This window comes from Symphalangus syndactylus, chromosome 12, assembly GCF_028878055.3.
Source record: "Symphalangus syndactylus isolate Jambi chromosome 12, NHGRI_mSymSyn1-v2.1_pri, whole genome shotgun sequence".
Taxonomy (NCBI): Eukaryota; Metazoa; Chordata; class Mammalia; order Primates; family Hylobatidae; genus Symphalangus; species Symphalangus syndactylus.
In genome coordinates, this window is record NC_072441.2 from 146,431 (window position 1) to 290,609 (window position 144,179).

Here is a 144,179-nt window from a genome sequence, read left to right on the forward strand (position 1 = left end):
ATGAGTGTTTTTATAACTTTTGCTGTACTTAAGCATGTGGAGAGAAGAGCACTAGATCACAGGACACACTTTGATAGGAAAAGGGAAATATTTACACCGCAAACAACTTTCTCCTCATGCTTAACAGTTTTATGCTGTCATTCTGTCAGCACCAAGTGAGATTTTTCTCTTTAAATAGTTTTCTATTTGTGGTATGATAATTCATGTATGGACTTCATGTAATTAACATAAATATAATGGATAGTTGAGAAGTGGTTTATTTTTACCAAGAGGAAAAAATGTGTACACGATTTTTAAAAATATTGCTTTGAAAATATTTAAAATTAATTTTGATTCAGTTGGTGGAAGATAGTGTCACAAACTCACTGCTAGTGGTATTCTTGAGAAGTAATGTTTGAATTTTCTAGGTATTGTCCCCAGACTGGCTTAAAATAATTTAATTTTAGATGTAAATTTTCTGCTTAACATGGAAGATTTTTCCCTGAAAATATTAGCTTCATCAGATACACAGTTGCTTAGGGGTAGCTGCATGGAATTATGGGAAGGGTGAAATAGAAAAAAATTTTCATGTCTAAGTTATACATACTGGTGTAATCATATTGATTGGATGATAATGATAATTACAGCAATAATGTGATTGAAAGGGTAAGCAAGTAACATATACTACAGTTACTAATATAATCCTGTGATTGAGTTTACCACTTCGTTTCTCTTTTCTGGAATCCCTTAAGTTTGTCACTATTGCACTTTATTTCCTTTGCTTATTGTAGTGGTGTATTAGTTGTATTACTGCTGCTATAACAAATTACCACACATTTACATAACTTAACACATATTTATTGTCTTGCAGTTTCAAAGGTCAGAAGTCCAAAATCACTGTAATTAGGCTAAGTCAATGTGTCTGCAGTGTGGGTTCCTTCTCGAGGTGCTGAGGGGAGAATCCATTCTCTTGCATTTTCTGCTTCTGGTGGCACCTGTCTTCATTGTCTTTTCCCCATTCCTCCATTTTCAAGGTGCGTTGCTTTTATTTCTGTTTCTGTCTCCGCGTTGTCTCCTCCTTTAACTTTGAGTCCTTCTCTCCACTTCATCTAAGGACTCCTGTGATTACTTTGGACTCACATGGATGATCTGGGATAATCACCTTGTCTCCAGATCCTGAACTGAATCGTATCTACAAGTCCTTTGGCTGTGTAAGGCAGCACATTCCCAGGGCCTGGAGATTAGGTGAAGAACATCTTTTGGGACTATTATGCAGCCTATCACAAGTGGTAATAACACTTTTATGCCTTGAGACCCTGAAATTAATGTACTTGCTTACGCATGGAAAAGCAATGTATCTGTGGGGGTAACAGTTTATTTTTGAACCATTAGAAGGTATTGATGGGGAAGTTTTCATCTGACAACAGATACTGATAAATTAAATACCCTTAGATTTGTCAAAACTAGCTTTAGTAAAATATAAGTAAAAGTATTTGCACTGCTAGGGTCAAAAATATTAATTAAACCCATTATTTATCAAGGCCAAGTCCTGGATTAGTTAGGTTTAAATTAACATGGAACATTATCTTCCATAGTGCTTAATTGTGAAGCTTAGTTCTTGTTGACAAATCTCATCCATATAAGAAAGCATCGAAAGGTTGGTGTTTTTTTAACCTTTGCAGAATATAAATTTTCAAAGGGATGTTAGACAGTAGTTCCATCACAATTGATGCAGTTCACAAACATTCATTGTGAATATTTTATCTCATGAGTTATATCTATGACACTAATCATAGACTTCTAGAATAAATTTAGCAATGGTCATGTCAGCCTTTCAAATCTTTCTATAACCTAGAAGAGGATCATTGCATAAGATAGATTCATGTTCCCCTTTATTCCATTGTTGCCAGAGAGAACTTGAAATGCCCTGTTCAAATTAATTTAATGCAAATGAATTCTTGCTGCCTCACAAGTAGTTTGTCCTTCATTTTTCTTAAAATTATATTGAAAATGGATGTGACATGCTTTACTGGTTGTTGTGCAGGAAGCGTTGTCCTTCCTGAAAGCTCCCTCATTTGTCAAAATGAAGCCATTAAGAGTAAAGTAAATTATATTATCTGATCATAGTATCACAATTGACCTTAAAACAATAAATTTTGTAATCAGTGCAAATTGCTGAATAGTGTTTGCAGTTGTAGAAATTTCAAAGGAAACCCTGGTTGAGATACAAAGCTGCTATAATCATTTTTAAAATCTTTGTTTTTCTTTTACTTTGGAACAGTAGTGCAGTAAGTACTTTTGCCTTATTGTTCTCTCTGCCTTCCAGAAACCCTCATTCAAATATTCTAAGTTTTTAAGTCTTTTTCATTTCTTTTAATATTGTAACATTTAACAATGTCAAAGAAAGTATAATTTTTCTGGAAATCAAGCTAAAAATAAAGAGAAGCCGATGTAAATGAACATCAAATTAACAAGATTGATTAGGAAAAGTAATTTTTGAAAAGGGCCCAAAATCCCTTTGCACATAAATGCAAAAGAATTTAGTGAAAAAGGTGAAACTGGAGTAAAGAACTCTACGGATGCGTAAGTAACTCTTAATGAGAATGAGTAACGTACATGCATATCTTTAGCTCCCAGTTTCAGAGATACAGTAGTTGTACAACAAATGGTCCTTTCCTGCTCTTAAGGAAGGCTCTCCTCCTCCAGCCATGCCATTCCTCAGAGCAAGCTCTTCCACTGAGTTTTCAGCAACCATAAGTAAGAAGGATGGTACGATAGGCTGCGTGTACATATGGCCCTCATTAGCAGGCCAACTGTTCCTTTTGCCCACCCACATCACTGGGGACATATGGCGTTACTTTGACTGTTGAAACAAGTGTGTGTGGACATATCTTGGTATGAGTAAAAGACTGTTGATTGTCTTTCTCTTGTCGCTCGTGCAACCGTCTCCTTGTGGAGATCGTATTATCCATAACACTAGATTTGAGGATGATAAATGACGTTGTTATTATTAACTGAATTTGCCTCTCTAGTTTGATCACAAAACCAGCGAATGTTTGCTTATGGAACATGTAAAGCTTATAGAAGATGGAAAGCTTACAGAAAGAAGTGATGGCTTTTCTAAGCATAAGAATCAGGTCTTTTTCAATCAAAAACTAACTCATTCAAAAATTCAAGAGTTATGTAAAACCAGAACAGCAGAGGTTTCAGAAATGCTATTGAGATCATTTATTATAAAATAGCCATTAATGAAATGTAATAGTGAGTCTGTTGTTGTGACTATGTGGAGAAATGAATGAGAAAATATAAGATAGGCTGGAATGAAGAGAGTCATCTGATCCCAGCATAATTCATTTTATATAGTTCACAGTCTTGTAACTTTAAAAAAATTATGAATTTTTTCAATACTGTGAATTCTGAATTTGCAATATGAGGCTTTTCAATCCTTGCAACAAGTGTGTATTTTTCAGTGGTTCTAGAATTATCGGGGCTTTCGAGCTGCTTCTGATAAGAAGGCAAGGCTAGAGGACTCGTGTTGAGGTGGCATTTGCACAGGACTTTAGATAACATACATCGATGATGTAGAGAGAAGAGCGGGTGATGTTGCTCCGGATTATATGGGAAAGGCACCTTTTGCTCCCTCTGCTGACCTATTTGTGTATTTAGTTGTGTAGCATATTTCTTGTAGAATTACATAGTAATTTCACACACTACATTAAGAAAATCTGAACAATTTTTACTAAACTCATGTTTTCTAAATATTAAGTAAATAAAACCAATATTTGGCTAGGTAACATTTATAAAAACAGGATTTCTAGATGATAAATTTTCATCTATATCTATAGAGCTGATAAATTTTCAAAACCCTTTGAATATCACTAGTACTACAAAGTCTCGTTTCAGTTTCAGTGCCATGGCACATTGATTAATCACCACTAAAGCGGTACATGAAATATTTGGCAATATAGGTAATTGGTAATGGTGATTGGTGCACAGAATACGGCACCATTATTATGCACTGGCCTTGAGAACTTTAGTTTTCATCTTCGTTCACCTGATAGAGAACAAACTAACAGCTTTTTTCTTTCAACTTGCTGGAGAATAAACTAACAACTTCAAATTATCTGATCCATCCAAAAACTTATTTCCTTGAAACTCACTGATTTATTTATTATTTCGTGGGGATCACTATTATTTGCTGTAGTAAAATATCAAATGATCGATGTTTTATACCAACATGGCAGCTCACATGGTAGGCAACAGAATGAAAACAAACAGGTTTACTACCAAGAATTATACTATATTGCTTTTATTGACAGAAAAAGCATACAGATAATTTTATTCAGAGATTTTATGTGAATTATTTTGATAAGTGTACACATATATTTATAAGTGACCTTTCTTTGTCAAGTGTGTGCCCACACATGTATTCATACTAAATCAATCTTAGAGATTTTATCCAAAGATTGAATTTCTTAAAGTGACTGTTCCAAATATGTGTAATTTATGGCCAAAAAGTCACAAAATGGCAATACAAGGAGGCATAAAAGTGAAGATAAAGGGGGAGATGATGGTTAAAAACACCTGTAAATGAATAATTGATTTTGATTTAAATTCTCTTTAGTTCTTAGCTGATGAAATGAATATAAATGAAATTATTATGCAAAACACCTCTATTTGTTGTATATGCATGTACATATATGTGTTACAAATACAAAACTGATAGGATATTATTTAACATATATTCACACTCATAATGTGCATATATGTACATAATGAAAATGAGTGCTTGATTTATATGTATGTATACACACACATACACATATTGCATACTTTCATTTTTTAAAATTTTACTTTAAGTTCTGGGATACATGTGCTGAACATGCAGGTTTGTTACATAGGTATACTTGTGCCATGGTAATTTGCTGCACCCATCAACCCGTCATCTAGGTTTTAAGCTCCACATGCATTAGCTATTTGTCCTAATGCTCTCCCTCCCCTTTCCCCCCACCCACCTACAGACCCCAGTGTGTGATGTTCCTCTCCCTGTGTCAACATGTTCTCATTGTTCAGCAGCCACTTATGAGTGAGAACATGCAGTGTTTGGTTTTCTGTTCCTTTGTTAGTTTGCTGAGGATGATGGTTTCCAGCTTCATCCATATCCCTGCAAAGGACGTGAACTCATCCTTTTTTATGGCTTTGTAGTATTCCATGGTGAACATGTGCCACATTTTCTTCATCCAGTGTATCATTGATGGGCATTATGTTGGTTCCAAGTCTTTGCTATTGTAAATAGTGCCATGATAAACATATGTGTACATGTGTCTTTAGAGTAGAATGATTTATAATCCTTTGGTATATACCCAGTAATGGGATTGCTGGGTCAAATGGTATTTCTGGTTTTATATCCTTGAGGAATCACCACATTGTATTCCACAATGGTTGAACTATTTTACAAGCCCACCAACAGTGTAAAAGTGTTTCTATTTCTCTGCATCTTCTCCAGCATCTGCTGTTTCCAGAATTTTTAATGATCACCATTCAAACTGGTGTGAGATGGTATGTCATTGTGGTTTTGATTTGCATTTCTCTAGTGACCAGTGATAATGAGCTTTTTTCATATGTTTATTGGCCACATACATGTCTTCTTTTGAGGAGTGTCTGTTCATATCCTTTGCCCACTTTTTGATGGGGTTGTTTGTTTTTTTTTCTTGTAAATTTGTTTAAGTTCCTTCTAGATTCTGGATATTAGACCTTTGTCAGATGGATAGATTGCAAAAATTTTCTCATATTTTGTAGGTTGCCTGTTCACTCTTGTGATAGTTTATTTTACTGAGCAGAAGCTCTTTAGTTTGATTAGATTCCATCTGTCAATTTTGGCTGTTGTTTCAAGTGCTGTTGGTGATTTAGTCATGAAGTCTTTGCCCACACCTATGTCCTGAATCATATTGCCTAGGTTTTCTTCTAGGGTTTTTATAGTTTTAGGTTTTACATTTATGTTTTTAATCCACCTTGAGTTAATTCTTTTATAAGGTATAATGAAGGGGTCCAGTTTCTCTTTTCTGCATATGGCTAGCCAGTTTTCCCAGCGCCATTTATTACATAGGGAATCCTTTCCCCATTGCTTGCTTTTGTCAGGTTTGTTGAAGATCAGGTTGTTGTAGATGTGTGGTGTTATTTCTGAGGCCTCTATTCTGTTTCATTGGTCTATATATCTGTTTTGGTATTAGCAGCATGCTGTTTTGGTTACTTTAGCTTTGTAATATAGTTTGAAGTCAGGCAGCATCATGCCTCCAGCTTTGTTCTTTTTGCTTAGGTTAGCCTTGGCTCCACAGGCTCTTTTTTGCTTCCATATGAAATTTAACATAGTTTTTTTCTAGTTCTGTGAAGAAAGTCAATGGTAGCTTGATGGGAATAGCATTGAATCTATAAATTACTTTGGGCAATATGGCCATTTTCATGATATTGGGTCTTCCTATCCATGAGGATGGAATGTTTCTCTATGTGTTTGTGTCCTGTCATTTCCTTGAGCTCTGGTTTGTAGTTCTCCTTGAAGAGGTCCTTCACATCCCTTGTAGGTTGTATTCCTAGGTATTTTGTTTTCTTTATAGCAATTGTGAATGGGAGTTTACTAATGATTTGGCTCTCTGCTTGTCTGTTATTGGTATATAAGAAAGATTGTGATTTTTGCACATTAATTTTATATCCTGAGACTTTGCCAAAGTTGCTTATCAGGTTAAGGAATTTTTGGGCTGAGGTGGTGGCATTTTGTAAATATACAATCATGTCATCTGCAGACAGAGACAATTTGATTTCCTCTCTTCCTATTTGCATGCTTTTATTTCTTTCTCTTACTCGATTGCCCTGGCCAGAACTTCCAATACTATGTTGATAAGAGTGGGGAGAGAGGGCATCCTTCTCTTGGGCCAGTTTTCAAAGGGAATGCTTCCAGCTTTTGGCCATTTAGCATGATATTAGCTATGCATTTGTCATAAATAGCTCTTATTTTTGTGAGATATGTTCCATCAATACCTAGTTTATTGAGAGTTTTTAGTATGAGGGGTGTTGAATTTTATTGAAGGCCTTTTCTGCATCTATTGAGATAATCATGTGGTTTTTGTCATTGGTTCTGTTTATGTGATGGATTATGTTTATTGATTTGCATATGTTGAACCAGCCTTGCATGCCAGGCATGAAGCCAACTTGATCGTGGTGGATAAGCTTTTTGATGTGCTGCTGGATTCTCTTGCCAGTATTTTATTCAGGATTTTCGCATCGATGTTCATCAGTGATATTGGCCTGAAATTTTCTTTTTCTATTGCGTCTCTGCCAGGTTTTGGAATCAGAGTGATGCTGGCCTCATAAAATGCGTTAGGGAGGAGTCCTTCTTTTTCTATTGTTCAGAATAGTTTCAGAAGGAATGGCACCAGCTCCTCTTTGTACCTCTGGTAGAACTCGGCTGTGAATACATCTGGTCCTGGGCTTTTTTTGGTTGGTAGGCTAGTAATTACTGAGTCAATTTCAGAACTTGTTATTGGTCTATTCAGGGATTTGACTTCTTCCTGGTTTAGTCTTGGGAGGGTGTATGTGTCCAGGAATTTATCCATTTCTTCTAGATTTTCTAGTTTATTTGTGTAGAGGTGTTTACAGTATTCTCTAATAATAGTTTGTATTTCTGTGGGATCAGTGGTGACATCCCCTTTATCGTTTTTTAATGTGTCTATTTGATCTTTCTCTCTTTTCTTCTTTGTTAGTCTGGCTACCGGTCTATCTATTTTGTTAACCTTTTCAAAAAACCCACTCCTAGATTCATTGATTTTTTTTTGAAGGTTTTTTTGTGTTTCTTTCCCATTCGGTTCTGCTGTGATCTTAGTTATTTCTTGTCTTATGCTAGGTTTTTAATGTGTTTTCCATTGCTTCTTTTGATTGTGATGTTAGGGTGTCTATTTTAGATCTTTCCCACTTTCTAATGTGGACATTTAATGCTGTAAATTTCCCTCGAAACACTGTTTAACCTGTATCCCAGTGATTCTGGTATGTTGTGTCTTTGTTCTCATTGGTTTCAAAGAACTTATTTATTTCTGCCTTAATTTTGCTATTTACCCAGCAGTCATTCAGAAGCAGGTTGTTCAGTTTCCATGTAGTTGTGCAGTTTTGAGTGAGTTTCTTAATTCTGAGTTCTAATTTTATTACACTGTGGTTTGAGAGATTGTTTGTTATGATTTTCATTCTTTTGCATTTGCTGAGGAGTGTTTTACTTCCAATTATGTGGTTGATTTTAGAATAAGTGCTATGTGGTAATGAGAAGAATGTGTATTCTGTTGATTTGGGGTGGAGGGTTCTGTAGGTATCTATTAGGTCCACTTGGACCAGAGCTGAGTTCAAGTCTGAATATCCTTGTTAATTTCCTTTCTTGTTGATCTGTCTAATATTGATAGTGGGTTGTGAAAGTTTCCCACTATTATTGTGTGGGAGTCTAAGTCTCCTTGTGGGTCTCTAGGAACTCGTTTTATGAATCCTGGTGCTCCTGTATTTGGCATATATATATATTTAGGATAGTTAGCTCTTCTTGTTGCATTGATCCGTTTACTACTATGTAATGCCCTTCTTTGTCCTTTTTTATCCTTGTTGGTTTAAAGTCTGTTTTATTAGAGACTAGGATTGCAACTCCTGCTTTTTTTTTCTTTCTTTCCATTTGCTTGGTAAATATTCCTCCATCCCTTTATTTTGAGCCTATGTGTGTCCTTGCAAGTGAGATGTGTCTCCTGAATACAGCACACCTGTGGGTATTGACTCTTTATCCAATTTGCCAGTGTATGTCTTTTAATTGGGGCATTTAGCTCATTTATATTTACAGTTAATATTGTTATGTGTGAATTTGATCCTGTCATCATGATGCTAGCTGGTTATTCTGCACATTAGTTGAAGCAGTTTCTTCCTAGTTTCATTGGTTTTTATATTTTGGTGTGTTTTTGCAGTGGCTGGTACTGGTTTTTCCTTTCCATGTTTAGTGCTTCCTTTAGGAGCTCTTGGAAGGCAGGTCTGATGGTGACTAAATCTTTCAGCATCTGCTTGTCTGTAAAGGATTTTATTTCTCATTCACTTACGAAGCTTACTTTGGCTGCTTATGAAATTCCATATCTACAGCATGGAAACGAGTGCATGTGATACACACACACACACACGCACACACATTGCATACTTTCATTTTTGTGTCCGTTTCTTTTCTGATTTTATCAGCAGCCAACTAAAGAAAATAGAAAAAAAAATTGGTAATTCGATCTTTCATGTTCTGCATCTTCCAGCTTCACAACTTATAGTTTTCTATTTTTATTGTTCTTGTGATCAGAATCAAAAAGTATACAATAGAATCAGAATCAGGTCAGAATCAACAAAAATACTATAATGTTTGTACATGCTTTCAATGCAGTTTGTCTCTGCAAAGGGTGTGTGTGTTTCTATGCAAATGTGCGTGTACACAAGTGTGTAAATAAGTGTTTTATTCATGATGGAGAAAGGCTGGTCAAAATGATTCTAAATGAGATAGCACCACTGCAGCAGATAATTAGGTCTCTAGCAATAAAACAAGTCATTAAACATGTTTCTAAGCATCTACTCAGTATCTGGCACAATGTTAAGTAGTGTAAATATAATCATTAGCAAAATTCAGCTTCTACCCTCAATGGTATATGTGTAGAACAAATTGGTAAAGCTGGAGTACATTTCAGGACCAAAAACAGTTTCTGTGTAGTTCCCACTTCATCAAGACCATGTTGTATACCTCTCATACACTTAAGCCATAGGGAAGCAATTATTCCATCCATCCTTTTACAGGGTAGTGGTGAGGAAGAAGAGCTGACTGTCATGCTTGCATTCACATAATTTCATAATTAAATAATTTCATGTTACATAATCTCGATAAACCTAAAATCCAATATATGATAAAGATAGTGTTTCAAATCAGTGGATAAGTGATAAACAGTTCATAAAATGGTGTTGAGATAATTGGCTATATGTATTTTATAGTTGCACAAAGGTATAATATGTCATTAATAAATATTAATTCCATAGTGGATGTCAAATACACTTTTTCAAAATATAAAGAAAAAAACCATAGACAAATATCACTTGCAACATTACAGTTAAAATTAAATATCCAAACATAGCCCTAACCAGTAACAGAAAATTTAAAAAAAAATTTATGGATTGGAATTTGTTAAAATATAAAACTTTTCTTTTTCAGAGGATACCATGAATATGTGTAAAAAGCAAATATCAAATCAGCAACAAGTGCTTGCAATTCACTTGACATATTTAAAATATGAGTAGTTCCAACAAATCATAAATAAATGATTAGTAGTCCAATAAAAAAAAGACAAAGTACATTGACAGGAAACTGTATGAAACTCATGAACACTTAATGTATTAGATTCTCTATTGTTAAACAAAATGCAAAAACAATAGAGAATATTATTAATATGGAGTTAATATTCAACAAAATTATTTTATCCATGTTATAAGTAAATATATACATCCAAAAACCCTTGTTTTCTCTGAAAGTTGTCACTTATGAGTCTATTTTGAAAATGTTTAAAGAACAGTAATTAATTAACTTTAATAAATAGGTACTCCTATTGAGGGAAAACAGACATTTCCATAATTTTTCTTCTGTTTCTAATCTAGTAGATGGTAGGAAAATAATGACAATTGCATGTTCATACCTGGAGAATATGCATTCCATTACTTTTAAACTTTTGCATTCTCAAAACTATATTGATACCTCAAAGCATACCCTTTGCTGTTGAAAACAGCCTTTCAAGTATAAAGACACACACATCACTTTCCTTAAATCTTATATAGGGCAAGGGCCTAGATGCCTATCAGAAAATGTATTTCAAGAATGCTTTTTTAGTAGTTCCTGTGGCCTTATCTTATAGAGGAAGGTTTTTTTTTTAAACATACACACAGTTTTTGATGCACATTTTTATTGGAAAGAGCTTTTATTTCCTTAAATGTTTTGTTGTCTAAGTGTGAAAAGTATCCTGCAGTGGAATTTAGTGGCACAGATGCTTATTGTGATAGATGAGATGAACTTGCTTCCCTAAGCATGCATGGGCATGAAATGCATCTGGCTTCTGTACATAAAAGTCAGTTATGTTCCCAAATGTGTCTCTGCATTTACACAGACGTTTAGGGGCAGACACCCTACTGTTCCCTCAAAAGGCGGCTCTGCTTAATTATGAAGTTCAAGTTAGACCAGAAGTTGGAAAATAGTAAATTCCACATTGCAGACAGAGCCTGAGCAGGTGATGTCACCACTGCATTCTAAGGTGGCAAGTCCTCAGAGAAGTCACTTATCACCTTACCATGGAGAAAAATAACCGTGTCCAGAACACAAGAGGATGCTTTAAGGTAGCGTACAATCAAGTGTGCAAACCTGTGCAATACATACCAGGTGAAATCCAGTTCAGAGGCTCAGGAAAACAAACAAATGAGGATATGCTTTAAAAAATAGGACTTAATATAAACAGTAGCGAGAGTAAAACTATTGCTAAGCACATAGGAAACATAAACCAGGCTTTCAGGAAGGAGTTTGGCACATATGTGCACTGGTAGGAGGTGTAATGTGCAGAAATCCGGCCTTTTGTGGCATAGCAACTAAAGTTCCTTTTCTATTGTCCAGACAACCTTAAATATTCCTTTATGCAGTACTATTTTAAAAAGGCCATCTACTGTGCACAATGTGTTAGCATCAAGGACATGAAATTTATCTGGAATATACCAAAGCTTTAATCAATAGACTAGGACCAAAGCTTTTAAAAACAGGTTTTTTTAGATAAATCATTATAAGTTATTATTTCCTCACCATAGGTAAGGCATGATACATAACTTTACTTTTTCTCAGTCACTTAGTGTGTAGGTAGAATAATGACCCTTAGCAGGATGACCTTTTGAATGTGTTGTTAGGCAGCATGGAAGCATTATGGTTAGAGGTGGAATTAAGATTGCTAATCACCTGACCTTAAACTGGAGCGATTATCTTGAATTATCTAGATGGGCCCACTGTAGTCACAAAGAACCTTCAGACAGGAAGGCGGAGAGACCAGGGTGAGCAGAAGAGCTTGGGGAAACTGGAGCCGAGGCTGAAGTGATGTGCTGTGTCCAAGATGTGCAGAGGCCAAGAGCTCAGGGATACATGTGACCCCTCAAACCTGGTGAATTCTCTCCTGGAATCTCCAGACAAAATATAGACTTGATGATAACTTGATTTTAGCACACTAAGACCCATTTTGGACTTCTGACCCTCAGAAGTATAAAGAAAAAAATGTGTTGTTTTAATCCTCTGAGTTTATGTTAATTTACTGTAGCAGCAGTGAGAAACTAACACAGTAAGACGGCTTTTATTTTTATGTGATGTATAGAATTAAATTGGATATGCTAGGAAATATTGGAAATTTATTGATTTATTTTTTTGTCTGAGCTGGAGTCTGGCTCTGTCGCCCAGGCTGGAGTGCAGGGGCGCGATCTCGGCTCACTGCAAGCTCCGCCTCCCGGGTTCCCGCCATTCTCCTGCCTCAGCCTCCCGAGTAGCTGGGACTACAGGCGCCGTAACCACGCCGGCTAATTTTCTGTATTTTTAGTAGAGACGGATTTTCACCGTGGTCTCGATCTCCTGACCTCGTGATCCGCCTGCCTTGGCCTCCCAAAGTGCTGGGATTACAAGCGTGAGCCACCGCGCCCGGCCGGGAATTTATTTTCTTAATATAGTTCTTCATATTAGAATAATGAGAACCATCGAGCAATGAAGTGTTGTATTTTGTGAAGGATGATTATATAAACAGTACGAAGGTTAAAAACCGGGCGGGGCTGGCTGGGCACAATGGCTCGTTCATGTAATCGCAGCACTTTGGGAGGCCGGGGCAGGTGGATCTCTTGAGCCCAGGAGTCTCAGATCAGCCTGGGCAACATGTGAAACCCCATCTCCACAAAAATACAAAAACCAGGCAGACGTGGTGGCGGCGCCTGTGGTCCCAGCCACTCAGGAGGCTGCGGTGGAAGGATCGGAGCCCGGCAGGTGCAGGCTGCGGTGGACCGTGATTATGCCACTGAGCTCCAGTCTGGGTGACAGAGTGAGACCCTGTCTCCATTAAATAAATAGATAAATAAATATATATATAAGTAAAAGAGGAGGGTGTCTTTTGAAGGCTATTAAAGTCGTCTAAGTGTCCTCTGATTATATGAGGCTGGGATGGTGCATGGAAGGTTGTGTTGAATAACCTGATACTGTCTCTGAAACTATAGAAGCATTAGTAATTTTAGCCTGAGAGTGCTATAATCTGGGAAAATTTGGTCCAATACTTCCAGGGAGGGTTGAAGTTTTGAGATAGCTGGAGTTATTTCAGTTGAAGACCAGAATATGAGGCAACTGGATACTCAATTATAATTCAATTTCTACTCTTTATATTAGGTAGAAATGGGTAACATGTGGGACACTATGTTAAAAGTAATGCAGCCATAGTGTAGTGGTAGAAGCAGATGAAAAGTACTACAATAGTCGTATAGATGAGGTACTGGAAAGAAGCAGAGTTGAGAAATTGGAGATAAATGTCAGTTTTCCAGAGCCATGGGATGAAAACCAAACAGGATTACAACAGATTCAATTCACTCAAGATGTCTAACTTGGTATTAGGTCAGAAAACTAAATTTGCCGTATTTTCTTAAAAGTACCCAAAAATGTTCCTTTTGATAAAACACGTGTAGTGCACCTTCGGATTTGATTTTTCTTTATGTTCTGTAAACTGCTCACAGTAAAACAAAAAAAGTCTGACAAATATGATGGTCCTTAAATCTTGTAAGAGTATGATGCTTCTCCAAAGAATAGAGGTTTTGCTGGGAAGGCCCTAAGCAAGGAATCAAATTTCCTTTTGCAAGAAATAAAATTCTCAAAAGTTCCCTGCACCTTGGAAAGCCTCTGGTTGAAATTAATAGCACAACGTTATTTATTTAAATTTTAACTTTTAAGTTCAGGGGTACAAGTGTAGGTTTGTTACAGAGGTAAGCTTGTGCCATGGGGTTGGTTGTACAGTTTATTTCATCACCCAGGTATTAAGCCTAATTTCCATTAGTTGTTTTTCCTGATCCTCATAGCAAATATTACCCCCATAAAGTTTTATGGTTAATTTTTTCTTATGTTCTGATTAATGCCATTAGATTCACAAATTGAAATTATTTTTCAGTACTTTAATTCTGTCTAGAAGGTTTAAAAAATGTTTCCGAATTTCCTAAGTCTTCTTTCTTTGTTAGTCTTCTGAAAAGCTATATTCAATAGAATTCATGTGCTTAGGTACAGTTTCACTAAAAGCGTATCTTCAACATTTGACCTGTTTAAAAGTTCTTAAGGTGTTAAGGAACATTAGGTATCAGAGTTTATGGCGTTTGATTAATCTGAATAAATCTTGGCATCAAATTGAATTCAGCAAAAGTAACAGTGATAAATCAGAGAGCAATATTTGAAATGTCTCCATGAAACATTTTAAAACAATTTTTAAGTTCACTAATTTGAGTCATTACACTTGGCCCTAATATAGTAGATTTTAAGTGAAGCTCAGTCGAACCTGGCAGATATCATATAGAAACTTTTAATAGTCATAACAATTCCTGTACCTCATTTGGAAAAAGATTATTTCCAGAGCATCAGTGCTTTGACCAGAAAGGCATTTATTATTCTGTAACACTTTTCTTGAGAAATTAGCATGATTCCTCATTTGAGTACGCTCTCTCAGATAAGATTCTAATATTAGGGTGTGAATAAAACTTCAGGGCATTGAAAGCAGCTGGAAGATAGACAATAGGGCGATCATCCTCTCTTGTCATTCTCTATCAAGGTCCTCTTTAATTATTGGCCTAAACAGCTATAACTTTATGGTGAAAACAAACCGCTTGGATATAGCGTTAAAGGTTGAAATAATGAATTATACATAAATCTATTTAGTTCAGTTATATTCTGTTGAATTGGGAGAACATCTAATTTGTAAATTTCTCTGCATTTCTTGAAGTTAGGAATAAAAGCTGGGGTGGGGTCTCCTGAAATAATGAGGTCTAGAATAATTTCTGTTGTTAAATTTACTTTTTGGCAGGATAAGTCTACTAAAATCAATATGAATGGAACCTTCAATGTACCACTGAAGATAATTAATCTTTGAGAGGTTGAGTAACCATTACAAGGTAATTTACCTAATTAGCAACTAAACCAACCAATTTTTAGATTTCTTAACTTTAAGACTATTGCTCACATAGTCACGTAAAGTATATCTTCCACATAGTCACAGGCAATCACAAGCTAACACGAGCAGTTAGCACAAAATATATGTTCCACACAGAATGCAGAACAAAAAAAGACACTTTAAAAATCCTTTTCCCTTTTCCAAATTCATATTTAAAAAGTTTCTTGTGGAATTTCCCAAATGCCAGCATGGCCACATATAATACAGATTGATACTCAGACCTCTAATGAGAAACAGTTAGAATTATGCTAAACAAGGAACATTCTATATTGATTTAACAAATTCTCCTCTTTCCACTTATAGTTTCTCATAAAATGTAACATGTTTGTCTCGTGTGGAGTCTGTATAGAAAAAGTGTGATAACTGAAGATATAGATACACAGGTGTATGTGTGTCTGTGTGTTCCTGTGTATTATAGCCTTTCTTTAATGGTTTTCTCTTTGTTTATATATATATATACTTTAAGTTCTAGGACACATGTGCACAACGTGCAGGTTTGTTACATATGTATACATGTGCCATGTTGGTGTGCTGCACCCAGTAACTCATCATTTACATTAGGTATATCTCCAAATGCTGTCCCTCCCCCTCACCCCACCCCATGACAGGCCCAGGAGTGCGATGTTCCCCTTCCTGGGTCCATGTGTTCTCATTGTTCAATTCACACCTATGAGTGAGAACATGCAGTGTTTGGTTTTTTTTGTCCTTGTGATAGTTTGCTGAAGATTATGGTTTCCAGCTTCATCCATGTGTCTACAAAGGACATGAACTCATCCTGTTTTATGGCTGCATAGTATTCCATGGTGTACATGTGCCACATTTTCTTAATCCAGTCTATCATTGTTGGACGTTTGGGCTGGTTCCAATTCTTTGCTATTGTGAATAGTGCCGCAATAAACATACGTGTGCATGTGTCTTTATAGCAGCATGATTTATAATCCTTTGGGTATATATACATATATATATATATATAAAAACTATATATATATATTTTTGGGACGGAGTTTCGCTCTGTCACCCAGATGGAGTGCGGTGGCGTGATCTCGGCTCACTGCAAGCTCCGCCTCCCGGGTTCACACCATTCTCCTGCCTCAGCCTCCAGAGTAGCTGGGACTACAGGTGCCCGCCACCATGCCCAGCTAATTTTTTGCATTTTTAGTACAGACGGGGTTTCACCGTGTTAGCCAGGATGGTCTCGATCTCCTGACCTCATGATCCACCCTCCTCGGCCTCCCAAAGTGCTGGGATTACAGGCATGAGCCACCGCGCCTGGTCTCTATTTAAGTTAGCTCTGTCCAGGGCAAACCAGCATTTCAAAGATACAATCTGTTTTTGCAAAAAGCAGGTATACACCTATCCATAGTGCAGACATTATGTCTACTTATTTCTCTCTAAATAGATCTTTCATTTTAACAAGTACTTCACCTTCACAAAATTTAGTTGAGTCAGTGAACTCATATGCAGATGCTATATCTTGGCCAGATTATCAAGAATTAAGCCTCACAGATAGGCTGTTTCCATTTCCTTTCACAAAGTTTATCAGTCCTGGGTTACTTCTTGATTTCTTGCCAGTGGCATATAATGATGACTCAGCCAAGTCAGTTCCCAGAGTTGGACTCTTTTTTTTCTTATACATAGGAAACTTCTTTTCCAAGAATACTTGTTCCAGTTGCTCACAATCTTCATAGTTGATGATTATAGAATGATCTATGTACTTTCAATGTACCTTCAAAAATGAGATCTGCAGCTGGATAAGACGTGTGTGTGTGTATGTGTGTGTGTGTGTGTGTGTGTCTTAGTAGACTTAAACCGTTCATTGAATAAGAAGCCTAGTTGATAGTGTAAGGAGAGAGTTAGAAGAACAGGGAATTATTTGGTTTAAGGAATTGTGAAGAAAGGTGCTATGCCATTAAAATTTTTCTTTACTTTTGTGTTAAATCTTAATTTTGTGCAGAATTTACTAAGCTGCAGGAAACTGTCAAAATTGACTGTTGCTAAGTTCCATATTGCTTCGTAATTATCTTAAAACAAAAGTTGGTTGATACCAAAGTACAATTGTTCCTCTAGCTTTCATAAATTGAGACAGGTCTTTTTCTCACCCTCCACATACCTATGGCTGGAAGCCGAGGTGGTTGTTCTTGGTTCTCATTAAAACTTCTAGACTGTTAATTTCTCCGCTCCCTTCAAATTAGACTGTTCCTTTGAAACTCAAACCCCTTGGAAATATCAGCCATGCCCCTTTGGTATTACCATCATCAACAGACCTCCCTCCTGGGCACTCTTGTCTTTATTTATTTATTTTTTTTGAGATGGAGTCTTGCTCTGTCACCCGTGCTGGAGTGTAATGGTGTGATCTCGGCTCACTGCAACCTCCTCCTCCCGGTTTCAAGTGATTCTCCTGCCTCAGCTTCCTGAGTAACTGGGATTACAGGTGCATACCACCACACCCAGCTAATTTTTGTATTTTTGGTAGAGACGGGGTTTCGCCATGTTGGCCAGGCTGGTCTCGAACTCCTAACCTCAGGTGATCTGCCTGCCTCAGCCCCCCAAAGTGCTGGGATTACAGGCATTAGCCACTGCACCTGGCCTCTTGTCATTTATTTAAGGCTTTAGATCTTTTGCTCAATATCATCTTCAGGCAAGTTCAGCCATCATTTTAGTGGCTCAGCTTTCACGTGAAAGGACCAGTACAAACCTCGGTTCCCCGTTTTTTGACATCTTTATTTCCATTACTTTTTTTCTTTCCTCCACTTTATTGTCATCAAATCTGAAACATTTTCTACAAGGGTATGTACCACCAGGATCTAGATGCAAATATTCTGCCTCCTGGACATCACTCCTTGCCAGCTCATTGGCCCAGATGTCCTCATTCCTACAACCCTTCATTTTCACTGAGACTCTCCTTAGGACACAGCTGCTGCTGCTCCCTCAAGATCCATCCGTACTCTGTTGCTTTCAGTTTCCACGTTTTCCTCCTCAAATGCCATAGTTCATTTTTAGCATTCCCTTGCAACTACCCTGAGCTTCATTTTCCCACAATTTATTTGTTTCTGTTTCTCTTCCCAAATTTTAAATATTGATGTTTCTAAGGGTTCTGTCCTAATTGCTCTTCTTTTCTCTCCACACACATACTCTCTCTAAGCTCTAAACACTACTAAACAGCTCATAAGTTCCAGTCTTAGAGTTTGGCCCAGACCTTTATTCTGGGAGTTGATGATTTACATGACAATAGCACTCGAATAATTCAGAGGTAACATGTCCTGGTTTCCCACATGTCAGTAAGTGGCACTGCCAGCCATGCTAGACGCTTATAAGTCATTTTTGGCCCTTCCTCAATATTCTGACAATATCCAATTCAACATTCATTTAAAAAATATTTTGGTTCCAAATACATCTGTAATTTCCTCCACCTATTTTGATTTCCAATGTCCCCAGCCTAGCCAGAGCCACATATTTTCTTACCTACGCTTATTTTCTTAGGTCATCCTTAGTCAACCTACTTGAATTCTTAGTCTCCTACACCCTGTTAGCTACAGAGAAACCAAAGTGATCTCTTAACATGTCTTTCGGTTTCCAACTCTCCCACTTTTCTGGTGTACTTGGACTAAGATTTATGTTCCTCATCATTACTAATGAAGACCTGTACTGTTTCACATATCCTTCTCTTTCAGCCACGTCTCACATTAGTCTTTCTCCCTTCTGTACTTCATCCAGATTCCTACTTTTCAGTTTTTCATTTCATCCAATTCACAGGTTTCTTCTACATGCCAAGATCTTGTTCATATATTAGGGTCCATGAACACTGGGGGTTTTTCCTAAAAGACGCATCTTTCTGTATTGTATGAAGAGCTAACTCTTTTTATTCTCAGGTCTTAGCTTAAATATTCTCACTTGGAAGAAGTGGTTAGAATCTGTATAATCCAAATTAATATTTCTTTTTTTTCTTTTTCTTTTGAGACAGGGTCTTGCTGTGTCACCCAGGCTGGAGTGCAGTGGCACAATCTTGGCTCACTGAAACCTCTGCCTCCTGGGTTCAAGCAGTTTTCCTTTCTCAGCCTCCTGAGTAGCTGGGACTACAAGCGCACACCACTACACCCGGCTAACTTTTTTATTTTTAGTAGAGATGGGGTTTTGCCATGTTGATCAGACTGGTCTCAAACTCCTGGACTCAAGTGATCCATCCGCCTTGGCCTCCCAAAATGCTGGCATTACAGGCATAAGCCACCACGCCCGGCCCAAATTAACACATCTATATATAAAAATTATATGTATGAACCTTATATAATCTGAATTAAGATTATATCTAATGTTCGCCCCAACACCCTTGTTGTATATTCAGTCCCTTGCTTCACTTTTCATGTGGACACATTTTGTAATAATCTCTTCTCTTTGCTCAGTTGGGTTTCTGTGCCTGTCTTCGTCTTCAGAATTGAAACCCTAGGAGTACAGGACTGTGGCTTTCTTATTGACCACTGCAGCTCCGTAACTAAGAGAGCATCTGATACATATGTGTGAAGGGAATTGGTTAAATATAGACCACTAGGTCCAGTGGAGTCCACAGCCTATTCACTTCATGTAGTTTCCAAGAAACAAAGGCTTCTCAACATATATTAATGAATGAGATATGGGCCAGGGTATCTGGTCTGGCTGGAGATGGCTTAACTTTGAGTTCACGTGAGAGGGTATTAGTGTGAGCAGGAATGCTTTCACTCACTTCAAGAATTGCATAGTGTTTAGGGGGAAGAATCAGCCTGCTTCTCTGGAGAGACATGAGGGCTCTGTGGCTCCTGTGGGCTCTCAAACTGTTGGAAGATGACTGCTAAACCTGAGTTTTCAGGTCTCCTAGTTATATTCATTTAAACTTATAGATGATTTGTCACTATTTTAAGTTGTTTTTCACTGAAAAGTCAGTCTGAATATAGAGCCTTATTTCATTCAGATCAGAAAAACTGGGTTACAGTGAAATCTGTTTATCTATAATTTTTAAGTAAGTACAATTTTATAAACCAGTTATTCCTAACTTGAGAGGCCTGGAGGATTTATTACAATGTGTATTTCAGGGCCACATCTGCAGAAGTTTTGATACAACATTTCCTTACTAGTACCCCTGACAGCACATTTTGGCAGGCATCCTGTGTTATTCAGAAGCAGAACGTTTATGCACTACACTTTGGGAGAGAGAAGTGCATGTTATGTTACCATTTAAAGATGCCTGGTTCTTGTGGGGCAAATTGGCAAATGATTTATCTGAACTAATGGCAGAGTGGAATTTTAATACTTTAGGGTTTTCAGGAATCTTAGAGCTGTTTTCATTTGTCTCATACGTAGAGCCTGAACCTTGAAGACATTAATGAATTTGTCACAGAAATTAAATTGGGTCAAAATTTACATTTCCAACCCATGTCTGTGCTCTTCATTCTAAAGCACAATGGCCTAGAGTCATATTTTAACCTCTAAGTTTTATCTTATTAAAAAATAAAATAAAATCAATAATTGTAAATACATGCATGTGTTATACCTATATATACAATTTATATACATTACAATATTAATTTGAATTACACATGACATCACTAGTAAAGGCCAGTTACAGTTTAGACTGAGATAAGCCCTGTGAGAGTTTACTAAGGTCAAAAAGACTCCTTTTAATAGTGACTCAGTGGCATCTACTCTAAGGACAAAGGCTCCAGTATGTATCCTAATCTAAGTTATTACTGAATGTGAGTCCTGTGATAGCTTCTAATGAAAATTTTCCATTGAAAAAATCAATGTTAATAACTGGAACTCGAGAGCTGTAATGAGTTCTGCCGTGTTTTTCGGGCTTAGACTGTGTGCTATAATATCCTAAGAAGAGGAGTTGATGACCTGTGAGCTCTGGTCCCTTCCTGATCTCATTTGATTCTTTGGTCTTTAGTTTTAAAAGGGTGATCAGAGAGGTTGCTTTATAATGGAGAAGTTGAACAAAAGGACCATCAACCTGCAGGCTCCCTGGCACAGCGCAAGTTTCACCGGATAAGCATTTCAGTAAAGAGGACTATTGCCAACAGCAATACTTGCAAGGAAGCTTTGTTCCAGAGAGGATTTTTTTTTTAAAGAAGCTGCTAGAAAAACTGACACTAGAAGCTAACTAGAGTCACTCTTTCTAGATATCAATAAAATTGTAAGTCTGAAGACATTACTTACCTAGATACAGAAATGGACTTTATTTAAGAACCAACTTTATACATACCTAATATACCTAGGCTTGTTGATCAAGTTGGCTGGCTGGGGAAGAATAAGACTATCTAGAAGATCCACATGATGAGAGAAAGCATTCGGGGAGGGCAGACAGATACTTGATGCTGGCCATAGATAGAACCCAGAGACGCTCTGTGATTGAAGTGGTTCTAATTCCTGGAAGCTTCGATTTGCTCTTATAACGTGTTCTAAAGCCCTTTAATTCAAGACTACCCTTCCTGGTTGGTACCTGTAGATGTAATGCATCTCCTAAGGTATTACTCTAGGCTCCATCGGACAGAACAACTACCTGGAGGTAGGTGGTGGAGCCTCCGGACTTCACGACACATTTCGCAATGCTGTTTACTCCAAAACACTGGCCTAATTGAACTAATCTAGCTATTGGGTAAGACGAGAAGTAATACAAGAACATTCTTAAAGTCTGTTCTCTTTTGCCTTGTGACCTTAAACATTTGAAAGACCAAGATGAACACTATTGAATAGAATTGTGTTTCCATCGTCATAACTAATCTGAAAGCCTAAGTTTTACCTCTTTCACTGCACATCCAATCTATTTTATGGGCAGGAGAGCACAATGGGCTCAGCTATCCAGGCTTTAGGAGTTATTTTAATCTTTTTTTTTTTTTATTATACTTTAGGGTTTTAGGGTACATGTGCACAATGTGCAGGTTTGTTACATATGTATCCATGTGCCATGTTGATTTCCTGCACCCATTAACTCGTCATTTAGCATTAGGTGTATCTCCTAATGCTGTCCCTCCCCCCGCCCCCCACCCCACAACAGTCCCCGTAGTGTGATGTTCCCCTTCCTGTGTCCATGAGTTCTCATTGTTCAATTCACACCTATGAGTGAGAACATGCGATGTTTGGTTTTTTGTCCTTGCGATAGTTTACTGAGAATGATGTTTTCCAGTTTCATCCATGTCCCTACAAAGGACACGAGCTCATCATTTTTTATGGCTGCATAGTATTCCATGGTGTATATGTGCCACATTTTCTTAATCCAGTCTATCGTTGTTGGACATTTGGGTTGGTTCCAACTCTTTGCTATTGTGAATAGTGCCGCAATAAACATACGTGTGCATGTGTCTTTATAGCAGCATGATTTATAGCCCTTTGGGTATATACCCAGTAATGGGATGGCTGGGTCAAATGGTATTTCTAGTTCTAGATCCCTGAGGAATCGCCACACTGACTTCCACAATGGTTGAACTAGTTTACAGTCCCATCAACAGTGTAAAAGTGTTCCTATTTCTCCACATCCTCTCCAGCACCTGTTGTTTCCTGATTTTTTAATCATGGCCATTCTAACTGGTGTGAGATGGTATCTCACTGTGGTTTTGATTTGCATTTCTCTGATGGCCAGTGATTCTTCATGTGTTTTTTGGCTGCATAAATGTCTTCTTGTACACCAATAACAGACAAACAGAGAGCCAAATCATGAGTGAACTCCCATTCACAATTGCTTCAAAGTGAATAAAATACCTAGGAATCCAACTTACAAGGGATGTGAAGGACATCTTCAAGGAGAACTACAAACCACTGCTCAATGAAATAAAAGAGGATACAAACAAATGGAAGAACATTCCATGCTCATGGGTTGGAAGAATCAATATCGTGAAAATGGCCATAGTGCCCAAGGTAATTTATAGATTCAATGCCATCCCCATCAAGCTACCAATGACTTTCTTCACAGAATTGGAAAAAACTACTTTAAAGTTCATATGGAACCAAAAAAGAGCTCGCATCACCAAGTCAATCCTAAGCCAAAAGAACAAAGCTGGAGGCATCACGCTACCTGACTTTAAACTATACTACAAGGCTACAGTAACCAAAACAGCATGGTACTGGTACCACAACAGAGACATAGATCAATGGAACAGAACAGAGCCCTCAGAAATGCTGCCGCATAGCTACAACTATCTGATCTTTGACAAACCTGACAAAAACAAGAAATGGGGAAAGGCTTCCCTATTTAATAAATGGTGCTGGGAAAACTGGCTAGCCATATGTAGAAAGCTGCAACTGGATCCCTTCCTTACACCTTATACAAAAATTAATTCAAGATGGATTAAGGACTTATATGTTAGACCTAAAACCATTAAAATCCTACAAGAAAACCTAGGCAATACCATTCAGGACATAGGCGTGGGCAAGGACTTCATGTCTAAAACACCAAAAGCAATGGCAACAAAAGCCAAAATCGACAAATGGGATCTCATTAAACTAAAGAGCTTCTGCACAGCAAAAGAAACTATCATCAGAGTGAACAGGCAACCTACACAATGGGAGAAAATTTTTGCAACCTACTCATCTGACAAAGGGCTAATATCCAGAATCTACAATGAACTCAAACAAATTTACAAGATAAAAACAACCCCATCAAAAAGTGGGCAGAGGACATGAACAGACACTTCTCAAAAGAGTTATTTTAATCTTTAAAGAACAATAGACACAAGTAAAAGTACATACATAAAGTAGGTATTTTATATTTAATTTTTATTTTCATATGCATGAAAAGGGTGTTCCAAAAAAAGATTAGAGAAGTCCATGGCATGTCTTTCTGGTTAATGTTACTTTATTTTTTGGTTCATCTAAGATACTGCTTATAAGTTACTTGTTTTTTTTTCATGGAAAATTTTTTTTAAATGAATTGATTTTACTTTTCATCAGCACAGTTGTTGTCTAATACCAAAGTTAGTTAGAAGGTTATGATTTTTCTATTTATAGAATGGCAGGGGCAGCATTTAGATAATACATCATAGTAACTTGGCATTTATGAAATATTAGTTTTCCATAAACATGAACTCAGAGAGGAAGGTTACATTTTTTTAAATTATAATAACTTTTCGAAAACCATCTGTCCTTTAAAATGTTACTAAAACATATATTGGAACTGGTGTTTTAGATGCCAGTCCTTTCTGAAGAGTGTTTTGAGATTTTTTTCAAATACTGCCTCAGTTATATATAAAATAGAAAAAATTCTGCCTTGTAAAATGACTACTGGATGTAGGTAAGAAGAAGTTAAGGAAATATTACATAAAAATAGATTTGCAAATGTAATTTACTGAAGGATTATTTACACTTTGATGAGTGGATCTGGATATTTTGATACTAAGTGAAAGTGGTTCCACTGGAATTAGAAGGGAACAGAGATCTGCAAGCAGGAGTGAAAAGAATGTGTGTAAGCCGGGCACGGTGGCTCATGCCTGACCTCAGGTGAGCCGCCCACCTCAGCCTCCCAAAGTGCTGGGATGACACGCTTGTTAAGTGGTACTCTAATTAATCAGTAACTTAAACCTCAAAAGAGATTCATTATGTACACAAAATTAATCTTGTGTAATCAAGTGTATAAGTAAAATTAATTGAAGAAATCAAAAAACGCACGGTGGCTGACACCTGTAATCTCAGTGCTTTCGGAAGTCTAGGTGGGAGGATCCCTTGACCTAAGGCGGCTGAGACCAGTCAAGCAACACGGTGGGACCCATCTCTGTAAAACAATTAGCCAGGGATGGTGGTGCGTGCCTGTAGTCCGAGCTACTTGAGAGGCCGAGGCAAAAGTATCGCTTGAGCCTAGGACTTGGAGTCTGCAGTGAGCTATGATCACACCACTGACTCCAGCCAGAGCAACAGAGGGAGACAATGAGAACACGTGGACACAGGAAGGGGAACATCACACTCTGGGGACTGTTGTGGGGTGGGGGGAGGGGGCAGGGACAGCATTAGGAGATACACCTAATGCTAAATGACGAGTTAATGGGTGCAGCACACCAACATGGCACATGGATACATATGTAACAAACCTGCACGTTGTGCACATGTACCCCAAAACTCAAAGTATAATAATAAATAAATAATAAATCACAAAACACTTGTAATTCCAAATCCAGATATATAAACCACAGGAATACTTAGATAAACACACGCTATACACACATATAGTATATATATGATAAAATATATTTGTATGTTCAACTTGGGAAAGGTTGATGATTTTAGAAACAAACTAATAATTCTATTGCCTTGTGCTCTAATGATTTTCAATATGAAGATGTATTTGGGATCAAATACATGAGGCTCCACATACAAGACATCTTTCTTTCCCCTCTTCTCAGCATCATGTTTTGGCTGATTATTGGACTACAACTGGGAGATCTAGAACTAAATTCCTGCTTAGTGTTTACTTGTTCAGAGCATAGGCTTTGAAATCGTCCTGTTTTGCCTCAGTCTCCACAGTGGTACCTACTAACCTCATGACTAGGGGATCGTGTAGCATTTCTCTAAGCCTTCTTTTCTTAGCTGTGAAGTGGTAAATTTTGGAAGTGCTTTGTTCATAGGATTTCTGTGAAAACTGAATTGGGTAAAGAATGTAAGGCATTTATCACAGTAAAATAACCTGGATTACAGTAACTTTTCCAGGAGTGTTTATTAGTACTTAAACTGTCATTGTCATCAAAATTCTGTTTTTACATATGAACTTAGAAATGTCATTGTAACCTTCTCAACTCATTTGGTCATTTAAAATGGAGAGGTTGAGTTAGGTGTTTCTTCAATTTCTCTTTAGCTCTGATACTATGAGTCTGACGTTAAGTAATGCAAAGTTGGTAATTAAATCTTCCCCTTTCGTGATGTAGGAGAAAGGCATAAAAAATTTCTGGGTGACTGGATTCCCTTGCAAGTTTATTAGAATTGTAATTACGTAGCATTTTGAATAAAGCATTCATTCTGGAAATCATTAAGTTTATTTTTCTTAACTCCGTTATTTTGTCAACTGTGGAAAAATTGGGATTTAGGAGTAACCTCTGATTTAAAATTCCACCTACTAACCATTTAAATTGTAGTCTTGTAATTTCCTAACTTTGGTCTTGAAGGTGTTTCTCATTCTTATGCGTTATTATACTGTATTATATATTTATGCAACATAAAATTTATAGTTTTAACTATTGCACATGTTTACATATGAAAGGTATAATTTTGAACTTATCATTATTAAATTTGCTAGTTTTTCTTCACTCTTCATTTTGGACACTTATCCATATTAGTACATGCAACTCAAGTTTATTCTTTTGAGCTACTGTATATCATTCAAATGTATGAATAAATAACCTTGCTTTGGTGGACACTTAAGTATTTTCATGTATCAGTATGAAAAGCAGTTTCAAAATGAACATTCAAATATACATTGTCATATATGTGTATAATATTTGTATATATGAAGGTTCCTGTGGGTCATATATCTGAAATCAAAATTACAAGTGTTTTGTACCTTCTATAATGAATTTTACTCTCAATTTTAAGTAAACAAGATTAGTTTTTGCACATGATGCATCTCTTTATTCAGTTAAAATTACTGACATAATTAGAATACCACTTAAAACTTGAGAATATTTTCAAGGGTATTTATGCAAAACTTACATAAATGTGTTGAAAAGTCCTTTTGTATATATGTAGAGATTATATGGTATGTTAAATTCATCAATTTGCCTAAATATCAAGTTATACTTAAGTAGTGTCCATACACCATGCTTTTGCTTGACTGAACTCCAATATGTATATCGGGAGTACTTTTTAACATTCATAGGTTAAGTGGCCTGTTTTGGAAAATGATATTAAAAATGTAATTCAGATGAATGCTTAAAGATTAAAAATGAATGAGCTTTCGTATTAATCATCAATATGACAACCCTAAAGGGAAGCATGATTTTCAAATGTACCTCCTTGTAGGCAGGATAATTCAGAAATGCACAGTGCATATTAGATATGGGATTTGAGTCATAGTGTATTTCTCTAAGAATGTAATTTATTGTACTTTCACATCCACCCCACTGAATATGCAGAGTTTAAGATGCAATGGCCAGAAGACACGAGCGTGTCACTAGAAGGATGTGGACGTGGGCTCCGGGGCTGTTGATGATGACGGTGGTGTTTTGGGGTCATCTGGGGAATGGACAAGGCCAAGGTAAGTGCAAGGATTTTCTAATTCTTTGCGAGTTGGATGCGAATTTCACTTTGTGATGAAATTATGTTTAGTCTTTGGTTTGATGTTTAAGCAATTTGTTACAATCTTCCGTCAGGTTTTTGTTACAGGGTATTGTAATATCTCTGCAGTTAAATTGAAATAGAATTAGGTGTGAGTAAATGCATCAAAATTGAAGCCATCTTTCTGAAATTGGCTTTTCTCTGTTGTAATTGATGATATGTATATATATGTGAGGTATTACGAGGCCATATATATGGGAGTGTGTGTGTTTTGGGTGGGTGGGTGTGCCTGTGAGTTTGTGTATGTGGTATTTTACAGGAACATGTAGCATATAAAGTTGTTGTGATTTTGAAGAAAAGTTTTTGGACGTTTGTCTCTTTAGGGTTTTTATGTTTTTGGATGTTTGTCTCTTTAGGGTTTTTATGTTTTACATTTTAAAATTTCAAGAACCTATTCTTAAAGGATGTGATGTTCTTTAGAAATTAAATGAAAAATGTGACGTTTCTCGTTCTTCTGCCAAGTGTATTTAGGGGAAATTAATGAGAGAGTGGAGCTGCAAGGTTGTGGCATCCTGAAATGTCAGTTGGAGAGTAGAAAAGGGCCATAGATTTTGGAATAAGGCTTTCAATACTGATTTCATCAATAGCTGTATGGAGTGGTTTGTGCCAAATCTAGTATCTGTGAATGTATTTTGTGATAAGTATTGTATTATTTTTGGAGGTGTGTTGCCTGCTCAGATACAAATTGCAATTCTGTATTTTATGTGATAAAACATCCTGACACCCCTGAAATTTTCTTTTCCTTTCGGGGCAAGTGTATTCAGCATTGATTTTCTGCATTTTCAAGGCTTGAAATGAAATCTGTGAGCAGGAAGTTTACAGAGTTATTTCAAGGGATAGGTATATTTCTCCAGATAAAATTGAAAGTGTGCAGTGTTATTATATAATTGTGATGAAGTTGAGCTTTGCTAGTTTGGAGTATCTAATAAAGTTTAACACTTTTTAAAAGATCCTTCAAAAAGATCAGTTTTCTTGCCATATGTAATATTGTTCAATGAAGATTTGAAATGAAATAGATATTTTTTCAAAACCACAAATGCATCTGTGCCTTTGTATATGAACAGTTGTATATACATGTAAGCAGATAATACATTTTGTTAATTAAGATCAGCTTTGATTTTAATTTTTCTTTCCTGTCATTCAGAATTTGTATTTGCATCTAATAGAATTCTCATTTTTCTTTTTTTGTGATAAAACTAATGTAAAATATATTCAATACACGTAGTAGTTTTTTTCACCAAAGGTCTAAAACAAGAATATGTAGACAGTAGCTACGTTGGATTTCTGTGGCTATAAGAGTTGTCTATTTCTCTGGTGATGTGTAGAATTACTAAAATGCAGCATGACAACTGTTTCTCTGTAATAGTGATCCAACATGACATGTAGTATTACACAGGGTTGCTAATACCTTCCTCTGACCATCATTTCCAGTAATTGTGGCTTGTTTTATATGAGGAATAGGTTATTAGATATTTAAAATATTTGAGAAAAATAGGTATCTTCTCTCTTATTTACCCAAACCCTTTTATTTACTCAATATTGATGGCTCAAGTATTCTATCTTTCACTAGGGACCATCATTTATTAAAAAATGGCCTGAAATCAATTCCAAGTCTAGCTGTAGTGAAGCTTCTAGTGGGAAATGCAAGTTAAGTAATTTGTTTTCTTTCTAAAAGGATAAATTAAAATAGACAATGATTCAAAGAACAAAACAACTTAATAGAAAACATAATGGAATGCTTTGATATTATGATTCAGGGAATTTTGCTTCCTTAGTGGTAGCTAGATTGAGTGAAGGAGATTGCTTAGGTATAATGAGCAAATCTTATAATTGCAAGTATAACCCAAGCTGCATATCATCATCTAGCTCAATAAGCCTCATTATATATTAAATATTACCTTTTAACTTTTATGCAATTAAGCAGAATTTAAAAATAAAAGTTTTAAAAATTAAAGTTTTTATTACTAAGTATCTTTTAAAATACAAATCTCACAGCTCCTTATTGTCAAGAAAAGAACACATGAAAATTTATAAATAAGGTTTTCTCTCTATTAAGTTTACAGACTTGCATTAAATATTGGTTATTGGGACCCACCATGTCCAAGATTATGATTAAGTATCAATGAAGTATGACTCTTGCAGCAAATATGCAAGCAAATGTTTTAAGATTATTTTCACATTATTTCACATAATTTCTTAAGCATAATAGGATAAGTAAATTATACTTTCTACACAAGCTCTTCACATTTATGAATAGACCATGTTCTAAATTTTTCAATCATTGGGGAATCCCAATGTCATATTTATGAATGGACCATGTTCTAAATGTTTCAGTCATTGGGGAATCCCAGTGTCGTATTTATGAATGGACCATGTTCTAAATGTTTCAGTCATTGGGGAATCCCAGTGTCATATTTATGAATGGACCATGTTCTAAATGTTTCAGTCATTGGGGAATCCTAAAGCCATATTTATGAATGGACCATGTTCTAAATGTTTCAGTCATTGGGGAATCCCAGTGTCATATTTATGAATGGACCATGTTCTAAATGTTTCAGTCATTGGGGAATCTCAGTGTCGTATTTATGAATGGACCATGTTCTAAATGTTTCAGTCATTGGGGAATCCCAGTGTCGTATTTATGAGTGGACCATGTTCTAAATGTTTCAGTCATTGGGGAATCCCAGTGTCGTATTTATGAATGGACCATGTTCAAAATGTTTCAGTCATTGGGGAATCCCAGTGTCGTATTTATGAATGGACCATGTTCTAAATGTTTCAGTCATTGGGGAATCCCAGTGTCGTATTTATGAGTGGACCATGTTCTAAATGTTTCAGTCATTGGGGAATCCCAGTGTCGTATTTATGAATGGACCATGTTCTAAATGTTTCAGTCATTGGGGAATCTTCCTAGAGAAACCGTGTGAGAAATTGTAGCTAAGCTCAAAAATGGAAGACAAAAATCGATTTAACGAGGAATGTAGATTAATGTCATAGTATTATCGCGACTGTGTGCAACCACTACTTATAAACAATGATATAAGAAATGCAATCTGAAATCTGAATTCTAAATAGGAATGTAGTGCCATTATCCCTCTGGGACCCTTAGGGTCAAAATAAGAGAAAAGGGATGAATGGTGGTTTGGAAGTAAGTCAGTGATCCTTGTCAAATTTTTGTATCTGTCAAGAAAAGCATCTGCTTGAGGACATCCATTTTCCTACTTCTGAGTTACAGAATGATAGGTACTTATACTGAATGTGACATTCCCTGACGTGGACTCTGTCTTTGCTGCTTAGGTGGTGTGTGCATGAGAAAGTGCTTAACATCTGAAAACGGAGACAATCCTTAGAGAAAGATATATATGAATTTTAAAAGGAAATATACCTACGATGGAAATAAAACAAATAGCATAAATATCTAGCTGTATTTGGTCTTTTTGGTAACTATTACAATATATACATTTTCAAACAACTAAGTTCAGCACTGACTTTGGGAGAATCTAGATAAAACTGAACTGACATATAATAAGCATTGGTGTAATTAATAGCATAGCGGGCAGAACCATGGGGGTATTTCCTGAGGAAGAGGGACTATAGAGAGGCAAAAGAAAACCCAGCTCATTCTGGGTAGTGCCAGGAGCAGTTATTATATTCAGAACTGAGAACTTATTTCTAACTCACCAACCCATAGTTCTGGCTGAAGTGCAGTGGTGCAGTCATAGCTCATTCTCAGCCCCAAACTCCTGGGTTCATATGGTCCTCTCATCTCAGCCTCCTGGTAGCTATGACCACAGGTGTGCACTACTTTGTCCAGCCAGTTTATTTTATATTTTATTTTCATTTCATTTGTAAAGACTGGGTCTTGCTATGTTGCCCAGGCAGGTCAAAAACTCCTATCCTCAAGCAGTCCTCTAACCTAGGCCTCCCAAAGTACTGAGATTACAGGCATGAGCCATTACATCTGGCTCAAAAATATTTCTGTCTTAATGGCTTTAACAAAGAAGTGCCGTTTTGGGGATATATACAATGGTGTGCTGCTTGGGAGTGACAAAAAAATAATTATAAGAAGAATGGAACGAATATGTCAGTATGTTTTCAAAAGCAAGTTAGCCCAAGTTTTTAAACAAGCATAATTTTAGGGTTTTTGTAACTAACTTAGGGTTTAAATGTAGCAAAAATTTTAAACATTATCATGAATACACAGAAAATTTTAATCAATTTGGTTTCCATGATGAATTTACATGCTTAAATTCCTAATTTCAATTTGCTGCTAGATATGAGAAAGTTTGAGATTTTGAAGAAGCAAGTGGTTCTTACAAATGTAGCAAACTTAAATTTTGAGGACAATTTAATTTAACTTCCATTTTTATGACCAGATTTTGGGTCAGCTGTTAAGCATTCAAAAAATAAAATCTGATAATATCTGGCAATTCCAATTTTCAGTTTTATTGATCTTCACCATGAAATAATATATAAGGTAAGGGGCAAAATTTTGGAAAAGCAGATCACTTTGTTGTCCTATTTAGCAGGTTCTCAAATTATGCCATCCTGGAATCATTACAAGTAATTATAGGAAGACAATATCTTGTGTTTTGTATTTCATTGTTACCCATCCAGTTGTTCTCTAGAGATATCAGAGAAAACCAACTCAAGAAGGGAAGGTTAGATAAACAGCCCTCTCTCTCTCTCTCTCTGTCTTTGCCTCCATTTGGTTCCTTATGTTCATTTCTCAGTGCATTTCAGTTACTTTTTTTGTTCCCTTCATTTTCTCTTTCATTCCAGAAGTTTAAGTGATTGCATAATTCTTTTGACGGCTGAAGGTAGTATCCGACTTTGAATGAAAGGTTTACAGCTACAGCTTTTCAATTAGAAAATCTCAGATCATGTGATCTATGAGTTTTAATATCTTAGGATCGCGACCAGTAAGGAATAATCACTTTGAAAAACCTTGATGCTACCTAGAGTTTGTGTTTTGTGAGGTTGCTTGGTAAATTATTTTCATTTGATAATTGAATATTGCTTCAAGAGAGGTGAGCTCAGACACTTGGCAATGAATATTGAATGTGTATTCCAAGAGACATGACCTTAAAATATCATCAAGCTAAGTAGTAGTGAAATTGAACTCTGCTGCATAATAGAAGTCAGTGTTTCTTACATCTTTGTGATATATAAATATTTTTACATTGTGGTAGATAATAATTTGTATGGGAACATTTAATTGAATTTAATTTATCCTATGGCAGAATTATGTTGCATAGGTCATTTTAGTTTTTGATTTAAGCATCTTAAAATTATAAATGCAAATATTCAACACGTAAAACCCACATGAATACACACTCCCAAACATTTGAAATCCTAACAGTCATTTCCAACAGCTTTTTCCTACAAAAGAAGTCAGCTCTTCTTAGAGAAGACATGCATTCCCATAGCTTGAGAGGTGCACACTATAAGGTAAACAGAGAAAGGATTACAGCAGTTTAAGAATACCAGCGGATTTACTTTATAGACAATAGACTTTTGAATTACTTGTCTTCAAAATTTGGTTTCTTGAGAAAATTATCTGTGTAGATTAATCATGCATTTCAGATACTTTCCAGACATCTGAATGTTGTTTTCTTAAAAGTAGCCAGCACGCCTTTTTATGCAGTCTGCATGGGAGATAGTAAGAGATGTGTATGCTGTATATCTACTAGTAGAGATTGGTTTTTGAGTGCTTCCTTAAAAAATTATTTTTTCTGAAGAAAGGGATTTATTTTTTATAATTTAGATTAGATGATTTTAAATGTTTTTAGGTTTTAACCTCTCTGATCATCAGGGTCATTGCCATGGAAAAAATGCAAGTTATAGCATATTTCATTTTTATAAGGAAAGAAGTTGATAATTTAGACTTTTTTCTTTTACTAAATTGAATCAATATTTGGATGGCATTAATTCACAATAGCAACAAAAAAATCTTACTATTCAACAAAATAAAGTATGATTTCCTTCACATTTAACTTAATTTGTTCTTTAAAACATCTCCTAACGAAGGTTTTCTCATCCTCTGAAGCTGAATTTATTTAGGAAAAAATATTTTAAACACCATCCCAAGTGATATAACTATTTTTATTGAGCTTTGATGTTCTATTTGAACATATTTGAAGACTGTACAAGCACTCAATTTAGAATTAAGATTTTATTTGGAGATTTTGGTTGTATTTGAAATCTGTTGTGGAATTAAACATGAAGAATATGTCAATTTACTAGATGTCATTGTCTATGACACATTTTAGTCTTATCTTTCTGCCTATATGTAAAGAGGAATAGAAATAATTGGTATAAACAGGAAAAAAGAAGTAAAGTGGTAAGATCAGATGGGAGAAATATATAAGCTAAAATACTCTTTTTTTGTTTGTTTGTTTTTTGTTTTTGTGAGACAGAGTCTTGCTCTGTTGCCCAGGCTGGAGTGCAGTGACACAATCTTGGCTCACTGCGGCCTCCACCTCCCAGGCTCAATGGTTCTCCTGCCTCAGCCTCCTGCGTAGCTGGGATTACAGGTACGCATCACCACACCCGGCTAATTTTTGGATTTTTAGTAGAGACTAGGTTTGACCATGTTGGCTAGGCTAGTCTCAAACTCCTGACTTCAGTTGATCCGCCCAATTCAGCCTCCCAAAATGCTGGGATTTCAAGTGTGAGCCACCAGGGCCAGCCTAAGCTAAGATATTCTAGAAGCTAATAATAGTAAAATATAATGTAAATTGTTTAAAATTAATCTGTATATGAAATTTTTTCTAGGACTTTCCTGCCAGAAAAGTAGGAATAGAATGGCAAAAGGAACGAGGTTCCTTCTACAAGTAGGCACACATCCTATTTCACTTTATCCTGTGATCAGTCTCATAACCATCTCCTGGTGTGAAGTGCTAAAACTGTGCTTTAAGAATAACTTAAGTCCTTTATGTACAAACTAAAGTATGAGAGCCTGAACCTTGGAAACCAAGAGATTCCAAAAAGCCTTATGTGTGAGACTGGGTGCCACAGATCTTGGCAGAAATTACTGCTTATTCTTAATTCTTATCTTTCCTTTCTAGCACTTCAATTTATAATGCCAATATCTACCTCAGCCTAAAGACAAGCTCTAGAATCACTTGTGTTACTTATTACATTTCTTTTAAAAAACTCATGAGTTACACATGAATTTCAAAGTTGCCAACTGAGATTCCAAGGACTTAAAAAAGAAAAAACGTGGCACCTTTCCATTATAAAGGCTGTACGCAGTCTTCATAGTGTTTGTCTTTAAGGGACAACATGCCTCATCCATCAGCAACTTTTCTTCCTTAAATCATCATATCTTGCCTAAAAAGGTTTTCTGAAAACTAAGATTTGCAGATTGTTATATCACATCTTAATCTACGTATCAACTTTAGCATTATCAAAGCATGAACTGTTCTGGGTTTTCATAGTTAATTATGTTTGTGGTAATAACTGGGATGCAATTGTTTTTCTTCTGATGATTTTGTACTTGCTTTTCTTATGGTAACTTCTGACGCTTGTTTGTAAGATCTTCCTCTCTTTTCTCCATCTGGTTATCTTCTTACCTTCTGTCCTTTAACTCAGATGTCACCCACACTGTGTGTCTTTCTGGATTGCTTCTTATTTAACTGTTGCTTCTCATAGTTTACATACCTCCTCCTGTACCACACTATCAATATTTCTCAAGCTGCACTATATGCTGGGTTGTGTCTTTATTTATTTATAAGTTCCTTGATAATTCGGACTATATATTAGTATATTCAAAAAATACTTATGAAGTGTTTACTTTGGGTCAGGAATTATTGAGTGAAGGAAATTGACCAAAACTCTGCCATCATGAAGCTCGCATTCTAACTTAGGGAGACAGATAACAGACAATGAGCCACATAAATATGCAAAGTATCGTAAGTTAGATGGTGAAAAGTAATCCTGGATGGGGATCAGATAATTTTGATAGGATAATTTTTAACTGGGTAGTCAAGAAAGGCCGCACAGAGAAGATGGCAATTGGAAGAACAAGGTGGTGAGAACTGCTGAGTCTGGAGCAAACACACAATTTGGAGTAGTAGAAGATTCTAGAAGTAACAGAATAGAGGCGAAGAAGTGGGAATTGTGTGGAGTCTTTTACTTGCTGTTGTAATGACCTTGGCTATGCTTTGAAGTGAGGTGGAAAGTTGGCAGGGACCTTAGTTTTCTTTTTAATAATTCACTATGAATTTTGAACGGTCACTATTATAGACTCAATAATTTTGCTTTATTACTCTTGCAATTGACTACAAAAGATCGTATTGAAGAAATGTTAAATTCTAATTTAAACTGATTGAAATAGGTTTTTATCTTTTTATGTTTCTCATCACTGAATATCTCATTTTTAATTAGTTTGAAAGCATTCTAAGATAGTGAGCCAATGCAATTTAGCATAATGCATAACTTATTATTCATCAGATTTAGGTATTTAACCGAGGATGCTAATTAGGAAAGTAACTTGTTCTGTTGGATGATTTTGATAAAGCTACTTTCAAATGATTATCACATCCATTGATGTCATATTAAGTTGTGTTTCTGGAAACCAAATTTAGGCAGTGGTAATGAGTTAATATCTCTAAGTGGATACCTTTTATCTCTACAGTCAAGGATACTTGAAAGTGGAAAAACATACTGGCTTCAAGTCTTGGGAACTAGGACTTACCGGAAATGTGTGTGTTTGTTTTGTTTCCTGGTGGAATTGTCTTCTCGGAAAGATGGTGTTTCCTTTTCAATAGGAAAAAATTGATCCTATGCTGCTTTACTTTAATGCTTTGCTTTTGTCAAAATAGTGTTTTCTTAGGAAAATTAACCTATCATAATATAATGAAAAGAGAAATGCTGAAGACACAAAATGATGTCCATGTTAATATTGAGTAGGAAGCATCAAGGGACATGAGAAGAGGGAAGCGAAGAGAGGGAGAAGAGAAATTTATAGTGTAACAACAATTAGTAAAAAGGATTAGCATATACATGTAGTCAATAAGTCAATAAATGGCTGTTTATAGAAAGCCTACCAGGCACTAGGGGATATAGCAGTGAAGAAGGCAAAGACACAATTGGCTATACTGTAGTGAGGAGGGAAAGAGGAGGAAGACATACAAATACCTAAACAAAGCAATGGTGTGAAGGGCTATAAAGTACACTACTACGAAGAAGATTACATGTGATAACATGGCTGAGTAAAACTGTCAAGGAGGAAGGCACTGATCTGGCTGTAGGTATTTCAGAGCATTTTTCTCTCTGAGGAGGTAATATTTCATTTGAGAGTTGAGTGAAGACAAATAGGAAGGTACTTTGAAGATCTGGGGTGCTCTGAGCAGAAAGAAGGGCAGATATAAAGATTCTGTAATTTAAAAAGAGAGCTTGATAGTTTCTTACAAAGAAAAGAAGGCCGGTTTGGCTGGAATGTCCATGAAGGAAGAGCATGGAGAGAGATTACATGAGTGTTCTCAGGGACCAAATCTAGATCTTATATCAAAATGTGAATATAAATTAACTACATTGAAAAGTGTATGATGGATGTGTGATACGATGAGGTTAGCTCTTAGGAGGGTGTACTATTGGGGAAGGGTACACTAGTGAAGGAAGGGGGTTCATTTAGCTGACTATTGCACCTGTCCAGTTGAAGGATGACGGTAGTTGGGATTATGAGTGTAGCAATAAAGTTGGAGAAAATCAGTTGAGATTGGAAGTTGATTTGAAGATGATTGAATTTACTGAGCAAGAATTATATCAAGGTATTTGGATTTAGGGACATGGGGGATTATGGTCACTTTTAGTGATATGGCAAAGTCTTGATGACATGAGGCAGTTTGCAAGTGACAGAGGTGTGGGTAGGTGCGTATGTGTGATTGATTTTACATTTTTTAATCTTAAATTAAGACGCTAGTTAGAATCCAAGTGGAGACATCAAGTAGGCACTGACAAGTTGACTTGGCTAGAGATGTGAGTTAGATCATCGTAGCCTATAGAGCATGCCTAAAGTCATGAATCTAGGTGAGGGGTTGGAAAACTATTATAGCCCATGAGCCAGATCTGGTCTGCCACCTATTTTTGTATGGCTCATGAGTTATAAGTACGTGTGGCATTTATAAGTCTAAAATGTAAAATACAGGGAAATTTTTCAGCAGGGAAAGTTCCATAAATTTGCCTCTTGGCAACACAAAGCCTGCAATATTTACTATCTGGCTCTTTGTCAAAAATGTTACTGACTCCTGATCTGGATGAAACCCTGTGAGGAGAGAGTGTTGACAGAAGAGAGAGAAGCATCACAGTGGAAATTAAAATTATGTCAACTGAAGTGTGTAGGGTAGAGAATTTAAGCCTGAGTATAACAGTAAGAGATTAAAATAACAGTAAATTCATTATCAGCGTGATCAATGAAACCTTTGGGGGCAAAGAGGAACTATCTTCGTCACACCTTTCACTCACTCATAGAAAGATCTTAGGCAGGAAATATAACTTGTTTGAAGATCTGAGATAAGGCTAATGTAGTTTGGACAAAGAAAGCCAATGGGAGGATGACATTACATCTGGCCAAAGATTTAGGGAAGAGCCAAATACTTCAGGCTTTTTAAAGTGATCTTTAGATAAAGAGGAGGTCATCAAGGCATTCCGAAGTTGGAGGATCAAATCACATCTGATGGGAAAAAATCTGGCTGTATGTGCATCTAGGATGTAAGGAAGCCAACATGGATGTGAAGTTAAAATTGTCCATTGCAAATAATAAAATGAAGGCCCCAGGTAGCCTTGGCAAGGGCAGATTTGGTATAAAATCCTTATTGGAATGGGCTTAAGCAGTAACGGGAATACGGATCTAGCTGTTGTGTTTAGTGGAATTTTATCAGTCTTTTTGTTGTGTATGATATATAGATGGTCAAAATAAGGAACTTCTACATTTTCGGTTTTTGTTTTATTTTAATTGAGATTTGAATTAAAAATAAGAAACTTTTATTTTGAAACTTGGAGACTGTGTTTAAAAAGTATAGAGTAGGGCTAGAAAAAAACCTAAAACTCTCCTGATGAGGAGAGTGCTAATCGTGACTCTAATAATAATAAAATACTTTTCTGATAATTTTTTGTGTGTTTCATTATTTATATATGTATGGGAAGTTGTACCCTAGCCACATGCCAATTCACCTGGTGAACTTGCTCTTCAACGTGGCACAAATATTTCCTTCTATCTTTAGCCTTCCGGGGTTTCTCACATGGACTATTGGCTCTTCCTACATGAACCTGCTGGTAGTACCCTGTAGGAGACATGCTACTCCATGACAACAGGCACCACGCTGTAGGGGAATTACCATACCTGTCAATCACTATCTCTAGAATGTGGCCTTTCATGAGCCCTGAGATTTCATACTGTTTCTCTGAGCTGTAACAATATTTATATTGAAAAAATAAACATGTTCTTCTATCTTTAATATTTTATATCTTATAATTTGAATATCCCATTTTCATTATACTACTTAGCTGCTAAGTTATGTTATAAAAACAAGTTTTAATTATCTGCAAACACCTTCAAATCTAATCCTTACCGGTGAAGACTGATGTCTGGTTAACATCTGTTAGGACATTTGTTTCCATACAGTATTTATAGCGCCTTTTTGTTATTGATTGGTATGATAAATGTGTAACTCTTACACAAAGATAAAATTTTTAGATTTTTGTATTTAAAATACTGGTTATCAAAAGAAAAACCCAGATGTTATTTGTTTATGTTTCTGCTTGAGGTACTGAATCTATTTCAAGTCATATTTCTCAGTATTGATATACTTAATTTTGCTGAAATAATAACACACTAACTTTAGCTACTTTTTTTCTCAGTGTATCTCCTTGTCGCTCACCATTTCCGCCTCATTTCACTTCTCATCTTTATTTCTTTTTCTTTGGTCTTCTTTTACTTTAGGGATTCTTTCAATTTAGAAGTGTTCTTGTTTTCTGTTAATTACTATTCTTCTTGGATGTACACAGTTATCCTTTTCCATTTCATTTGTGAATTCATCTCAGAGGCATTTTGTATGTGCCTTTTACTCATAGCTTCTCAGAAGTCCCTTTCGAGGTTACCGATTTAACATGTCATGTACTATAAGGTTTGCATGGCATGGTGGCAGCTGACTTTGGTCTTTACAAGGATTGAAATGTTCACTCAACATGGATTGGTAGAATTTATTTTTTCCTTAAACATTTCATCGCCTTGTAAACAAACAAAAGCAAACCCAAGACTCAAAACTGACATTACTATTGGTGCCCCTGGAAATAGCTACCTTCTCACTAAAGTAGATTTTGTCATCCAACTTTATGTGTTGTTGAACACACATGGTGCTGTATGAGCACTCACTCACTAGTCTAGAAAACATTGCTGTGACCAGTTACCAGAAAAATAAATTCAGATTGCTCTTCACCTTCCACAGATGACCCTTCTGAAAGCCATTTGAATTCATTATAAATTATAGTTATATTAGTGTGACTTTAATTCACTTGTAATCTGAACTTTATGTGCAATGCATTTTTTCCCGTGTTTAATCATTTTTGAATGCTAAATCATTTGCAAACAAATGGCTTGTCCTTGAGAAAGAATTTAAGGCTGAAAGTACATTAAGTGCCATCTGGGTATCTGTGTCAATGGTTTTGTCACTACAAATGTGTGTGTGTGTGCATATCACCTACTTTATCACATTTATTTGATAAAATTGATATGCAATCTCTAAATCATTGTGTCTCCAACTTGTGTTATGCCACAAATACAAATTTTTGTCCTAAAGTTGATGGTACCCTTTGTAAAACTAGAAGTTCTCATTTGTGCAAAGGAAGGAAAAATAAAACAAGAAACAAATTCAATAAAAAAATTAAAGGTCAGATTTCTTTTATAGCTGCTGAGTTCCTTTCTTTCCTTTCCATCATCCTCACATTCCCAAATCTCAACAAAGTTAAGAAATTAAAACACACATCATGAGATCATATGTTCACCTTGTTCAGGAACTGAAGGATTACATATACAAGACTATACCTTAATAAGTAGAGGGAGAAATATGAAGATATGAATAGAATATGAAAATTTATTATAATGCAGTTGTATTCTAAAGTGTTTCCTAGGCAGGCTAAGAGTATGTTGCCAGGAAATTTTAAGAGACCCACTCCATTATATAGAAGAGGATGTGTGTAGATCTCTTAATTCTGAAATGTTTAGAACTGAGTACAACAGGTCTTTGAATAACGACGTTTCATTCAATGTCATTTCATTATAATGTTGATGAGAAGAAACAAATTGATTCCAATTGGGGTTCACTGTCTGTGTAGAGCTTATGTATTCTCCCCATGTCTGCATTGATATTCTCTGGATGCTCCAGTTTCCTCTCACTTCCCAAGGCTGTGCATGTGAGGTTGATTGACGTGTCTATGTGGTCCCAGTCTGAGTAACTGTGGGTATGTGTGAGTGCACCTGCAATGCGACGGCGCCCTGTCCAGGGCTGGTTCCCACATTGCGTCCTGAGCTGACAGGATAGGCTGCGGTCAACTGCAACCCTAAACTGAAATAAGTAGGTAAATAATGATTTTACTAGCTTTTATTAATCTTAAACGTATGAATAGCTGAAATTTATTTCAGCATTTAATATTAGAAGTGTTTTGATCTTTATTTACAAGTTTGTTGACGTTTTAGTTACCAAAAGCCATAGATGCTTAACTCTTTTGATGTCAACCTATGGTAAAATGGGTTTCGCTGACTGTATTTTTGTACCAATTAACCATCCCCAATTTATCCCTCCGTATGCGTGTATCAAAACATCACGTGACCATAAATATATATACCTATGACCAGTTTTCAAGCACCTGTCAATGATGTTAAGTGAAGACTTATTGTAGTCCTTTTTTGGCATAACGAAAATGTGTGTGTTTTGTTCAAGATTGGAAAAGTTCTTTGTGTAAAGAACTAGACAGTAAATATTATAGGCTTTGCTGGCCATATGTAGTCTCTGTCTCTCCTTCATCTACTCATTCTTCTTCTCCCCTTCCTTCTCCTTCTTTAAACACTTCCAAAATGCCAAAACAATTTTTAGCTCTCAGCCATATGAAGCAAGCCATTGATTAAATTTGGCTTGTAGACCCATAATGTGTGAATTCCTTTACATCATCAGAATGCCGCATATATATGAAATGTTATCTATGAGAAATTAATGGTGCTCCCAGCAGAGAGAAATTAGCCTAAGTTAAGTTTGGGCTTTGGAATTCAGGGGAATGCCATGCACAAAAATGCTCTGCTTTTAAAACTAGTTACTAACAGTCCATTTCTGATATCAGAAATACATGAAAACTACCAATTGAACGGACATTATTCACTACTTTAGTGCTGCTACTCCTGTGTGGTGGAAAAAGAATCCAGAAAGTTTTCCTTTCCATTTGAACATTCATGCAATAAAAATTTCCAAATCTTTTTTTGAACAAATTTTTATCTTATAGCTCTCTTGTGTACTTTATAAGTACGTTTTGCTGCTTATTCTCAGTAACTGTATTGAAACAATCTGTTTTCCTTTATCAATCAAAATAAAATAAGAAATTTAGCTTAATACTAATATTAAGCTGAAGTGCAAGATATATGAAAAAGAGAGAAAAGAAGCAGGATAAACTGACCTTTTGATAACTGCAGAGGACAGCAGATCAAAGACTGGACTTTAACGTCTGACATTTTCAGAATCTATCACAGTAAGTCCACTGGGTCCAGAAATAGGTTTTAATCCTAGATTGAAATGACAATGCTGTCATGACATTGAGTTTGATGGAAAAAGTGAAGTTAAAGTTTTTCTCAATATTTTTTTAAAATCAGTGATTGATTTAACTATAAAATGGACTGATTCTGAAGAACTCATTCTGACGTTGGAGGTGAAAATGCTTTTACTCTAATCATTAAAATCAATTTCTCTAGATATCTGACTTTATTCTGCTTTATAACATAAAGAATGAAACTATATTTATTAATCAAGTGTAATCTAGCAAAGTGGCATAAGCATAATTATGAGTCACTTACTAAAGTTGTGTGTTTTTTTCCATTGCATGAAAACCCTGCCTTGTTTTAATTTTTATTGACTCTTTAAAAGCAATTTTAGGTTTGTAGAAAGAAGTGAATAAGCATTCACACGTCATCCTCAGCCTCTACCCCAATTTCCCCGATTTTTAACATCTTGCAATAGTGTGGTACATTTGTTATAGTTGATGAGTCAATATTGGTACATTACTATTGACTAAAGTATGTAGTTTGTAATAGAGTTTACTCCTTGTCTTATGAATTCTATAGGTTTTGTCAAATGTGTAATGACAAATAATCCTCATTACAGTGTCATACAGAATAATGGATTCACTCTCCTAAAATTCTTCCTTGCTCCATCCGTTCATCGTTTCCTCTACTAATTTATGTAGAAGATAAATTAGTAGATTGAGTTGATGGTTATAGCAGTTTAAAGCACAGATAGAAAACTAGATTGACCTGCCTACCCAGACTGTGCTTCTCACTCTCACTGTGCCCTTTCTTAACCTTTGGAAATGCTTTTATTCATATATAAAATAGGCTATAACTTCATATAGTTGTATTACAAAAAGTTAATGCACAGAAAAAGACTTGTGCTAGGTATATGGTTTCTTCTCAGTTAAATGGAAGCCATTGCGTGTGTTTGTCAATAGAATTCGTCATACTTTATCTCACATATCTTTACGTCATTGTTGGCACATGACATGTTTAGACTGCACAAATCTCCTCCAAATCCCTAATAGCCACTGATCTCTTTACTGTCTCCATAGTTTTGCTTTCTCCAGAAGGTCATGTAGTTGAATCATACGGTATGTAGACTTTTCAGACTGGCTTCTTTCACTTGGCAATATGCATTTAAAGGTTCCTGTGTGTCTTCTGTAGCTTGACAGAATACTATTCCATTGCCTGGATATACCACAGTTTATTTTTCCATTCACTTCCTGAAGGACATTTCGATTTTAGTGATCATGAATAAGGCTCCTGTAACATTCATGGGAAGAAGGCTTTTGTGTGCATGTAAGTTTTCAAATCCTTTAAGTAAATACCGGGAATGTAATTGCTGGGTTGTGTGGTAGGAGTATGTTTAGTTTTATAAGAAACTGCCAAACTGACTGCCAAAGTAGCTGTACTATTCTGCATTCTCACAAGCAATGAATAAAAGTTCCTGTTTCTCCTCACATTTGCCAGCTTTTGGTATCATCAGACTTTTGGATATTGGTCATTTTAATAGTCATGTAATAATATCTCACGGTTGCTGTGACTTGCAGTTCCCTAATGATACATGACTAGTAACTTCAAAATCCCCATTTGACAGCTGTATTTAGACCTTTGGACTATTTTTTAAATGAGTTGTTTTCTTTCTTATTTTCGAGTTCTCTGTATACTTTAAATACCAGTAATTTATCTGATATGTTTTGAAAATGTTTTGAATATGTTTTGAAAAAATTTTCTCCCAACCTGTGGCTTTTGTTTTCATTCTAAGCACAGTTTTAATAACAAAAGTCTTTAATTTTAATGATGCTCAATTTCTCAATTTTTTCTTTGTCTAACCCAATAAATCAGAAAGCTTTTTATCATTTCACATGACTTAATATTCAGGCAAGGTCTATATAGGCCCCTTTCAAACAGTCATAAAGTTTAGAAGCTCTGACCTCACAAACAATAACAACGACAACATAGAAACAAAAATGACAGCTTTTGATGTTGTCTCAGTAATTTCTCAATTCAAGAACAGATTACTGAGCTTTATAAGCAATACGTATAGATATCAATTTCACAGTAAAATACCTTATGATATTTATCAAATCACCTTAGTTTTGGTCACTTATTACTATTAGACTAAAATGTAATTTGTCAGACATGAGAAATCCTTTGGAGTATTTTTTAGAGAACCAAGTATTTGTTTTAGCCTTTTCAGTTCTTCTCTTGCTGTTTCTCCAGTATAGTCATTCCAATTGTCTCTATAGATGTATTAATACCAGGTACATAATAAACACAATTATCTCCCACGTGTACCCCAACCCCCTTCCCTGTTCATGCAGTGAACATAAAGGAAGCAGGTCAAAAGGAAGCAGGTCATGTACCCTGTGATGTGCTGGGTTGTAAGGAAAGGTACACAATTAATGTACCATGTCTGAGTTTTCTTCTTCTCTGTATTTGTTCCATTTAATGCATGTATGTTTTTTATTCCTTAGGCCTCTCCAGTCCTAACACACTCAGGGATACTTGATACAGCTATAAGGCTGTGTCTTTATCACGTACCTTTGGGTTACCCCCGGCCAGGGGTGGGAAATAGAGGAAGTGAATGTCTGTATCCTCATTAAGTATCACACAGAGCAGAAACATAAAGAAGCCTGTGCCATGAATGGGTCTCTTCTTTCTCCAAAAACCACCTACCCCTTCAACTCCCACTGCTTAAAGGAAAATCTTGTATTAGTCTCCCCATTTTCTCCTCAAACTTGCTTTAGCAAAGCAGTTCCTAAACCTCTGTTAATGTATGTCCCCACCCCTAACTCAACACACAGTCTCATGTCACATCACAGAAAAGAAGTTCAAAACAAAACAAAACAAAGCCACAGTCTTATAAGAAAAATAGGTAAGTTTTACAAAAGTTGTGTACTGTATCTCTGCTTTGAATTTTGTCATTGGCCAAGGATAGTAAAACTCTTGGAAAACTATAAAACAGGAACTTACGTAATATGTTTTACCCAAGATTTTTCAAACATTTTTGGAAGGATACTTATTAACATCTTGCAGAGGTAATGTTACATGAAAAACTTAGCATAAGACCAATCAGGTATTCTATGCAATAATGCAGATATATGAAAAAATAATATAATGAAATAAATGACTTTTCAAAAGGTATCGATCCTAGATCCACATTCTTTTTTTGGTTCAGGTGAGGCAATTAGAATGTGAAAAAAAGAAGCATAGAACAACTGTCTAATGAGAGGGACGAATGCTCCTGGGTGGAAAGTTATTAGAAGATAAATTAGTAGATTGACCCTTTTGCTGTCTACGCAGGTTTTTTTTTTTTTTGCTAGTACCAATAGAAACAAATTCATTTTATGGTTTGTGTCACTGGAAATGTATAACTTAGTGGTAGCTGTATAGCAAACTTTGAATATGTAATGATAAGAGATTAGATGTAGGTTTAATATCATTATTTAATTTATTTGCTTGAATACCAGTGAGGAATTTCCACTTAAGCTCTCGTTTTCCAGATGAGTGTTTAATTGAATTCCAGAATTCATTTTGAAATAGAACTTTGTGTAGAATATGAATTTCTTTGCAAGAAGAATCATTTGTACACTTGGGTTTGAGAGCAGTTTAATGTCAATATAACTTCTTTCCAGGCTTTCATTTCCTACTTTTTGATATGGGAATAATCTCATGGCGTGATTGTGAAAGTCTTAAAAGATAATGTTTGGGGGGAGGGGAAGGGATAGCAATAGGAGATATACCTAATGTTAAATGATGAGTTAATGGGTGCAGCACACCTACATGGCACATGTATACATCTGTAACAAACCTCCACGTTGTGCACATGTACCCTAAAACATGAAGTGTAATAAAAAAAGATAATGTTTGCAAAGATACTCTGTGCACTCAAAGCGTGCTCTATGAACTTCATTGCCGTTCACATTTTGGGTTTATGAGGCTTCCATTTGCTGGCAATTGAAATGTGACTCTGAGTTAGATGCCGTGGTGTGGGAGATGATGTTTATTGGAGTTTAAAGCACAGATAGACAACTAGATTGTCCTGCCCACCCAGACTGTGCTTCTCACTCTCACCGTGCCCTTTCTTAACCTTTGGAAACACCTTTATTTATATATAAAATAGTTTCATATACTATTTTATACTATATACTTCATATAGTTGTATTATGAAAAGTTAATGCACAGAAAAAGACTTGTGCTAGGTATACGGTTTCTTCTCAATTAAATGGAAGCTATTGCCTGTATTTGTCAATGGAATTCATCATACTTTATCTCACATATTCAGTGCTTTACATCATTTTTGGCACATGGTATGTTTAGACTGTGCAAGGGTTAATTACGCCAAATTTATCTATCTACAGTTAATATAGCCCAAGGTACCTTGTTTAGCTGAGCCAAAGTTTGCATTTATTAAAAATGTAAATTTATCTTGAAGTGATGCCTGATCTCACAGAACTATGGGTTCCAATCTCTAAATCACTGTGATCAGTAGTAAAACTATGTACTCTGTGTCTGTCCTACTAGCTATATTGCCGGAATCTGGAGCATGACTTTTGGGTCTTTCTGTAATGCCTTACCTCTCATCAAAATTCACAAAATTCACAAGACCTGCTCTCTGGATTGTGAGACTTTTGCATTACAAAGAAAAAGGTACTGTCCTAATGGCATTCCAAAGCCATTTGAAATGAGTTGCTGTCGTTTCCAGGGAGTCATTTTTGTGTTGGTTATCATTACTTTACCATTACCTTTTAATTTGGAAATGTTAAAATCCATTGTCATGCTCCTTGGAATATAAAGATCATATAGGGTCATTGACATGAGTCTGAAAGTATCAGTCACTGGAGACCTTCTAGTGGGATAATGTTGTTAATATTGCTGGTATTCTATTCTTCACGTTTCCTCCAGTAAAATGTAAAGTGACCAAAATATAAGCGTCACGCAGGCAAAGATTCTTTTATTTGTTCAACGAACACTGCTTTCACAGGGTAGTCAGTTAATATTCACTACTAGAATGCATGTTGAATGGCAGCTCTTTTATTTGCCATTAGCGTTGGCCCACTTGATAGCAGTTGGACAAAAAAATTGGACAAAGTGTGTTGATCTTTTATGAAAAAATAGATATCTCTTTCTTTCTTTCATTGTTGCGTTTTCTCTGGGCAAGTTGATACACACTGTAGACCTGATGTTATTTTAGGGATACAGTTGAAGTTACTAGATACTTTAGAGTTTATTTAATTATAATATGAAGCTTTGAGTTTCTGTTTCATTATTAAATAATTTATTTTATGATAGTGTTGCTTAACTTAGTGTGCAAGGCCTACAAATAAACCTAATAAATATCTTACAAACTACCTTAAAATAAATCTAACATTTTTTACTGAAATATTTTTAAACATGTTGAAGTTGGAATGCCAGGTAATTGTATACATACACACACACACACATTTTCTTTTGGTTTCTTTGTTCCTATTATTGAAATTCCTATGCTAATAACCATATCAATTTATGAAACTCATTTTGAGAAAAAAGGCCTAAAATATAACTCATTTTTAAAATGATTTTCTCTTAATTTATAATGTCATACTTTAATAAAATAGGGTAGGGCAATTTTGTATAAATATTTATGCTAAGTTTTCTACATCAGTTACTGCATGTAGTCTAGTTTTTAATAGAAGGGTTTTCTTTTTCTTCAGTATCCACTTTAAAGTCAATGACATTTAGTGTTTTTTACTTTACAGTTCTAAGTTACTTATGCTTAAAAAGACATCTGACTTTTAAGTTACTGTCCAACTTGATTGTTATCTCTCTGTATCTTATCGATGTGTTCTTGAAAGTAGTTAGATTTTGAAAGACATTACTAAGAGGGCTTTTTCTCATCTTTGGAGAGTAACTTGGGGTAAACGGTTGTCTTTCGTCTTTGTCCTCCTCTCTACCCACAACTCCCCATCCCAGATCATTAGCTGAACTTGTGTGCTCAGGTTAATGTTCTGTTTCACCTTTCTTGTCAAATTGCTAGATACAACTCTCTTCAGTTATATACTGTACAAACAGAATCTCATCTTTTTAATCTCTCTCTTTTAAACAAATGTGTTCACGCTCAGATTTGTTGTCATTTAGAACAGGACTTCCTATTAGAAATATAATAATTTTCCTTCATGTTGTATCTTCAATACAAAAAAAAAAAACAGAAAAACACGTATCAATGGTTTGCATGTGTCATGCTGATAGTTGGAGGGCAACTGATATTAGAAAAAGTGACACTATATTTCTGAACACAAACCTTGTTTCATCTTAGAATTTGGTGTTGAACCAATTGTGTACCTCATAGCAATAAACTTTAATGAGTTGTTAATATGTGATTAACTGCCTTGGCCAAACTCAAAATCTTATTCACACATACAATACACACAGAGAACTTATTTTTATTTGTTCAGTCACTCCTTTAGTCCTTCATTTATTTCACAAACATTCATTGACACTTACGTGGCAGCACTCTTATAAGAATAGAATATACCCTGTTAAATCAGACATGATACTTGCTTTTGTGGAGCTTATGCTTTAATGGAGAAACAGAAAGTCAAGCAAAAACTCAAACTATATAACTTTAAATTGGATATGTGCTAATGAAGGAAAATGTGGCAGTGTAAGAAAAAATAATAGGGAGTTAAAGGATAAATAGGAGTTTGGTGGATGAAATTTATGAAGGGCTGAAGATTTCAAACAAAAGAAACTGATGCAGGAGGGTGCAGCTTTGGAGTCAAGAATGAAGTTCTAGGAGATAGCAAGGAAATGGTGGGAGAGGAGGTCAAAGTAGGTAGGATTTTATATATTATCAATGGGAAAATATTGAACAACCCTAAGCAGAAAGGCAATGATAGGGGGTCAAAGTAGGTAGGATTTTATATATTATCAATGGGAAAATATTGAACAACCCTAAGCAGAAAGGCAATGATAGGAGGTCAAAGTAGGTAGGATTTTATATATTATCAATGGGAAAATATTGAACAACCCTAAGCAGAAAGACAATGATATATATTCATCTTCATTACAAATTCTTATATCTTTAGTAGACCTGTTTTCAGGCAAAATTTCATGAGAGAATAGTAACAAAGAGAAAAAAAGTGGTGTTCTCAGATTATCTCTAACTCACCTGATGACTTTAAGCTAAATGACCTCAACATTTTGTGAGGCTTTTCCTTCTTATAAAGTAAGGAGTTTAGATGAGGTGAGGTGTCCAATTTCATTTAGCTTCAATTTCCTGTAATTTGACGGCTGTCAAGTCATGCTTTGATTTGTTCTGTTTGTGAGCCAGAGTAACTTTAAGGCAGTATATTAACTAGGAGAACTATTTCTTTACTTTTAAACTTCAAAATTATGATGACATAAGTATTTTAAAGAGCATTTAGAAAGTAGACAAATGAAAAACTTTTAACATTTTGGAATGCTTCTTGTATTTCTTTTTGAAACCTAGGTTTTTGGTGGTAGTGTTGATATTTATTTTTGCCAAACTAACCATTCCATGTAATTTTGTAGCATTTTGGGTTGATGACCACCGTAAGTCTAGTATTCCCATATGTGTTAAAATTTATCTTTACAATTAATATATTTTCACTGAATTATTTAATTAAAAATTAAACTACGATTTCTAATACATGTTCAGTGAGATATTATTAGGCATTACCTGAAAGGGATTTCTGGAGAAAGAAAGAATTTCTGGTTAAAAAGAGTTGAGCAGGTTTTCCTAGAGCGATTCTCTTGGTCTCTAGGATGGTGCTACAGCATAAAATATCCTCCTAATTTACTTCACAAATTAGCCCTTAGATTTCATGAATTACTTATAATTTTTTTTGTAGACCACAGTTTCTTTGCTCTTCAGTATTACACTTGCTTATGTGAGTTTCTAAAACTAAGTTTAATTTTGGAAATTCTTAATTTTATATTTATATTTTGAATTGTGTTTAAAATTAAGTTTAGTAAAAAGCTAGGTTTTTATTTCTACCTACAAATTCAGTGTCCCATCAATAGAAAAAAAATTCTCAATAATATTTTAAAGTTACTTACTTTAGTCTTTGTCATTAAAGAATAAAATTTACCAGGCAGAAATGCCCCAGAAGCTACCTATGGAGGAAATATAAATATTATTATTACCTACTAATAGTAATATACAAAATAGTCAATTATGTGTATAGAAGTTAAATATATATAAAAGTTAAATATTTATAAATGATACAGGACTCACGTGTTTGTATTCTCTGACTGCTGTGCAGTCACAGTCTGATAAATTGATAAACAGAGTTTGCAGTAAAGAAGGAGTTTAATGATTGCAGGACAGCTGAGTGAGGAGATGCGAGCACCCTCAAATCTGTCTTTCCAGAGAGTACTTGGTTGGGGTGAAGGGATTGTAGAGGACCAGGGGCTGGATAAATGGGGTCACTGACTGGTTTGGGTTAGGGGGATTAAATCTTAAATCACCAGGATATAGAAACTTCACCCTTTAGTGAGTCAGCTTCTCCTGGAGCCCTTCGGAGGAGCTGATGTCAGTAGTTTCACTGGTATGTAGGATCTGAAAGAATACCTCAGAGAGAAAACAACATTTCACAATGCTCAAGTTGTTGTCTATGAGTAGTTAAGTTAAGGGATGAATATTCTGATATATGTAAGTCATCAATTCTGATATATGTAAATCATCTATTCTGATATATGTAAATCATCAGTTCTGATATATGTAAATCATCAGTTCTGATATATGTAAATCATCTATTCTGATATATGTAAATCATCTATTCAGATATATGTAAATCATCACTACTCACTATGCTGCATGATCCTTGACAAATTTTCTGATTTCCTTGTATTATTAAGTAATAGCTGCATTCTTTTAGGATACTATTTCATGATCAGCACTCTTCCTTCAGGCTCTACATAAAAATTATATAAGACTACTAAATCAGTTTATGATCTAATTATGTCATTTCTTTATTTGTCTATTATTTGCCACTGTAACTCAATTGTTCAAAGATTCAATGTAGGAGTCATATAATTCAGCCTGATTAATATAAGTATTTGCTCTAAATGACATTGGAAATATATATATCCATTATAGCTCATTTTAGCACATATGTTAATATTTCTGTTGCAGGATTCACTCAGTTATATCCTCATTAAATGTTGGTACACTTCGAAGATATCAAATGATATCAAATCAGCAATACTGAGCAGCTAGCTACATTTATGAATTTCTTATTTGCTAGTTGAAGTTACTTATATTTGTTACAATCTGGGAAGCTCTTAAAAATATAATTATGCCTTTAAATATATCTCTGCAAAAAAAACTTTTGGAAAGAATTTCTTTGGTGTCTCTGAGAACTGTGAAGTCTTAAGTCTGAACGGAATTAAAGGCATTTGTATTCATCCATTCTTTTTTTTTTTTTCCTGAGACGGAGTCTCGCTCTGTCGCCCAGGCTGGAGTGCAGTTGTGCAATCTCGGCTCACTGCAAGCTCCGCCTCCCGGGTTCACACCATTCTCCTGCCTCAGCCTCCCGAGTAGCTGGGACTACAGTTGTCCGCAACCACGCCTGGCTAATTTTTTTTTTGCATTTTTAGTAGAGACGGGGTTTCACCCTGTTAGCCAGGATGGTCTCGATCTCCTGACCTCGTGATCTGCCTGCCTCGGCCTCCCAAAGTGCTGGGATTACAGGCCTGAGCCACTGCACCTGGCAAGTGGTGTCTTTTCACTTAGTTTAAGTTTACTCAGTGATGAGGATATGAACATTTTTCTAATTGGCATTCACTTCCATAACTGTGAACTCTACCCAGTGACCAGTATCTGTGATGGTATTAAGTACCACCTGTTCAAGCTATTTATGTGTTGTAAATTAGTCCCTAATACCCCCTGTTTCCAAAGTCTTATGACATCTAAGATGAAATGATAATAGATAATTTCATTAATTTATAAAACTCTGCCTGAAGATGGGAGAAAGATGTCTAAACTAATTCTTTAGATTATATTTATCAAGAACCAGACAGATTCTAATCATTCTACATGTACATTAAATATATTGAATTAGATTTCTCTTCTAACCTTTACAATAAATGCTATATGAGCTTGTGTGTTTATTTAGCTCCTGGAAAATATTAGCTCTAATCTCCCCTATTTCATGCTATTTATGTTTTAAACCTCGTTTCTGAATGTGCTTTGTTAATTTGAATTTTATTGGCCTAAACAAATTTTTTCTTATAATCAACATAAATTACATCGCCATAACTCATATGAAGTTTTCTTCCCTCCCTCAGAAAGTTGTGACCAAACAGGATTTTAATACATTGCAGTTTTTGTAGAACTCCTCTACCAACAATTTCATAGCTAGTTAACTGTTTAAATGCACACTTACTGTGCTAATGGTTGGAGAATAAGAGGTCAAGATGGTGGCTTTTACAAGGAACACATATTTCTGAGCTTATGGCCTGCAAAGCTAAGATAAATTTTAAGAGAGAGAAAAATATCCTAAGTATTTATATATTTAATTATGTTATATTTGAAGTCACATATTTAGGAAATGAAAGTAGGTGTTTTCAAACAATGTCAGTTTCTATCAGCATGCAGCAGGGGTATCCCTCTCCATGCACAGATGCACAGAAACGAGAGAAAAATTAAGTACTAAATTCTAGTGACTATTATAGGATGGTGCAAGTTTCAAGACATGTGAAAGAAAACACAAACTAAAATAATTAGTGAGGACTGTGATGTCCGATAAGGCAAGCAATGAATTCTCTCTTAGCCTCATCTTCTTCATTTGTAAAATTGTTAAATATTTTGCATGACTTCTTCATACTCAGACTTTAATTGTGGTTGGCTTAGAACTCTTTCTCTTTCAACATTGTCTTCATTTCTCCACCGTTTTACTAAATCTTAGTCGTGACTGTTGATATGTCCTCAAGTATCATATACGCACCACGTTCCTTGGAGGTGGTAGAGTGTAGTGAATAGTCAAACAGGTTCTGGGTTTAAATCCTGCATCCTCTGCTTTCTAGCTGTGTGATTTGGGTCAGGCTAGTTGCTATCTGAGCCTCATTTTCCTCATCTGATTGTTTTAAAGACAAAATAGTATATAAGACAAAAGAGTTAAACAATATGTGAAAATATTCCAGCCTCTGACACATCGAAATTCTCAAGAAATATTTACTGTTCTCAGAACAATATTCTATTCTATTCACAATAACAATTGTTACAATTTTTATGCCTGTTCTAAGCTAAAATCTCTACAAGTCCAAGGGTTAATCAAGAAACATTAAATGTCCCACAAATAATTATTTCTATTTAACATAATTTAATTTTAAAACAGTTTTAGGTTCACAGCAAAACTGAGCATTGAAGTGTAAAAGCTTTAAGATAATTTTTTGCCCTTTCAGTATTTAATTTATTTTATTTAGACCTGATTAATTATAAAATTATTTTTCCTTAGCCATGAGAATTCAATATTACGTTATAAAGATATTTCAACTGGAAAGCTTTTTTTTTTTTTTTTTTTTTTTTTTTTTTTTTGAGATGGAATCTGGCTCTGTCGCCCAGGCTGGAGTGCAGGGGCACGATCTCGGCTCACTGCAAGCTCCACCTCCCGGGTTCACCCTGTTCTCCTGCCTCAGCCTCCCTAGTAGCTGGGACTACAGGCGCCTGCCACCATGCCTGGCTAATTTTTTGTATTTTTAGTAGAGATGGTATTTCACCATGTTAGCCAGGATGGTCTCGATCTGCTGACCTCTTGATCCACCCACCTCGGGCTCCCAAAGTTAATTTTTGAATATATTTCAGATTTTGCTCTAGCATATTTAATGAGATATTAATGTCACTATACAATCTAAATTTTGGCATATCATTTTATGTCCCTCAGCGTGTAAAAATCCTTTGTCATTATAGCTTGTACTCTCTGTCTTTTAATAGTGAACTTAATGTATTTATACTAAATATGATTTTGACACATATGGATATATTTCTGCATCTTTAATAAAATTTCACTGTATTTTTACTTCTTTACTTTTTTCGTTTGTTTTCTGCTTTTCATTGACTTGATTGCATATTTTTGGGGGGTGTGTTGTTTGTATATTTCCTTTTCCATTTAATCTGTGTCGCTTTTCATTGCTCTTTAGTTATTAAATGTTGAACAAAGTGCATTAGCACTAATGAAGCACAAGGTTGCATTAGCAAAGTACAACTTGAAACAATCATCTCCTTCTACCTGAACAATTTAAAGGCTGTAGAAAATTTTAGATATGATCATCTCTTCCAGTTTTTATATTATTGCAATTTGTAAATATAATTATGTATTGTTTTTTAAATTCCAAGCTAAATAGTCATTATCCTTAATGTTATTATTGCTGTTACTTTGGTTATTGATTATTTAGATACACCAACGTGTTTTCAAGTTTCTGTATAACTCAGTGCCACTTAGATCTCACTCTTTTCTTCTCATTGAAGCATATATTTTGGTGCTCTTTGGTATGTAAACTCAATCATTTATTTGAATATGTGTGTGTGTGTATGTGGCAGGGTCTCAGGCTGTCACCCAGGCTGCAGTGCTGTGGTGCAATCATGGTTCACTGCAGCCTTGACTTTCTGGGCTCAAGCAGGTCTCCCACCTCAGCCTCTTGGGTAACTGGGACTACAGGCATTTGCCACCATGCCCACACCAGGCTAATTGTTTGTATTTTTAGTAGAAATGAAGTTTCACTATCTTGTCCAGGCTGGTCTTGAACTCTTGAGCTCAAGCAGTCTGCTCTCCCGAGCCTCCCAAAGTGCTGAGATTACACGCATGAACAACCATGGCTGTCCTGAAAATTATCTTATTTTATATATCTTACTCTTAATAATTTAGAAAGGTTTAAAATAATAGATTGATGGATATTTTCTCTTAGCACTTTGAAGAGTTTAAAATCATAGGTTGATGGAAATTTTCTCTTAGCACTATTGTCTTTTATAATTTCAAGATGCTTTCATTTTAAATTATGAGTAGAAAACAGAAATTACCTAAAAGGGCACAATTACTAGACTGACAGTGTTATGGGTTGAATTGTGTACCTTCAGCAAATAATGAGGCGGTAATTCCAGTAGCTGTGAATGTGACCTTGTATGGAAATACAGCCTTTGCAGATGACCAAGTCAGGATGAAGTCATTAGGATGGGCCCAATCCAATATGACTCTGTAGTTACAAAAAGGAGAAATGTGGACACAGGGAAAGATAGGTATACAGAGAAGGCGATGTGAAGACACAGGAAGAATGCCATTGATAAGCCAAGCGATATGGTCTGTCTTAGCTCCTGTAACTCCCATGTGTTGTGGGAGGGATTTGGGGGAGGTAATTGAATCATGGTTGTAGTTTCCGTAACTCCCATGTGTTGTGGGAGGGATCTGGTGAGAGATCATTGAATCACGGGGTGGTTTTCCCCATACTGTTCTTGTGGTGGTGAATGAGTCTCACAAGATCTGTTGGTTTGATAAGGGGTCTCCTCTTTGCTTGGTTCTCATTCTCTCTTGCCTGCCGCCATGTGAAATGAGCCTTTCGTCTTCTGCCATGACTATGAGGCCTTCCCAGCACATGGAACTGTGAGTTCATTAAACCTCTTTTTCTGTATAAATTATCCAGTCTCTGGTATGTCTTCATGAGCAGCAGGAGAACAGACTAAAACACCAAGAAACACCCAAAGCTGCATGACATAAGGAGAGAGACTTCTCTGGAATAGCTTTTTCCTTGTGGCTCTCAGAAGGAGCCACCTTTTCAACACCATGATTTTAGACTTCTGCCTTCCAGAACTCTGAGACAGTACACTTATGGTTAAGCCACCCACTGTGCGCTGTTTTGTTAGGGCAGTCCCAGGAAACTACTACAGATACAAATCGTAAACAGAAACAAGAGCCAGGAGAAACCAGAACCTTCAACCCTCTATGCAGTACTCTGTCCTTTCTTTCTGGAGGTTTTCAGAAGGAATTTCAAGGATTCGGCAGGGGGTTGGTAGACCATGCTGGGCCCACTGTGTCCCATTCCTGCCAGATTCCTGCGGGAACTGCACGGTTTACTAGATTACACTTTCTTTTCTGTTTATGGCTTCTCAGGATGCACACTTGACCCTATGCCCTCTCTTAATCCTGGCAACCCCCCATACTCTGCCTAAATAAATACCAGTGGACATAACTACCGACATGCCAAAGTCCTCAACATCTCATATTCCATGGAAGAGTACATAGACGGGCTCTTTATACTGTCATAGATTATACCAGCCGGGTATCCAAGTGATGTCAACAGGGCCCCAGTGTTTTTTAGACATTTTAATAAAAATTTCTTTTTAAAAAATCAGATTTTGCTATAGAGTCAGGCTTATAATCCCTATGTTCTTTTCTTGACAGTATGTTTTTCCAAAAGAATCCTCAGCCATCCACATAAAAACAGTTTCCATATATGCGAACTGGAAATTTTTATAACTGGTAGAAACAGACTAAAAACCGGACTTTCAAAAAATATAGTTGGCCTTTCCTGTGTACGAGCTCCGCATTCACAGATTCAACCAACTATGGATAGAAAATATAGTATTCCCAGATTGGGCAGCCCAAGGATGCAGAGGGCTCAGTTTTAATTTTCCCAGGTTATACAGGACCAATGTTGGAATTTTAGCATTTCTGGATTTTGGCATCCATCAGGGTTCTAGAACTAATCTCTCACGGAGAACGTGGAACCACTGTATATACCAATGGCAAATAAGCAGTGAAAATTTGCTTAACGCCACTAGTCATTAGGAAAATGCAATTAAAACTGCAATGAGATGCTCTATACAGCTACTAGGACGGCTATAATCAAATCACAGAAGACGGAGTACTGATGAGGATATGTAGAAACATCAGTGGTATAGTTGCTTTGGATAACAATAGGGAAGTTTCTTTTAAATTTAAATATACATTTATCATATGACTCAACTGTCAATTCCTGGATGTTTACCCAAGAGAAATAAAAGCATGTTCATACAGAGACCCATTTGCTAATGTTTATAGCAACTTTATTTGCATGGCCTTAAACTAGAAATAATCCAGAGGCCCATGTATTAGTAAAGGTATAATCAAATGGAACACTAGTTTGCGATAAAAAAATACAATATAGACATATGTAACAGCATGAATAAATCTCCAACGCATTAAGTAAACTCAATAAAAAACAATCAAAGCTACATAGTATATGATTCAATTTTTGTGACATTATTTAATAGCCAAAACTGTAGCCACCCAAATCTGAGTGGGGTAGACAGGGGCTAGGTGTCAGGTTGGGGGCGAGGACTGATTACAAAGGGGCACCAGGTAACATAGTACTTTAGGTTGCTGTAACAGAATATCATAGACTGGGTAGTTTATAAACAACCAAAATTTATTTTTCACAGTTTTCGTGACCAGAAGTTCAAATTCACGTTACTGACAGATTCAGTGCCTGGTAATGACTCACTTCCTGATTCAGAGGTGGCTGTCATTCTTTTGTCTCCTCACATTGTAGAAGGACGGGATATCTCCAGGGTCTCTTATAAAAAGCACTAACTCCTTTGATTAAGTCTCTGTTCTTATGATCTAATCACCTTCCAAAGCCTCCAACTCGCAATACCATTATATTGGGTATTAGATTTCAGCATAAAATTTCAGAAGAATATAAAAATTGAATCTATAGAACAAGGGAATTTTTAGGATGAAACGTCTCCATTGAAGTGGTTGTTACACTACTGTAAACATTTGTCAAAATTCATCAAAATGAACACTTAGAAAATGCTGTTATATATCATTATCGTTTGGCTGTGTCCCTCCAAAAGGCATGTGTTGGAACATAATCCAATGAACCACTGTTGGGAGGTGGGGCCCAATGGGAGGTGTTTAGGTCATGAAGGCTGAAGCCTTGTGAACAGATTCATGCTGATTTAAAATAACTTAAAGCTGGGAGTTCAATCTCTTGCTGTCTCACCTTCCACCATGAGATGACACAGAAAGAAGGTCCTCACCAGACACTTGCCTTTGCATCTTGGATTTTCCAGTTTCCAGAACCATGAAGAATCTCTACAAATTGCCCAGTCTCTTATATTCCATTATAGCAGCACAGACTGAATGTAACTATACATGTATTGCATTTGAATGAATATTAGTAAGAAATTAAACATTCACCACAATAAAGGGATCTTTGAATGAGCACTGGGTCCCTCTGAGCAAGGCCATGGACAGATGTTATGTAAGAGAAAGGACTGGATCAGAACTTTGAGAGCAGAAAGCATCAAATATTCTACAGCTTGAGCCTTCTGTAATGGTAGCAGTAGGAACTGAAGATTCCTATGTTTTTGTTATCTTAGATGGTGAATTGGACTCCACTAATGGAGGGGCTTAAGATATCAGCAGCCATTTATTTTGTATAAACAGTTGTGCAAAATGAATGTGCCAATAAACCATAACAAAATAAATTGGGAGAGCTTCAAATCTAATCCACCTTTTAGGAAGTCTATGATGGATAGACTTGACCTACAGAATCTATGCACACTTTTGATAAGCCAATAATTTCCTCTCTATATAGATACCCCTAATTCAGGCTTCAGGGGCTAAAAAGTGTTCCCAGAGTTGCAACAAAATCATCAATACTTGAACAATATAACACACACTACAAGATTCCTTACTTTGAATGTTGAATATGTGTAGATATAGATACTAACAGAAGAAATTAAAGTTTGGCAGCTTTTGAAAGTGTAGTCATTCAAATATGTAAGGCACTGTTTGATGACACAACTAAAAATAAAGTTTTCATATTTCTTTTTTCAGTATTTTACATAATCTAGGGAGATATAAACTTCTGGCTAACAAAAAAATAAATGTTTGCTTAGGAAACAAGACTCCCAGACTTAAAAATCGTTACAAAAATACATATGTGACCAGCTATGTTTGGTTTCTCCGTTGTCTTTTGTTTGCATTCTAATTTTTCCAGCTTGAAGTATCTTGTCCTTACTCATTTTTAGACATCCAATACAGAGGTAATATTTATTTATTCAGTATTTGTCACTTTGAGAGTACTATGTTTTCTCAGATGTGAATCATCAAGTTGTTCTTGAATATTATACATTTCATTTTCAGGGTAGGATAAACTTTGTACCGATTATATTTGAATTTGTTACTTGAAGTGGAAATTGTATGTGATAGCAGAAAGGCTGAGTGCTTTGAAATGAGTAATACTGGATAGTGAAATGTTGGTTAAAATTCTGGATCTTCCAGTGATAGCTGCCATCAAGGACACATTTCTTATCATTTTTAGCCTTAAGTCACTCACTTTGAACATGGAAATAATAAACACATTTTACAAAGTTATACTGGTGTGATGAGATCAGCATTCAGTAAAGGGAAGCTGATACGACTGTCAGTCAACGGATTCATCTAGCTATTTACCTACCGTTCTTTTGTTTTCCTCTCTGCAGCCAAAAGATTTAAGTTCAAATTCTGGATTGACAGTTTATTACATCTGTGACTTTTAGCAAATTATGTACTTTGCAGTCTAAAATTTCACATTTATAATGTATGATATTATTATTAAAGAGTCTATAAGAATCCAGTTTAGTGCCTGAAATATAGTAGGTGCTCATTTAATGACAGCTACTATTTCAACTTTTAGACATCACTATTACTACAAAACTGGCTTTGATATTTTACCTTTCTAAAATTTATTTTTTTGCTTCCTAAAACGCAGACTGTCCTACATCCAAACTATATTGGAAATTAAATATTTTAACGGAAAATAAAAATCACACACAGGTCAAGTAAGTTATAGTGGTTTTGAACAAAAGGCATACAATTTCTTTTTAAAAAAATATAAAAAGTACTAAAGCTATGTTCAACACGAATATACTTATATGTGTATTATATACATGCTGGAAATATCAGTTTTTAAGGGACTACATAGCAGCTACATGTTTTGATAATTGACATTATTCAGCAAATTATTCTAATACAGGAAGTATGTCAAATGATGAGTTCAGTATAACATTTTTATCTGCATTGCTTTGTTACTTTTGTGCATTACTATTAAATGCATTGTTATATGTTGCTGTAAGTTGTATTATTGCATATTAAAATCATTCTTAGATAAAATAAAAATCAACAAGGTCATTTGCACAGCTCGAGAAAATGTTTTTATCATACAGAGATTACGCATTTTTCTTTTAGCACTTTTTTTGCATGAAATCAATTGTTTCAGGGTTTTTTTTTTAAAAAAAACACATCTTCCAGGTAAAGTAAATATTTTCACTTTTAGCTACACATGGATATCCTCCATTATTTATGTTGTCATATACTTATCTTAGTAAAAGTTTGCCTAAAAATAACTGCTTATCCAAAGTGTACTTATGTTAAGTGTAGATATATTTTGAGTAAATAAAAAGCAGGTATTGTTTTCAGAGATAATCTTAAAAATGCTTTATCATGAATCTGGAGGTTAAATAGCTGGAAATGAAATCCAGAAGTAAATGATACCACTTGTAAACATACCTCTGACATTAGGAGTATACAGGAAATTATGACAAGTATCTGTTATCATAGATAAGTAAGGGTATCCCATGGGTAACTAAAAATGAGCATATTTAATGGGAGCCAAGTTTTTTATTTTTAAAAGACATGGAGAAATTTATTTTATAAGAAAAATCTGTTTAAAATGGAAAATCTTTGTAAAAAAACTACTCTTTTTAAAATCCTTTGCTAATGGCCTTCTTGAACTTTATCTTAATGTATATAAGAATTCTTCAAAAGTCACATTATATAATTAATTAAGGATACTAGAGAAAATTAGATACTGCAATGTGTCAACAATGTTTAGAACTGATGTTAAATAAGTCTGGGTGCAGTGCCTCACTCCTGTAATCCCAGCACTTTCGTAGGCGGGTCACCTGAGGTCAGGAGTTCAAGACCAGCTTGGCCAACATGGTGATACCCCAACTCTACTAAAAATATGCAAATTACCTGGGTGTGGTGGTGGATACCTCTAGTTACAACTACTCTGGGAGGCTGAGGCAGGAGAATTGCTTGAACCTGGGAGGTGGAGGTTACAGTGAGCCGAGATCACGCCACTGCACTCCAGCCTGAGAGACAGAGCAAGACTGTTAAAAAAAAAAAGAAAAAATATCGCTGCTAAATACGTTTCTGGCTATTACTAATTTCTATTTGTGATGGTCTAGTTTGTGCTTTTCTTTTTAATAAAGACTTGTTTTTTAAAAGAAAGCACAGTGATCTGGATGATGTCTTATGGTAAAGCCTTGGGGTAAACTCCAAAGGGTAAGTATTAGCAGTGTCGATGCCACCTCATTACGGTAACCACAATACCACATTTAAAGTGAAAAAAAAAATCAGACTTTTCTGAAGTGTCTTGCAAATTCAAATCCTTTCTATGATGGCAAATAAAACAGGAATTTGGAGCACCAAACTTGCCCCTTCCTCTGCAATAAAGTAAACAAAAGTTTCAAACATGTTTTAGAATGAATTCCTAATTTTATACATCAAATGACCACCCTCTCATCACATTGAATACCTATGGTAAGAAATTAGAATTCTCTCTCTCGTCCTTCCTTGTTAGTGTAGGGTAGAAGGGATTTTTTTTTCTCATCCATCACTAGGTTCATGGCTGAAGCACCTATAACAAAAGGCAGTTTAACAACAGAAAAGCATACATATTTATTTAATGTAAATTTTATGTGACATGTGGACCTTCAGAAATGAAGACCCAAAGAAATGGCGAAATCTATGTATATTTATGCTTAGGTTGGATGGGGAGTAGACAGTCATGAGGAAGCATGATTGAACAGAAGGAGTATGATCTAATGGTAATAAGCTGGGGGAACTTAGCAAGGCCTGTTTGTTCATATTACTTTCTGTGTCCCAGTGTGACATTCCTTGTCTCCAGATATGAGGCACATGAGGCTCTTATCACATACTTCAGAGGAAGATCAGATTCTTTTTTTATTTTTTTTTTGAGACAGAGTCTCGCTCTGTCGCCCAGGCTGGAGGGCAGTGGCGTGATCTCCGGTCACTGCAAGCTCCACCTCCCGGGTTCACACCGTTTTCCTACCTCAGCCTCCCGAGTAGCTGGGACTACAGGTGCCACCACCACACCCGGATAATTTTTTGTATTTTTAGTAGAGACGAGGTTTCACCGTGTTAGCCAGGATGGTCTCAATCTCCTGACCTCGTGATCCACCCACCTCGGCGTCCCAAAGTGCTGGGATTACAGGAGTGAGCCACCGCACCCAGCTGAAGATCAGATTCTTTTACAGCTTGCTTCAGAGAAGAAGGATTGGAGAAGGTCAGAGACCTTTCTCCTTTGTGATTTTCTCAAATGTGAAGGTGCCATCTTCTGGGGTAGCACGTTCTGAACCCAATGCTCTGCGGTAGCGTGTTTCTATTTGTAGAATATCAAGAGAATGGTGTTGCATCTTTCAGAAAACCCAGTCTAGAAAATCTTAGGAATGAAATATACAACCTAATTTTATACATTTTTCTAATTTCTATTTATGGTTAATATTTGAAGAAACATTCCCTCATGCATATAGAGTTTTAATTTAATGTAAGTGGATAATATACATAATAATGCTGGTTGCAAAGATTTTGTGTTCCAGAAGAGTTCAATAATATTTTCCTTAAAGGTTGGCGTGGAAGAAGAAAATTTATTTCCAACATTTTAATCTTTGACTCTGCATTAGCCATTTTCAAGTAGATAAATTAATTTTTTTCACTTGAGTTATTTACTGAAAATTGGTGAACTTAATTGCTGAAAAGCTTTAGCTTTTGCTGTTTTTTTTTCGCTAATCATTGATTCAGTGATTACTATTTCTTTTCTATTTTCTTTATATGTACTGTAATTTCTCAATGGCATTCAAGAAACCCAGGAAAGCACATTGAAAGTGGAATTATTTGAGCTGGACATATACTTGTGCATTAAAAAATTCTCCAAATATGTCTTTAAAACTTAATTAAAAATGTCAACTTAGAAACTTAATGTGCCTGGGGCTTAGTCCAGAGGACAGTGGTATCAGCTGAAACAGGAAGATAATGGAAGGGGATTTGAACTTTATGATAAGGACTCCTGGTCAGTTTAAGAAAGACAATGGCAGGATCAGAATATACGTTACTGCCTGCTGTGTATATGCAGCAATAGTGGTTATACCTGGTTCTTTGTCTCCAAATCAGAGCACAGGCCCAACAAGAACAATCCTCGGTCCACTTATGAAGGAGGCTTATCCACTCAGTTGGAGGTATGGTTTCCCTGCATATTGCTGCCAACTTCCTGTCACTGCCCCAGAGGTTTAGAATTAGCATTAATGACCTTCAAACAGCTTAATTTCCCCAGAGTCATTGAACACAGCTAGTTGGCCCTACTAGGCTGAAAGCCATATGGCATCAATTGTAAATGTTTTGCTACCATTTCCCAACATAACCACCTGCCTGATTTACTGTTTGCTGGATACTCACCTTGAATGTGAATATGTCCACATAATTTTTTTCTTTAAATTAAGAAATGTAGTTTAAAATTATGATTCATTTTATCCTATTAAGATGTTGAAGGGGGATGCTGAAGAAGATTCACATTGTCAGTTTTGTATAAATCCACTTGTTGGAGAAAAGTGTTGAAATGAAATTAACAAAACCATCACATAAATATAAACGTGTAGATTGTTAAAATTACAGTTTTAGGAAATTTGCAACATAAAGTACAAGGTAAATAAATATCTCATTTTGAACTCACATATTTAGTACAAATTATTGCCCAAAATACATCCTAGGGCTTGGGGATATTTAGAAAAGAGAAGACCCCCAGAGCTATAAATCATTAAAAAACCAGATAGCTTAACTTCAAAATGCATTTTATTTTTTTTAGTCTTGGGTTTCAAGATAAAACCTTGAAGAAAACTGTAGAAGCCTTTTCTCTTAGCCATAAAATAGACTCCATATCCCTCCCTTTCCTACCATGTATACTCCCTTCACATTTATCTAATTGTATGCTGTCGTCTATATGCCTTCTCAGAAGTTGCAGGGGCTAATCTTGAGTCTGACAAAGGAAGCTTGGAGACTCAGCTGCAAAATTCCCAAGATTATTTCAAGGTGGCTGGCTAGTCAACAACCCCGCCATTGTTGAGATGCTGCCAGCTCGTGATTCAGGAGGACTGAGACACAAAATAGCCACCAGAGCAAGACACACAGACATTGTACTCAGCACAATTTTGCGCGCCTTCCTTATCAATTTTTCCACACTTAAACTCCTACCCTCACCCCCAAAATTGAAGTGGTTGCTTTGGATGGGAATCCGGCCACATCCCCTTTACTAGTTTTGGTTAGTAAAATCCCTTTCTTTCCACCAGACCTCACTCTTGTGAAATGGACTCTGCAAGTGGTAAGCATTCAGATCTGTATTCAGTTACAACGAAGTGATCTCTCTGCAATGGATACAGAAAAGATAGGTTCAAGGGGAAATATAGGGGAAGAGGGAGGGGGAACTTAAATAGGGGGGATAAATGAATTTGTGATAATTAAAAGCAGACATAGAGAAAATTCTGAAGGGAAACTGGTAACAGTGTATATGGAGACATTGTGCTCCTCAATGGAAATTTTGAGGGTACGATATTGTTTCCATGCATCTCCCTTTCAGCAATTCATCCCAGTGACTTGATGCAATGACATCACCTGTTCTCTTCTGAGGAAACAGTTTTAGACATTCAAAGCCCAGTTGTTCAATGTAGCCGAGATTCTTTAATTTCTATTTCAGCTAATTAGTAGCAATACAAACTCTTGCCAAACAAGAAATGTGAATTCTTAAAGATTAAATTTTATTTTCTCTCTATCTAGAGGTAGGAAACCAATCTTTCGGGAGGCACAAATTACGATGACAGCCAACATTCATTTATTCATTCCAAAATAAAGCCTTTATGTGTAATGAATTATTTTTCGTAATTCTAGAAAGTGGCGTGTTCCAGCAATTATAATTATAAAGTGTACTGTTTTTGGAGGGTAAAATAGTAAGTCACATCATTAAGGTCAAAATGATGTTTAAAGGAAAACTATAACTATGCCTTTAGTATATTAAAATTAGATAATATTTTATACATCTGTCCCTGCAAAATAAAACACTTTTCATATGTTTTCTTTGGCTCACACACAACTAAATTTGATGAGATAAAATATACAAATATTTGACAGGGTCAATTTCCTTTTCAAGTTGTATTTTAATTAATTCAATAAGCATGTATTGATGACCTACTGTATGCAATACATTTGGCTAAATTTAGCATATCTGATTTTGCTCTATCATCATGGATCGTGATGTTTGTGACGGGGGATGTTTGTGACTGGGAGCTTTTTTTTCCCATTAGCCAAATAAATAAGTAGGTAAATGCTTAAAGATTTTTTTAAAAATCCACGTGGTGTTATTTTGAGAGGTATAGAATTTATCTAAGCTCCAGTTCCTTCCATTGGAAAAATGCATATTTAAATGAGGTAATATGTATAAAGGCAATGGTGGCTGGGCACGGTGGCTTGTGCGTGTAATCCCCGCAATTTGGGAGGCCCAGGTGGGACGATCGCTTTAGCCCGGGAGTTCAAGATCAGCCTGGGCAACAGGGAAAGACCCAGTTTCTACAAAATATTTTTAAATTTAGCTGGGTGCAGTGGCACGTGCCTGTAGTCCCAGCTACTTGGGAGGCTGTAGCGGAAGGATTGCTTAGGCCTGGGAGGTTGAGGTTGCAGTGAGCTGTGATCGCGCTACTGCCCTCCAATCTGAACCACAGAGTGAGACCCTGTCTCTAAAAATAAATAAATACAGAAATAAATAAATAAAGACATACATACATACATACACAAAAAAGGCAAAGAGTAGGCCCTCAATAACATGAGCTAATATCAATCTGTATTTCCATAAATTGGTATCATTCTATGTATTCATAGCCTCCAAACCTGTTATAGTCCAGTCTTCGGCTCCTTTTCCTGTGGCTTTAAAAATTTATATTAGATAAGGAAAAGAATCACACTATATACTTATCCTTAACTGTTTTATAGTTATTTTCAGATTTACATTTCCTGTGGTTACCAAATTACAAATGGCTACATGTAAAAACATACCTTTCTGGACAGTTTAGTTTCTCAAAGTTCAGAGGAACTCATATGCACTTACATGTAAAAATTATATAAAATATGCATATGTTAACTTCTCATATATACTTGAAAGACACCTAACAAAATTGAGAGTTCGCAATGGCGTTACACACATATTTGAAGTTGCAAATAGAAAAAAACAGATATCCAGAAATCAGGCTGAGTTTATACCCTAGAGATATTTGCAATTCCTCCATAATAAAGTGACAAAATTTGTGACTTTGAAGCTAAAAATTATGTATAACTACATTTTACACAATTTTAGCCATCAACAACTTATATTAACAAATAAATTAAGTTATACATCAAGCCAGAAAAGATAGCAAATTTCTTATGTTCTAGTATGGGAAGAAGAAAGGCATTTTTAGTTTAAAATTTAGTATGCGACACAAAATGGCCAGATGGTGCACATAATCCATTTGTTGCAGGGCTTCTAGTTCTTTCTGTGCATTGGAAGAAAACCAGGTGACAAGTTAGGCAGCAGTTTTTATGTAGGACATTTCCAAATTGCATATAATCAGAGAATAAGGATCTAGAAGATAACTTCCAACTAAAAACAAGCCATTCTGACTCAAAGTCACAAGAATTCAGTCTTAATAATCACAAATGCTTTCTGGTCTCAAGCTTAAATATCTATTCTCTATTTTCTTTGGACTCTCAGTGTCTTAGAATTTTTGCACACATAGTCTTACATTTTCCTCTTCAGAGAATGGGATTGGCAGAAGAAATGAGAGAACTTTTTGCAGCCAGTCATTTTTTCCAAGATCACAGAGCTAGTCAATACACCCTGAGATTCACATAAAACATGAGAATAGCCAGTATGGGGTACCTAGAAATGAGGAGCACTGCAATTATAATACAAACAAAAATTATACCCCATTTTACTAGTTTGAATCATTACCACAATAAACATGGATTCATATGTTAGGCTGTGATAGAACCAAAAGAAGACATTTATGTGATTTTTTTTTTTTAATGGCATGCATCTGCTCGGGACAGGCTGTGCTTTTTAGAGGAACAAATTTATCCTTCAGTAAAAAATTCTGGAGAAGTGTGATATAAAAGATCAATTAAACTTGATATTTAAAGTCTTTGTACCAAAATAATGAATCTATTCATGAACAATACAAGAATGAGATTTGGCAGGAAAGCTATGTCAGTATATCTCATATCAGTGCCTAGCTAGGATGCTAATTCACAAGAAAAAATATTGTCATTCTCCAATGTCAGACGGTTATTTGAAGCCTGTCTGCTTTTTTTGGTAAAGATACTTTAAATAAGGAACCTGGGGAAAGAGTTACAGATATCTACTGGCATGAAGAGGAAGACTGTTTACTGAATAGAATTGAATGGATTTTTTTATGAGTATTGGTATTATTTCAATTTTCAATTAAAAAATAAACTGGTATATGCAAAATCTTCATGCTGTGGGCCATATTGAAAGATAGTAAATAATTGAAATAAAATGCCAAGATATTGGTGGGGACCCGTCTGCACCTACTAGGGTCTTGATGTTACCTGAGCCCCCTTAGGTATTTTAAATATGTGCCAGAAGACATGCTTCCCAGGACATGATTTTTCTATTCCTAAAAATAAGTTACAGGAAAAATAGACAAATGAAGACTAAATGTTTCAAGAGGGAACCCATATAATGGGTTAAATGAGGCATAGGATAGCAGTGTGTGAGGCATTTTGTATTAGAGCTCATTTAAAATACCATCGGTTACATGAGGTTTCAGAAAAAAAGAAAACAGCCTGTGTTCTGCATAAACAACTGTATGCAATGCATTGTAAAATGGGTATGAGGAATTAAGGAAAGAATGCCTTTTCTTCTGGTGTTCATCTTCCTCCTGGTTCCTAGCCAACTACAACAATTTGTTTTATAATCTTGCTTATGGCACCTTCCATGGCAACAGGGGCTTACTCATTTTGACAAATGTCACTTTATTAACAATCGTGATGTATGCAAAGAGGACTAACAATCCCTCTAGTTATGCAAAGGACAGGCACAGTACCCGCTGGGGATCAGAGCCTACCAACTTTGTGACAGCTCACAGTATATTTTCACTATTGAAGCCAATGGAGTATATATTGAATATACACTTTGTTCAAGGATTGGTCCTGCTTTATGCTTGAGGCTTATTTTATTTTCAATGTGTCCTGATTTATTAAACTAGTTTTATGATGGACACACCTAAAGAGCATCTGTCTCCTATACAGGAAATGGCCATGTTATAGTGACAAACTTGGCAATGTAGAAATAAACTTAGAAATGTAGGCAAATATGAGATGATACCTGAACATCATCTCAGCCACACCACAGTTATTGAGATATTGTTTTCTAAGGGTAAGGTCCAAACACTTTATCATATTTTTATATCTTGCATGTAGTAGATAATTTATATACCTACCAATCACACACACACACACACACTTAATGTCATAGCAATCTAATTAGAAATAAAAGTTTCTAAATTTCAAACAATGTGGAGCAAAACTCTAAAATATTGTCTTAAGTTTTACAAATTTTTTAAAAAGGTGATTCACAGGATTATGGAGGATATTGATCCAATTGAATAAAACATAAAGCCCTGAATACTTCTCCACTCTTCCATTTTTATAGAAACTAAGAAGCAATTTAAGGATTTCTTTTTTAATGTGAAGAAAAATGTTTTGTTAGATTTTCTGCTAAATGCCATTTAAATAATCAATTTGCCAACATTTAGGGAAATTGAGTATGCCACTTCTCTAAAAAGCTTGTCATTTCTCTTTAGGGTAACGTGTAACAGAGATGCATAGGAAAATTCAGGGATGTGCTTTGAAATACTATTAGTAGATAGCAAATGGGGGATAGATGGATAAAAATTTAATCTATATATTACTGGGCAAGAGTTAAAAGGGATAAAGTATCTCTCTATACACATGGGTCTCAAAATTGGCCTCAAAAATGATACTGAGTTAAAAAACACTAAGTGAAACATGGTGAATATCACATTTCCCTGTGTAAATACAAAAATAGAAAAAATATAACAATCATTGTTGATATATATTTAGGAAAGAAAGGATTAATAGTTTAATATTGAGAGTAGATTAGACACACACATATATTAAATATATAAGAATTAGCCTTTCGATTTGTTAATCTTTTTGTTTTAATCTGCTGTATCTCTATTTACTATTTCATTCATTATTATTGTTGGTTTTTATAATTGCATTTCTTCTGCTTGGGTTTCTTATATTTTCCCTAATATCTTAAGTTAACTGTTGAATTTATCGGTTTTCAGACTTTATTGCTTTCTTGTATGTTTTAAATATGCTTTCCTATTTCCAAATCTACAAATTTTTCAAAAAAAAAGTTTTTTTCTGACTTTGAACTTCGTTGTGCTAAGAGAAGTATATCTGTCTGATAATTCCTTGGAATTGGCTGATATGTGCATTATGTCTTGCCCATGTGGTTCGGCTTTCTCTGAAGTTCCGTGCGTACCTGAGAACACTGTGTATTCCTTGGTATGATGGGTTTGTTGACTTCTTTATATGTTTTGAGGCAAGTTATTAGAGGCATCAAAGTTGAAATGAGTGTATAATTATCATTGTTTTATGATGTTTTCCATTCTATATGATGCTTTGTGCCTTAAAGACTTCACTCTATAATATTAATATAGATACACCAGCTTTCCTTTGACTAATATTTAAGCTGCCTAATTTCTTATCCTTTGTGTATCAGTTTTTCCATGTTTTTATTTTCATGTGTGATTCTTCGATAGTATAATCCTGGATCTTATCTTTTATTGAATTTAACCTTTAACTAGAAAGTTAATTTATTTACATTTATTAGGATTGCTGATATATTTGGATTCATTACCATCCTATTTCTTGTTTTGTATGTTCCTCTTTTGCTTCATCGCTTTTACTTTTTATCACTTTTTCTGCATCTTTTACATGAAGTTTTTATTTAAATTCTATTTCCCTCTTTATTCTTTTAATAGTTACCATGAAATTTTAACAGATTTATTTACTTAAAGTCTACATTAATCATTTTCTCTATTCCTTCTTTATATAACATAGGGACCTTAGAATTATAAAAATCAAATCACCTGCTAGTCTTACTTATTGTCCCATATTTTAATTATATCCTTTCTGTATTCCCAAATTTAATTTTTTTGTTATTTCACACAGACCCTGTGGTTTATCTACATGCTTTCCATGTTCTTCACTCAACATTTCTTCTTGTATCTGCAGCTTTCCTTTTGTAGTTATTTTCCATCTTGCTGACATATCGTCAAAAGTTTGTTGAAGTGTGAATCTATTCACTTTTAGGTTTCCTAAAGGGAGTTTTAGTTTTTCTTTTAGGTTTACTTACATCTTACTTTTGAATTATTTCACACATGACAAAATATGTGAGAGGAGTACAACTATTAATACTTCCTATATACCTTGCGCCCACATCCTTTACTTGTTTATGTTTTACTGAATGCACTTTATCATTCTCTCTCTCTTCATCCTCAGTGTTCATTTTATTACCATGTTGACAGGAAGAGTTGTTCTTGATATTAAGTAAGGATTTTAAATCAACTTATTATCACTGCAAATTTCCAAAAGACAGAAAGAAGGGTAACAGTGTGAATCTCTCTGGCTTCTAGTAGAAATGGAAATATTGCTTAGATTGGAGGAAGGTCATAGAGCACTCAGAAGAAATATGATCGTATTGTCATCATAGAAGCAATACATTTGTCTTTTGTCTCCTTACTTGTTTATATTTTTTCAACTATTTAAATCAAACAATTTGAGGTGAAAGTTCACCACCACTCTCACCTACCAATAACAAGATAGAACAGTGGAAATATTAATTCACAAACATGTGTTTTCATTTTGATGATAGTCAGCTACTAATCTAGATGCTTGATATAAGAGACATTATCTAAGCTCTACCATACCTGTATCAGTAGAATTACTTCCCTATTATACATGAAGATATACAGGCATACCTTGGAGATATTACAGATTCAGTTCCAGACCACTGCAGTAAAGCAAACATTGCAATAAAGTGAGTCATACAAGTTTGTTGGTTTTCCAATGCATAAAAAAGTCATGTTTACATTACAATATAAGCAGCTGAGTGTGCAATAGAAGTATGTCTAAAAAACAATGCACATACTTTAATTTTAAAATACTTTATTGCTAAAATGCTAATGATTATCTGTTCCTTCATCAAGTTGTGATTTTTCACAGGTAAAGGGTTTGGTCCAAGTGTTGGTGGCAGCTGACCAATCAGGGTGGTGGTTTCTTAAAGTTAATGTGGCTGTGGCAATTTCTTCTAACAAGGCAGCAATGAAGTTTGCCACATTGGTTGACTTTTCCTTTCATGAAAGATTTTTTTTTTTTTTTGTAACGTGATGCTGTTTGATAGCTTTTTCCCCACAGTACAACTTCTTTCAAACCCAAATTCTACCACTGCTTTATCAACTAAGTTTCTGTAATATTCTAAATTCTTTGTTGTTATTTGAAGAATGTTCACAGCATCATTACCAGGAGTAGATTCTATCTCAAGGAACGACTTTCTTTGCTCATCTCTAAGAAACAAATCCTAATGCATTAAAATTGTATCTTGAAACTGCAGCAACTCAGTCACATTTTCAGGCTCCAGTTCTAATTCTAGTTGTCTTGCTGATTCCACCACATCCGCATTTACTTCCACTGAAGAGTTAAACCCCTCAAGGTCATCTGTGAGAGTTGGACTCAACTTCTTCTAAACTCCTGTTATTGTTGATATTTTGGACTCCTCCCAGGAATCACAAATGTCCTTAGTGTCATCTAGAGTGGTGAATCCTTTCCTGAAGATTTTCAATTTATTTTACCCAGATTAATCAGAGTAGTCATTATGGCAGCAATAACCTTACCATGTTTAGTTCTTATGTAATAAAACTTGAAAGTTGAAATTACTCTTTGATTCAGAGGCTACAGAATGGATGTTGTGTTAACGAGCTTAGAAACACTAATATCCTTGTTCACCTCCATCGGAACTCTTGGGTGGTCAGGTACATTGTCAATGAACAGCAATATTTTGAAAGGACTCTTTTTTTTCTGAGCAGTAGGTCTCAAGAGCGGGATAAAAATATCCAGTATACCATACTGTTAACAGATATGCTGTCATTCAGACTTTGCTCCATTTATAGAGTACAGGCACAGTAGATTTAGCATAATTCTTGCTATTTTCAGAATCGTTAATCAGTATTGGCTTCAACTTCAATTTACCAGCTGCATTAGCCCCTACCAAGAGTGTCACCCTGTGCACTGAAGCTTTAAAGCCAGGCATTGACTTATTTTCTAGCCATGAACGTCCTAGACAGCATCTTCTTTCAATATAAGTCTGTTTCATCTACACTGAAAATCTCTTGTTTAGTGTAACAAACTTCATCTATTATCTTAGCTAGATTTTCCAGATTATGTGCTAAAGCTTCTACATCAGCACATGCTACTACTTCACCTTGCACTTTTTCTTTTATTTTGGGATGGCTTCTTTCCTTAAAAATTATCAACCAACTTCTTCTAGTTTCCAACTTTTCTTCTTCATTTCTCTCAGCCTGAAGAGAATTGAAGATAATTTGGGCCTTGTTGTAGTTGGTTTGATTTTCTATCCAGACTGATAAAACGTTCTCCATATCAGCAACAAGCCTGTTTTACATTCTTCATCGTTCATTTGTTCACTGTAGTAGCACTGTCAATTACCTTCAAGAACTTTTCCTTTGTGTTCATAAGTTGGCTGTTTGTTATAAGAGACCTAGCTTTTAGCCTCTCTCAGCTTTCAACATGCCTTCTTCATTAAGTTTAATCATTTCCAGCTTTTGACTTAAAGTGGGAGATGTATGATGCTTTTCTTCTCACTTGAACACTTACAGGCCATTGCAGGGTTATTACTTGGTCTAATTTTAATATTGTTGTGTCTCAGGGAATAGTGAGGCTTGAGGAGAAGAAGAGAGATGGAAGAACAGCTAGCTGCTGAAGAAGTGGGAACACACATGATATTAATTAAGTTTGCTATCTTATATGTGCAGAGTGTATGGTGTCCCACAATTACAATAGTGACATAAAAGATCATTGATCACAGATAACCATAAGTAATATAATGACAATGATAAAATCTGAAATATTGTGAGAAGTATTGAACTGTGACCCAGAAACCAAAAGTGAGCACATACTGTTGGAAAAAATAGTGTGGATAGAATTGCTCAAGGCAGGCTGGCCACAAACCTTCAATTTGTAAAAAACACAACATCTACAAGAAAAGTGCAATGAAACAAAGTACGCTTGTCATTGCTCCAGGTTACAGAGAAAAAAAGTGGAAGAGATTAGATTCAAATCAAATCTCTCTGATGCCAAAATCCATGATCTTAATCATTAAATACATTGCTTCCAATTTTATGTCTAGATAATATATATTTCATAGGTTTTATATAAAAATCTATTGTTTAACCTCATCTCATTAGTAATATATATATAATATTCAGAAAGTTTAATTAAACAATGGTTGCTTAAATGAACTACTGCTTTATTAAGCAAGAAACAAATCTTAATCTGTAATATATATTTAGAAGTAGCATTTATAACATTAAAATAAGCCATGATGGTTTTTCCAAAATAATGAGAAAATGACCCCTTAAATCAATTATACTTTAAAAAGAAAGATGCCTGTTTTGTCTGTCTTTATGAAGGAGATGAAATTTGGCAAGGCAAAAACTATAGATTGTTAAAAGAAGCAAGTTAACTCATGTTTATGTTTTATAACTTATTTTATTTTTTAAAACAACCTTGAGTAGAGTTTTCTTTGTATTTATTTTGTACTATTTTAAGATGTATAGGTCATTTGCAAGTAGTTAGTTTCTGAATTTTCGGTGCAATCCAAATACTTAGTTTAGTATTACCTGTGGTTTACCTGCTAATTTAAAAAAATGACTAACATGCAAATTAAGATTATAACCACGCATTTTCAACTGCAAACTATATGGAGAGAGTATTCGTTATGAAAAAGATAAAAAATAAAAATCACATAGTTTCTATTTTCTTTGCAGTTTAAAAATGAATTGGAAAATGAATTAGTAATAATGTTTAAAATGCATTTAATTGTGTTTTTTAATGTTGCATGGCATAAAATTTTAATAGCTCGGTTAGAAATCTATGTCTGAACTAGATTTCAGAGAAATTGTTTTCCTCTTTCTATTGGTGAAATACAAACTGCTGTGTCTTGATATGACCACTTGATGGAACTCTTTCATTTTGCTTTCAGCAATCTCTAAGCAGTGACAAACTTACCTTTCTTGGCAGGTATAAAAGTGTATATAAGTATGTATGTGTGTATATATACATGTATATGTATGTGTGTGTGTGTATATATATGTATATATATGTGTGCGTATGTATATATGTATATATATATGTGTATATATGTGTATATATATATCTATGCTTAAAGGAATTCGTTATTTGGCACATTTAGTATTCTCTACCGTTTTTTATGTATGTGAATTTTATTTATTTCTATGGAGAACCACAGTGTTAGTAAGTCGACCTGTAGAAAAAGAAATAAAATTCTACTTCTTAAATAAACTCTTGTTCTCATTTCCCTCCAAGAATTTTTTGCAAAAAATTAATTTTAAATAATTCTAAATATTTAAATATAATAATATCCAAGATGTTATTTGCTTTATAATCAAACTGAAACTGTATTTCTGGAATGCCTTCAAAATTCATAGTCAGAAGCATTCACAAGGTCTTGGGAATTAGAGGGTGTTAGGTAGCTGTGGGAACTTCCTAACAATTATCCTTATTAAGAAAGATAGTTTGAGAAGGGGAGAGATTGATTTTGAAGTGAAGCTTTCAATAAAGTCGTATAGAACAATTAGGAAAAACTAGAAGTGAAGGATGGGGTGAAAATCACCTTCTCTTCATTGAAAACATTGACGCTATAGGTCATCCAAGAGCTGTGGATTAGGTATCAATCATCTATTTGTGACTTTTCATTTAAACTTTCTGAAGTTTTGCATAAAATAGGGATAATCGTAAATCTCTCACGAGGCTCAGATACAATAAAACTCACTGTAGTAATACATTTGTAAACTCTAAAAACATCGTGGAACTAGTAGTTGTTGGAATGATCACATTGTTGTAAAGAAAGCCCACATTAAGCATGTCAGCATATCTCGGAGAAAAAGGCCGTCTTCGGTAACTCTACCTTACAAAATATTTTCCATGCTCTGTAGTGTCTGGCTCCTAGTCAGAAGAATCTCAAGGAAGTAAGGCCTCTTTTTTGTTTGCCATTTATTCTAAGTGATCTCTGCCACTTTAGTGGCATCTAGTCCTATGCTAATGGTGGCCAAATCATTTTTCCAGTCCAGAATCTCTACATGAACTCCACCATCCTATTAGACACTTTCTCCCCAATATTCTGGAAACTTAAATTTCTCTGTCTTAAACCAAACTCACTGTGTTTATTCTGCAAAACTGTTGCATACACTTGGCTGACAGAGTTTTTGGTTTTTAAATTGATGACCGTGATTAATTTCTCTTTTGGCTCCCCAGTACCCAGCCTACAGTAGTCAGTGACCGATTAACCATTGAATGAATGAAGTATTTTGAAGCTCAAGACACAGATTTGACCTAATGGTGATAATCTCAAACATTAATTTGTTTTATTGTGACTCTGTTAGAGATTGGCTTATACAATATTACTTTCCTAGTGATTCTTGTTTTTATCTATTTTTGGTCTACACAAGGCATTGAAAATATAAGTCACTGAATGTGCCCTCATTTTCAGAGTTTAAAAGAAACTTCATTGCTGCACTAATGATAAACATTTAATCAACCCATTTTTAGGAATAAGTTATAAAACACTATTAATGCTTTTTCTCTATATACACTTTTTCTTCTTGAATTACTGGAGTGAGGAAATTCACTTAAGAGTAATGTCTTTCAATAAGAGCAGCTGTAAGGGAAAAGCATATTTTCACTGCCAAGAAAAACTATCAGATAAAATACATTCATTGTACAAAAAAATTACAAACGATTTCTGTAGACATGCAATATGGTATGTACTATTGAATGTGTTGGGGATAAAGTAATAAACAAAAGTACATGTCCTTACATTCTTTGAGCTTGTGTGGGAAACCCAATATAAACAAATGTGCTATTTATATTTCGGTTTAAATTATTTTATTTCAGGTTGCAACAGAACTATACAAAATGTGAAGTAGGGAAGGTGATGAAGTAACAGAGGCTGCTATTTTCTAATGGGTTGTCAGAGAAGATCTGTCTAAGGGGAGACTTTATATAGATATCTGAGTGAAATGATGGGCCAAGGCATTTCGGGAAGACATTTTGGATTGCCTCGAGAGGTCTCAAGAACCTTCCAGGGCTCTCCAGAACCCCTCTTCAGGGATCTCTGACAAGATACTGATTACAGAGATGTCTGAGGACAGAGCTGGGACAATCCAACATTTGTAGTACTGATGCAAAGAAAGCCCACCAAAAGAGATTTAGATCATTTCTATAGTTCTATAAAAATGTTTTTATGACTCCCAATTTTCATTTAGTTAGCGTATTTTTTCTTCTTCATGTCACCTTTACCCTTTGGTTGACTGTAAAGGAATCCATACACTTACGCAATGTATTCTGTAACAGCATAAGCTGTTTTCAATGATGGGAGCATCAATTTATAGGTAAGTATAACTCAATTAAAGCACATAAGTTCAGGTACTAAAATCAATACAAAGAGCATATTCTGGTACCTCCCAGTCGCCCGCCTCCGGTTTACATATGCTTAACATTTCTGGTGGACAGAATCTTGCTGCTTGTTTGGGATTCTTGACATCACAATATTCATCGTAGAGTAGGCATGCAATGCTTTTAATTTAAATCAATAAGTTAATTTCAAGGGGCAGGGAAGTGAGCAAAAGGGGGCTTATGACCCTTTTTCCTAAAGAGCAACCAATGGTCAGCCACCATTGATTGCTACACAAGGCCACTCCTGAGATCCCAGTTCTAATATCATAAATAATCAAGTACATGAAAATAATAGAAAATGAAACCCATCCTTTTCTGACAACAGTGTCTTGCTTCTGGAGATAAAACTAATGATTTTCCCAGAAAATTTTTAAGCAACATTTGGAGGAAAAGCTAAAGAGAGATTTGAATATTATTCCTTTAGGACAGGATTGCCTGGTAACTTACAGGGCACCTATTTAAATGTGAACTTCAGATAAGCCTCTAAGTATTTAAGATGTTCTTATACTAAAAAGTTATTTGTTTTTTACATGAAATTGAAATATAAGTAGAAATCCTATATTTTTATTTGCTAAATCTGACAATCCTATGTTAGGAATACTTTAGACAGATGAGGGTAAGATACTTTCTCTGGAAACATCAAGCAAGCTATTTTTGTTAGTCCATCAATCAAAGCCAAGGAGCCAATAGGATAGATTAGTATGGCTAAATGTCTTAGGCTATTGGCAAAAATGTGTGGGTGTAGTATTTTTCAGGACAAAATAAAAGAAAGGAAGTTAGCTTTTAGATGGATGAAATGTTCTTTCTTAGCTATGATTTTATTAAAAATATACTGAGATGAGAAAATCAATCCTTTCTCAGATGAGAAGAAATCCAAACATAAGCGCAATAAAACGTGTGAAAGCAATAAAATACATGCTATAGAATTCAACCATATTCCAATATATACTGATAGAGCAAATATGAGAGAGGATAATAATACATGAAGCTAAACTATGCCCTCTTCCATGAAAAATCATAGGCTCAAATTGTCTATGGAGGGGCTAGGCCACTCATAATGACAAAAGATGAAGACATTAATAAGAGTTATATAACATTTTTGTAGTTATATTAAGCTTCTAAGTGAGGGTAAAAAGTAGCAGAAATATTCCCAACCGTGTGATAAAAACAATAAAAAATTACTACAATTGACAGAACTCCAGGATCATAAGAGACTTGTTAGATTCTAAAGGAAGTTGCTAATGAATAAGGAAAGCTGTTAAACAGGCATTGAAAGTCTCCAAAGAACTAGGGCATGCATTAAAGAAATCCTCAGGAAAATGCAATATAGTAAAATTCAGAAAAAAATGTTTAACTGTGGTGTGGTATAAAATTCCAGTGGTGTGAATTTCAGAATCAAGAATAGACCTGAGAAAGAAGAGGAGGAGGAGGAGGAGGGGGACCTTTCTAGCAAAGATCATTACCTGTCAAAACCATGAAGTCTCTTAATAAAATAAGCTACTGACTAGATTTTAAATTTGCATTGGAAATGCCATGATTATTAAAAATTTTTACATAAAAAAAGGCCTGGGTTATTTGAATGTGTTCTCTAACTCTGGTTGTGTGCTTGGAAATAAAGCCCTATCACTGGCGTTCCAACTCTGCTGTGATCCTATTTTGGGGGTTAGTTCCTGGCAGTGCTGCTATGAGCGTATTTGCCAAATTGTCTAAAGACCACTTTTCTTGTTATGCAAATATCAGTTTAGTCGTCCAACTTGTGTATACAGTTCTGGAACAAGAAGCATCTGGAAAAAAAGAACATATTATGACAGTTAGCTAAAAGTGGGGGATGGTGATATTCTTTGGAGGAAAAGAATTCTATCAAGGACCTAATGTATTTAATTCTGTTCGTTAAAAACAAATTTCCAATGGTTTCAAGCCAGAAATTAATTAAAATAAAAATGGGAGTTAACATGAAATATTAACAAAACTTTATCATTTCTATTTGTTTTTGTTAACTGTGCTTAATAAGTGTTCAGAAAAAACATGGCATTATATTAATGTCTCCTAAATATTTGAAAATCTGTAATTTAGCACTTCTTACATTTCTTTATTATTATTATTATACTTTAAGTTCTAGGGTACATGTGCACAATGTGCAGGTTTGTATACATGTGCCATGTTGGTGTGCTGCACCCATTAACTCCTCATTTACGTTAGGTATTTCTCCTAATGCTATCCCTCCCCCAACCCCCCACCCCATGACAGGCTCTGGTGTGTGATATTCCCAACCCAGTGTTCAAATGTTCTCATTGTTCAATTCCCACCTGTGAGTGAGAACATGCAGTGTTTGGTCTTCTGTCCTTGCGGTAGTTTGCTCAGAATGATGGTTTCCAGCTTCATCCATGTCCCTACAAAGGACATGAACTCATCCTTTTTTACAGTTGCATAGTATTCCATGGTGTATATGTGCCACATTTTCTTAATCTAATCTATCATTGATGGACACTTGGGTTGGTTGCAAGTCTTTGCTATTGTGAATAGTGCCACAATAAACATATGTGTTCATGTCTTTATAGTAGCATGATTTATAATCCTTTGGGTATATACCCAGTAATAGAATTGCTGGGTCAAATGGTATTTCTAGTTTGAGATCCTTGAGGAATCACCACACTGTCTTCCACAATGGTTGAACTACTTTACAGTCCCACCAACAGTGTAAAATCCTTCCTATTACTCCACATCATCTCCAGCACCTGTTGTTTCCTGACTTTTTAAATGATGGCCATTCTAACTGGTGTGAGATGGTTTCTCATTGTGGTTTTGATTTGCATTTCTCTGATGACCAGTGATGATGAGCCTTTTTTCATGTGTGTGTTGGCTGAATAAAGGTCTTCCTTTGAAAAATGTCTGTTCATATGCTTTGCCCACGTTTTGATGGGGCTGTTCGATTTTTTCTTGTAAATTTGTTAAAGTCTTCGTTGATTCTGGATATTAGCCCTTTGTCAGATGGGTAGATTGCAAAAATTTCCTCCCATTCTGTAGGTTGCCTGTTCACTCTGATGGTAGTTTCTTTTGCCGTGCAGAAGCTCTTTAGTTTAATTAGATCCCATTTGTCTATCTTGGCTTTTGTTGCCACTGCTTTTGGTGTTTTAGTCATGAAGTCCTTGCCCATGCCTATGTCCTGAATGGTATTGCCTAGGTTTTCTTCTGGGTTTTTACGGTTTTACATATAACATTTAAGTCTTTAATCCATCTTGAATTAATTTTTGTATAAGGTGTCAGGAAGGGATCCAGTTTCAGCTTTCTACATATGGCTAGCCAGTTTTCCCAGCACCATTTATTAAATAGGAAATCATTTCCCCATTTCTTGTTTTAGTCAGGTTTGTGAAAGATAAGATGGTTTTAGATGTGTGGTGGTATTTCTGAGGCCTCTGTTCTGTTCCATTCATCTATGTATCTGTTTTGGTACCAGTACCATGCTGTTTTGGTTACTGTAGCCTTGTAGTATAGTTGGAAGTCAGGTAGCATGATGCCTCCAGCTTTGTTGTTTTTGCTTAGGATTGGCTTGGCAATACAGGCTCTTTTTTGGTTCCATGTGAACTTTAAAGTAGTTTTTTTCCAATTCTGTGAAGAAAGTCATTGGTAGCTTGATGGGGATGGCATTGAATCTATAAATTACCTTGGGGAGTATGGCCATTTTCACAATAGTGATTCTTCCTATCCATGAGCATGGAATGTTCTTCCATTTGTTTGTATCCTCTTTTATTTCATTGAGCAGTGGTTTGTAGTTCTCCTTGAAGAGGTCTTTCACATCCCTTGTGAATTGGATTCTTATGTATTTTATTCTCTTTGTAGCAATTGTGAATGGGAGTTCACTCATGATTTAGCTCTCTGTCTGTTACTGGTGTATAGGAATGCTTGTGATTTTTGCACATTGATTTTGTATCCTGAGACTTTGCTGAAGTTACTTATCAGCTTAAGGAGATTTTGGGCTGAGATGATGGGGTTTTCTAAATATAAATCATGTCGTCTGCAAACAGGGACAATTTGACTTTCTCTTTTCCTAATTGAATATTTATTTCTCTTTATTTCTTTATTTCTTTCACTTGCCTGATTGCCCTGGCCAGAACTTCCAGCACTATGTTGAATAGGAGTGGTGAGAGAGGCCATCCCTGTCTTGTGCCGGTTTTCAAAGGGCATGATTCCAGTTGTTGCACATTCAGTAAGATATTGGCTGTGCGTTTGTCATAAATAGCTCTTATTATTTTGAGATACGTCCCATCAATACCAAATTTATTGAGAGTGTTTAGCACGAAGCGCTGTTGAATTTTGTCAAGGGCCTTTTCTAAATCTATTGAGATAATCATGTGGTTTTTGTCTTTGGTTCTGTTTATGTGATGGATTATATCTATTGATTTGCGTATGTTAAACCAGCATTGCATCCCAGGGATGAAGCCAAATTGATCTTGGTGGATAAGCTTTTTGATGTGCTGCTGGATTCGGTTTGCCAGTATTTTACTGAGGATTTTCGCAGCGATGTTCATCAGGGATATTGGTCTCAAATTCTCTTTTTTTGTTGTGTCTCTGACAGGCTTTGGTATCAGGATGAAGCTGGCCTCATAAAATGAGTTAGGGAGGATTCCCTCTTTTCCTATTGTTTGGAATAGTTTCAGAAGGAATGGTACCAATTCCTCTTTGTACCTCTAGTAGAATTCAGCTGTGAATCCTGGACTTTTTTTGGTTGGTAGGCTATTAATTATTGCCTCAATTTCAGAGTCTGTTGTTGGTCTATTCAGGGATTCAGCATCTTTCTGGTTTAGTCTTGGGAGGGTGTATGTGTCCAGGAATTTATCCATTTCTTCTAGATTTTCTAATTTATTTGCATAGAGGCATTTATAGTATTCTCTGATGGTAGTTTGTATTTCTGTGGGATCGGTGGTGATATCCCCTTTATCATTTTTTATTGCGTCTATTTGATTCTTCTCTCTTTTCTTCTTTATTTGTCTTGCTAGCGGTCTATCAATTTTGTTGATCTTTTAAAAAAAACCAGCTCCTGGATTCATTGGTTTTTTTGAAGGGTGTTTTGTGTCTCTATTTCCTTCAGTTCTGCTCTGATCTTAGTTATTTCCTGACTTCTGCTAGCTTTGGGATGTGTTTGCTCTTGCTTCTCTTGTTCTTTTAATAGTCATGTTAGGGTGTTGATTTTAGATCTTTCCTGCTTTCTCTTGTGGGCATTTAGTGCTATAAATTTCCCTCTACATACTGCTTTGAATGTGTCCCAGAGATTCTGGTATGTTGTGTCTTTTTTCTCATTGGTTTCAAAGAACATCTTTATTTCTGCCTTCATTTCGTTATGTACCCAGTAGTCATTCAGGAGCAGGTTGTTCAGTTTCCATGTAGTTGTGCAGTTTTGAGTGAGTTTCTTAATCCTGAGTTCTAATTTGATTGCACTGTGGTCTGAGAGATAGTTTGTTGTGATGTGTGTTCTTTTACATTTGCTGAGGAGAAGCACTTCTTACATTTCTGATGTGAAAACTGTTTAAACACTATGGCATCCTAGTTTAAAAATTACATATTGAGTGGTCCAAACAGACCGTAAAGTTTTCAGAAAGCAATATTCATATCACGTAGATTGAAGTTAGTTTCGACTGGATATTATACGATACTGCTTATTTAGGCAAGATAGTGTTTTCTTTTAATATTGCAATGTGTGATGTACTAAAGAACTTTAATGTTGAAGCTTTAAAAAGACAGAAATAAGAGAAACCCAAACACATTCTGACTGGCTGTAAAAGTAAGAATAAATAGTACTTGCAAAGCATCATAAAATGGATATAACAGCAAAAAAAAAAAAAAAAAATGGGTAGAAATGTTATCGTTGATTTTTCTTTGTTTCCTCAAGGAGGAAAAATAACACTTTTATCATGGTTGGGACATAACTTCTAAAGAAAAACAAGTTTAGAGCTTTCTATGTATTTTCTATTTCTTTCTTTAGACAATGTTACCACGTGGTCTGGTCTAATGCAGCTGTGACACATACACATACACACACATCACCGACCAGGATATGCTGTGCTATTGCTTTTGCTTCTTCGTGTGAATATTGAAAGGCCACAGGGTCACCTTCAGCTCCTTGGACACTGGCTTCCTGTGTGTCCTGCTGTGCATATAGGGCCTGCTACCGTGGTGTTTCCTCTGAGTCCCACACGCTGTGCCATTTTTGTACGAATTGAGCCAGATATTTTCTACATGGCATCATGGTCTGCCACTGGAATTTTGCACTGAAAAGTTAGCAATAAGCATTTTACTACTCATTATTATTTATATGTTGCTATGTAATAAAGCACCGCAAAGCTTAATGACTTCAAATCACAGCCATTTTATTGGGTATGATGCCATGAGACAGCAATATGGGCAGGATGAAGAAGAGAGAACTCGTCCATGATTGACATGGTTTTGGCTGGGACAGCTCAGCTGGACATAGTGGAACCCATTGGCCTCATTTGCACGTGGGGCCTGGTACTTGCTGTTGGCTGGAATGCCATGGGTCTCTTCCATGTAGATTGTGTTTCTGCCTGTGGCCTGTCACTCTCCCGTCTCTCTGTGTGGTTACCCTCCTTAATAGGAGATTCCGGAATTCTTTATTCGGAGCTGAGTTCCGAAAGGGAAAGTAGAAACTGAAGACCTGAGCTCAAAAGTCCTAGAACATAACTTCTGTGACATTTCATTGATCAAAGCAAGCCACGTGGGCAACCCAGATTCAGGAGTTAAAGAAACAGACTTCACCTCTTGACAGGAGGGTGGCAAACACCTTAGAAAACGCGCATAGGCATGACCATTGGTGGGCAGTTTTCATCACTGTAGCACACTGCTTTTATGGGAGATGTGCAGTGGCCTTTGAAATGAACAGCTGTACCCAATATCATTTTGCTTTGAATAAGGCAGGAGCATGGATTCTAATTTTTCTCCCAAGTATTCCCTGAAGGAAAAAAATTTATATATCCATTTGTGGTTATAATGTTAAATTAGTTTTAAAAGTTTACAATTTTGATATAATCTCTTCCTCCTCAAGTAGCTTAGCTGGTTAATTCAGAAGGACTAAATGCATCTATTTCTATTTTTCTCCCTGTTTGAAAATAGACAAGTCACCTGTACTAATTTTCTATGATAAGACGTGGAGACTAGGTTATATATCTTTGCAGATAAGCACGCTCAGAACTGAAAGAATAAAGTTGAAAGTATGTTGTTTCAGTAGGGAACAGTGGGAAATAATTAATAACCCACATTAGTTCTGTGTGTTGGAATGTTGTTGTGGGGGTAGGAGAAGTAATTATTTTGCAGTTAAATTAATACAAGTCTACTTCCTGATGCTTCCGCTACAGTAACTTCTTTTTGTCTTACCACCTCGAATCCATGTGTTTTGTGATGTGCCATTATCTTGCTTTAAGCTCTTCAGTTTCTTCCAGTGGCTGGTAGAAAACAGTGAAAATTCCTTAGTGTGACATTTATGAGCCTTGCCTGGTTCCAGCTGTCACTCATCATGCCCCACCTCACGGCCTGTGCCCCAGCCAATCAAACTGCCTGTAATTTTCTCAGATGGCAGTCTGGGTCAGACCTGCAAGGCTGCTCGTTCAGTGCTCTCTGTTGTAGCTTCCTTTGGTCCCGGACTTCTTTTACTCTCCCACCTCCCAGAAAACTTGGTCCAAGAACAATGCTTCTCTCTTTAACCTTAGCCAATACTGAATCTTAAGTGAATCTTCTTTATAATCGCCTCCTCTTATGTAGAAGTGACTGTTTTATCCCATGTGTGCTAATTTCCAGACCTTCATAAGTTTTATCTTTGAAGCTATAGTATACTCCTGCATTTAATTACTTACTTATCTTTTTCTATGGCTGGACTGCGGTAAATATATCTTTATTTTTTTTTTTCTAAATCCTCTCTTCCTAGGACAATGTCTGGCGCATGTTTGGTATTGAAGAAATGAGGCTTGCTGAATTAATGCACATATGCCAAAATCCCTTTTGATAGTGAGTCTTCCTAGTAAATATTCTAGACATGTTCTAAGACAGATGCATAAGTATTATCTCAGCATGGACTTTCCCTGTATGATTCAGAACAGATTACTCAAATATGATTCTTTGTTGTTGTTTTTTTTTTTAATTGAGACTGGAACCATGATGAGAAGGTGAATGTGATCAGTCTGAGGATGTGCTCGGCTAGATTTCTGCAGGGTAAATTTTCTCCTCTATGCCATAAAATAACCAGCAGACTGTTTAAGAGCCACCAGGAACTCCAGTTTTTCTTTCAGAAGTCTGTTAAGACATAATGTTTGATGTGCTTGCTTTCCAAGGCATACATTAGTTGAGTGCAATTATATAAAGGAATGTTGTACCCACAAGCCATATTGCACTGAGTATGTTCTGCAGAAATGTACCTTGATATGCCACATAACACCCATACACATTTGCGGGCCTGCACTCATTATCGATTGAAAACAATCTGATCGAAAAGTGACAGTCTCGATTGCGATTTTCATTTGATCTTACAAGTTATTTCCAAGGGCCACGGTGTTGGCACATTTTTAACTCCTGTGTCTCCTTCACCCTCTAAAACAGACTTAGCCCCACCTTTTCATGGAAAAGCACAAGACCCTCAAATCATTGTGTTGTCCTAACGGCTTTCAAAGAATTACTTCCTTCGAAGTTATTTTCCTCTTTTTTTAACTTACGTTTCTAAAGCTAGAGTCAGGATAGTTGATTCTGGTGCTGAAAAAAATCAGTTAATAACCATTTTTATAAACTTCTACACATTTCTTTGGTGTAGGGTTGGTGTCGTGGAATATTGTGCATTTGGAGGTTAGAAAGAAACTGTTTCACTTCTTTTTTTTTTGAGGCAGGATCTCACTCTTGCCCAGGGTGGAGTGCAGTGGTGCGATCCCGGCTCACTGCAACCACCGCCTCCCGGGTTCAAGTGATTCTCCTGCCTCAGGCTCCCAAGTAGCTGGGATTACAGGCACCCGCCACCACGCCCAGTTAATTTTTGTATTTTTAGTAGAAATGGGGTTTCACCATGTTGGCCAGGCTGGTCTCAAACTCCTGACCTCAGGTGATCTGCCTGCCTCGGCCTCCCAAAGTGCTGGTATTACAGGTGTGAGCCAACGCGCCTGGCTGGTTCACATTTTAAATATGCAACTTTTTAACCAAATGATTTGGGGCAAGTTTCTCCTGTTTTTCTTTTTTTTTTTGAAATAGAGTTTCATTCTTGTTGCCCAGGCTGGAGTTCAATGGCGCAATCTCAGCTCACCACAACCTCTGCCTCCCAGGGTCAAGCGACTCTCCTGCCTCAGCTTCCCTAGTAGCTGGGATTACAGGCATGCGCCACCATGCCCAGCTAATTTCATGATTTTAGTAGAGACGGGGTTTCTCCATGTTGGTGAGGCTGGTCTCAGACTCCCGCCCTCAGGTGATCCGCCAGCCTCGGCCTCCCAAAGTGCTGGGATTACAGGTGTGAGCCAACGCGCCTGGCTGGTTCACATTTTAAATATGCAACTTTTTAACCAAATGATTTGGGGCAAGTTTCTCCTGTTTTTCTTTTTTTTTTTGAAATAGAGTTTCATTCTTGTTGCCCAGGCTGGAGTTCAATGGCGCAATCTCAGCTCACCACAACCTCTGCCTCCCAGGGTCAAGCGACTCTCCTGCCTCAGCTTCCCTAGTAGCTGGGATTACAGGCATGCGCCACCATGCCCAGCTAATTTCATGTTTTTAGTAGAGACGGGGTTTCTCCATGTTGGTGAGGCTGGTCTCAGACTCCCGCCCTCAGGTGATCCGCCAGCCTCGGCCTCCCAAAGTGCTGGGATTACAGGCATGAGCCACCGTGCCCAGCCATTTCTCCCCTTTTTCACATGTTTTCTCAGCTATAAAATATTTATCCCTGTAGATCTCTGTTCACCTCGAAAGTCAAGATAAAACTTTCCATTTGCTTCCCAGTATATATTTGGACATTTTGCCATAGTGAACTTACCCATGCCTGTTTTTAAGTGTGTTCATTTGTATTACTTTGGAAAAGCAATTATCTTGCCATCCTCTTTGTTGTCTTCAGATTTCTACTCCCTATTTTTCATTGAGATTTTCTTCTGCCCTCAAGTAGTACATGCTCATCCATCTCCATTGCATATCAATAGGCCTTTGAAAATAATCCTAGCTATAAATCCTGACTATTAAATAATTCAGAATTATTTACTCATCTGCATCATCCTGATTTATATTCCTATGTTTCCCACACTGTGTTCAGTGGTAGAAACACATGCTAAATTATGCATGTACATTTTCTTTTTTCTTTTTTTTTTTAGACAGAGTATCACTCTGTTGCCCAGGCTGGAGTGCACTGGCACGATCTTGGCTCACTGCAACCTCTGCCTCCTGGCTTCAAGCGATTCTGCTGCCTCAGCCTCCCAAGTAGCTGGGATTACAGGTGTCCACCACCATGCCTGGCTAATTTTTGTATTTTTACTAGAGACGGGGTTTCACCTGTGGGCTGGGCTGGTCTCAAACTCCTGACCTCGTGATCTGCCCTCCTCGGACTCCCAAAGTGCTGGGATTCACATGTTCATTTTCCAGTCACTATTTACGCATTCTTCAATCATACTGCTTTTCTCAGCGTATACATACATAAAATGTTTTCTGTGCATCAAGCCTTATTCTAGGCACTGGGGATAGACTAAAAACAAACAAAATAGGATAATCTGTTCCCCTGCCCCCTTGAAACTCACGGTCAAACAGAAGAAAAATATATGAAACAAAAAATAAAGTAAATAATTTTGTCATTTGAATAAACACAAAGATAGAGTGATATTATAGAACAAAATCCTTAACTACTTTTGGACAATGAGTAAGAGTTTTTAAAGAAATGCCATTTAAACAGATACTTTAAAAATAAAGAAAGATTCACCGAATGACAGGGATCAAGGAGGACGTATGAATAAGTAAAATTAACCTAGAGAGGAACTTAAGGAAGAAACGTAGATCAGAATGTGCAGAGCTTTGAAAGAGTCATTTTAAGAATGTTCTTACCTTTTCTGAAGGGTACTGGGAAGATACCGAAAAGTTTCAGCAGAAGGATAACTTGACCTCATTTGTATTTTTAAAGAAATCATTCTAGTTTCTGTTTGTGGAGCAAGAAAAAAGAAAGATTGTTTGGGAAAGAACAGGAAGTGGGGGAAGATGGTGAGTAGAATTCTACAAGTAGGTTTTGCAAATATATGTGTAGAGCTAGAAGAAATATCTGGTACAGATATAAATTTGGGTCCCTTCAGTCTATCATTATTAAAGGAAAGAATGGGAGTAGGTGAGATTGCATTGAGTGTATATTGCATGAAGAGTGGGGAAAAGAAATTATGAGAAACTTCAACACTTTAAAATTAAGTAGAAAAGTAGGACCTGGTAAGGAACAATCAAGATGCAAGAATGATAGAGGTGTGAGGAACATCCTCAGAATGAGGTTACATTGTATGATGGGTGCTGTGATCACAGCCCTCTTTAAGGGTGGTCTCAACTGCCTGCAACCAATGACTGATCAATAGACGGATATGAAGGCACAGTCTACCCGTTCCAACTAGAACTTGGCCTTTATACAACTCTGAAGTGTTATTTTACCAGTGTCCCCATAGGCTGAAGCTGCGTCCAGCCCACTTTCTCTCCTTGTCCTACCATGCTTCTCTCTACTTTCCTAGGTATTGATCCCAAGAGAATTCCATAAAAGACATCCTTCTTGTTAGTATCCATCTGACATTCTCCTTCCCTGGGAACACAACTGGTAGCACATGGAAAACTGCATGTGTGTGTGTGTGTATGTGTGTGTGTGTGTGTATCTGTGTGTGTATGTGTGTGTATGTATGTGTGTGTGTATGTGTATGTATGTGTGTGTATGTGTGTTTATGTATGTGTGTGTATGTGTGTGTGTATGTGTGTGTGTGTATGTGTGTGTATGTGTGTGTATGTATGTGTGTGTGTATGTGTGTGTATGTGTGTTTATGTGTGTGTGTGTATGTGTGTGTTAAAAGAGTGTGCTAGATTGTGTCTAGTAATCTTGCACAGTCAATAAATAATGTCTGCAATAGGAACAAAGTAGTGATTCGCCCTTTTGTTTCAGTAGTGAATGCAGCTAAATTGGTCAAGTCATGCCAGCAGCAATGGAATTGGACCGTGTAGAGGAATAAGAGAGGGAGACTTAGGATGGGTAATGTTGACAATCTTCCTGAAGAGCTTAGGAGGAAACACAAAATCAGGACAGTGGTAACACATGTAAAATTTGTTTCAGGTGGAAGAAATGACATTGACTTTGGAATGTTCCTCCACAGGTGGCGGAGGGGCCATAGGAAAGACTGGCGTTAGGTTGACTAGAGGAGGATGCAGCACAGTTTCCTGTCTTGGCTTTTGTTTGTTTCAGGGAAGAAAGAGACAAAGATTAAGGACAGCAGAGGGAAATACAGGTTGTGTTTGTGGTGAAAGATTAAAATAGTCATTCTGAAGGGTGATGGGTTGAATTGAGAAAATAAACGTGGTCTCTTTTTTTTTAGGCAGCATCAGGAGTTCAGTTGAGAGTAATGACAATGAATTTATACGGCACAAATGTAGGCAATCACATGTTCTACTTGTTTTCTTGTTTAATATAAATGGCCATGCATTTTGGGTTGGTTGGTAAATGGTGTTTGTGATGAAAACATCTGTTTCCCTTTTTTTTTACTCTCTTAAGAAAAATACCATTTAAAGAAAATTTAAATTACCTTGCATTTGAAAAGAACACATCAATAAGCTTATATAAACATTTTCTCTGTTGGGGAATACTTCCTAATGAATCGCATCCTTTGTCTATAGGGTAAAAGGAAAGAACATTATCTGACTAATAAGGAAGAAGGAGCTCTTTGTGAATCTATAATAATAAGCATAGATATTTGTCAGGCTAAACTTACCTGGTTGAGCCTCTATAATTAGAATATGACTGATGAAGAGAAGAAATATTTGTATATAATGTAATGAAAGGCTTTGTAAAGTTTATTTGCATAGGGGATGTAGGTGGAAGGCTGGCTCAAATTAATCAGTATTATCTGCGGAAGTGATGGCATTCCACTTCGGAGAATAAACGACATGACATCCTGTGGTTCCTTTGAATTCTGGACATTACATGAAAGGGGACATATTATTGCTCTCTTAAATAATATCCGACTTGTAATTAAAAATGAATGTAGGGTTTAATGACTTCTTTTGTCTTCTTTTTTGTGCAGAGAAAACTTCTAAAGCTCATTTTTAACATTTGCTATTCAATTTATAGATTTATAAGCCTAGTTCTTCTCTAGGTCTCTTTCATTACTGAGATTATTTTATTTTTAAAATGGGAAATTGCAGCAATTATTTTAAGGGCTTATGAATTTTTTTAATCTTGTTTACAAATGTAAGACATTTTCAAATATTTTTAAATTTATTTATAAACCTTTATAACTTATTTTTTGAGTGCTTCAAATTTAGGACAGTAAATTTTTTCTGCATATCTAAATAACTTTTATAAATCTAATTAATAAAAATAGTGACCCTAAAATGCATCTAGTTGTTCCAAAATAATATATAAATACTAAAATATCAATTTAAAATACCATGTCAAAATCAAGCAAATAATTACATATTTTAAGTTTGAAATTATGAAACCATCATTCCAATTCACTAGGAATTCCAAATGTAATATATTTTATTTCACTTAAGTTCTTTAGTGTCTGCATCTACAAACAAAATTTCCCCGATAATTTTATTTTTGTAAGAACAATCAATATGGTGAATCCAAACGCTTTGCCAAATGTTCCAATATTGTTTATATTAGTAAGAAATTTAAAATCAAATATCTGTTTCAAGTACTCAACTGCATATTAGATATTGTACCTTTAAAACTCACTCTCTGCTGGGCATGGGGGCTCATGCCTGTAATCCCAGCACTTTGGAAGGCAAAGGAGGGCAGATCACCTGAGGTCAGGAGTTCAAGACCAGCCTGGCCAACCTGGAGAAACCTTGTCTCTACTAAAAATACAAAAATTAGCCGGGCGTGGTGGGGTGCATCTGTAGTGCCAGTTACTCAGGAGGCTGAGGCAGGAGAATTGCTTGAACTGGGAGGGGAGGTTGCAGTGAGCTGAGATCCCACCACTGCCCTCCAGCCTGGGCGACAGAGTGAGACTCTCTCTCAAAAAACAAAACGAAGCTTTCTCTCATAAGCGAAGTTCTCTTAAACATTACACGTATGTAGATTTCCAACACAGATTGGATCCTTTCCAATGCCAAACTATCTTTACTAGGATTTCAAATTTTTAAAGTATTTCTATGCTTAATTGGAAACCCTGCTGAGGCTAAGGAGACGTGTACACATCATGAAAGCAACGACTATCTGGTAACTGAAGATACTCACAGTACCAAACACTTAATTCTAAATCTTATGCTGTGGGAGATCATGTCATCCTGCGCGACTATGATTTATTATGACCGGAAACCTTTGCCAGGATTTTGATCTTTTTAGATTCTATTTTTTTTTCTGAGCTACTAATAAAAACTTATGTAGAGCTTTTATGTTGGTGACCCTCGGACCTCAAGGAGGAAGTTATACCACCCATTCCCTGGAGTTACTTGGAACAGATTTTCTAATTCTCCTGTCTAATCACAGAACTCTGCCCTCCCACCTACATTGGTCATTTGTCTGTATGTCGAATGCATTATTTTAGCTCTTAAGAAACATATGTGTATTTTCCAACTAAACCGTAAAACTTCATGGGAATACCAATGAATGCCTTTTCCATCTAACTTTAAAGAACTTTGAACTTCATAGAATTTTCTATTTTTTCGTGTTCTTAATACCACAAAACACAGGTATTAATATCATATGTATTGGCATTTGGATATCTCTTATAGCTTTATCTGACATGGGTTTGAAAATTATAAGGTCATTCTATTGGCATTTATTTAATTATTGCTTATGACATTTTATGTTGATTGAGCCCTACATTTTTGGCTTTTGGAAATAAAGACTGCTGTGATTTTGTCTGTAATGGTGCAAACACATTGTCATTCATTGACATATGAATGTACTTCAAGTTTAAAAGATGTCCTGTTTCTCTTGATCATCAGAAATCTCAGAGCTGACAGCACCAGGCATGTGTGTTTGTGTGTGTGTGACAGTGAGAGAGGGAGAGAGAGAGCGAGAGAGAGAGAGATTAAAAAACACCCCAGAACATAGTAAAGTGACAGAAACAAATTAAAGATGAATTAAATTTCATCCAAACTTTAAATATGGTCATTTTGCACCTTTGAGAAAGTTGGGTAGCTTATTCTAGGAAGACCATACTGTAGAAAGGATGGAATACCTGATTAGTACATTAACGTAATTTTGAAGACATGAAATGAATAAAGTACTTGATTCTAATGCATGATATGCAGGTGTATGTAAGAACTTTGCTAATAGTTGTCTTTTTGAAACAGTAATAGATGTTTCCACGTGTGCACAGGTATGTGCGAATATCAGAGATTAAAATAGAAATGGAACCAAAAAGCTGTGCCATCATTGAAAATGTATTTGTTTAAAGACTACGTGACACTTAGGAGGCATTTTAATGCAATATTTTATGTATGCAATTATTTACATATGTTTAAGTGTTTTTTATTTGACTTCCATAAAGTTTAGATTTGTCGCAATCTTATTTTTACCCTTGAGGGAAGAGAGAGACCCTCTCATATTGTTTTATACTGTTTTATACTCAGTACCTGTTTTAAGAAAAAAACAAGGAAGTGAAATCAAAGACAGGCAGCCCAGCGCCAGACCCAAAACCAGGCCTGGGCCTGCCTGGCCTAAACCTAGTAGCTAAAAATCAACTCATGACTTAGAACCCGATGTTACCCATAGATTTCAGGCATTGTATGGAAGAACATTGTGAAACTGCCTGCCCTGTTCCGTTTCACTCTGACCACCGGTGCATGCAGCCCCTGCCACGTACCCCTTGCTTGCTCAAATCAATCACGACCTTTTCTTGTGAAATCCTTAGTGTTGTGAGCCCTTAAAAGGGACAGAAATTGTGCACTTGGGGAGCTCGGGTTTTGAGGCAGTAGCTTGCTGATGCTCCCAACTGAATAAAGCCCTTCCTTCTACAACTCGGCGTCTGAGGGGTTTTGTCTGCGGCTCATCCTGCTACACACTTAGTAGTGTCTGAATCTTGGAAAGGAAGGGGAGGGAATATCCAGATACCTTAAACGGGGTTCTCGGACTTCTAATAAACAGTTAAAATCTTACACACACGGTATTTAAAGCATACAGATGATTCTACATTTGTCCTAACAGATCATAGTGCCATGAATATTTGTCCATTAACGAACATCCCTTACGTGTAAGAACATTTTGCCACTGCGCTTTGAGTTATCTCCTTTTCACCTAGTGTCCCCTGGAATAGTCTCTCCCTTTCGTTTCTCAGGGGTCTTCTTGAGCCTGAAGCTTTTATTGGGCCTCACTTTTTGCTGCTTTGTTCCTTCGCCAGTTCTGGGCCTTTTTGCTGTGTCGACTACAGGTTGAAAAAAGGAGAAAGCGCAACCCCAAGCTACTGACCTATGAGTAACAAGGTCACCGAATTCCCCTTAATCCTGCTGGTCTGATCCCCCACTCTGTGAAGACCACGGCTGGGGAAGACCTAACCTTCACTCCAGCTCGCCTGAATTTGTCAGTCTTTGATGATGGAAGCCTGAAATGCAGACCTTATACCCTAACCAATTCTTCCTCGGCCAAAAAAAAAAAAACAACCAAAAACCAAACAAAACAAAACAAAAAAACACGGCCACCTCTTTATGACCAACCATAGTTTTGGTTTAAGCCTTCAAGACGCACTTATCTACTTCATCCACAATTACATTGTAGTATCACGCTAAGCCTGGAGTTAATATCAAGGAGCAAATGGCCTCTGGCCTTTTGGAATCCACATGATCTTGGAACTCTGTGGAGATTGTCTTCGGATCACTTTGCCCTGCTGTTGTCCCCCCACCCCGTGCATTTTGTCTTTTCTATCTCCTTCCCTATTGTCGTGTAAAGTTACATCACGATGTTGAGTGGTGTGTTTTACACCCCGATGTCCCATAAACAAATACTTTTAATACCCTTTTGTTGGTCTAATTTGTAAGTGACCATTTTATACGCCACAGTAAGTACCTGTAAAGTTGGAGACAAAGAAAAGAGAATTGTGTTGTTCTCGTTCTAAGAAAGGGCAGCATTAAACTCCTCCGTAACCTCTTTTCTGTATTTCCGTTTTAACAAGGGTAAAGTTATCACAAAGTAGGTGAATGTAAGCATTCTTCCCTCAAACATCTGTGTTCTTCAGCCTGTCCCACTTCACCCTTTCCAAAGAAGGGCAGGTTTTTAAATAGAAGAGAAGCAATGTTGAATAAAGAGTATATCATGACGCTCCATAATTCATATAACCTCCAGACAAGCTCTCAGGTTTATTGGTCAGAAAACACATGGTGACATTCACTACTTTTTTGTTATTATTTTAAAGATTTCTGTGAGAGTGTGGGGCTCAGTCAAACTTTGTAGGGAGAAATAAGCCACAGTCACAGAGATTCATTCATTCATTCAACACATAGCTTTGTTTCTATTATGCCCCAGTGTCCTAGGCTCTGGGGATTAGACAGTGACCAAAACTGACAGGTATTTAGCCTCATGGAGCTTAAAGCATATTGAAGGGAACAGACAAAACTCACATAGGAATGTGCGATGTGCATAAATAAAATACTTTCGGTAAGTGCCATGACTAAAATACACCGAGGGCTGACATACAGTTGCATGTTGCGTAAGAGAGACTTGCGTTAGGTAAGGTGTCTAGGTTAGCTGTCTCTGAGGAAATTGCATTTCAGCTGAGACCTAAAAGATTACAATGAGGTCGGAGAGTGTCCTAGGCAGAGATAAATAGAATGTGTAAATGACTTTACGTTGAAAAATTCCTAAGCTGTTTGAAAAACTGATAGCGGCCAAGTTGCAGGTGAAATGGATGAGAGCAAGTCAAGCTATTACCATTTTATTACAAACCACACATAGGGTCTTTAAATGTTCCAGAATTTTGATTTTTTTTATTACCTGGGAGAGAATGTAATTTTATTTTCATCAAATCTTGTTCTTATAAACTCCGTTTACATTTTGCTTTCATCTGAGTAAGCTGACCATATAGTGCCCTCGTGTGGCGTAGTGCTGTATTACACGATTAATACTGTAGACTCTTTGAGGCATGATTTTAGCAAAATTCTTTTACACCTTTTTCAGTTAATCTAAGTCACCTCTAGCTGCTCTCACTCAGACTCAAACATAGAATCTTATTTATTTGTATTTTTGTGTTTTACTACGTTCTCACATTCCACTGTGGAATGGACACGCGCTGGGAGCACAGACTCCAGTGACCTCAGGATCCAGGCAGACTGAGAACAAAAATGAGGGAGGCCAGACTAGACCTGAAACAAAGACTCCGAGAGATTTGGAGAAGCAGGTTATAGGAAAGACTTTCAATTTTATGTATTTACTTTATAAATAAGTAATGCCAAAATAAATAGCCTTGGGGATCATTGTATTTTTCAGTCTCTGTCCCCAGATTTCTACGTTTAGCAAATGTACATGGTTAATTTCTCAGTCAACACCACAAATGCTTTGTATCCTTTTGTACATTTTGACTATTTTAGAACTGATTATTTTGTGCATCAAGTTGTCTATTTCTGTTTCCAAGTTCAGCATTTTGCCACAGGTTTATTTTGGAAAGTATTTCAGGAATCTTTGTTGCTCAAAACCAAGCACTGTAGCTGGAGCTGGTTTCTTTCCTCCTCTCCCTTCCTCTCTCTTCCTTCTTCCTTCCTAAGGCTTGAGCCATTTTTCACTAGAAGAGTTTTATTTTTAATTTTATTTTTATTTATTTTTTTTGACAAATGACTGCCAGTATGCTTTATGGAATGCAGCTGTTGAACTTTATTTCCTGCTTTTCTTTGCATTAAAGTAGTCCCAAAATTGTTTTCTGAGGAACTCTTCACTTTGACTGCCAGCGCTGCTTGTGTACCTTTCAAGTCAGAAATTGAGCGGTCTGTTAAGGCCCATCTTTATCCAGCTCCTGCTTTTCACATGAGGATGTTTGTGCTACATGCAATTTTGTTGACTTTTGGAGTGTACTGCTTTGTTTGCAAATGAAAACATAGAATTACAGCTTTCCCGGTACTTGTCAGGGACTATAATCACGAATTCACTGCAGCTGGATACTTTTCAGACACGTGGATAAGATAAATAATATTTATGAAAGATGGCCTGGAGGAAACGAAGCCATCTATTCTGCATTGTTATCTAAAATCTGTTTCAAGATGAAGTGAGACCATCAAAAATGCCTAACTGGCCGGGTGCGGTGGCTCACCCCTGTAATCCCAGCACTTTGGGAGGCTGAGGCGGGCGGATCATGAGATGAGGAGATCGAGACCATCCTGGCTAACACGGTGAAACCCCGTCTCTACTAAAAACACAAAAAATTAGCCAGGCGTGGTGGCGGCGCCTGTAGTCCCAGCTACTTGGGAGGCTGAGGTGGGAGAATGGTGTGAACCCGGGAGGCGGAGCTTGCAGTGAGCCGAGATTGCACCACTGCACTCCAGCCTGGGCGACAGAGTGAGACTCTGTCTCAAAAAAAAAAAAAAGAAAAAAGAAAAAGAAGCCTAACTGGACCACATCATACTGGGCCCAACACAGTCGCTTCTTACTGAACTGCTTTAGCCATCATAAAACCTTCTCTTCTTGAGGGGCCGTAGGAAATATTTTCTCTTATTTCATATTGGTGTTCTCCCAAATAACTAGAATATATCATGCACGGTCTTGTTACTGGTTATATTTTCTCCTTTCTGCATGTTAATTAGAAAACTCAAAGTCAAATTTGTGCTCTGCCCTGACTCAGTGCATGATTCGTCAAAGTGTCCATTTGTTCACTGACCACGTTTCTGACACCATCTTGCTTCCCTATTTTTTGTATTTTCTAAAGGTTCTTTCTAAAGAGTTTAAGTATTTTATATTGCTATATTGTATGCATTTGCAAGCAACTTAAATGCATTGGGAACAGAAGTGATAGATAAGTAGCAACCATGGGATCGCTATCGATTCTGTACCTAATTATAAGTACATAATTCCTGGCTTAACCGTCTGTAACCTAAATAAGTAAGAATTAATACACCCTATAATTCCTCGATAGCTGAAACCTCCCCCCAGATAAATTTTATAAGCCATGCTAATCCTATTTCTCAGTGCACAGAGGTTGAACTTGTGGACTAATAATGCATTAATATTCCTCATGAAAAATATAGCTAAATAGGGAGAAAGAGATGAAAAGAACCAAAAATATTCTTTTAAGGATAATATTTGATCCTCTGCATCCATTCATTAAAGCTAATATTCATTCTCCATTTCTCTCTGTCCGTCTGGTTCTATGAAAAGACCTAGCCTGCCCTCAACATGTGTGTGACATTAATAGATGTTAGTGATACAGAGATTGCCCTCAGTGCAGATTGACAGCACTGTGTGGAGGTGAGAAGGAGTCTTGTTTACCACTTAGGATCTGGATCTCTGGTCTGCTTTGTCATGCAACACAATCCTTCTGGGATTTGTAAGTGACGACAAGCCTCAGCGATAATTATATTAAAATGCTTTTAACTTAGTGTAAACATAATTTAATAAGATGTAGATGTTCAAAAGGCTAGCCTTGAATTCAGTCTTGAGACCAGAGACAATATGCCTGTGTGCATGGTGTATGTCTGGAAAGCATGTACATTCTTTGACCCCAGTTAATTTCTACGAAGAAGTGTGTTAGTCTCTGATCTAATAATCTCATCTGCAGATTACTACATTTTTATTACGATAAAGAACACCTGGGCTTTTAAAATATAGTAAGGTTATCTTACCTGGAATATTAAATATTATTGAAGTTACAACTTTGGAGAAATTATATTTTTAATGAATATGGTTATATTATACCTGTTCGTTATTAGAGTAGCCCTCAAAGTTGGTGATTTATCAATGCGTTGTTGCTGAATAACAATAGCTTTATTGAATGTCTGCTTGATACTGAGCGTTGTATTAGCGGCTTTTCATATATTATCTCATTTAGTCATCGTAAAACATTTTATGGAATGCATTGTCAACATTTTGAGAATGATAAGTGGAGTAAATTGTTTGCATTCCCTTAGGTGGGCAGGTATTTTATGCTAAAAAAAAAAGAAAATAGTTGCATTCACATCTCTTAACCTATATGCACACTTCCTTTGCACGGTGGGGTTTGGCAAAGCTCTATCTTCTGCTAGTGATAGGGCAATTCTGATTGAAATCATACCATTTTAGATAAAATTAAAAATTAAACTTGTATTTGTATAACTTGAAAATTGTGAATTTTTCCTGCAATGACAGGGAGGCACACATCATGATTGGCACTCAGGTTTATGTTTTAGAGTAGCAAACAGACAGTGATAAGCCAGAAAAATGAGTTTGTACGTAAACTGCAAATATTTTTACTTAATATAGTAAGCAGTAAATAATTAGTCAATGTTTTTGATCATATGAATGACAATTTGAACATGGGAATATTGCAGCCCTTATGCACTGCAGATGAGATTATGGATTGTCACACTGGTTGAAAAAACAATATGAAATTATACAATATGTTTTAAGATGCTCACAACCCCTAAAAAGCTAGCAAGGAAGCTCAGACACATGTGCATAAGGACACACAAGAGCATCCATGGCAGCTCTGTCTACGGTAACGGGGCACTGAAGATTAGCAGGAGAGCAAGTTAACAAATCATAGCATGTTTACAAATGGAATACTACACAGCAGTGTGAATGAGGGACCGGAACTGTAAATGTTAACAAGATTAATCTCAGGAACACAATGTTGAATGAAAATAGCACACCACAGAAAGATACATACTTCTTGAGTATACCTGAATAAAGTTCAAAGCATGCAACACTAAACAACATATTAGAGGCACATATGATGGTACAACTATTAATAAAAATAAAGAGGAATTAAAAACCACACAAGATACAGGATAATGGTAATCTCTTTGGGGGAGAGAGTTGTCAGGTTGAGGGACCCTCAGGGACCCTAAGGGTTTCGGCAACTTCTTTTTTTTTTATTTTTTTTTTGAGACGGAGTCCCGCTCTGTCACCCAGGCTGGAGTGTAGTGGCGCGATCTCGGCTCACTTCAAGCTCCGCCTCCCGGGTTCCCGCCATTCTCCTGCCTCAGCCTCTCCGAGTAGCTGGGACTACAGGCGCCCGCCACCACGCCCGGCTAATTTTTTGTATTTTTAGTAGAGACGGGGTTTCACCGTGGTCTCGATCTCCTGACCTCGTGATCCGCCCGCCTCGGCCTCCCAAAGTGCTGGGATTACAAGCGTGAGCCACCGTGCCCAGCCTCAGCAACTTCTTATTTTGAGCTGGGTAGCTAGGCGGTGGGTGTAAGGAACACCCTTTTACATTTAATCTCAGTGTCTCACGTTTATCACAAGCATTTTTTGTTTTTGCTTTTGTTTTTTTGAGACAGGGTTTTGCTGTGCTGCCCAGGCTGGAGTGCAATGATGTGACCACAGCTCACTGCTTCAGCCACGACCTCTTGGGCTCAAGCAGTCCTGTCACCTCAGCCTCTGGAGTAGCTGAGACCACAGGCGCATGCCACCACCCCTGGCTAATTTACGTGTATATATATATATTTTGTGTGTGTAGAGACAGAGTTTTCCATATTGCCCAGGCTGATCTCAAACTCCTGGACTCAAGTGATCCATCTCCCTCAGTCTCCCAAAGTGCTGGGATTACAGGCGAGAGCCACAGAGCCTGGCCACAAGCGTTCCTTTAGTGTCTATGTATTCAATATTCCAACAAGGACAAACAATGAGAAAATATTTAGACCTTAAATATTTTCTAAGTAAAGTTATTTATATCACGCTCTTTAGAGAAGCACCTCCTCTTACTTTATTATTTACACATATTCTTCTCTGAATTTAATTCATAAAAGTTATTGTCCAGTGTCCTCTAATTTGTGCCACTTTTTCATCAAACGAGGAAGATATGTGTGTGTCCTCGTACCCTGGGTGGCATGTTGCAAATTTTTCACTCCTGGTAGTGCATAGTCCCTCTCTGGAAATCAGGTCAATTGGTAGAGTCCTCTGTATTTCTGCCTCCTGCCCCAGTGTATTAAAAATGATAAAAAGATAGGCCTCTTCTTCTTCGTGTTGTAATACAACCCAAGCATAGCAAAGCTTTGATTAAATGAGTAGAGAATAGTTGGTAGCTGATGCTTGCTATTCCCCAGTGTGATGGTTAATAACGAGTGTCAACTTGATTGGGTTGAAAGATGCAAATAACTGTTCCTGGGTGTGTCTTTGAGGGTATTGCCAAAGGACATTAGCATTTGAGTCAGTGGACTAAGAGACACAGACCCACCGTCAATCTGAGTGGGCGCTGTCTAAGCAGCTGCCATTGTGGCTAAGATAAAAGCAGGCAGGAGAACGCAGAAGGACCAGACTGGCTAAGTCCTCAGGTCTCCATCTTTCTCCCGTGCTGGGTGCTTTCTGCCCTCGAACATCGGACTCTGAGTTCTTCAGCTTTCAGACTCTTGGATTACACCAGTGATTTGCCAGGGGCTCTCGCGTCTTCGGCCACACACTGAAGGGGACACTGCTGGCTTCCCTGCTTTTGCAGTTTGGGACTCAGACTGGCTTCCTGGGTCCTCAGCTTGCAGATGGCGTATTGGGGGCTTCACCTTAAGATCATGTGAGTCAATTCTCCTAATAAACTCCCTTTCATGCATACATCTATCCTATTAGTCCTGTCGCCCTAGAGAACCCTGACTAATACACCCAGCTAGGAGGTACAGTTAAGTTGTAAATACCACCCACAGGCTGGTTCTTGTGGCCACTGCCTCTTACAGTGTTTATTTCTCCATCGAGTTCGCAACGGCTGTGTGCTTGCTGTGCTCTCCCTCTTCTCTCTCAGTACCTGATGGCCAGAGCTGTTTCCAGATCTTTTGCCTTTATAAATGCCTTCTTCCCTCCTACAGCTGATTCCTTCCAACAGGGCTCAGCAGGTGAAAGGCAGTTCACACAATTCTTCTCTAATGAATACTGCTGTGATGCTTTTTGAAATTACTAACATTCCTATCGTTTTCATTAAACAGTGAAGATAGAAGATTAAAGGCCACTATCCCTGCACAAGAGCTCCTCCTTGTGGCCTGCCCATGTTTTAAATGTGCAAACCTTGGTGATATATTGATATCCTGTGATGAGTTTATCCCACATCAACAATTGAGTTTTCTTCTGTTCTTTCGTATTTTATCACGTGTATAATTATTTTTCTCCAGATGAATCTTGTACTGTTTGTTATATTTACTTGTTCTTATATATATTGCCATATTGCCCAGGCTGGGAAAAAAATTGACGTATGCACTTACTTAGTGCCTCATTTGAAAAAAATGATTTCAGTGATATGAAACTCTAAAGTACATTTTCTTCATGTCTGTTTTCTATATTTTAAAAATGAAGTACTTTCATATGTATTCATGTCACTACAGTCATAAGTTCCCGTCCAAAGTTCCTCTGAAGAACCACCTTATCTTACACATCTCAAGGGAATTTAGCTGATGAAATAATTTGAACTACATTAATCACTGTTTCTGACAGGTAAAATGCTGAAATAAGCTTCTTGTAATGAATGTGAATTTTTTTGGGGGCTTGCAGAATATTGCAGATTAATATCACAGAAAGCATGTCTAGTTCATGCAACAATTATTTTCATGCAAATTTTGTGGGGCTTTACAAATAATACGTATTTGTTACCACTCTTCTTGACAGCAAAGAAAATAAAAATAATAAATATTTGAGAAAAGATCAGGTTCACTTATACTACATATACCACATTATCTTTCATGTCAATAGTTGCCTTGCACTTTAAACCTGTGACAAAACATGACAAATTTTAGAAGGGAAAATATTGTAAGATAAATTAATACCTCTGAAGCCTGTATTCCTATAAATTTAGTTGATAAAGCTCAGCTTATTTAGAGTTTTGAAGAGATATTTTCTCTTCAATGAAGAAATCTCCATAATTGAATGATCTAAATTTCAATGATTAAAAGTACTATTAAAAGAAAATATTTATAGAAAAGCTTTCCTTTAACAATTTTTACGTCCAAAATATGATTTATTTTTTCATGAAATGGGAATATGAATGATCATACATTCTTTTACACACACTTCATAAATTAAAAAGTTCTCAATCTATTTTAAAAACCCATATGTAAACAACAGTGTCATAGGATGTGTTAAGAACTACAGCAGTCAGAAAAAGTTAACAACCCTTGAAATGGCACAGGAAAGGACAGGATGTCTTCCAGGAAGAGGTGCCAATTCTGTTTAAAATTAAGAGACAACGGAGTAATGCAAATACTAACTTTACCCTGCAAATTGCAACATTTATCATCTAGCATCAAATGTGTATGCTGGGACTGACACATGCACGCATAGATGGTTTGTGTTCCATAATAAAGTTAATTGGTGAAATAAAATAATGGGTTTAATTTCTAGCAAAGAAATGCTTGGTTAATCTAAATTAGTAATGTTTGCTTATGGAATTTCCTACCCCAATTATTTCAGATGCTGTCCTTGAGATTCTTTTTGTTAAACTGCATGATACACATTTTGCGTGAAGTATTTTTAAAACTTAGGGTATCTCCTTATTTTCTGATTAAAGTAAAATTTCTCAGTGTTTCTGTAAGGACTTTGGCAAATACTCTTTCTGCTTTATAAAGCAAAATATAAGAACCAGAAATCTTTGTAATCCTTCACTATGTTGATGTCTTTTTACAGCAGATTTCTCAGGAATTATTGTTTGTGGTTCCAAATTGAAATTTTCCCTGCATAATCTAACATTCATATCTTCAGATCTGATGTGATAAACTGACCAATCTCTTTGTAAGTGATATTTTGTAAAACTCATTCTGTGTTTCGGACAAGGGAACACAAAGTTGTCACCTTCAAAATAGCTAATGGTCATATCACATGTTAAATTGACTGGGGAAATTCTAAACATTGAAAGTGTTCAAGTCTGGATTTTTCCTCAGGAAATATAACCTTTGGTTATTTATATTTGAAAGAAGCTAGTTTTATGAATTAAGCTTTAATTCTGAGATAATTATATGTTCATAGGCAGTTATAAGAAATAATACAGAGATATTTTATTGCCACTTGCCTAGCTTCCCGCAGTGGTCATGTAGGCCAAACTATAGGACAGTATCGTAACAAAGATGCTGACATTGATATAATCCACTGAACTTATTCAGGGTCAGTTTTACTTTTTACGTTAAAGTACATGATTCATTTAGTTTTTGTTTTTAAAATAAAATATCTGAGGGCCAAGTCTGCTGACTTAGTTCTTTAAATTTTACAACTAATACAAAGTTACTGAGACTTACAGAGCTTTGAGAAGTGCACTGTTATTTCTAGAGTTAAATTTAAATAAAACACTTAAAGTCTGAGACTATTTTCTAGTTGTAAAAAGGTTAAAACTGCATTGTAGATGTTCTTTTCCTTTCATTTCAAAACCTAAACAATGTTCTATTATTTAAAGGTAGTTCATTAATAAGCAAAGATTTGTTACAACTGTGATGAGAATAACATGTATGTATATTTTAGCATTTGAATACATTCTACATGAAAACATTTCTTTATATTTAAACTATTATTTCATACAAATAGAAGTCAAAAGAAATGTTATCAGATGCTATAAAATAACTCTTCCATAATGTAGGATGCACTAGGAAAATAGTGAATACAATATCATGTGCTGTTTTGGCATTAGATTTTCCATACATTAAGATAAATGCGTTCATTAACTTCTTCCACCCACCTTTTTTATTTTGGAGATTGACTTCATATTACTGTGATAAGAGGCAAATTGAAATCCTGGCTTCCTGATGATATATCTTCTTGTATGAACTCTTGTTGATGTAGATTAAGTGGGCTAGCAGATACAGTAGTACTCATAAAATAGTTTTTCAGAGCTTTTTATAGTTTAATAAACATTTGCCTATTTCCCAAAAATATCGTGCAAACATACTAAATTTAAGTCAATAATCCGTACTTTATATATCTATTACCATTGTCTAACAATGTAATTTATCTATTTGAAACTAAATTGACCAAAGACATTAACAAACACATAGGGAAATTTAAGTTTTATGTCTTTATGGAAATATGTTTTAAGTCCTGCCTTTTTGTAATTGAGAGTTATATTTTTACTCGAATATTTAAATGTTATAAGTAATTACAATCATAAGGCAACCCCTATCATGAATGAATCCTGATTTGGTGAGGTGAAATGTCTTAGTTTATGTTTGTATAAATTGTATACAGTATTGTGTAATTTGTATAAAATATTTTATCTGAATTTAGTTCTTTAGTTCAGATTGAAAAACCTCTCCTGCCTAGCCCTACCTCCAATAATTGGAAAATCTAATTACTGACATGTCAAGTCACTTCTCTTGAGGAATAAACTTCTAAAAGTAGTAGTCATAGAGTGAGTTTAGACAGAAATTCAGAAACGTCAACTAAAGTTAACTATACCCCTGTTGTTCACTGTTATCATGACTTTCATTTTTCTATCCGGCCAAAAATACTTCTAGTTTTATTCCCTCCAAGTTTAATGCCTTCTTGTTTACATGCCTATTGCATGTTGTCACTTATAAGTAGGAGCTGAAGAGTAAGGACACATGGACATAAACAGAGATAACAGACACTGGGAATTCCAACAGGATTTGGATTATGTATTATATTATTCACATTAAGTCCTATGAGCCTATCAGTGGAGGTGCATAATAATTATTTCAAAAATAATTTTAAACATGGAAGTTTGAAACGCATTTTTGGCATAGTTTATCAGGGAAAGTTGGAGAGAAGAGCAGAGATTTTCTAGCTGTCCTCTTGGTATGCTTGCTTATGCATTAGCTTGCATAAACTGACACATCCCGTGTCAGCCCTGAAACCCTTAAGCTGGAGTTTGGGGAGGTGAGGAATCTCTGGACATATCCTTGAGTTGATTGATTATCAGTTTGAAAGTGCAGTGTACTAGTCTGTTCTCATGCTGCTAATAAAGACACACCCGAGACTGGGTCATTTATGAAGGAAAGAGGTTTAATGGACTCACAGTTCTACATTGCTGGAGAGGCCTCACAATCATGGCTGAAGGTGAATGAGGAGCAAAGTCACATCTTACATGGCAGCAGGGAAGAGGGCATGTGCTTTATAAAACCATCAGCTCTCATGAGACTTATTCAACATCACGAGAACGGCATGGAAAATAACCACCTCCATGATTCAGTATCTCGCACGGGGTCCCTCCCACAACCTGTGGGGATTCTGGGAGCTACAATTCAAGATGAGATTTGGGTGGGGACACAAAGCCAAACCATATCAGGCAGACCTTACTAATTGTCACCACCATCTTTTTATTGTATTTATCTTATGTCTAATTTTAGATACATAGATTATTTGTTACATGGCTATTCCATGCGTGATGGTAGGGAATGTGCTTCTAGTACACCTGTCACCCAAATGGTGAACATTATACACAATAGGCAGTTTATGAACCCTCATTCCCATCGCCCTCCCCGCTTTTGGAGTTTTCAGTGTCTGTTATCTCCATCTTTATGTCCATGTGTCCCCATTATTTAGCTCCTACTTGTGAGAATATGAAATGATTTGATTTCCTGCTTCTGGGTTTGTTCACTTAGAATAATAGCCTCTAGCTCCATCCACATTGCTGCAAAGGGCATGATTTTATTATTTTTATGACTGTATGGTATTCCATGGTGTATATATACATTTTTTAAATCTAATCAACTGTTGACTACCAGCTTTTATTTTATTTATTTATTTTTTTAATTTCATTTTTTGAGATGGAGTCTCACTCTGTTGCCAGGCTGGAGTGCAGTGGTGCCATCTCGGCTAGCTGCAACCTCCACCTCCTGGGTTCAAGCGATTTTCCTGCTTCAGCCTCCCAAGTAGCTGGGACTACAGGCACCACCACCACACCCGGCTGGACCACCAGCTTTTAAAAACAAACTTGATTGACTAATTTTACTAGTTTTTGTGACTCACGACTCATTCAACACTTTGGAGATTAAAAATACATCCTCTGGTTTTGCATCCATGGATTCAACCAAGTGCTAATTGAAAATATTTGAAAAAATGAAAAACAAAAAAAGATACAAATAACACAAATTAAAAACAATACAGTATAACAACTACATAGCATTCATATTGTATTAAGTATTATAACAACTCTGTAGATAATTTAAAGTATACGGGAGGATGTGCATAGATTATATACACATATTACACCATTTTATGTAAAGGACTTGAGTATCTGCAGATTCTGAGGAGGGTCCGTTCTGGAACAAGCGCCCCACAGGTACCAAGGGATGACTGTATTCAGACTGAAACAAAATATTCTTAAACAGAAGCCATTGGCCCATATAATATAGTTCTAATACTAACCCTGCTTTTAAAACCTTTAAATTACATGATATTTTCTTTAAAAAATGGTGACTTTTTAAAAGGCACGATCATGTTGGTTGTATTTAATTTTAACTACATGTTCTAAAAGGGTCTCCAAAATAAAATCGAAAAAAAATAACCCATTCACTTTTAAAATACTGAGGTTTTGTTGCCTGTTTATAGAGGAGGTTACCAAAAAAAAAGAAAAGAAAAAGGATCTTACATGTATCACTACACTGAAGCAATTGCCTTCAGAATACTTAGCATAGACTTAAATTTGAGTCTTGTAACATTCTGAGGAACATTTATGATGGGAGGGTTGCAGATGTTTATGGCAATTTAAGGAGGTACACATCTTAAACATACATCAGTAGATTATGAATTCAGAAGTGGTGATTTGTAGCACTTTATAATCTGCAAATTGATTTGCTAAAGTCTACCCTATAATAGAGGAAAGTGTAATGTCAGATGTAGCAAATTGCAATTTTGGGGCATATGTTAATAGTATGCAGTTTCAATCCTTCATTAAAACAAAACAAAACAGCTAAAAATTATGGTCTTTTTTTAAAAAAAATAATTATGTTGTGTATGCATGTGTATGTATTTAAAATATGTTATTTACCTAAATATTCTGTCTACTTAATTTTGGAGTTCCCCAAATTTTCTAAAGACCAGTTAGAAACAAAATGAGATCTTAAAATATTTTATCATGAGCATCTGGATTCCGTTCCTTTGTGTGTAATATTTTAAGTTACCATCATCTCTCACCTTCTAGGGCCTTTTATTTATACGTGCTTCAATCTGATACTAGGCGTATGCAGGCTTATTCAAATGTGTGCCACTCACAGCCTGCAGTGCCTATGACATTGAAGGAGTTTCTTAAAGTCATTTAGACTCTCCATCCTTGGGTTTATACGACACATTTGTTACTTCAGTAATTCAGTATGAATGATCCTCAGTACCTCAGGAGGAACAAAGCTCTTATGCTTAGAGATGTTAATATTTAGAAGCTTTGGAAGGTTCGAAATACTTTAAAGGAGACAAGCATTCTCTTAAAAAGCTAGAATATTTCCATATTTCCTTTATAAACATGTTCATGGTTGATAAATAAGTCAGTTTTGGGTCACAAAAAGGGGTTGTGCTGCACACTTCTGCATTTGGAATTATCCTCAGCATAGTAAGCTTTCAGGGTGACACGTAGATGGAACTTTTTTAGAGATATATCACTTTCTCGGGAAAGTATTGTGGAGTAGAACAGATTTATAGAGCTGGAACCGTATTATACAGAGCTGTAGATCACTGCTGCTGACCAATGAGACCAGCTTTTTTTTCCCTTTTTGCAAATATTCACCAAATGTCCTTTGTTTTATCTTTCCTTGTTGAAGTAACAATTCAATTAGTTTTTTGGTCTGAAAAATAAGATCATTCCCTGTTCTAAATCATTTTTCTTGATTTTTGTTCCTAATCTCATACCATAAACAAATGTTTTTGTTTAGCTGTGTTTGTCAGGAATGACAGATTTAACAGCAAAGCATAAATGTAGATAGGTAGTTAAAAATCCAGTACAGTAAATCACTGCTTTTACCATGTGTTTGTGAAGGGTTATGATTAAAAATGGAACCTGAGTGAGGTAGATAAAAGAAATCCAATAATGTTATTTTAGGAGGATAGTGTTGTAACTTTCAGAATTGTAATCATTATAAAGAGCTTTTTTTTTCCCCTTTTTTAAACTATACATTCACTTCTGGGACACATGTGCAGAATGTGAAGGTTTGTTACGTAGGTCTACACGTGCCATGGTGGATAGCTGCACCCATCAACCCATCACCTCCATTAGGCATTTCTCCTAATGCTCTCCCTCCCATAACTCCCACCCCTGACAGGCCCCAGTGTGTGATGTCCCCTCCCTGTGTCCACGTGTTCTAATTGTTCAACTCCCACTTAGGAGTGAGAACACGCGGTGTTTGGTTTTCTGTAGAGAATATTTTTAAAAGGAAAACAGATACTATAGTTATTACTACTGAATGTATTTAGAAGTTCTAATAAGTTCATATTATGAATGTAATACTGCCTTTTGCCTGAAGCACCTAGTGGGTAATTATAAAACTCATTGCGACCTAATTGATTAAATAGGTAGAGTGACAATTTCCACTTGTTGATGAACGTTACACATGAACTATCACATGTCGAAACAGCAGAAACTCTTTTTTTTTTTTTTTTGCTATTTGGTTGCAAGATGGTTTCTTTGCCTTTTTCTTTTAATTATTATTATACTTTAGGTTTTAGGGTCCATGTGCACAACATGCAGGTTTGTTACATATGTATCCATGTGCCGTGTTGGTTTGCTGCACCCATTAACTCGTCATTTAACATTAGGTATATCTCCTAATGCTGTCCCTCTCCCCACCCCACAACAGTCCCCGGAGTGTGATGTTCCCCTTCCTGTGTCCATGTGTTCTCATTGTTCAATTCCCACCTATGAGTGAGAACATGTGGTGTTTGGTTTTTGTCCTTGTGACAGTTTACTGAGAATGATGGTTTCCAGCTTCATCCATGTCCCTACAAAGGACATGAACTCATCCTTTTTTATGGCTGCATAGTATTCCATGGTGTATATGTGCCACATTTTCCTAATCCAGTCTATCACTGATGGACATTTGGGTTGGTTCCAAGTCTTTGCTATTGTGAATAGTGCCTCAGTAAACATATGTGTGCATGTGTCTTTATAGTAGCAACGATTTATAATCCTTTGGGTATATGCCCAGTAATGGGATGGCTGGGTCAAATGGTATTTCTAGTTCTAGATCCCTGAGAAATCGCCACACTGACTTCCACAATGGTTGAACTAGTTTACAGTCCCACCAACAGTGTAAAAGTGTTCCTATTTATCCATTTATCCACATCCTCTCCAGCACCTGTTGTTTCCTGACTTTTTAATGATGGCCATTCTAACTGGTGTGAGATGGTATCTCACTGTGGTTTTGATTTGCATTTCTCTGATGGCCAGTGATGATGAGCATTTTTTCATGTGTTTTTTGGCTGCATAAATGTCTTCTTTTGAGAAGTGTCTTTTCATGTCCTTCACCCACTTTCTGATGGGGTTGTTTGTTTTTTTCTTGTAAATTTGTTTGAGTTCATTGTAGATTCTGGATATTAGCCCTTTGTCAGATGAGTAGGTTGTGAAAATTTTCTCCCTTTCTGTAGGTTGCCTGTTCACTCTGATGGTGGTTTCTTTTGCTGTGCAGAAGCTCTTGAGTTTAATTAGATCCCATTTGTCAATTTTGGCTTTTGTTGCCATTGCTTTTGGTGTTTTAGACATGAAATCCTTGCCCATGCCTATGTCCTGAATGGTATTACCTAGGTTTTCTTCTAGGGTTTGTATGGTTTTAGGTCTAACATGTAAGTCTTTAATCCATCTTGAATTAGTTTTTGTATAAGGTGTAAGGAAGGGATCCAGTTTCAGCTTTCTCCATATGGCTAGCCAGTTTTCCCAGCACCATTTATTAAATAGGGAATCCTTTCCCCATTTCTTGTTTTTGTCAGGTTTGTCAAAGATCAGATGGTTGTAGATGTGTGGTGTTATTTCTGAGGGCTCTGTTCTGTTCCATTGGTCTATATCTCTGTTTTGGTACCAGAGAAATTCTTTTATATATTTTTAAGACATTATCACATCAAGGTATTTTGGTGTGATTTGCAGCAGAATCGGCTAGAAAATGTTTTTTTTTAAAAAAAGAAAATGTGATTTGAGTATTTGATTATCATCACTGACTATAACTATAAATCATTTCCATGCTCTTATAATCCAAAAACTACCTGTGGGAAAATTATTAGCAATCACATCTATGCTGAATGTTCATTCATACATAAATTAAAAAGCATTTTCACACAGAGACCTGATTTTTGTGTAAATCAGAAATAGAATAAAACCTAATATGGGTATTGTATTAATAATCCCATGTGGTGAAGGAACGATTAACTATATCTGTAACCATAATCTTGAGAAATATCTTACCTTTTAGTAAATAATAAAACCCATCTGCTGTTGCATCTCTCTGAGGTTTATAAAATTATGCTAGGGTTAGTTATTTTAATCAGCACAGGACATTTTGGCCCCGGATCTGTTGTCTTCTGGGAAAACATTGGCTTCCACAGAAGGTGGTCGTTTCGAAGGCTGGCAGCGATTTCTGCTGGTGACTGTCACCGAGGATTTTCATCCCTAACAATGGGAAGTGTAAATATAATCTGACTGCTGTGGCTAATTTGGGTCCCTTTACAACTGTAAATAACTAGTCCAAGGTTTTTGCTTAAGGTGTCACACCAATGTCACAACTCTTTTGAATTTTTTCAAGTCAGGAATAGACATCTCCTTCTTACTGCTGTGTGAAAGATAATTAATAGATCTTGTCTGTGACTCTTAACTTGGAAAAATGATTTGTTATGGGCAGAGAAATAACAGAGAATAAGAAATCTCAAACTTCGCCATCTCATGATCATCCCTGTTCCCACCTTGGAATTTGATTTAATGTTCTTTCACCTTGGACAGCGGTCAGTGTTTCATCATTAGAAATCCTAGAAGCATGTTCTTGCTATAGTTTCACCCCAAGGACAAGATTATTGCAAAACTCCACTCGATTTGAGGATTTTATTTTCCCTGGTATGATTTGCAGCCACCTGGAAAATGCCATGTTTATTTATGTTATTCTTCTTTATAAAGATTGCGAAAAATCAATGTCAAGGTGAATTCACATGTGCAAATTCTCAGCAACAAGTTAATTTAATGTCAAAGTTTAAAAAAAATGTCGTTATCATTCCTAAAACCAATTTTAGAAGCTGGAATTGTTTTACTGAATAAATTCAGGTAAAGTGCATGCTTCCTTTGAACACCTGCATCCTGCATCTCATGGTCAGCAACCAAGTTAATAATTAGGAAACACATCGCATTTCAGCTGAGTTGTTTGAGCTCTCTGTGTTTAAGTATAGTCTCATTATTCAGATTGTTTTTTTCTTTTTTTGGTAAGATGTATTTTTTACTTTTAAAGGAACCTGTAGTCATTGTTTACTCTGTAACTAAAGGTGGACACAGATATAAAATATTGCTTGCCTGTATTTTCTATATTTGACCAGGAGTTATTAACAGAGTTGTTTGATAGTAGAGACATGTTCTGTTGAAATTTGTGAAAAAAACATATTTTATCTAGATGAACCTGTTTACCAAATACTTTTTGGATATACAGCTGGAAGCACCAGAAATTTCCCTCCTGGAGAAAGTAAAGTCACACTTTTTAATTGTGTTAGTTCTATGCAGCTGCTGTAACAAATTACCTCTAATGGCTTGGTGGCTAAACCCCCAGAAATCCATTATCTTAAATTATGTATCTTAGAAATTCAACAAGGGTCTCAGTGGGCTGAAATCGAGGTATCAGCAGGACTGAATTCCTTTCTGGAGGTTCTACAGGGTCCATTTCCTTTCTTTTTCTATCCGGCAGGGGCCACCCGCATTCCTTTGGTCCCACAGCATCCTCAAAGCCAGCAACACTGCTCTCTCTGTTTCTTTCTTCCATAGTCACATCTCCCTCTGACTCTCGCTCTTCAGCTTCTCTTTCCCATTTTAAAGACCATTCTGATGTCACTGGGCTTGCTGGGATGACTCTAAATAATCTACCTATTTTGAGGCCAATTGGCTAGCAATCTTAACTTTCCCTGTGCCATGTAACCTAACATATTCACAGGTGTACAGAGATTAGAATGCGGACATTCTTGGGGGATATGGCCTAGTTCTGCCCACCACAAAGATGGAGCCAACTCTTAAAACAATCTTTGAAAGGCATAACTGATTTTTGGGTGCAACAGTAAAATTTAAATATTAATAAGATAATCAAAACAGCACGTCTAAAATAATTTGTTTTAAAAGTTAACTTACAAATTTCAATTGAAACATATTTTTTTTTATCAGAAATCCTAGCAGAGTTATATGCTGTCCTACTACTTCACTAATGTGATCCCCAAACAATTACAGGTGTACGAGTCACTGTAGTTTTACGACATTAGCAAAACTTTGTACCAGGTTTTGTCAGTCACAAAACGCGAAATTTCAAATCCAAGTTTCTCCCTCCTTCATTGATAAAAAGTGAAGTCAATACTCAGTCTTACCTGGCATTCTTCTTCTTACTTGGGTTATAGGCCTGTGTTCTAGATGCAAAGGAAATTGGGTTTTTGCTTTCATCTTAGAGAAGAATTTATAAGGTGAAATTTTCCCAGACACAGGCACAGTATTCAAAGAAATGCAGATCAAAAAGCATGAACAGTGTTAGCTATAGGGCTGTCAGAACGGAATCGTTGCTTGACCCTAGCAAATCATAGCTTTGTTCTGTTTTCCCCCAGATAATGGTGAGAAATCACAGAAAACATTTGGGGAGATTTCAAAATTGTTAAAATCATATATGTTGGAGTTAATATAGGAGAAAATTATGCCTACTGATACTAATATTTGTCTATGTCATTTTTAACAATCAGAGTTCATTTAAGTGATTTTCTATTCATAAGTAAGAAATCTATTACTGTAAGTTCTTGATTAAGCTTATTAGATTCATTCATTCTAAAAGCCTGGTTACATTTTGTCACATATCAGCTCATTTAAATAACTGATACTCAAATACTTAACCTATGTTTATGCAAGGTAACACTAACTATAGTCTTTAAAGAGGGAATGAGTCACCATACTTGGCAGCTATGCAAAAGTTTTGCATTGTTAATCATGAGCGTAATGTAATGTGGCAGAGGGCATGGGGCCTTTTGAGTTACTGGGCGAAGTCTAAAAATAGCTGCCATTCACTGAGTCCAGACCGTAGACGTTGCTCTGAGAATTTTTTTATGCTGCCCTCCTCCCCCCCTTTTTTTTTTTTGAGGCAGAGTCTCACTCTGTCACCCAGGTTGGAGTGCAGTGGCACAATCTTGGCTCACTGCAAACTCCACCTCCCGGGTTCACGCCATTCTCCTGCCTCAGACTCCAAGTAGCTGGGACTACAGGCGCCACCACCACGCCCGGCTAATTTTTTTGTATTTTTAGTAGAGACGGGGTTTCACCGTGGTCTCGATCTCCTGACCTCGTGATCCGCTCGCCTCAGCCTCCCAAAGTGCTGGGATTACAAGCGTGAGCCACCGCGCCCGGCCTTTTTTTTTTTTTTTTTTTTTGAGACAGAGTCTCACTTTGCTGCCCAGGCTGGAGTGCAGTGGTGCAACGGTGGCTGACTGCAGTCTTGACTCCCTTTGGGCTCAAGCAATCCTCCCACCTCAGACCCCCAGGTAGCTGAGACTGCAGGTGTTGCCACCACACATGACCAATTTTATTATTTTTTTTGTAGAGATGAGACCTCACTCTGCGATCCAGGCTTGTCTTGAACTCCTGGCCTCAAGCTATCCTCCCATTTCGACCTCCCAAAGTGCTGGCAATACAGGCATAAGCCACTGTACCCAGCCTGTGTTAACTTTTCTTTCTACCAAACTTTTGAGATAGGTGCTAAGCTTATTCATATACTGAGATGTAACTTGACAAAGGTCACTCAGCAGACTTATGGCAGAGTAAAATCTCTGTACATCTGTTTTGTCTCCTGTGTACATGTGCTTTGTTTAATACCCTACCTTTAAGTGGAATTGGTGTGTGTGAATATAACTAAGCAAATTATACCACAAGAGTGATCCTCTTGGGATTATTTCTTGTTACATAAGCCTCCCTTATAGCAGGCTGGAGAGTTTCCTCTAGCTTTAGAGAAGTAAGCTGCTATGTGTTGAGAGGGCCATATGGCTTGGATCTGAAGGTGGCCTCCAAGAGCTGAAAGCAACTCTCGTTGACAACCAGCAGAGAAACAGGGACGTCAGTCCTCTAACTGCAAGAAGCTGAGTTCTGCCATCAATCAGAATGAGACTGGAAAAAGACCTCCGAGTTTCATGTGAGAATTGCAGACCGGTTGACACCTTGATTTCAGACTTGTGAGACCCAGAGCAGAGGATGCAGTTGAGTCACACACTCAGATTCCTGACCCATGGAAAATGTGAAATAATACACTTGTGTTGTGTTACACTTCTAATTTTGTTGTAATCTGTTATGCAGCAAGAGGAAACTGACATATTATGAAGGTTACACAGCTGATGAGGAGTTAAGTATTTTGCTGAGGAAGCTCAGCTGCAAATCCTCTGGCCTCTCCCATTATAGATGGTTGCCTTCAAATTCGAGGACTCAGCCGTGAACCAGTCCAGGGAACTAGCACAACCCTTGTCCTCTGGGCCAAGCTCCTAGGTAGTTCCACTCTCATTAGAGAATTACGGTTTGGTCCTCTGATGACCAAATTTAAAGACAAATTATTGGTGATTTGAAATTTATCTGAATGCTAATATATGATTAGCTCTAACAATCCTTAAAAAGAAAGAAAGATTTTCTAATAATTACTTTTATTCCTTTAGCAAATATAAGTACATCTGAATCAGGTCTTTTAAACTGATTTTCTTTTAATGAAAATAAAAGTTGGGGGCCTGAAAGAATACATACAATGTAAAAGCACAATAGAGCTAAGATATTTGAGGAAGTGTCTATTCAGGGCAGCTTGAATCTATGCTCCTGGAAATAACATTTTAAAAATAAAAAAGAGAAAGATCTAAATATTTTAAAGGGTGTATGTACCTAATAATACCTATCTTTTCCAATTTTATTTCAAATGTGCCATGCTGCCATAAAATAAAGGTAAGTTTTTTTTCTTTGTTTGTTTGTGTTTGACTTGTATATCTTTATCACAGGAGTATAACAAAGATTATATGTATAGTCATTAATCAATTTGCATTCCAGATTGTTATTATATATATATTTGCATTCCAGATTGTCCATATATAGGGAAATAGATAAGTTGAAACAACTTTCAGAAAGAAATGAAGCAAAAGTGGTTAATAAATATAATAGCATAAAAATTATTGTAAGAAACCGAAAGATTTGTAGCCCGTAAAGATTTCATTAATGTGGTGAGAGACACAGGCTCCGTATCTCTCTGTTGTCAGAGTTAACTTGATTTCCTCACAAAAAAGTGCTTTCAACAATCATTGTGGTTGCTTATCCTAGAATTATAGAATATGTTTTTCTTTGCTCAATTGTAAAGTATTAATTAGTGCTTATTCTCAGGATATTTTAAATAATGTGCGAGAACAATTTACAATCTCAAGGAAGATGACTGCAAAGCGGCTTTTAAAACACTGTGTATATGATTCAAAAATCATTGGTAAAGACATAACAATCGTGTTGTGTTGAATACTTACTTCCAAATCGATGCCAAAAATTTTTGGCCACTAGTTAACCATATTTTGAACTATAAGAAACAAAATCTTTGGCAAATTCTGTCTGTAAAAGCATCAGAAACCTAAAAAGCCTTTACTTAGAAAATGAAATTTCCCTTATAATAACCTTTCCTCCAAAGGGTTATATTTTTGTAATGTTATGGAAGAAATAAAAATTATTTGACAAAGTAAAATTTTAAATGCCTAAAAATACAGCCTGATATGAGTTTTCACATTCATACCAATTTTTAAACTAAATATAAGCATGTGTATATATATATACACTCACATATATGCTGCCATTTGTAGTTTTACTTAGACATGTTGATTCAGTGCAGTGGTTATTCCAAATTTTGTCTGAAATATTTTAGATTAACTATTTAAAGAATAGTCCCTGTATTGAAAAATTGTCCATCCCATGGCAGTGCAGATGATAAGCTTTCTGTACTTCTGTATTATTCCCTGCTCTCAACAGCTGCTCTTAATTGAACCCTAGGTACGATTTAGGATTGTTTTCTTTTGCTTTGTTGTTCTAAGAATTCTCACTTTAAATCCGTCTAAGGTTACAACAGCCTCTTATCATGTAGCTTTCGTACAAATGTGACATGGTCTCATTATATTTCTGCCAATGGATTTTATCGCTTTAATAATCCTTTGCAATATTTATAGAATGTCATGATGAATCATATTATATTTATCATATCACACAATAAATAGCATGACATGCTAATAAATCATTCCAGTTTGGAGAGTGTTGAAATTATTCTTTGTAAGCTTACATCAAAATGATTAGTCAGCATCCAGTCTCTGCATTAAATCTGTAGTCTTACACCAGTTTATAACTTAGAATGGATAATGCAAATGAATACTCAAAATTATTTAATTATTTGCTAATATTTTATATAAGTTAACTTCTTTAGTTGTACAAAATACTAAATTACGGAACCAAATATTTTTTATAATGAACCATTTTCTTAAGAATAATACAATAGACATAAGTCTAATAAGACTTTGCAAAAATTGAGATGTTTGTTGAACATTTTTCAAATTAGCAAGAATAAATTTAAGAGAAAACTTTATTTTAAGGATATTAGAATCCACAGAGAAGAAAGGAATAGAGAAATATGATTTAGTCTGCCAATTTTATATGTGAAAAAACATAGGCTCACCTATGTTAAGGAATGCAATCAGTTAGACTGACAAAGAAATGAAATTAGAAATTAGGTTTTCAGACATTTATCTTAGTGGTACTTTATAATAAGTTCTTTTCTGTTCTCTTTAAAATTTCATGTTGAGTTTTAAGAATTTAAGAAATAATATATAAATATTAAAAGATAATTAAGCTGATAGATATAATCAATCAAGTTAGCTTAGATTGCATCAGAATCTTTTGGAATCCGGGTGTTATCTTCTTGGCTGCGTGTTTGAAGCCAGCAATTTCTTTTCAATTGTCTTTTGCCTTAATGTGAATTCTTTATTAGCTCTTTCGAAACAAAGACACTTTCCATGGACAAATACGAGTCTCCAGCTCGATGACTGTAGGGTTCCTGAGGTTGTGTGGCTGACACAGGAAGCCCGAGGCAATAGCTGAGCAAAGTGGTTCAGGTTGTGAATTCTGGAGTCGGCTTTTTTGGTTTGAATCCCAGATTAGACACAAATCAGAAATGTGATCACAGGCCAGTTATCTGATTTTTCTAAGCCCCAGTTCCCTTCTGTTAAAAATGGGGATAATAAAGAATACAACACAGCTCACATCTGTTGTATGATTAATTATTGTATATCAAGATCAAAGGAGGACAATATCTGCATAATAATCAGCAAATAACAGCTATTGTGTATACTAGTAACAGGGACTAAGAGGAATCTCTCTGAACATATGTTTGGAAAACATGGTAGAGATTGGCAGCCAAATTTAGTCAAATAGTTTACAGAATTCCTGCGATTCACTGCTTTTCTTTACAATAGATACCAGAGCCTTGGAAATGTTTTTTTAAAAAAAAACTATTGTTTACCTAAAGATCCATAAATATATCAGGCTCCGCACAATTAAGTAGAAAAAGAATCTTTTTTATATTATTATTATCCTGTAGCATTTATCTGTACTTGGTGTCATATCAAAAACCTTTGCGAGAGGGCCTGGTTTCTTCCAATTACAAAGTAGGAAATGTATTTATTTTGTAAACTTTCACCAGTGCTCTAGTTAGCAGTATTTATTTTTGCCTTCTAGTCTTATGAGAAATCTCACTGAAAACTACAATACCCTCTAGTGTACATGATTGCATATAGTTTAAACATTGTTGTTTTAGGATTTTTATGCAAAGTAGTAAAAATTTGAGGTTAAGCCCTAAAATATCATTTTATTCATTTATCTGGCAAACTTACTGAACATGTAATATGTGATGGATAGTAATTTAGCTGCTGGATATATAGCAGTGAACGACGGGTAAAAATTTGTGTTCTCTTAAAATCTAAAGGGGTAAGACAATTATCAAAGAAAATATTTAAAACTCTTAATATGTCGTGTATTGGTGAGTGCTAAGGAGAAGAAGTACACGTGGAGGGTGGAGGGTTACAAGGTCAGGAAAGACTTCATTAAGCAGGTGAAATGTGAGCAAAGGCACAAATGAAAAGAGAAGGCAAGCCCTGCAGAATAGCCTAGTTGTTAAGAGCACAGACTTTGCAGGTACAGAGGCGTGCAGGTGTCTGGTGTGTTTGAGGGAGGGTAAGGAGTTCTGTCTGACTGGGCTGTAGTCAGCAAAAGGACAGTGAGAGCAGAAGGGGACAGCGGGGTAATGGAGCCAAATTACATAGTTCCTTGTAGGCCTCCGTAACACCTCAGGCTTTTACTTTGAATGAGATGGAAAGCCACTGAGGAGTTTGTAACCAGCCATACCTTATGGTCTGGTTTAATACGAGAAACTGTCACTGTGGGTGCCATGGAGAAGGTGCCCTAAGAGGCCACAGTGTGTTCATAGGAAATGCTAAGCCTTCTACCTGTGTGCCAGACACTGTCACCTCTCACCTAGTGCAGGAACATCATTCCCCCAACTTTTCCCTTTCTTCTGCATCATCAATTCTCCTCTTGCTAATTAATAATATTCTTCATATGCAAACATGCTACAATTATTCTTATTTTAAAATACCTTTCCACATTCTACAAATCTCTCAAGATACTGCCTCCGTTCTCTGATCCTCAGAGCAAAACTCCATGCACCCATTATACCCAAATCCTTTCATCTTGGTTTTTAAAGATTCCACCCCAATCTGCCTTCTCCTTTTCTACTGTCCAAAATTTGTTGTTGCCAAGGACAACATTGATCTCCATATTCTTCAACTTTTAGTCCTTTTCACAGAATTTGACACAGGTAATCACTGACTTCTCCTTGAAACATGTTTGTCACCTGGGTTCCAGGTCACAGTATTGTCAGTTCCATTCACCTTGTTACAGCTGCTGCTTCCTGCGTTCCTTCGTTCACCACCATCTTCCTGATTTCTCAGTTACAGCACAGAAGGGATGATTCTGGCATTTATTTACTTTATTTAAATGCATTTTCTTTTTTATCTCAGATGGTGTCATGCTTTAACTCCTATGCGTATACTGCCGATTTTCAAGTGTTTAATCCCCAGCCTTCATTGTGCTGTAGAACTCTAGAATTGTACATTGAGCCACCTAGTTGATATCACTTCTTGAAATCTAATAAGTAACTCAAGGTTATTATTTGCAAAATTGACCCTCTGATTTTCTCCCTAAACCTGGTTCTGCCGCAACTTGGCCAGCTCAATAAATGACAGTTTTATTCTTCGATAATTTAAACCAAACTCTATGAAGTTATCCTTACCTGCTATTTCTAGTTTTCCCAGATTCAATCCATCAGCAAATCCTGCAAGTCTACTTTTAAACTGAATGCCTGTTGAGGTAATTTGCACTGACACTACTTGGTATAAACCACCATCAGCTCTCAATGGAATATTGCCTTAGTTTCCTGTTTGCGTCTAGAGCTGATGAAGCCGGACAGCAGGCTGATGGCTAGTTTTTTTTTTTTTCCTGAAAGAAATAAATTATTGTAATTTGGTGGGTCTTAAATAACTGACTTAGAAATTATGTAATCTCATTAAAATTCCTACACTATTTTTTAATGAAAATTAGAAACATCCTAAACTTTGTTTAGTAAAGTCTTGACAAGTTCTTTCTGTGTGAGTTTTAATGGCGAAATCTTGTTCAAGAACAAAGAACACGTTCAGACGTGTTAGGTAAGGGAAGGTCTAAGCTAAACTCAGAGAGAAGAGGCCTATTGCTTTATTTGAATTTGTGATTCTTTGAGATTCTTAATGTCACAAAAACAAGTATAAAAAGAAACCATACAAATACCTCATTAGCCATCTAGTTTTTAATATGCTGTCTAACCAAGGGTTGCATTTCTTGAGTCAAAGGTAGCATTTTATGATTCATAGTTTCTACCATTGCTAAAATTTTAAATTTGGTCTTAACATTTGATTGGTTCTCTTTCATAATTGCAATTTCAGGGCCTATAGTTTGTCTGGGTTGATAATTATTCAGATGAATGATTTATCCATTTAGATAAACATCAACTGGTTCTAATAATTTGCAGTTACTGTTTATGTCAGGTTGCTTAATCATAAATGCTTTCTTGAGACCCCCTCTTTGTCAAAACTGTTCTTTAGATTCCCACAAAACACTTTTGGAGTTAGAATTTTCCCTATCATTTCTAAAGATAAATGGAAGAACTCAGAAATTAATTTGACCTCTTTGCTGCCTTGCCATCCTGCTTAATTACTACAGAGTTAACTATAAAAGCTATTATCTCATCAGTAACTATCTAATTTATAATATCCTATATTGAGTATAAAATGTATGAACTGGTTGGGTTATCTGGCTTTATGTTACATAATTGCCCATTCAAATTTTTATTTCAACCTGGTTTATGTGCTTTGCGACATTTCGGATATATTCGTATTTTTAGGTATTTCTCGTTTTAGTAGAGACTGATGTTCTTAAATACAAGCTTTTACTTTGATTTTTATCAGCATTGTGAGCAATTTGCTCATTTTCTAATCGGACGTTTTCAGGTCATAGAAAAATTAAGGAATGATATTGTCATTTAAATTCACTAAGAGAGTTGGAAACACCAGTAGTGATTTACAAGTTAAGGAAAGTAAACAGACGCTTTAAAAATATATATTTTTTAATGATTATATTATTATTAATTGAAAGCTGATTTTTAGGAATGGAAACAAATGTAGATTTGTGGGTTCTTAATGTCAAGCTAACACCTGTTTCTGGTAGTTTAATTTACTTTGGTTCACTGTCTTCTTCATGTAAGAGTAAAAACTGTTTTGTGGAACACACTTCAGTACCAAGAAAAGCTTGTTAATAGCTGTTCTACAGTATATATTCTCAAATTCGTGTCATGCCACATCTTTTCATATGTTGTAAGTCAGTGGTTTAGGACATTAAAAAATGATGTTTCTCAAAACACTTGTTATTTTCTCACACATACTGTGTTCTAGCATTCTAGAAGTGTTTTGGTAGATTTAAAGATTGGTTTGCTCTGTCACACTATAATCTAACAAAGTTTTCTTTGGCTTTTAAATCTAATCTCTGAGGCTGGATAGTAGGCTTTCTTTCCCCCACAAAAAAACTCTTCGTTGGATTTTTTTTCCTTGAGGCATATCAAATTCTTATTTCCTTTAGGTTATAAATAAATAGAGACTCAAAACATTGTGTCAAAACTTTTTCATATTTTACCCCCTATTTTGTGGAGAAATGTTTCGAAAAGTAGCCAATGCTATATTTCTTAGTTGTATTTTATTTTTATTTTTACTTCATATTATGTTGAATATAAAATAAAACTTGAGAGATGCATTTACCAGTTTATTCAATAAGGCCTTTTCTTTATATATACTCCTAGATAAATTTTAGCAGGAAAGTCAGAAACTTGTACTAAATTAAAGCTTAGTTTTTTTTTTGTTTTTTTTTTTAAGACCTACAAACTCCTCTTGTATCAGCACACTTCATATTATGGCTTAAGCTGTTATCAGAAATACTATTTCTTAATATCATATATTATTTTTAAAGCGCAAAAATTTAATACAGCTCTATTTATTAAGACCCTCACAGATCAAGAGCTGAGGGTGTTTATAAATGAAACATAAAAGATGACAGACATAGGGCCAGTGGTCTCGAGCAATGTCCATGAAACCCCAGTGCAGGAATGCAGGCAGGCCTCAGAGGTAGTAAAGTTATACTAAGAAGTAGAAAGTTGACAATTGTTTCTCTACCTATTCAGACCTCTGTTTCCTCATTTGTCAAATGAAATCAATAATAGAAAGTACCTCCCAGGACAAACGATGGGATGGATATAAAGCATTCTTACACTTTAGCACATAATAATTTTTCAGTGTTCCACAAGAAACCTTTATTTTGATTTATTTTATTTTGTCCCTATTCTTTCCCCAGTCACTTGAAATGTTGGAATGAAGGTGAGGGGACTGATCTGCTTACTGCTCTTGTGTTGTGGCTGAAATTTGTAGGGGAGGCTGCTCTCCATAATTAAGTCTAGTATCATTGTTTCATACGTGTGCCTTTAATATTTTTAAAACATTTATTTAAAAACTTAAGCCTAACTGATTTGTGAACTTCTCAGAATGAGTATTCTTCTGAAAATGTTAAATTAATAAGAAAATTAAGCACAATATAAGGAAGACATTTATATAAAAACTGAACAATAAGTTAAATTGGAGTGTAGTCAAAGGCACTTGGGATGCTAGAGCTGTTATAAGTGAGCTTTCAATTTATGTCAAGAGTCCTGGTAGATGGAAGATTAAGAGTCTTTGTATCTTACCATCTTATAAAGTAAGTTATACGGGTTCAACTAGAGAGATAAGCAGTGTCCTGACAAACGTGAATACGGGTTCCCTTTTAAAAACGTTTCTAATAAAGGCATTGCGTTGAGCTTGCCTCCAATGTGGCATCTCGGTGGAGACCTGAAGCTGAGGCTCCAGGTCCGTGGAGGTCATTTCTCACTCTTCAGTTCCATCAGATGATGTGCCAGGGGTTAGGAGAAGCTACACCCCGTCTCACATTTCAACTCTGCTGCAATGAGAAGGAAATAAGCCAAGGAAAATGCCTTACTGCGTTAAGGCAGGGGCAAGAGAGAAGAAGAGCACCATGGTTTGCTCATGATTAAAAAATATTCAGCCAGATGGCCCACAAGTAAATGTGGCCCAATTAATTGGTAATGTGTAATCAGATTAGAATCTCTTGCCTTCTTAGAGGAGTAAGAAATGGGCAAAGATATGGACAGAGGTGCCAAACATATCTTCTTTCTTAATTTCTCATCAGGAAAAATGTTGATTATGAGTAAAAAGGAAGGAATTAATTGAAGTTAAACTAATATTAAGTGAGATGGATCAATATGTTAGGTTAAATACTTGTCATTAATCTGGAGGAATTAGTATAAAGTAAAATATAAGACTGTTCATTGTAAAATAGTCAATAAAATGAATATAAAGGCACATAGCCCACATATGCTAGTTTTTTAATGAAAAAGGAAAGTTCTGTTTCAGATATGGCCCTTCAAAATATATGTAAAGAAGACACAAAATAAATTGATCAAAAAATGGTAAAGTAACATGTCAGATTACTTTTAAAAATTGTTCCTTTAAGCAAAAGTTAATGAAATGGTGGTAGTTGCATATAAAGAAAGAAATATGTGACAATAGGGTTTTTCATATTCACTAGAAACATACTTGGGGATGAGACTTAACCCATAAGGCATGAATACGAACAGAAATGGAAGACATTCAGACACAAGTGATCATTTGTGAGACATGAGATTGGTCGTATTTATCCTGCTGAGTTCTTTGTTGAAACGACATTGCTTCCCCACATGATATTTCCCACAGCCCGTCTGAATTATGCTGTGTGGAGCCGTGTCACCCAGGCTTTCTGTGCCAGGGCCACCGTGTGATGGCTCATCCAGTATCTACTATCCACTAGCCAGTAACTTCCAAGGCTGAGAGTGGCCAGGGGAGGAAGAAAGATTATGTCATTATTACCAGGAAGGCAAGGTACACTGGTGATATCTACAGCCTGAATGTTTCTACAGGAAGAGTGTTTCAGAAAGGCTCAATCAAAAATATAGTTCAACACTTTTAGTTGAATGCAAAGAACAGAACGAAGTTCCACAGAATGCTTCTGTGTAGTTTAGATTTGAATATATTCCTTTTTCACTATTACCCTCTTAGCGCTCCGAATGTCCACTTGCATTTTCTACAGAAAGAGTGTTCAGAACTGCGCAATCAAAAGTATGGTTTAATTCTGTTAGCTGAATGCACATATCAGAAATAAGTTTCACACAATGCTTCTGTGTAGTTTTTATTTGAAGATATTATTTTTCCCAATATAGGCCTCTTAGCGTGCAGAATGTCCAATTGCAGTTTCTACAGAAAGAGTGTTTCAGAACGGCTCAATCAAAAGTAAGGTTCAACACTGTTAGTTGAATGCACAGAACAGAAAGAAGTTTCATACAATGCTTCTGTGTAGTTTATATTTGAACATATTCCTTTTTCCACTGTTACCCACTTAGCGCTCCGAATGTCCAGTTGCATTTTCTACAGACAGAGTGTTTCAAAACTGCTCAATCAAAAGTATGGTTTAACTCTGTTAGCTCAATGCTCAGATCAGAAAGAAGTTTCACAGAATGCTTCTGTGTAGTTTATATTTGAATATATTCCTTTTTCCACTACAACCCTCTTAGCACTCCAAATGTCCAGTTGCATTTTCTACAGAAAGAGTGTTCAGAACTGCTCAATCAAAAGTATGGTTTAACTCTGTTAGCTGAATGCACAGATCAGAAAGAAGTTTCACAGAATGATTCTGTGTAGTTGATATTTGAAGATATTACTTTTTCCACTATTACCCTCTTAGCGCTCCGAATCTCCACTTGCATTTTCTACAGAAAGAGTGTTTCAGAACGGCTCAATCAAAACTAAGGTTCAACTCTTTTAGTTGAATGCACAGAACAGAAACAAGTTTCACAGAATGCTTCAGTGTAGTATTTAGTTGAAGATATTCCTTTTTCGACTATTACCGTCTTAGCGCTCCGAATGTCCACTGGTAGTTTCTACACAAAGAGTGTTTCAGAACTGCTACTTCAAAAGTAAGGCTCAGCTCTGCTAGTTGAATGCAGAGAACAGAAAGGAGTTTCAGAGAATGCTTCTGTGTAGTTTTTATTTGGAGATATTCCATTTTCCACTATTACAATCTTAGCGCTCCGAATGTCCACTTGCATTTTCTACAGAAAGAGTGGTGAGAACTGCTCAATCAAAAGAATGGTTTAACTCTGTTAGCTGTATGAACAGATCAGAAAGAAGTTTCACAGAATGCTTCTGTGTAGTTTTTATTTGAAGAAATTCTTTTTCCCAATATAGGCCACTTAGCGCTCTGAATGTCCAATTGCAGTATCTACAGAAAGAGTGTTACAGAACTGTTCAATCAAAAATAAGGTTCAATAGTGTTAGTTGAATGCACAGAACAGAAAGAAGTTTCATACAATGCTTCTGTGTAGTTTATATTTGAAGATATTCCTTTTTCCACTATTACCCACTTAGCGCTCCAAATGTCCAGTTGCATTATCTACCGAAAGAGTGTTTCAGAACTGCTCAATCAAAAGTAAGGTTCAACTCTTTTAGTTGAATGCACAGAACAGAAAGAAGTTTCACAGAATGCTTCTGTGTAGTTTATATTTGAATATATTCCTTTTTCCACTATTACCCTCTTAGCGCTCCGAATGTCCACTTGCATTTTCTACAGAAAGAGTGTTCAGAACTGCTCAATCAAACTGTGGTTTAACTCTATTAGCTGAATGCCAATATCAGAAATAAGTTTAACAGAATGCTTCTGTGTAGTTTTTATTTGAAGATATTCTTTTTCCCAATATAGGCCTCTTAGCGCTCAGAATGTCCAATTGCAGTTTCTACAGAAAGAGTGTTTCAGAACGGCTGCATCAAAAGTAAGGTTCAACTCAGTTAGTTGAATGCAAAGAACAGAAAGAAGTTTCACAGAATGCTTCTGTGTAGTTTGTATTTGAATATATCCCTTTTTCCACTACTACCCTCTTAGTGCTCCAAATGTCCAGTTGCATTTTCTACAGAAAGAGTGTTCAGAGCTGCTCATTCAAAAGAATGGTTTAATTCTGTTAGCTGAATGCACAGATCAGAAAGAAGTTTCACAGAATGATTCTGTGTAGTTGATATTTGAAGATATTACTTTTTCCACTATTACCCACTTACCGCTCCAAATGTCCAGTTGCATTTTCTACAGAAAGAGTGTTTCAGAACTGCTCAATCAAAAGTATGGTTTAACTCTGTTAGTTGAATGCAGAGATCAGAAAGAAGTTTCACAGAATGCTTCTGTGTAGTGTTTATATGAAGATATTCTTTTTACCAATATAGGCCTCTTAGCGCTCAGAATGTCCAATTGCAGTTTCTATAGAAAGAGTGTTTCAGAACGGCTCAATAAAAATAAGGTTCACCTCTTTTAGTTGAATGCACAGAACAGAAAGAAGTTTCACAGAATGCTTCTGTGTAGTATTTAGTTGAAGATATTCCTTTTTTGACTATTATCCACTTAGCGCTCCGAATGTCCACTGGCAGTTTCTACACAAAGAGTGTTTCAGAACTGCTCCTTCAAAAGTAAGGCTAAACTCTGTTAGTTGAATGCAGAGAACAGAAAGGAGTCTCAGAGAATGCTTCTGTGTAGTTTTTATTTGGAGATGTTCCCTTTTCCTCTATTACAATCTTAGCGCTCCGAATGTCCACTTGCATTTTCTACAGAACGAGTGTTTCATAACTGCTCAATCAAAAGTATGGTTTAGCTCCGTTAACTGAATGTACTGATCAGAAATAAGTTTCACAGAATGCTTCTGTGTAGTTTTTATTTGAAGATATTCTTTTTAACAATGTAGGCCTCTTAGCGCTTAGAAAGTCCAATTGCAGTTTCTACAGAAAGAGTGTTTCAGAACGGCTCAATCAAATGTAAGGTTCAACTCTGTTAGTTGAATGCACAGAACAGAAAGAAGTTTCACAGAATGCTTCTGTGTACTTTTTATTTGAATATATTACTTTTTCAACTATTACCCTCTTAGCGCTCTGAATGTCCACTTACATTTTCTACAGAAAGAGTGTTCAGAACGGCTCAATCAAAAGTATGGTTTTATTCTGTTAGTTCAATGCACAGATCCGAAAGAAGTTTCACAGAATGCTTCTGTGTAGTTTTTATTTGTAGATATTCTTTTTCCCAATATAGGACTTTTAGCGGTCAGAATGTCCGTTTGCACTTTCTACAGAAAGAGTGTTTCACAACGGCTCCATCAAAAGTAAGGTTCAAATCAGTTAGTTGAATGCACAGAACTGAAAGAAGTTTCACAGAATGCTTCTGTGTAGTTTATAATTTCATATATTCCTTTTCCCACTATTACCGTATTAGCGCTCCGAATGTCCACTTACATTTTCTACAGAAAGAGTGTTCAGAACTGCGCAATCAAAAGTATGGTTTAGCTCTGTTAGCTGAATGCACATATCAGAAATAAGTTTCACACAATGCTGCTGTGTAGTTTTTATTTGAAGATATTATTTTTCCCAATATAGGCCTCTTAGCGCTCTGAATGTCCAATTGCAATTTCTACAGAAAGAGTGTTTCAGAACGGCTCAATCAAAAGTAAGGCTCAACTCTGTTACCTGAATGCACAGAACAGAAAGAAGTTTCATACAAGGCTTCTGTGTAGTTTATATTTGAACATATTCCTTTTTCCATTATTACCCACTTAGCGCTCCGAATGTCCAGTTGCATTTTCTACACACAGAGTGTTTCAAATCTCCTCAATCAAAAGTGTGGTTTAACACTGTTAGCTGAATGCTCAGATCAGAATGAAGTTTCACAGAATGCTTCTGTGTAGCTTATATTTGAATATATTCCTTTTTCCACTACTAAACTCTTAGCGCTCCAAATGTCCAGTTGCATTTTCCACAGAAAGAGTGTTCAGAACTGCTCTATAAAAACTATGGTTTAACTCTGTTAGCTGAATGCACATATCAGAAAGAAGTTTCACAGAATGATTCTGTGTAGTTTATATTTTAAGATATTCCTTTTTCCACTATTACCCTCTTAGCGCTCCAAATCTCCACTTTCATTTTCTACAGAAAGAGTGTTTCAGAACGGCTCAATCAAAACTAAGGTTCAACTCTTTTAGTTGAATGCACAGAACAGAAAGAAGTTTCACAGAATGCTTCTGTGTAGTATTTAGTTGAAGATATTCCTTTTTCGACTATTACCCTCTTAGCGCTCTGAATTTCCACTGGCAGTTTCTACACAAAGAGTGTTTCAGAACTGCTCCTTCAAAAGTAAGGCTCAGCTCTGTTAGTTGAATGCAGAGAACAGAAAGGAGTTTCAGAGAATGCTTCTGTGTAGTTTTTATTTGGAGATATTCTTTTTTCCACTATTACTATCTTAGCGCTCCAAATGTCCACTTGCATTTTCTACAGAAAGAGTGTTTCAGAATGGCTCAATCAAAACTAAGGTTCAACACTTTTAGTTGAATGCACAGAACAGAAACAAGTTTCACAGAATGCTTCTCTGTAGTTTTTATTTGTAGATATTCTTTTTCCCAATATAGGCCTCTTAGCGCTCAGAATGTCCAATTGCATTTTCTACAGAAAGAGTGTTCCAGAACGGCTCAATCAAAAGCAAGGTTCAACTCAGTTAGTTGAATGCAAAGAACAGAAAGAAGTTTCACAGAATGCTTCTGTGTAGTTTACATTTGAATATATTGCTTTTTCCACTATTACCCTCTTAGCGCTCCGAATGTACATTGCATTTTCTACAGAAAGAGGGTTCAGAACTGCGCAATCAAAAGTATGGTTTAACTCTGTTACCTGAACGCACATATGAGAAATAAGTTTCACACAATGCTTCTGTGTAGTTTTTATTTGAATATATTATTTTTCCCAATATAGGCCTCTTAGGGCTCAGAATGTCCAATTGCAGATTCTACAGAAAGAGTGTTTCAGAACGGCTAAATCAAAAGTAAGTTTCAACTCTGTTAATTGAATGTACAGAACAGGAAGATGTGTCATACAATGCTTCTGTGTAGTTTATATTTGAACATATTCCTTTTTCCACTATTACCCACTTAGCGCTCCGAATGTCCAGTTGGATTTTCTACAGACAGAGTGTTTCAAAACTGCTCAGTCAAAAGTATGGTTTAACTCTGTTAGCTGAATGCTCAGAACAGAAAGAAGTTTCACAGAATGCTTCTGTGTAGTTTATATTTGAATATAATCCTTTTTCCACTACTACCCTCTTAGCGCTCCAAATGTCCAGTTGCATTTTCTACAGAAAGTGTGTTCAGAACTGCTCAATGAAAAGTATGGTTTAATTCTGTTAGCTGAATGCACAGATCAGAAAGAAGTTTCACAGAATTATTCTGTGTAGTTTATATTTGAAGATATTACTTTTTCTAGTATTACCCTCTTAGCGCTCCGAATGTCCACTTGCATTTTCTACAGAAAGAGTGTTCAGAACGGCTCAATCAAAAGTATGGTTTTACTCTATTAGTTGAATGCCCATATCAGAAATAAGTTTCACAGAATGCTTCTGTGTAGTTTTTATTTGAAGATATTCTTTTTCCCAATATAGGCCTCTTAGCGCTCAGAATGTCCAATTGCAGTTTCTACAGAAAGAGTGTTTCAGAACGGCTGCATCAAAAGTAAGGTTCAACTCAGTTAGTTGAATGCAAAGAACAGAAAGAAGTTTCACAGAATGCTTCTGTGTAGTTTATATTTGAATATATCCCTTTGTCCACTACTACACTCTTAGTGCTCCAAATGTCCAGTTGCATTTTCTACAGAAAGAGTGTTCAGAACTGCTCAATCAAAAGTATGGTTTAATTCTGTTAGCTGAATGCACAGATCAGAAAGAAGTTTCACAGAATGATTCTGTGTAGTTGATATTTGAGGATATTACTTTTTGCACTATTACCCTCTTAGCGCTCCAAATGTCCAGTTGCATTTTCTACAGAAAGAGTGTTTCAGAACTGCTCAATCAAAAGTATGGTTTAAGTCTGTTAGCTGAATGCACAGATCAGAAAGAAGTTTCAGAGAATGCTTCTGTGTAGTGTTTATATGAAGATATTCTTTTTACCAATATAGGCCTCTTAGCGCTCAGAATGTCCAATTGCAGTTTCTATAGAAAGAGTGTTTCAGAACGGCTCAATCAAAATAAGGTACACCTCTTTTAGTTGAATGCACACAACAGAAAGAAGTTTCACAGAATGCTTCTGTGTAGTATTTAGTTGAAGATATTCCTTTTTTGACTATTACCCACTTAGCGCTCCGAATGTCCACTGGCAGTTTGTACACAAAGAGTGTTTCAGAACTGCTCCTTCAAAAGTAAGGCTAAACTCTGTTAATTGAATGCAGAGAACAGAAAGGAGTTTCAGAGAATGCTTCTGTGTAGTTTTTATTTGGAGATATTACTTTTTCCTCTATTACAATCTTAGCGCTCAGAATGTGCACTTGCATTTTCTGCAGAACGAGTGTTTCATAACTGCTCAATCAAAAGTATGTTTTAGCTCTGTTAACTGAATGCACTGATCAGAAATAAGTTTCACAGAATGCTTCTGTGTAGTTTTTATTTGAAGATATTCTTTTTAACAATGTAGGCCTCTTAGCGCTTAGAAAGTCCAATTGCAGTTTCTACAGAAAGAGTGTTTCAGAACGGCTCAATAAAAAGTAAGTTTCAACTCTGTTAGTTGAATGCACAGAACAGAAAGAAGTTTCACACAATGCTTCTGTGTAGTTTATATTTGAATATATTCCTTTTTCAACTATTACCCTCTTAGCGCTCTTAATGTCCAATTACATTTTCTACAGAAAGAGTGTTCAGAACGGCTCAATCAAAAGTATGGTATTAATCTGTTAGTTCAATGCACAGATCTGAAAGAAGTTTCACAGAATGCTTCTGTGTTGTTTTTATTTGTAGATATTCTTTTTCCCAATATAGGCCTTTTAGCGGTCAGAATGTCCAATTGCAGTTTCTACAGAAAGAGTGTTTCACAACGGCTCCATCAAAAGTAAGGTTCAACTCAGTTAGTTGAATGCACAGAACTGAAAGAAGTTTCACAGAATGCTTCTGTGTAGTTTATAATTGAATATATTACTTTTTCCACTATTACCCTATTAGCGCTCCGAATATCCACTTGCATTTTCTACAGAAAGAGTGTTCAGTACTGCGCAATCAAAAGTATGGTTTAGTTCTGTTAGCTGAATGCACATATCAGAATTAACTTTCACAATATGCTGCTGTGTAGTTTTTATTTGAAGATATTATTTTTCCCAATATAGGCCTCTTATTGCTCAGAATGTCCAATTGCAGTTTCTACAGAAAGAGTGTTTCAGAACGGCTCAATCAAAAGTAAGGTTCAACACTGTTAGTTGAATGCACAGAACAGAAAGAAGTTTCATACAATGCTTTTGTGAAGTTTATATTTGAACATATTACTTTTTCCATTATTACCCACTTAGCGCTCCGAATATCCAGTTGCATTTTGTACAGACAGAGTGTTTCAAATCTCCTCAATCAAAAGTATGGTTTAAATCTGTTAGCTGAATGCTCAGATGAGAAAGAAGTTTCACAGAATGCTTCTGTGTAGCTTACATTTGAATATATTCCTTTTTCCACTACTACCCTCTTAGCGCTCCAAACGTCCAGTTGCATTATCTATAGAAAGTGTGTTCAGAACTGCTCTATCAAAACTATGGTTTAACTCTGTTAGCTGAATGCATATATCAGAAAGAAGTTTCACAGAATGATTCTGTGTAGTTTATATTTGAAGATAATTCTTTTTCCACTATTACCCTCTTAGCGCTCCGAATCTCCACTTTCATTTTCTACAGAAAGAGTGTTTCAGAACGGCTCAATCAAAACTAAGTTTCAACTCTTTTAGTTGAATGCACAGAACAGAAAGAAGTTTCACAGAATGCTTCTGTGTAGTATTTAGTTGAAGATATTCCTTTTTCGAATATTACCCTCTTAGCGCTCTGAATTTCCACTGGCAGTTTCTACACAAAGAGTGTTTCAGAACTGCTCCTTCAAAAGTAAGGCTCAGCTCTGTTAGTTGAATGCAGAGAACAGAAAGGAGTTTCAGAGAATGCTTCTGTGTAGTTTTTATTTGGAGATATTCCTTTTTCCACTATTACTATCTTAGCGCTCCGAAAGTCCACTTGCATTTTCTACAGAAAGAGTGTTTCAGAACGGCTCAATCAAAACTAAGGTTCAACACTTTTAGTTGAATGCACAGAAGAGAAAGAAGTTTCACAGAATGCTTCTGTGTAGTTTTTATTTGTAGATATTCTTTTTCCCAATATAGGCCTCTTAGCGCTCAGAATGTTCAATTGCATTTTCTACAGAAAGAGTGATCCAGAACGGCTCAATCAAAAGCAAGGTTCAACTCAGTTAGTTGAATGCAGAGAACAGAAAGAAGTTTCACAGAATGCTTCTGTGTAGTTTATATTTGAATATATTGCTTTTTCCAATATTACCCTCTTAGCGCTCCGAATGTCCACTTGCATTTTCTACAGAAAGAGTGTTCAGAACTGCGCACTAAAAAGTATGGTTTATCTCTGTTAGCTGAACGCACATATGAGAAATAAGTTTCACGCAATGCTTCTGTGTAGTTTTTATTTGAATATATTATTTTTCCCAATATAGGCCTCTTAGCGCTCAGAATGTCCAATTGCAGTTTCTACAGAAAGAGTGTTTCAGAACGGCTAAATCAAAAGTAAGGTTCAACCCTGTTAGTTGAATGTACAGAACAGAAAGCTGTTTCATACAATGCTTCTGTGTAGTTTATATTTGAACATATTACTTTTTCCACTATTAGCCACTTAGCGCTCCGAATGTCCAGTTGCATTTTCTACAGACAGAGTGTTTCAAAACTGCTCAGTCAAAATTATGGTTTAACTCTGTTAGCTGAATGCTCAGATCAGAAAGAAGTTTCACAGAATGCTTCAGTGTAGTTTATATTTGAATATATTCCTTTTTCCACTACTGCCCTCTTAGCGCTCCAATTGTCCAGTTGCATTTTCGACAGAAAGAGTGTTCAGAACTGCTCAGTGAAAAGTATGGTTTAATTCTGTTAGCTGAATGCACAGATCAGAAAGAAGTTTCACAGAATGATTCTGTGTAGTTTATATTTGAAGATATTACTTTTTCTAGTATTACCCTCTTAGCGCTCAGAATGTCCACTTGCATTTTCTACAGAAAGAGTGTTCAGAACGGCTCAATCAAAAGTAAGGTTTTACTCTATTAGTTGAATGCCTATATCAGAAATAAGTTTCACAGAATGCTTCTGTGTAGTTTTTATTTGAAGACATTCTTTTTCAAAATATAGGCCTCTTAGCGCTCAGAATGTCCAATTGCAGTTTCTACAGAAAGAGGTTTTCAGAACGGCTCCATCAAAAGTAAGGTTCAACTCAGTTAGTTGAATGCACAGAACAGAAAGAAGTTTCACAGAATGCTTCTGTGTAGTTTATATTTGAATATATTCCTTTTCCAGTATTACCGTCTTAGCGCTGCGAATATCCACTTGCATTTTCTAAAGAAAGAGTGTTTCAGAACGGCTCAATCAAAAATAAGGTTCAACTCTGTTAGTTAAATGCACAGAAGAGAAAGGAGTTTCATACAATGCTTTTGTGTAGTTTATATTTGAATATATTACTTTTTCCACTACTACCCTCTTAGCGCTCCAAATGTCCAGTTGCATTTTCTACAGAAAGAGTGTTCAGAACTGCTCAATCAAAAGTATGCTTTAACTCTGTTAGCTGAATGCACAGATCAGAAAGAAGTTTCACAGAATGATTCTGTGTGGTTTATATTTGAAGATATTCCTTTTTCCACTATTACCCACTTAGCGCTCCAAATGTCCAGTAGCATTTTCTACAGAAAGAGTGTTTCAGAACTGCTCAATCCAAAGTATGGTTTAACTCTGTTAGCTGAATGCACAGATCAGAAAGAAGTTTCACAGAATGCTTCTGTGTAGTGTTTATATGAAAATATTCTTTTTACCAATATAGGCCTCTTAGCGCTCAGAATGTCCAATTGCAGTTTCTACAGAAAGAGTGTTTCACAACGGCTCCATCAAAAGTAGGGTTCAACTCAGTTAGTTGAATGCACAGAACAGAAAGGAGTTTCACAGAATGCTTCTGTGTAGTGTTTAGTTGAAGATATTCCTTTATTGACTATTACCCACTTAGCGCTCCGAATGTCCACTGGCAGTTTCTACACAAAGAGTGTTTCAGAACTGTTCCTTCAAAAGTAAGGCTCAACTCTGTTAGTTGAATTCAGAGAACAGAAAGGAGTTTCAGAGAATGCTTCTGTGTGGTTTTTATTTGGAGATAATCCTTTTTCCTCTATTACAGTCTTAGCGCTCCGAAGGTCCACTTATATTTTCTACACAAAGAGTGTTTCATAACTGCTCAATCAAAAGTATGCTTTAGCTCTGTTAACTGAATGCACATATCAGAAATATGTTTCACAGAATGCTTCTGTGTAGTTTTTATTTGAAGTTATTCTTTTTAACAATATAGGCCTCTTAGTGCTTAGAAAGTCCAATTGCAGTTTCTACAGAAAGAGTGTTTCAGAACGTCTCAATCAAAAGTAAGGTTCAACTCTGTTAGTTGAATGCACAGAACAGAAAGAAGCTTCACAGAATGCTTCTGTGTAGTTTATATTTGAATATATTCCTTTTTCAACTATTACCCTCTTAGCGCTCCGAATGTCCACTTGCATTTTCTACAGAAAGAGTGTTCAGAACGGCTCAATCAAAAGTATGGTTTTACTCTGTTAGTTGAATGCACAGATCCGAAAGAAGTTTCACAGAATGCTTCTGTGTAGTATTTAGTTGAAGATATTCCTTTTTCGAATATTACCCTCTTAGCGCTCTGAATTTCCACTGGCAGTTTCTACACAAAGAGTGTTTCAGTACTGCTCCTTCAAAAGTAAGGCTCAGCTCTGTTAGTTGAATGCAGAGAACAGAAAGGAGTTTCAGAGAATGCTTCTGTGTAGTTTTTATTTGGAGATATTCCTTTTTCCACTATTACTATCTTAGCGCTCCGAAAGTCCACTTGCATTTTCTACAGAAAGAGTGTTTCAGAACGGCTCAATCAAAACTAAGTTTCAACACTTTTAGTTGAATGCACAGAAGAGAAAGAAGTTTCACAGAATGCTTCTGTGTAGTTTTTATTTGTAGATATTCTTTTTCCCAATATAGGCCTCTTAGCGCTCAGAATGTTCAATTGCATTTTCTACAGAAAGAGTGATCCAGAACGGCTCAATCAAAAGCAAGGTTCAACTCAGTTAGTTGAATGCAGAGAACAGAAAGAAGTTTCACAGAATGCTTCTGTGTAGTTTATATTTGAATATATTGCTTTTTCCAATATTACCCTCTTAGCGCTCCGAATGTCCACTTGCATTTTCTACAGAAAGAGTGTTCAGAACTGCGCACTAAAAAGTATGGTTTATCTCTGTTAGCTGAACGCACATATGAGAAATAAGTTTCACGCAATGCTTCTGTGTAGTTTTTATTTGAATATATTATTTTTCCCAATATAGGCCTCTTAGCGCTCAGAATGTCCAATTGCAGTTTCTACAGAAAGAGTGTTTCAGAACGGCTAAATCAAAAGTAAGGTTCAACCCTGTTAGTTGAATGTACAGAACAGAAAGCTGTTTCATACAATGCTTCTGTGTAGTTTATATTTGAACATATTACTTTTTCCACTATTAGCCACTTAGCGCTCCGAATGTCCAGTTGCATTTTCTACAGACAGAGTGTTTCAAAACTGCTCAGTCAAAATTATGGTTTAACTCTGTTAGCTGAATGCTCAGATCAGAAAGAAGTTTCACAGAATGCTTCTGTGTAGTTTATATTTGAATATATTCCTTTTTCCACTACTGCCCTCTTAGCGCTCCAATTGTCCAGTTGCATTTTCTACAGAAAGAGTGTTCAGAACTGCTCAGTGAAAAGTATGGTTTAATTCTGTTAGCTGAATGCACAGATCAGAAAGAAGTTTCACAGAATGATTCTGTGTAGTTTATATTTGAAGATATTACTTTTTCTAGTATTACCCTCTTAGCGCTCAGAATGTCCACTTGCATTTTCTACAGAAAGAGTGTTCAGAACGGCTCAATCAAAAGTAAGGTTTTACTCTATTAGTTGAATGCCTATATCAGAAATAAGTTTCACAGAATGCTTCTGTGTAGTTTTTATTTGAAGACATTCTTTTTCAAAATATAGGCCTCTTAGCGCTCAGAATGTCCAATTGCAGTTTCTACAGAAAGAGGTTTTCAGAACGGCTCCATCAAAAGTAAGGTTCAACTCAGTTAGTTGAATGCACAGAACAGAAAGAAGTTTCACAGAATGCTTCTGTGTAGTTTATATTTGAATATATTCCTTTTCCAGTATTACCGTCTTAGCGCTGCGAATATCCACTTGCATTTTCTAAAGAAAGAGTGTTTCAGAACGGCTCAATCAAAAATAAGGTTCAACTCTGTTAGTTAAATGCACAGAAGAGAAAGGAGTTTCATACAATGCTTTTGTGTAGTTTATATTTGAATATATTACTTTTTCCACTACTACCCTCTTAGCGCTCCAAATGTCCAGTTGCATTTTCTACAGAAAGAGTGTTCAGAACTGCTCAATCAAAAGTATGCTTTAACTCTGTTAGCTGAATGCACAGATCAGAAAGAAGTTTCACAGAATGATTCTGTGTGGTTTATATTTGAAGATATTCCTTTTTCCACTATTACCCACTTAGCGCTCCAAATGTCCAGTAGCATTTTCTACAGAAAGAGTGTTTCAGAACTGCTCAATCCAAAGTATGGTTTAACTCTGTTAGCTGAATGCACAGATCAGAAAGAAGTTTCACAGAATGCTTCTGTGTAGTGTTTATATGAAAATATTCTTTTTACCAATATAGGCCTCTTAGCGCTCAGAATGTCCAATTGCAGTTTCTACAGAAAGAGTGTTTCACAACGGCTCCATCAAAAGTAGGGTTCAACTCAGTTAGTTGAATGCACAGAACAGAAAGGAGTTTCACAGAATGCTTCTGTGTAGTGTTTAGTTGAAGATATTCCTTTATTGACTATTACCCACTTAGCGCTCCGAATGTCCACTGGCAGTTTCTACACAAAGAGTGTTTCAGAACTGTTCCTTCAAAAGTAAGGCTCAACTCTGTTAGTTGAATTCAGAGAACAGAAAGGAGTTTCAGAGAATGCTTCTGTGTGGTTTTTATTTGGAGATAATCCTTTTTCCTCTATTACAGTCTTAGCGCTCCGAAGGTCCACTTATATTTTCTACACAAAGAGCGTTTCATAACTGCTCAATCAAAAGTATGGTTTAGCTCTGTTAACTGAATGCACATATCAGAAATATGTTTCACAGAATGCTTCTGTGTAGTTTTTATTTGAAGTTATTCTTTTTAACAATGTAGGCCTCTTAGCGCTTAGAAAGTCCAATTGCAGTTTCTACAGAAAGAGTGTTTCAGAACGTCTCAATCAAAAGTAAGGTTCAACTCTGTTAGTTGAATGCACAGAACAGAAAGAAGCTTCACAGAATGCTTCTGTGTAGTTTATATTTGAATATATTCCTTTTTCAACTATTACCCTCTTAGCGCTCCGAATGTCCACTTGCATTTTCTACAGAAAGAGTGTTCAGAACGGCTCAATCAAAAGTATGGTTTTACTCTGTTAGTTGAATGCACAGATCCGAAAGAAGTTTCACAGAATGCTTCTGTGTAGTTTTTATTTGTAGATAATTTTTTTCCCAATATAGGCCTTTTAGTAGTCAGAATGTCCAATTGCAGTTTCTACAGAAAGAGTGTTTCACAACGGCTCCATCAAAAGTAAGGTTCAACTCAGTTAGTTGAATGCACAGAACAGAAAGAAGTTTCACAGAATGCTTCTGTGTAGTTTATAATTGAATATATTCCTTTTTCCACTATTACCGTGTTAGCGCTCCGAATGTCCACTTGCATTTTCTACAGAAAGCGTGTTCAGAACTGCGCAATCAAAAGTATGGTTTAACTCTGTTAGCTGAATGCACATATCAGAAATAAGTTTCACACAATGCTGCTGTGTAGTTTTTATTTGAAGATATTATTATTCCCAGTATAGGCCTCTTAGAGCTGAGAATGTCTAATTGCAGTTTCTACAGAAAGAGTGTTTCAGAACGGCTCAATCAAAAGTCAGGTTCAACTCTGTTAGTTGAATGCACAGAACAGAAAGAAGTTTCATACAATGCTTCTGTGTTGTTTATATTTGAATATATTCCTTTCTCCATTATTACCCACTTAGCGCTCCGAATGTCCAGTTGCATTTTCTACAGTCAGAGTGTTTCAAATCTCCTCAATCAAAAGTATGGTTTAACTCTGTTAGCGGAATGCTCAGATCAGAAAGAAGTTTCACAGAATGCTTCTGTGTAGCTTATATTTGAATATATTCCTTTTTCCACTACTACCCTCTTAGCGCTCCAAATGTCCAGTTGCATTTTCAAAAGAAAGAGCGTTCAGAATTTCACTATCAAAACTATGGTTTAACTCTGTTAGCTGAATGCACATATCAGAAAGAAGTTTCACAGAATGATTCTGTGTAGTTTATATTTGAAGATAATCCTTTTTCCACTATTACCCTCTTAGCGCTCCGAATCTCCACTTTCATTTTCTACAGAAAGAGTGTTTCAGAACGGCTCAATCAAAACTAAGGTTCAACTCTTTTAGTTGAATGCACAGAACAGAAAGAAGTTTCACAGAATGCTTCTGTGTAGTATTTAGTTGAAGATATTCCTTTTTTGACTATTACCCACTTAGCGCTCCGAATGTCCACTGGCAGTTTGTACACAAAGAGTGTTTCAGAACTGCTCCTTCAAAAGTAAGGCTAAACTCTGTTAATTGAATGCAGAGAACAGAAAGGAGTTTCAGAGAATGCTTCTGTGTAGTTTTTATTTGGAGATATTACTTTTTCCTCTATTACAATCTTAGCGCTCAGAATGTGCACTTGCATTTTCTGCAGAACGAGTGTTTCATAACTGCTCAATCAAAAGTATGTTTTAGCTCTGTTAACTGAATGCACTGATCAGAAATAAGTTTCACAGAATGCTTCTGTGTAGTTTTTATTTGAAGATATTCTTTTTAACAATGTAGGCCTCTTAGCGCTTAGAAAGTCCAATTGCAGTTTCTACAGAAAGAGTGTTTCAGAACGGCTCAATAAAAAGTAAGTTTCAACTCTGTTAGTTGAATGCACAGAACAGAAAGAAGTTTCACACAATGCTTCTGTGTAGTTTATATTTGAATATATTCCTTTTTCAACTATTACCCTCTTAGCGCTCTTAATGTCCAATTACATTTTCTACAGAAAGAGTGTTCAGAACGGCTCAATCAAAAGTATGGTATTAATCTGTTAGTTCAATGCACAGATCCGAAAGAAGTTTCACAGAATGCTTCTGTGTAGTTTTTATTTGTAGATATTCTTTTTCCCAATATAGGCCTTTTAGCGGTCAGAATGTCCAATTGCAGTTTCTACAGAAAGAGTGTTTCACAACGGCTCCATCAAAAGTAAGGTTCAACTCAGTTAGTTGAATGCACAGAACTGAAAGAAGTTTCACAGAATGCTTCTGTGTAGTTTATAATTGAATATATTACTTTTTCCACTATTACCCTATTAGCGCTCCGAATATCCACTTGCATTTTCTACAGAAAGAGTGTTCAGTACTGCGCAATCAAAAGTATGGTTTAGTTCTGTTAGCTGAATGCACATATCAGAAATAACTTTCACAATATGCTGCTGTGTAGTTTTTATTTGAAGATATTATTTTTCCCAATATAGGCCTCTTATTGCTCAGAATGTCCAATTGCAGTTTCTACAGAAAGAGTGTTTCAGAACGGCTCAATCAAAAGTAAGGTTCAACACTGTTAGTTGAATGCACAGAACAGAAAGAAGTTTCATACAATGCTTTTGTGAAGTTTATATTTGAACATATTACTTTTTCCATTATTACCCACTTAGCGCTCCGAATATCCAGTTGCATTTTGTACAGACAGAGTGTTTCAAATCTCCTCAATCAAAAGTATGGTTTAACTCTGTTAGCTGAATGCTCAGATGAGAAAGAAGTTTCACAGAATGCTTCTGTGTAGCTTACATTTGAATATATTCCTTTTTCCACTACTACCCTCTTAGCGCTCCAAACGTCCAGTTGCATTATCTACAGAAAGTGTGTTCAGAACTGCTCTATCAAAACTATGGTTTAACTCTGTTAGCTGAATGCATATATCAGAAAGAAGTTTCACAGAATGATTCTGTGTAGTTTATATTTGAAGATAATTCTTTTTCCACTATTACCCTCTTAGCGCTCCGAATCTCCACTTTCATTTTCTACAGAAAGAGTGTTTCAGAACGGCTCAATCAAAACTAAGTTTCAACTCTTTTAGTTGAATGCACAGAACAGAAAGAAGTTTCACAGAATGCTTCTGTGTAGTATTTAGTTGAAGATATTCCTTTTTCGAATATTACCCTCTTAGCGCTCTGAATTTCCACTGGCAGTTTCTACACAAAGAGTGTTTCAGAACTGCTCCTTCAAAAGTAAGGCTCAGCTCTGTTAGTTGAATGCAGAGAACAGAAAGGAGTTTCAGAGAATGCTTCTGTGTAGTTTTTATTTGGAGATATTCCTTTTTCCACTATTACTATCTTAGCGCTCCGAAAGTCCACTTGCATTTTCTACAGAAAGAGTGTTTCAGAACGGCTCAATCAAAACTAAGGTTCAACACTTTTAGTTGAATGCACAGAAGAGAAAGAAGTTTCACAGAATGCTTCTGTGTAGTTTTTATTTGTAGATATTCTTTTTCCCAATATAGGCCTCTTAGCTCTCAGAATGTTCAATTGCATTTTCTACAGAAAGAGTGATCCAGAACGGCTCAATCAAAAGCAAGGTTCAACTCAGTTAGTTGAATGCAGAGAACAGAAAGAAGTTTCACAGAATGCTTCTGTGTAGTTTATATTTGAATATATTGCTTTTTCCAATATTACCCTCTTAGCGCTCCGAATGTCCACTTGCATTTTCTACAGAAAGAGTGTTCAGAACTGCGCACTAAAAAGTATGGTTTATCTCTGTTAGCTGAACGCACATATGAGAAATAAGTTTCACGCAATGCTTCTGTGTAGTTTTTATTTGAATATATTATTTTTCCCAATATAGGCCTCTTAGCGCTCAGAATGTCCAATTGCAGTTTCTACAGAAAGAGTGTTTCAGAACGGCTAAATCAAAAGTAAGGTTCAACCCTGTTAGTTGAATGTACAGAACAGAAAGCTGTTTCATACAATGCTTCTGTGTAGTTTATATTTGAACATATTACTTTTTCCACTATTAGCCACTTAGCGCTCCGAATGTCCAGTTGCATTTTCTACAGACAGAGTGTTTCAAAACTGCTCAGTCAAAATTATGGTTTAACTCTGTTAGCTGAATGCTCAGATCAGAAAGAAGTTTCACAGAATGCTTCTGTGTAGTTTATATTTGAATATATTCCTTTTTCCACTACTGCCCTCTTAGCGCTCCAATTGTCCAGTTGCATTTTCTACAGAAAGAGTGTTCAGAACTGCTCAGTGAAAAGTATGGTTTAATTCTGTTAGCTGAATGCACAGATCAGAAAGAAGTTTCACAGAATGATTCTGTGTAGTTTATATTTGAAGATATTACTTTTTCTAGTATTACCCTCTTAGCGCTCAGAATGTCCACTTGCATTTTCTACAGAAAGAGTGTTCAGAACGGCTCAATCAAAAGTAAGGTTTTACTCTATTAGTTGAATGCCTATATCAGAAATAAGTTTCACAGAATGCTTCTGTGTAGTTTTTATTTGAAGACATTCTTTTTCAAAATATAGGCCTCTTAGCGCTCAGAATGTCCAATTGCAGTTTCTACAGAAAGAGGTTTTCAGAACGGCTCCATCAAAAGTAAGGTTCAACCCAGTTAGTTGAATGCACAGAACAGAAAGAAGTTTCACAGAATGCTTCTGTGTAGTTTATATTTGAATATATTCCTTTTCCAGTATTACCGTCTTAGCGCTGCGAATATCCACTTGCATTTTCTAAAGAAAGAGTGTTTCAGAACGGCTCAATCAAAAATAAGGTTCAACTCTGTTAGTTAAATGCACAGAAGAGAAAGGAGTTTCATACAATGCTTTTGTGTAGTTTATATTTGAATATATTACTTTTTCCACTACTACCCTCTTAGCGCTCCAAATGTCCAGTTGCATTTTCTACAGAAAGAGTGTTCAGAACTGCTCAATCAAAAGTATGCTTTAACTCTGTTAGCTGAATGCACAGATCAGAAAGAAGTTTCACAGAATGATTCTGTGTGGTTTATATTTGAAGATATTCCTTTTTCCACTATTACCCACTTAGCGCTCCAAATGTCCCGTAGCATTTTCTACAGAAAGAGTGTTTCAGAACTGCTCAATCCAAAGTATGGTTTAACTCTGTTAGCTGAATGCACAGATCAGAAAGAAGTTTCACAGAATGCTTCTGTGTAGTGTTTATATGAAAATATTCTTTTTACCAATATAGGCCTCTTAGCGCTCAGAATGTCCAATTGCAGTTTCTACAGAAAGAGTGTTTCACAACGGCTCCATCAAAAGTAGGGTTCAACTCAGTTAGTTGAATGCACAGAACAGAAAGGAGTTTCACAGAATGCTTCTGTGTAGTGTTTAGTTGAAGATATTCCTTTATTGACTATTACCCACTTAGCGCTCCGAATGTCCACTGGCAGTTTCTACACAAAGAGTGTTTCAGAACTGTTCCTTCAAAAGTAAGGCTCAACTCTGTTAGTTGAATTCAGAGAACAGAAAGGAGTTTCAGAGAATGCTTCTGTGTGGTTTTTATTTGGAGATAATCCTTTTTCCTCTATTACAGTCTTAGCGCTCCGAAGGTCCACTTATATTTTCTACACAAAGAGCGTTTCATAACTGCTCAATCAAAAGTATGGTTTAGCTCTGTTAACTGAATGCACATATCAGAAATATGTTTCACAGAATGCTTCTGTGTAGTTTTTATTTGAAGTTATTCTTTTTAACAATGTAGGCCTCTTAGCGCTTAGAAAGTCCAATTGCAGTTTCTACAGAAAGAGTGTTTCAGAACGTCTCAATCAAAAGTAAGGTTCAACTCTGTTAGTTGAATGCACAGAACAGAAAGAAGCTTCACAGAATGCTTCTGTGTAGTTTATATTTGAATATATTCCTTTTTCAACTATTACCCTCTTAGCGCTCCGAATGTCCACTTGCATTTTCTACAGAAAGAGTGTTCAGAACGGCTCAATCAAAAGTATGGTTTTACTCTGTTAGTTGAATGCACAGATCCGAAAGAAGTTTCACAGAATGCTTCTGTGTAGTTTTTATTTGTAGATAATTTTTTTCCCAATATAGGCCTTTTAGTAGTCAGAATGTCCAATTGCAGTTTCTACAGAAAGAGTGTTTCACAACGGCTCCATCAAAAGTAAGGTTCAACTCAGTTAGTTGAATGCACAGAACAGAAAGAAGTTTCACAGAATGCTTCTGTGTAGTTTATAATTGAATATATTCCTTTTTCCACTATTACCGTGTTAGCGCTCCGAATGTCCACTTGCATTTTCTACAGAAAGCGTGTTCAGAACTGCGCAATCAAAAGTATGGTTTAACTCTGTTAGCTGAATGCACATATCAGAAATAAGTTTCACACAATGCTGCTGTGTAGTTTTTATTTGAAGATATTATTATTCCCAGTATAGGCCTCTTAGAGCTGAGAATGTCTAATTGCAGTTTCTACAGAAAGAGTGTTTCAGAACGGCTCAATCAAAAGTCAGGTTCAACTCTGTTAGTTGAATGCACAGAACAGAAAGAAGTTTCATACA